The sequence below is a fragment of the Phyllobates terribilis genome, unplaced genomic scaffold, assembly GCF_046119375.1.
Source record: "Phyllobates terribilis strain yellow unplaced genomic scaffold, ASM4611937v1 Scaffold_7__3_contigs__length_470593459, whole genome shotgun sequence".
NCBI lineage: Eukaryota > Metazoa > Chordata > Amphibia > Anura > Dendrobatidae > Phyllobates > Phyllobates terribilis.
This window is the reverse complement of record NW_027362767.1, coordinates 347,790,666-347,934,844: the sequence shown is the minus strand read 5'-3', so window position 1 is coordinate 347,934,844 and position 144,179 is coordinate 347,790,666. Positions and strand designations below refer to the sequence as shown.

General features: G+C 41.7%; 1 protein-coding gene and 2 long non-coding RNA genes across 3 annotated transcripts; all 3 read right to left on the bottom strand.

Annotated features, from left to right (window-relative positions):
• Nucleotides 1-26,893: 26,893 nt before the first annotated feature.
• Nucleotides 26,894-37,383, bottom strand: LOC141153213 (uncharacterized). The gene is made up of 3 exons (XR_012247265.1): nt 36,714-37,383; nt 35,831-35,922; nt 26,894-27,025 (listed from the first exon to the last, which is right to left on the bottom strand). It is a non-coding gene; the product is annotated as an uncharacterized lncRNA (long non-coding RNA).
• A 3,483-nt stretch (nt 37,384-40,866) lies between these two features.
• Nucleotides 40,867-111,577, bottom strand: LOC141153212 (uncharacterized). Its single transcript, XR_012247264.1, has 3 exons — nt 111,463-111,577; nt 45,985-46,065; nt 40,867-41,066 (listed from the first exon to the last, which is right to left on the bottom strand). It is a non-coding gene; the product is annotated as an uncharacterized lncRNA (long non-coding RNA).
• A 10,270-nt stretch (nt 111,578-121,847) lies between these two features.
• SOX3 (SRY-box transcription factor 3) lies at nt 121,848-123,580 on the bottom strand. The gene has a single exon (XM_073637910.1). It carries the CDS (start codon nt 123,430-123,432, stop codon nt 122,509-122,511), a length of 924 nt encoding a protein of 307 aa, XP_073494011.1. The 5' UTR covers nt 123,433-123,580; the 3' UTR covers nt 121,848-122,508.
• Between the last annotated feature and the right edge of the window lie 20,599 nt (nt 123,581-144,179).

Below are 144,179 nucleotides of genomic sequence, written 5' to 3'. Positions count from 1 at the left end.
TGCTGTTAACTCTGTAAAAGGAAAAAATTCATTGCGGCTGCAACATGTGAACACAGCCTAAAAGGTGCTGTTGTAATAAGAAAATCTCTCAGTGGTTTTAAAGAGGTTCTCCGGTCTTAAGCTACAAGACTGCAGTCACTCTAAGTGACTGCAGACTTGTGAATCTTCACATATCGCACACTGTGAGAATTTCCCAGTGCCGGCGGGTGAATGAGTGCAAGTATGCGATTTCTGTACATGCGGTCACTCCAGAAATAGTCTAGTCGGAATGTGGCCGAGAGTATGCAAATCGCATACAAATCGCTCCCGGCGCCGACACTAGAGAATCCTCACAGCGTGCACATAGAATGACTGCAGATTTGTACCCTAAGCCTGGACAACCCCTTTAATATTATGGCTTTTACTAATGTTATAACTAGTCATTGCAGTCCATTACAGGAAATTATTCATGGCGGAGGCCAACCTCTGACTTGCAGACTCTGTTTACGTCAGTGATCCTCTGTGCTGAGCGTGTACTCGCTGGGATTACTGGCTCAGCCCATCTCCAAGTTTGTTTAGCTGTGTGAGATAATACCTTAGATATTGATAATAGCCACTAAGAATTCTGACGCTTTTCTCTCGCTTTTTTGCCATTTCAATGTTGTTTTACGTGGCCTGCTTTGTTTGCACAGGTGAGCTGCAGGCAGTCGCCCTTTTCTTGGGAGACTGGAAATGCTGGTTTACCTGGAGGGTTTTTTGCAGACTGTTTTTTGTTCAAAAGGAAGCAATTAAGCCTGAGCTTGAACCTGTCTAGTCATTCAGGAGAGGAAGCTACACCAGATGTAATGAAACTAAACAAATACAAACAGAAGCTTTAGTCCTATTTTAGCTGGATGATACAGGAGACCGCGGTGAATATGACTGATATCACTGCTGCTTAAAAGGCCACGGCTGCAGTATTACCCCTAGTGTATGTCGCAGTATCACTAATAGAGTTGATACACATGATGGGTGTTTTATGGAAATTAAGGAAGCAGTGTGGCAACGGGGTGCAAAAGTTGCACTTATTCCCCATTCAGATATCCGTGAATCACATAGGTGTTCTGTGGTTTTCATAGATAGAACACATACCCATTATAATGTATGGAGCTGTTCACATGTCTGTGTTTTTTGTGGACCTTGTGTGTCCCCCAGAAAATCATCGCAGATCTGCACTGCCCCATAGCATAACAATAGTCCGAATGCTATCAGATAAAACATCAGATAGCACTTGGCCGTGTTATACGCCAGTGTGAGCGAACCCTTAATGTAACTCGTAATTTGTACAATTCAATTAAAAAATTAACTGAAATCTTTTTGGGCAAAAAAAGAATAACTAAAATACTATGGTTGCATAAATATGCACACCTTTTAAACTAATACTTTGCTGAAGTACCCATTTAATTTAGAGCAGCATTCAGTATTTTTGGGTAGGAGTCTATGAGCATGGCTCAAATAGAATTGGCAATATTTGCCCATTCTTCCTTACACTTGCTCTCCAAATCTGTCAGATTAAGAGGGCATCTCCTCTGTACAGTGCTCTCTTCAGGCCAATCTACAAATTTTTCAAGTTCAGGTCTTGGCTCTGGCTGGACGAACCCAAAATTTAAATTTTCTTTTAGCAAAGCCATTCTTTAGCTAATTTGGAGGTATGCTTATGGTGTTTGTCTTGCTAAATGGTGAAACTTCTCTTCATCTTCAGTTTTTAGCAGGGCCCTAAAGGTTTTGTTGCCAAATTGGCTGATATTTTGAACTATTCATAGTTTCCTCCACCTTGACTAAAGCCCCACTTCCACCTGTTGAAATAAAAACCAATGAATAATGCGACCTCCACCATACTTTACTGTTGGGAAGGTGTATTTTTTGTGTTAGCTTTGCTTCTTGGTATGATTTTTTTACTTGACAAAAGCCTGTAATTTTAACAGGGGAGTGTAGACATTTTATATCTAGTGTTGCTGTATGCCATTATACCAGGGAACTGCTATTTAGGCTATTCTACAATAAAATCTTCAAAATGTACTAAAGTTGAACCAATAGTCCTCTACTTACATGACAGCATATACCAAAAAGAGTATCTGACTCACTCAGTAACTTATAATTACTCTCCGATTGTGGTAATCATTTCAATGACTCTCCTGCTCTTCAGCCATATTAGCACGCAAGGTTAAAAATATGTACCTGATTTTATTTATTTTTTACATTTTAGGGCAGGAAGTTTTCTCAGACAGAAAATCTTGAAAGTTACAAGCCATGACGGGCTGTCAGTAGATGTGTTTTCAGTCATAATCCCTGAAACAACATATTGTGAAATTAAATGTTTTGTCTTTTCAGCGGTGTAAGTCTACATAGGAAATGTTGAATTGTTTCAGTGTAAAAGAAGCTTTCAAATAATTTTACGCAGACCACACATGAATACTTACATGTTTGGAAACAGAGACATTTTTATAAAACAGTATCGTATTTCAATAAAAATATCAATCAAAGCCACTTTCCATTTTCATTCACATACTTGTTCAAGTTTTGATTAACACATGCAAATTTTGGTGGGGATTTGGTGCAATTTTTGTAGTTTTGCACATTAAGTTTAACCAAAGCCATAAGTGGATCAAAAACAAGAGAATAAAAAAACTAAGCAAATACTGATAGTTCTTCTCTCTTTGGTATCTACAGTAGTTGTGTTTTTGATTAAAAAAAAAAAGTGCATCAAAAAGAACCGGTGTGATTTCAGCCATAAAGAGAATGAAACTTGTGCTAGCCATAAGAAATTAGTGCCATTAGCATACACAGAAGAGAAAAGATGATTATTATGATTGCATGTACAGTTGAAATTGGGGAGTACAGCTCTGAAGAATTAACTCCCCCCACACATTAGATAGCTGTTGACCAATCGATAATTCGGCCGATCTTTCGGCCAGCAGATATCTTGCCTGACTATCCATTACACAGAAGCACTCGCTCTATTGAATCCTTGTGTGTTATCCATTATAGAACAGCTTTCAGATATTTCTGGTAGCTGTTTATCGCTATAGATCAAAATGTTCGACAATCCAAAATCAGACAAACCGGATTCTTAACTCCCCCATCAATAATCTGTTGGGGCTCTCATACATATTAGACTGTTGGCAAAACCGTTGATATCATGTTAAGCTGTTGGATGTTGACCCACTGCACCACAGGCTGGGCTTGCCCTAGAGGGGTGTAATTAAATGGCTACCTGGTCTTCTCTAGAGCCTCTGATTAGGTTAGGATTGAGCTGCAGGTAGCCAACAGGTACCACTCCACGGCAGTCCCCAGTACTATACCATCTGACCCCAAGAGTCAAGAATGCAGGTACATTGTTGGTGTGTCTGGTGGGACAGGAACTAGAAAACTGGCAGAAAGGATACTGGTGTTGGTTCAGAGAGATTTAGATAGGATGGATTCAGGATCAAAGGTATTGGTTCAGACAGGATGCCTAGGTTAGATAGGATGAATTCAGGATCAGGCACCTACCAGCTAAGTAGCAAGTGCAAGACTGACTAAACACTAAAGTTGCTGAGGCACCTCCCTACAGGGGAAGGTGCCTTAAATACTTAAAGCCTCCCAGCTCTTGGTTGGGGACACATCAGGAGTGTGTGCACTATCCTTTTAAGAAGCGGGGAGCGCTTGCACTGCCAGGAGACCTGCACGGTGTGCGCAGGCCGTGGTACACTAGAGCTGTGGCGGGAGCTGGAGCATAGGACGCAGATGGGCGGTTGAGGTGGTGGGCATGTCGGCATCCCTGTCGGGAAAAGGGAGAGGAACCATGCATGGCTGCCGGCTGGTTTGACCACTTTTAATTCAATGTTCATGTGGAACTATATACTCTACCTTGTACAGCTTTCACATGATCTGTTGACTAATCCTACAGCTTTGTGTAGGACATTGCAAGCTTTGGATGATATAGTCACATGTCAATATAATGAACAATACTTTCACCATGTCACTAATACTATTAAAACCGAATACTTATGTGTGTGTTAAAATTTAAAATTTTGGAAAACCCCTTTAAAGGGTTTGCCCCAGCTTAGCAAGTAATCACCTATCCACAGTGATAACTTGCAGATCGAGGTCACACCATTAGGCCCCCCACCAATCACAAGAACTTGGTTCTTGAGAGATCCCTTTCAATGAAGCAATGGCTGCCCTGTAAATCATAGATATACAGTGGGTACGGAAAGTATTCAGATCCCTTTAAGTTTTTCACTCTTTGTTTCATTGCAGCCATTTGGTAAATTCTAAAAAGTTCATTTTTTTCTCATTAAAGTACACTCTGCACCCCATATTGACTGAAAAAAAAGCAGAAATGTAGAAATTTTTGCAAATTTATTAAAAAAGAAAAACTGAAATATCACATGGTCATAAGTATTCAGACCCTTTGCTCAGACACATTTAATTCACATGCTGTCCATTTCCTTGTGATCTTCCTTGAGATGGTTCTACTCCTTCATTGGAGTCCAGCTGTGTTTAATTAAACTGATAGGACTTGATTTGGAAAGGCACACACCTGTCTATATAAGACCTCACAGCTCACAGTGCATGTCAGACCAAATGAGAATCATGAGCTCAAAGGAACTGCCCAAAAGCTGAGAGACAGAATTGTGGCAAGGCACAGATCTGGCCAAGGTTACAAAAGAATTTCTGCATTACTCAAGGTTCCTAAGAGCACAGTGGCCTCTATAATCCTTAAATGGAAGAAGTTGGGGACCACCAGAAGTCTTCCTAGACCTGGCCGTCCAGCCAAACTGAGCAATTGTGGGAGAAGAGCCTTGGTGATAGAGGTAAAGAAGAACCCCAGGATCACTGTGACTGAGCTCCAGAGATGCAGTAGGGAGATAGGAAAAAGTTCCACAAAGTCAACTATCACTGCAGCCCTCCACCAGTCCAGCCTTTATGGCAGAGTGGCCCGACGGAAGCCTCTCCTCAGTACAAGCCATATGAAAGCCTGCATAAAGTTTGCTCAAAAACACAGAAAGGACTCCCAGACTATGAGAAATAAGATTCTCTGGTCTGATGAGACTAAGATAGAATTTTTTGGTGATAATTCTAAGCAGTATGTGTGGAGAAAACCATGCACTGCTCATCACCTGCTCAATACAATCCCAACAGGGAAACATGGTGGTGGCAGCATCATGCTATGGGGGTGTTTTTCAGCTGCAGGGACAGGACGACTGGTTGCAATTGAAGGAAACATGAATGCGGCCAAGTACAGAGAGATCCCGGATGAAAACCTCTTCCAGAGTGCTCTGGACCTCAGTCTTGGCCGAAGGTTTACTTTCAGACGACACAATGACCCTAAGTACACAGCTAAAATAACAAAGGAGTGGCTTCAGAACAACTCTGTTACCATTCTTGACTGGCCCAGCCAGAACCCTGACCTAAACCCAATTGGGCAACTCTGGAGAGACCTGAAAATGGCTGTCCACCAACGATCACCATCCAACCTGATGGAACTGGAGAGGATCTGTAAGGAAGAATGGCAGAGGATCTCCAAATCCAGTTGTGAAAAATTTGTTGCATCTTTTCCAAGAAGACTCATGGCTGTACCAGCTTAAAAGGGTGCTTCTACTCAATACTGAGCAAAGGGTCTGAATACTTATGACCATGTGATATTTCAGTTTTTCTTTTTTAATAAAATTGCAAAAATTTCTACATTTCTGTATTTTTTTCAGTCAAGATGGGTTGCAGAGTGTACTTTAATGAGAAAATAATTAACTTTTTAGAATCTACCAAATGGCTGCAATGAAACAAAGAGTGAAACATTTAAAAGGGTCTGAATACTTTCTGTACCCACTGTAATATTCATTTTAAGGCTCATTTCAAGGACATTGCATAAATAAGTTCTAAAACAAAGACAAACGTGTTTGTCACTCAATGTATAAACTAACCCTCAAAAATATTTTATTAAAGCCAATGGGGCATATTTTTTAAAGAGGCTATCCAGAGTTAGAAAAACATGGCTGCTTTCTTCTAGAAACAGCACCACTCACGACTATGGGTTGAACATGGTATTGCAGCTCTACTCCACTTACTACAATGGGGCTGAGTTGCAAAACCAGACATAACTCATGTTGAGGGATGACGTTCTTTCTGAATGAAAGTAGCCATGTTTTTGTTATACTGGACATCCCCCTTAACGCTGGTATACAACTGCATGCATCATTTTTCATCAATCTCCAGGACCAGTTTTGCAAAACAACTGATGCACTGGATGCTAGAAAATTTCCCATAGAGAGCTATGGTATCAGATATGGCTTCAGTTTCCCTCTAATGTTTCACTTTCACGCCACAGGGAAAAAACAATGGATGGTGAGAACAAAGTCTTATATGTCTAAATTTCCCTAACAAATGAAAGTATTTGTACTAAAGTCAAAAGTATGTGAACACTCCAACCATACTCTCCTAAGACTTCATTTAGATTTAGTTTTTTCTACGTATGAGAAAAATGGACCGAGTTTCATCAGTAATTTTCATCAGATTTTCATCAGAGTTTGGTCAAAAGTTTAGTGAAAGTTTTTTATTGATGAGAGAAAAAAAGTTTCTCCACCTTCTCCAATCAGTCAGTGAAAATATATACAGTAGCATTTGTGTGTGAAAACCTGATGTGTGAATGAGCCTTTATAGACAACTACCTCCATTTGCTGCTGTTCCAGACTGATGTCAGCTGTTTAACATAGCTAATCCTGGGTATGGTGCGGGCTCAGCTGCTGAGCCTGCCTCATACATGTTAACCCCACAAAGGATGTACTATTATGCACTATGTCAGGAAGGGTAAAAACCGTAAATAACGGCGATATATTTGATCTTCCTGTTGAAGATCAGTCTTTGATAGATTCCTGTTCTCTAATAAAACAAGTCCTCCACTCACACCTGATGGTCATCCCATTGATTGAAAACACGACTCACCTTCAAATTATCTGCTAATCCTAAAGGTTCACATACTTTTTCTGCTCACAGATATGTGATATTGGATTATTGCCCTCATTTAACAAATAACAGGTATAATATTTCTGACTCATTTATTTGATTTGGTTCTCTTTATCTACTTTTAGGACTTGTGTGAAAATTAGAGATGAGCGTTGTTCTACTCGAACTGTTCGCCAATCTCAAATTCGAGCTGTTTTGGGCGGTGTTCGAGCCGTTCGGCGAACACGAACAATTTGAGAAAAATTCGGCTGTTCGAGGTTATGTTCGATAACTGTTCGTGCACCAAAATCATAACTGGATTTTTTCTCAGTAATGATGAAAATTAATGTTAATACGCAGTTTGAGTGTACAGCGGGGTGGGGGGAGGGGCAGGGGATGGATCTCTGCAGGAACAATGAAGATCTCCATTTTTTTTTCTCTTTCCCGCATTTGCAGTGGGGAGGTGCAATCTGTCAGCCTATCAGCAGCGCACACATGGAGCGAAGTGCTTTTTTTCACACAAGCAAGGGCATGTGTCATTGGCAGTGTATGTCACATGTCCTTGCCCTATAAGACCAAGCCATTTTCCCCGTCGCCACCATTTTCTCACTGCTGCAGCTGCGTGTTAGACGGCACCGCTGTTGCTGTGTGCGCTATACCTTGTTAATTTCAAGCCAATTTTCGCACAAATATACAGATAGCTTGGGAGTAGGGAATAGTTGTGATTGCAGTCCTTTTAAGGACTAGGTTACAGCATTTCCTACAACTTTTATCAGGGAGGTCTGTGCTCTTAAATAGATAGGTTGTGGGAGTAAAGACTAATTGTAATTGGAGTCCTTTTCAGGACTAGGTTACATCAGTTCCTATCAGTTTTTGCCAGGCAGGTCTGTGCCAGTGCTGTGCAAGTTTTTTTCACAGCATTTGGCTGAATCTACCAAAGCTCATCCTTTTTGGCCTATTGCAGAGTGTGTTAGTCAGTGGAGTAGCCTATCTGTGTTGCAAGATATACCACCAGTGTATAGAATACCAATTTTTTTACTGCACCTAGTGAAGTAAAATCTTTTGGGCATAGCATCATTCTATTAGTCCATCTATACTGACCTCCATCAGGTTGTAAATTAAAACTAATTTTTATCTGCATCTACAGTACCTCTGAAAAAATATTTGGGCTTCTACCTGTGTGTGGGACTTGTTGTATTAGTCCATCTATACTGACCTCCATCAGGTTGCAAACTGAATATATTTTTTTCCTGCATCTACCTCTGAAAAAATATTGGGCTTCTAGCTGTGTGTGGGTCTTGTTCTATTAATCCATCTATACTGACCTCCATCAGGTTGCAAACTGAATATAATTTTTTTCTGCATCTAGCTCTGAAAAAATATTTGGCCTTCTAGTAGTGTGTCGGACTTTCTCTATTAGTCCATCTATACTGACCTCCATCAGGTTGCAAACTGAATATAATTTTTTTCTGCATCTAGCTCTGAAAAAATATTTGGGCTTCTAGCTGTGTGTGGGACTTGTTGTATTAGTCCATCTATACTGACCTCCATCAGGTTGCAAACTGAATATATTTTTGTCTGCATCTACCTCTGAAAAAATATTGGGCTTCTAGCTGTGTGTGGGACTTGTTGTATTAGTCCATCTATACTGACCTCCATCAGGTTGCAAACTGAATATATTTTTTTCTGCATCTACCTCTGAAAAAATATTCAGCTTCTAGCTGTGTGTGGGTCTTGTTCTATTAATCCATCTATACTGACCTCCATCAGGTTGCAAACTGAATATAATTTTTTTCTGCATCTAGCTCTGAAAAAATATTTGGCCTTCTAGTAGTGTGTCGGACTTTCTCTATTAGTCCATCTATACTGACCTCCATCAGGTTGCAAATTAAAACTAATTTTTATCTGCATCTACAGTACCTCTGAAAAAATATTTGGGCTTCTAGCTGTGTGTGGGACTTGTTGTATTAGTCCATCTATACTGACCTCCATCAGGTTGCAAACTGAATATATTTTTTTCTGCATCTACCTCTGAATAAATATTGGGCTTCTAGCTGTGTGTGGGACTTGTTGTATTAGTCCATCTATACTGACCTCCATCAGGTTGCAAACTCAATATATTTTTTTCTACATCTACCTCTGAAAAAATATTGGGCTTCTAGCTGTGTGTGGGTCTTGTTCTATTAATCCATCTATACTGACCTCCATCAGGTTGCAAACTGAATATAATTTTTTTCTGCATCTAGCTCTGAAAAAATATTTGGCCTTCTAGTAGTGTGTCGGACTTTCTCTATTAGTCCATCTATACTGACCTCCATCAGGTTGCAAACTGAATATATTTTTTTCCTGAATCTGCCTCTGAAAAAATATTGGGCTTCTAGCTGTGTGTGGGTCTTGTTCTATTAATCCATCTATACTGACCTCCATCAGGTTGCAAATTCAAAATAATTTTTTTCTGCATCTAACCCAGCCAATAGTTTTGGCCTAATACCACAGTTTGGCCACTCAGCTCTGCTCGGTTACCATCCATTGTTTTTTTGTGCAAACAACTCCAGAGTTGTGAATTAGTTAACCACCAAAATGAGTGGAAAAAGGCCTGCTGCTGGTGGAAAGGGGAATAGGCGTGTTGGGAAGGGGAAAAAAGGTTGTGTCCGTGGGGTAGGTGTTAAAGCAACAGTAACATCTGCAGAAGAAAGACCATCTTCCAGCCAAACTAAAATGTCTACTTCTTTTAGCGGACAATGTGATAAGATCCCTTTCTTACGGCCACGCCAATCGCTACAAATTCCAGATGAGGCACAAAAACAGCAGGTGCTTCAACGGATATCAAGTGCTCCTTTAAGTGGGCTCTCCTCCACATCAACTTCAACATCACAAATACTCCAGTCCTCAAAGGTGTCACCCAAATCGCACTTGCTTCCTCACAGCTCCCAAATCTCCAGCTGCCCGTCTGAGTATGAGGTAGAACAGATGGTTGAGTCTGCAGAGCTGTTTACTCATACTATAGCCTGGGAATCAGAGGTCGACTCCAGCGCTTCTGTGAATCCAGACCAGGAAATGATCTGCACTGATGCCCAGAATCTTTATGAGTCGGATCCAGGACCAGACGCAGAAGGTTCTGACCATAATGTAGACCCTCATTCCCAAACTGTAACTCCTGTTGGTGGAGACAATGAGGAAGACGATGATAAGACTCAAATACCTGATTGGAGCGCCAACTTTAGTTTTTTGTCAGGGCAGGAACAGGTTGGCTCTGAGGACGACGGGTGTGATAACACACAGGGTGATGATGATGAGGTCGGAGATCCCACTTACTGTCAACCCACAGTCAGCCAAGAGATGAGGTCAGCAGAGGAGGTGGAGGAAGATGCTAGTGACGACGAGGTCAGGTTGCGCCTTCCTGGACAGAGACGTAGTACTGGAAGCACGTCAACAACTGCATCCTCAAACACAACTCTGCCTCTCACCACAAGTCGTGGTGGCTCTTCAGGTCGCATGGGTGCTAAGCCTTGCATAGCCTGGGCATTTTTTCAGATCGATAAAGATGACCCAACTCGTGTTATCTGTAACATTTGTCAGCAAAAGCTAAGTAGAGGCCAAAAAATACATAGTTTGAGTACTTCATGCATGAACCGGCACATGGACATGAAGCATAAGTTGCAGTGGGAAGCTCAGTGTGCTACAATGCGGCCTAGCCGGCCGGGCCAACCAACGTCTGCCATATCTTGTGCATCCGCGGCCTCTTCATCCTCTGTGACTGGGGGGACAGCAGTCACACCTGTTTTGGGGCGCAGACCTGCCACCTCTTTACCCGCAACAGCCAGCGTGATTGGCAGGTCATCATTTTCTTTGGAGGTGGTAACACCAGCTGGTGTTGAGCGCTGTCCGACATCGATAGCACCACCTTTGGATCAAGGCAACCTAACATGTCCGCCTGCATCTTCCTCACAGACCGGCAGTTTGCCGGGGACACCCTTATCAACCCCGTCTAAGCACAATAGCCAGCCCTCGGTCCCTCAGATGTGGACAAGTAAAAGACCATTTCCTCCTAGCCATGAGAAAGCTAAGAGGTTGAATTTCACCATCTGCAAGCTCTTGGCTACAGAAATGCTGCCTTTCCGCCTGGTGGACACAGAGGATTTTCGAGACCTTATGTCCGTCGCAGTGCCCCAGTACCAGATGCCCAGTCGGCACTACTTCTCAAAGAAAGGTGTGCCTGCGCTCCACCAGCATGTCGCACATAACATCACCGCTTCTTTGAGAAACTCTGTGTGTGACAGGGTGCATTTCACCACAGACACTTGCACGAGTAGGCATGGACAGGGGCGTTACATGTCGCTGACTGGGCACTGGGTAACTATGGTGACAGCAGGACAAGGGGCTGCTGTCCAAGTCTTGCCGTCCCCACGAGTTGTGCGTCAATCCTCTTTATGTCAAAGTTCCTCCACTGCTTCTGCCTCCTCAACCTCCTCTCGGTCTTCCACCTGCACCCAAAGCCTGTCTGGTCATGCCACAAGCTTTCTAACTGCGCAGAAGGGATCCTGCACACCTCCTTACTATGCTGGCAGTAGGGCTCAACGTCATCAGGCGGTTTTTACATTGAAATGTCTGGGAAATGTGAGTCACACAGCTGAGGAGTTGTGGTCAGCTCTGGAGAACCAATTTCATGAATGGTTGTCTCCACTGGACCTGAAACCAGGGAAGGCCGTGTGCGACAATGCTGCAAACCTGGGTGCGGCCCTTCGCCGGGGCAATGTCACACACGTGCCTTGTATGGCTCACGTGTTGAACCTGGTTGTCCAGCAATTTTTAGCCCACTATCCCAGACTAGATGGCCTTCTGCAGAGGGCACGGTCGCTGTGTGCTCACTTCCGCCGTTCGCATCCCGCAGCTCAGCGACTTACATCTCTACAGAAGTCGTTGGGCCTGCCACTTCACCGGCTAAAATGCGATGTGCCTACCCGGTGGAATTCAACTCTGCACATGTTGCAGCGACTGTGGCAGCACCGACAAGCCCTGGTGCAATACGTTCTGACGTATAGCCTGGGCCAACGAGATTCAGAGGTGGGGCAAATCATGCTGGAGGAGTGGTCTCAGATCAGGGACCTATGCACCCTTCTGCACAGTTTTGAAATGGCGACGAAGATGTTTAGTGCTGACGATGCCATTATCAGCATGACTATTCCGGTGATTTACATGCTGGAGCACATGTTAAACAGAATTCGGAGTCAGGTGGTGGCACAAGAGGAGGTGGAGGAAGTAGAGGAGGAGGAGTTGTATGCGGAAGGGCTAACATCTGCAAGGTCCAGACGGTCGGCAGCACCAAGGCGGCAGGCATGTGAGGGTGGGGGAGATGGTTTTACCAGGGCGCATGGTAGCAGCCAAACTAGTGAGGAAGGTGCAGGAGCCCAGGAAGAAGTGGAGGACGAACTGATGGAAGACTCATCAGATGAGGGAGACCTTGATCACATTTCTGTTGTGCGAGGTTGGGGGGAGAGGACAGAGGAAGGAAGCATGATTGTTACCTCGCCACCAACACAACAGGGACTTGGTGCTCCTGGATGCGCAACACACATGAGTGCCTTCTTGCTGCACTACCTGCAACATGACCCTCGAATTGTGAGAATTAGAAATAATCCTGACTACTGGGTTGCCACACTGTTAGATCCCCGGTACAAAAGTAAATTTGCAGAAATTATTCCTGCCATAGAAAGGGATGCACGCATGCAGGAGTATCAGCAGAGACTGTTGCAGAATCTTACATGTGCTTTTCCACAAAATACCAGTGGTGCACGTAGTGAATCTCACAGTTCCAACTTGCCAACCGTGGGACCGTCAAGTGTTCAGCACTCAAACCGTAACAGAACCACAGTATCTGCTGGTAACATCAATTTTGCGGAATCATTTCACCACTTTTTTAGCCCATCCTTTGCAAGGCCACAGGAGACAAGAAGTCTGACACATAGTCAACGCCTAGAGACGATGGTACAGGAGTATCTCCAAGTAAACATTGAAGCCACGACTGTGTCACTGGACCCTTGCTCTTTTTGGGCTTCCAATCTGGATAAATGGCCGGAGCTAGCCACTTACGCCTTGGAGATCTTGTCATGCCCCGCAGCCAGCGTTCTGTCTGAACGTGTGTTCAGCGCTGCTGGTGGTGTGCTGACAGATAAGCACACGCGGCTCTCCACTGATAATGTAGACAGACTCACATTCATAAAGATGAACAAATCATGGATCTGAAACGACTTTTCTACCCCTGTGTCATCCTGGGGAGAGTAAAAGCTTGATGATTGGTTAAAATCACCCTACCAACCGTTTTAAGCTTTCAAATTACTAATCATGTTTATCTGTATCTTGACTGGAAAATAATTTGGGCTTTGTAGCAGTGTGCAGCACTGATCCTATTAGGCCATCTATACTAAAGCTTCACCAGATTTAAAATTAAAAATAATTTTTAGCTGCATCTAGCCCGGAAAATAATTTTGGGGCTCCGAGATGCGCAAGGCACATAAGTGCCTTCTTGCTGCACTACCTGCAGCATGACCCTCATATTGTCAGAATTCGAAGTAATCATGACTACTGGGTTGCCACACTCTTAGATCCCCCAAACTTTTCGATCAACCTTTTCATTTTAATAAAGACCAAAAAAATGGTCATTTTTTAAATTATAAGCATTAGCAGGTTGTTAGAAACTGAAATCAAACAGTTTTCAACTCAAAACTTTATTCTAGGTGATGTTACATTTTCACATAGGACCTCTTGTTCGAAAGGAGCTTCTGAACTCTCTCGTCCATTGAATTTGTCAGGTTTTGGATGGTTTCTGCTTCAATTGTTTTGCATGAGGACAGAATACCCTCCCAGAGCTGTTGGTTAGATGTGAACTGCCTCCCGCCATCATAGACACTCCTTTTAATGATGCTCCAAAGGTTCTGAATGGGGTAGAGGTCAGGGGAGCATGGGGGTCACACCATAAGTTTGTCCCCTTTTATGCCCATATCAGCCAGAGATGCAGATGTTTTATGTGCAGCATGAGATGGTGCATTATCATGCAGAAAAATGATCTTGCTGTGAAATACACGGTTCTTCTTCTTGAACCATGGCAGGAAGTGCTGTTTGAGAAAATCCAAATACATTATGGAGTTCATCTTTAGCGCCTTCAGGGATCCTAAAGGGGCCGACAATCTCTCTCCCCATGATTCCAGCCCAAAACATTACTCCACCACCTCCTTGTTGGAGCTGTAGCCGTGTTTGCGTGGGGTGTCCATCAACCAGCCATCCTCCACTCCATCCATCTGGACCATCGAGCGCTGCACGGCACTCATCCGTGAACAAAACAGTTTTGAAATCAGTCTTCATGTAATGTTTGGCCCACTGGAGCCATTTCTGCTTGTGTGAAGTGGATAGAGGAGGTCGACAGGATGGCGCATGCACAGCTGCAAACCTCTGAAGGACCCTGCCACTTGTTGTTCGGGGGACGTTGGAGGCACAAGCAGCTTCAAAAACTTGTCTGCTGCTATGACAAGGCTTTTTTGCCGCTGCTCTTTCAACCTGACGTAATTGCCTGTAGGAAAGAGTCCTCAATTTGCCCTTATCAGCACGCACACGTGTGTACTGTGAATCAGCTACATACTTCTTGATTGCCAAGACACTTCATCCTGATCATCGCACAATGTTGATTGTAGTCATGCCTTGACCTAAACACTCCACAATTTGTTGCTTCTCAGCAGCCGACACATCCTTTTTCTTTCCCATTTTGGCAGAAAATGTAGGCTGCTTAATAATGTGAGAGAGCCTTCTTAAGTAGTCTTGCCTTTCATTGGACACACCTGCCAAACTAATTAGCACAGGTGTCTGCAATTGCTTACAGTGATATAAAGAGCCCTGACACACATCACCATCAATGAGTTTAACTGACAAACAAACAAATTCTTCCCTTATCACTCCTAAACACTTTTTGCATAATAATTTGGAACGCAGTGTACATGTGCTTTTCCACAAAACACCAGTGGTTCACGTAGTGAATCTTACAGTTCTAACTTGCCAACCGTGGTCTGTATGGAGTTGTTCAATAAAGGGCCCAAAATTAAGATAACATAGATGGGAGAGGTCTCTATGAATAGGAATTCCTAAGTATTTGATACCCTGTGAGGGCCAGGCAAAGGGAAAGTTGGACTGGATGGAATCCTATATGGATTTGGGGAGGGAGACATCGAGGGCCTCAGACTTCGCTGCATTGATTTTAAAATTTTACCATGTAACAAAGTGATCTATTTCAGCCATAACAGCATGGATGGATATATGTGATTGAGTGATATATACTAGGACATCATCAGCAAATAGAGAGCACTTGTACTCGGTGCCTCCCACCTCAATCCACCTAATATTGGGGTTATGGCGAATTGATGAGAGCAGGTGCTCCGTCACTAGGATGTATAAGAGAGGGGACAGAGGACATCACTGCCTTGTCCCATTGGTGATTGTGAAAGGTGATGAAAATGTTCTGACGCACCCCCTGGGCCTTGGGACACCCGGAGCCGGACCCTTTTTGGTGGATGCTGGTGGTTGTAGTCTTCGTGGCGGCGACCCGGTTCCGTGGCTCAGGGCGGTCAAACCAGTGGCGGAACTATTTATGTGGTTTTGATGTTTAAATGTCCGACTACGCCACCCGTGGATTGCGGTCAGAGTGAACCGCCGCTACAGGGCAGACCGCTGAGGCTGGTGTTGTGGGTGCAGCAGAGCGTAGCATAATTCCCCACGGGAGGAGTATAGCCTCAGGGCAGTGTATGCGGAGGATGGGGGTGATGGTGCAGGGCAGCAGCAGTAACGACACGGAGTCAGTGATGCAGTTCAGGGCCTTTACTCACAGTTCTTATTATCCAGACCACTTCTGCAGGTAACGGCTGCCCACGTCGTACTGTGCTCACCAGGTGAGGGGCTCAGACAACTCCCAGATAACTTTGGAGCACTTCACAGGACCCCCTTTGTGTGTCCTTTGTCTGGCCTTTCTTACCAACACTTCTGTCCGGCTGCCTCGGGCCTCCTCTTGGTAAACTTGGCGCCAGTTTCCCTGACCCTATGTGGTGCCTTCCTAGCGGGTGTAGCGAGGGGCTGCGCCACATAAAATATCAGAGCCTCCGGTTTCTAGCTGAGGGTCGTTTCCTGCCTCCACTAGTTCGGGGACCGGTCTCCCCCTTTGGCCTGACCCCTCCACGCAGGTGGATTCGGGCGTGCGGTGGCGACTCGCCCGTCCGCACCCCTGGGATCCCTTCATTCCTCGTTCCTGGAGCCTTCTCCGCTCCTCTTCCTTCCTTCTCCCTCTTCCAGGCCTGGGCCTCTGTTACTAGGCCCGCCTCCGGAGCAGAGCTCATGCAGAGCCCCTGCTCCCTGCCACTTCTGCTCAGACTTCTCTGCACTGAACTAAGATGGTGCCCACCTTTTATACTCCCTTCTCAATGCACCCAGGAACTGCTTCCTCCCTGCTCCTGCACTACAGGGTTCCCCTTCCTCAGTGTTCCCTCCCCCCACTCCAGCCAGGGACAGGGACTGTCGTGCCCATCTCAGGGGCATATTGGTCGCCCTGCCCCACGGCAATGTGGTGTAATGCATGCAGGTGTCGGGTCCTGATCCACACTCCATCCTTACCTGAGAGTGAGATATCACACCTCTGGGTGAGGTGCAATATGTCTGTAGCAATCGAGCCCTCAAGGTGCTACAGTTCCATTTATCTTCAGCCTAGGTGACGTATTGCGATACAGGGCCGTGATTTTGGCTATAAAAGGGTCCCCTAGACCCCTACCCCAAGCTTTTTAAGAGAATCATATATGGCGTGCCAGGAGACTCTATGGAATGCTTTCTCAGCATCCAACGAGAGTATCTAATTACAAATTTTTAACTGCATCTAGCCCAGGAAATACTTTGTGCCTAGTAGCAGTGTCTGCTAGTCAGCGGATTATCCCGGCTGTTAAGCAAGCTGCACCACCTGTAGTTTAGACACTTAATTTTTTCAAAGGAAATGCTTCGGGACCATGGGATACTTAGTGAAGAGCATCAGGAGGCACCCCAAGACATAGGGGCTGGGACTGGCAGTAGGATGCCTTGCGGTGGACAGCCGAGTTCGATCCTTATAAAAGCTTTTTAACTGCAGCAGCTTTAGTGGACGCTACTGGAGCTGGAATTACCGCGGCTGCTGGCATGAGACTTGCCCTCCAATAGATCCTTGTAAATGGATTTAAAGTGTATTCATTCAAATTAGAGAGACAATTTAAATTAAAAAGCTTAGAGCTGCCTCCACCACAGGGGGGCTCGCTCGACCCACCAGCGGACAGGCACCAGTATTGGGAGAGGGGGGCTGGCCGTCAGGGTTCACCGCGGCTCTGGCACAAACCCGGCGACACGGAGGTGGCACGGGCAGGAGCGGACTGGCCGTGTCGGCTTCTCACTTTTTGGATTTTAGAAGGGCATGACATGCCTATATCTGTGTCTCCCCCTCCTTTTACTCCTCCACTTCTTTTATTTTCGCATGACTATATGTACTTGTCACTTTTCCATGTGTTAGTTATGTCTTCTGAGCAGTTTGTCAGCTTTTGGACACCTTTGAAGGTGTTTTCTATGTGTTTCTATGTGTTTTTGTTTGCCTGCCATTGGTTTTAACGGTGTTCGAAGGTGTTCGACGAACAGTTCGACGAACAGTTCGGCGAACACACGGGTGTTCGACGAACCGAACCGAACTCGAACACTACGGGGGTGGCTCAACACTAGTGAAAATCTAATGTAGTTTAAGATCAAATTTGTATAGAAATATGAAAAATTTTAATGGATTCACAAACTTTAAAGCACCACTGTACATATGTGTTTATGATGTATATTTGTGTGACATGCTTATAAGCATACGTATTGTGTATATTAGTGATGAGCGAGCACTAAAATGTTCGGGTGCTCGATTCTCGGGTCGAGCACATTGGAATACTCGGGTGCTCGACCCAAGCAACGAGCCCAATGTAAGTCTATGGGAAACTCCAGCATTTTTCAGGCGGCTCCCCGCAGCGGTCTGCAAAGGGCCTAAAAATTGCCCAAATCGATGGGAACCGTGCTCAAATGACAGGGGAACAGCATGGGGAAGACCCCTGGAAGCATTTATGACTCCCATGTCACTTCTGTCAACAATGTTGTCAGAGGTATTACGCCACTTTTATGGATTCACAATAAAACATACCAAAACTAAACCAAAATGGATTTTCCTGGGAAATATGTTAAGGAACATCCTTTCCAGGGTAATTACTTGTATATAAAGCAAAATAAATAACCAAAAACAAAAATGCTCCTCCACACCTTGGGCTATGTTCACACGTAGCGTTTTTGATGCGTTTTTTCACTTTTGCATTGCTTTCAACCGTGACAAATGCATTCACCAGGAAATGTAATTTTAACATTTTACAACCTTATCTGGCCATGTGGTGTGTGAGATATCATCAGACACATCGTGTTTCACTTATGAAGGAGGGACTCTGAAAGTCACAAAGCCTATTTTTATAGGGCCATCAGGCGGCCTTTACTATTCTTAAAGGGCCAGCAGTCGGCCCTCACTATTCTTAGAGACCCATCAGCCGGCTATGTTTTATTGTTCCCATTACTAAAGAGTGTGTCTTCTATACTGTTGCTGCATATGCAGTGAGTGGCAGGGCTGCCAAAAATTTGGACGCACCCCAATACCTTTTTGAAAATTTGGATGCACCCCAATACTCCTTTGAAGAGACTTAGAGGAGGGCCTCCTGAAAACAATGTTCCTATTATTAGGAAGTGGGTCTCCCATTGTGTTTGCCTATGCAGTGAATGCAAGGGTTGCCAAAAATTTAGAGGCACTACAATGCCCCTTGGAAGAGACATAGAGGTCAGAGGGCCTCCTGAAAACAATGTTCCCATTATTAGGAAGTGGGTCTCCCATTCCGTTTGCCTATGCAGTGAATGCAAGGGCTGCCAAAAATTGGGATGCACTCCAATGCCCCTTGGAAGAGACGTGGAAGAGGGCCTCATAAAAAATGTTCCCAATATAAAGGATCCAGCCTCTTATACTTGTAATGCCCATGCACTAAGTGTATGGGCTGACAAACATTTACCCCTGGGGGGGTATACATGAACATACTGTATTAAAAAAAATGTTACGGGCATCATAAACACCCTTTAAAAAAATGATATGGGTGTTGCATCACAGACCACGGTCACCCTGGTGATATGGTGGTGGAGGATGAGGAGAAGGAGGAGGACAAGAGAAAATAGCCAAAATCAGGAAGCGTATACCCATGTCTGGGTGTGAAAAGGTGCATGGGATTACACCTCCCAAGAAAAGACACTGGATTTGAGTTTATGTTACGCTGCTATCATTCGGTGGTGTTGAGAAGTCTGGCCCAATCCAGCCCTTGTTCATTTCTATAAGCATTTTCAGTTGACAGGCGGATGCGCTTATCAGTTATAATTCCACCAACAGCACTAAAAACCCACTCTGATAAAACGCTAGCGGCAGGGCAGGCCAGGACCTCCAAGGCATAGAGAGCCAGTTCATTCCACGTATCCAGCTTGGATACCCAATAATTATAAGGCACAGAGGAATCACGGAGGACGTTGGTACGGTCGGCAAGGTACTCCCTCAGCATCTTCCCAAACTTTGCACTCCTTGTGAGAGTACTCCGCGCCTCAGGGCTTTGTGCGATTGGAGGGGCTGAGAAAATTCTCCCAGAACTTTGACAGTGTTCCCATGCCTCTGCTGGATTGAAGTTGTGTCTCTCTCGCCTGTACTCCTTGGTTGTCCAACGAAGTGTGACCTCAGCGTTTTCAGATGGGAATTTTTTTAATAGTTCCGCAACAAGGGCCTTCTGGTACAGCCCCATTTTTGTAGACCTGTCCGTCTCAGGAATAAGAGATATAAAGTTCTCCTCATAGCGTGGGTCTAGAAGTGTCACCAACCAGTAAAGACTGTCACCCAAAATTTTGAGAATGCGAGGGTCATGGGAAAGGCAGCGTAACATAAACTCAGCCATGCATGTCAGACTACTAACAGGCAAGACTTCCGTGTCCTCACCAAGAGGATGACTGACCATGCTCTCCTCCTCCTCCTCCTCTCTGTCCTCTGGCCATCCACGCTGAACAGACGGTATGACAGCTGTGCAGGTAGTACCGTCTATAGCGCATGAAATAAGCTCCTGTTCTTCCTCCTCCTCCTCTTCCTCATTGTCCCCCAATCCACGTTGGGATGAGATGAGGCTGATGTGTGTAATCACCCTATATGGTTCCTTGCTCCATCTCATCGTGCTCCGCCTGCAATGCATCCTCTTTGATTGTGAGCAGAGAGCATTTCAGAAGACAGAGAAGTGGGATAGTGATGCTAAATATGGCGTCATCACCACTCACTATCTTGGTGGAGTCCTCAAAGTTTTGGGGGATGGTACATATGTCTGACATCCATGTCAACTCCTGAGGTCTTATGTGTGAAGTCTGAACTGAATACCGACTGCCTTGTTGATGCTGGTACTCAAAAACTGCCCTCTTCTGCTCACAAATCCTTCCCAACATCTGCAGTGTAGAGCTCCAACACGTGGGGACATCACACACCAGTCTGTGATCCGGAAGCTGCAAATACTGCTGAAACATGGCAAGGGCGGCGGAAGCTGTAGGTGACTTTCTAAAATGGGCACACAGGCGGCGTACTTTAACAAGCAGATCTGGAAGCTACCGGTAGGATTTGAGAAACCGCTGAACCACGAGTTTAAGCACATGGGCCAGGCATGGTACATGTGTGAGCTCACCTCGCCTCAGAGCCGCCACCAGGTTCCGGCCATTGTCACACACGACCATGCCTGGCTGTAGGTTCAGCGGTGTGAGCCACAGATCTGCCTGCTCTTTCAGAGCTGTCCACAACTCTTCAGCATTGTGTGGTTTGTCACCTAAGCATATTAGCTTCAGCACAGCCTGTTGCCGCTTGGCCAAGGCAGTGCTGCAGTGCTTCCAGCTTGTGACTGATGTGGTCATTTCGGAGATGGAGGCTGAAGAGGAGGAGGAGGCTGAGGAGGATGAGGTGCAGGAGCTGTAGACTGTGGGGGCAACCCTGATTGACCTAGGGCCCGCAATCCTTGGCGTCGGGAGGATGTGTGCCGTCCCAAGGTCCGACTGGGTCCCGGCTTCCACTATGTTAACCCAGTGTGCCGTCAGCAAGATGTACCGTCCCTGCCCACAAGCATTTGTCCATGTGTCCGTGGTTAGGTGGACTTTCCCGGTAACTGCATTGTTGAGGGCACGGCTAATGTTTTGGGACACGTGCTTGTGTAATGCGGGGACGGCACACCATGAGAAATAGTTGCAGCTGGGGACCAAGAACCGAGTGATGGCCGCCGCCATCAGGATGCGGAATGTTTCCATCTCCACGAGCCTAAAAGGCAACATTTCGAGCGCAAGCAGTCGTGAAATGTGAGAATTTAGTACTGTGTCCTGTGGGGAGTTGGCTGCGTATTTGCGCTTGCGTTCCAAGGACTGGGGTATGGACAACTGAACGCTGTGCTGGGGCAAGGACATGGACATGCTTCCTGATTCTGCTACTTGAGAGTGTGCAATGACAGGTGCAGGGCAGGAAGCTTCTTCGCATGCACCATGGACAGGGGATTGGCTTGCATGCACAACAGCGGAAAAAGCAATGGTGCCACCCGCAGACACTGTTCCTGGACCCTGGGTTTCGGCCCACAAAGTCGGGTACTTTGCTGCCATGTGCCTGATCATGCTGGTGGTGGTCAGGCTGCTAGTTTTGCCACCTCTGCTTATGCTGGCCTGGCAGTTGGTGCAAATGGCCTTTTTGGGGTTATCGGCAGAGTCTTTAAAAAACAACCAGACTCGGGAAGACCTAACAGTTGTACTGGTAGCTTCCTTCGTGTTGGTGTTACAGGGAACGGTTCCCTGCCTTCTGTCTGCAGCCACCACACTGCTTCTTCCTGCCTGTTGGGGTTCTCTGCCTCCCTCCCCCTGTGTGCTGCTGTCCTCGCTCTGCATGTCCTCCTGCCATGTTGGGTCAGTTACTATATCATCCACCACCTCGTCTTCCACTTCTGCACCCTGGTCCTCCTCCTGACTTTCAGGCAATTGTGTCTTATCATCGTCCACCTCTTGTGACACTTTCCCACCGTTGCCTTCTTGTGACTGTGGCTGCTCAAATATTTGGGCATCGCTACACGCGATCTCCTTTTGCCCCGCTGCAAGTGGACCGGGCGAGAGGCCCGAATCTATAAATGGAAAAGTGAACAGCTCTTCAGAGTGCCCAAGTGTGGGATCATTTGTCTCTGGGCACTTGGCATGGTGGCAGGAAGAAGAATCAGGATGATAAATATGCAGACCAGACTCACCGCTACTGAGACTTGACCGTGTGGAAGACAGGGTGGTGTTGGTGGTGGCTAAGTGACTGGAAGCATTATCCGCTATCCAACCAACAACCTTTTGACACAGCTCTGGGTTCAATAGTGGTGTGCTGCGGTCCCCTAGGAATTGGGACAGGAAGTTCGGGCGAGAAGATGTGGCTGTTTGTTGTGACACAATTTCAGCTTGCCCACGGCCTTGGCCTAGGCCTCTGCATGCACCATCACCATCACGTCTTGCCCATTTTAAATGGAGGACAATATCTTCCACGCTCACTACAAATGACTGAATTTGAAGCGAACTTATATGTGATCCATGTGACGGACAAACCACAGTTTTAAATACCTGGCCAGTAGGAAACTATTTTGAACAGAAAACTGGTGTCAATTGCTTCACTGACACACTGAAACAAATTTTTAATGGAGGGTAGAAATGGCAGTATTTTCTGAAAACGTGTATGTGATCTGTGTGACGGAGAAAACACAGTTTTAAGTACCTGTCCTGTAGGTAACTATTTTGAACAGCAATCTGGTGTCAATTGCTTCACTGACACACTGAAACAAATTTTTAATTTAGGTTAGAAATGGCAGTATTTTCTGAAAACGTATATGTGATCTGTGTGATGGGGAAAACACAATTTTAAATAGCTGGATTTTTAGTGCTGTAATATGGAATGGACCTGGCTGTATTCTGCAGTGCCAACAAGCAAATGCCACAGAAAAACGGTGTTCTCTGGATTGCTTTTTAAGCAAATAATGAGGATTAAGATCCCAAAAAAAGCTATTCCTGGCCCCTGAGACCTGGGCCAATTTCCAGAAATATCTAACAGCAGTAGCCGACAGAACTGGAATGGAGCCTCTTGTGCTATATGCAGTGCAGTCTGCTATATACACTGCCTGCCTATACACCCTGCCTGCCTGATATCTCTTCAGATGGATTAGTCCTCAGAAGGACTGTTTGTTGAGATGGATATGTTTATTGTACAGGTTTTCTCCCTACACTACCTAATATACAACCAAATCTCTCCCTAGCTCAGCAGCAGCTCTCCCTACACTGCCTGATTGCGGAGTAGACTGACGAGCACAGCGGCGCTAGGTCTGATATAGACCTGATGACGCTGTGCGGCCAGCCAATCACTGTAATGCCACATCCACCATGGCTGCGGCATTACAATGAGTGGCAGGCAATTTCTGCATGTTGATTGGCACTCTAAAGAGCGCCAAACATGCAGGGAGGGGACCCGAGCATCCGCCCGAGCATCTCTCAAGTACTCGGTGAGCTCCGAGCATCTCGAGTGCTGAGACGCTCAGGCGAGTACTAAGTACTTGCGAGTATGCTTGCTCATCACTAGTATATATGTGTAAGTGTATATCTTATATATGCTTATCTGCACTGTGTATATGAGGGAGTAATGTGCTCATGCGTGTCTACTATATACATAGTTTATCTTTGTGTGCCTAATGGGAATGCTCATGTTAATGTATGTGTGTATAAGTGAGTGGAGCATTATGGAGAGAAGGATCCAGTCTCATGTCTTTCACATGGGCCCTTTGCTGTCAGTGTTCGCCACTGGTGTTTATATCATACAGTATATATTGCCTTATGGTCGGAGTTAACTTTTGTGCTTGAAAATTTCACACATCTATGTATGTATTTATGCCTTATTATAAGGGGATAACATTTACTGTATTTTCTTGTTTTTAAGTATGTTTTAACATATGGTGTTTCTTTGTGGTATCAATAAAATGTGTTTTCTTAACTATATTATTTTTCTCATTGGTATTTATTCAACTATTTGGAATGCTTGGTGCCTGTCTTACACTTTTTTTCTTCTCCATATAAACTTCCTTCTTGGTGTTTGGCACAGCGTTTCATTACAGTATATATAAATCTGTGGTGCTAGTTTCTCAGAGTTAGTATTCCCCTGGTGACAGGCACAAGTGGCAGCCATGCAACTCAGATTCTTCTCATCTGTTTGAAAAATATATATTTGTCATGTAGATCACTAATCCAACAACTTTTGCCAAGCCACATAGACTGCAGGTAACACACAGTACACAAACAGCTAAAAGCAAGTTTTAGTTCTGCCAACTTAGGCCTCATTTATTTATTGCACCATTAATTCCACAGCGCTTTACAGACATTATCATCGCTGTCCCCATTGGGGTCTCACAATCTACATTCCCTATCAGGATGTCTTTGGTGTGTTGGAGGAAACCTAAGAACCCGGAGGAAACCCACACAAACACAGAGAGAACATACAAACTCCTTGCAGATGTTGTCCTTGGTGGGATTTGAGCCCAGGACCCCAGCACTGCAAAGCAAAAGTGCTAACCACTGAGCCACCGTGCTGCCCACATATTAGACTATGTGTTGTGTATTCCTTGTGATATAGTAGTGACACACAGGAGGGACCTGACCCTTATTTATAACTATAGGATTTTTTATGATGTTGCATCACAATAGTCCTAAAAAATGCAAACAAGAGAAAAACGGAGTTTAAAGATGTTAATAAAGTAGCAAATTCTTTATTAAATACAAATAGTATACATATATAAAAAACATGTGAAAGATAATTAAAAAGACAATGTTCTGGAGACAGAGCAAAACACCCTAAAGAGTAACCAGCCAGGGTTACACAAGTAGCAACCTCATAGTATTACTATAATAAATAGCCGACCAGTAGTACAAGGTACAGGCCATTTCTACTAAGATATGGCAATAAGGGTCTTTCTGGAAACCTAAAATGTAAGGTGCTCCCCACAAAGAGTACAAGGTCAAAAACAAAGACAATTGTATGTCATTTATTATATGCACTAACCAAGAAAAATATTTTTATATGGGCAACCGGGCATATTTATTAATAGTGTTAAACCGCTACATGGAAAATCCTTTGTTCTGATTCCAGGACTAGTCCGGCGCAATAATTGATGCTGGAAACTGTTCCAAAGAAGACCAGTGGAACAATTCCTCTGCATACACTTTTCTGTTTCCAAAATTGTCCCCTGTGAGAAGTGTAATTTATTCCAAGTTCCAGTTCCTACATTTGTCACCAGATTCAGCACAATACCCTGTGTGTAAAACAATCATCCATCTCCTTAGTGCTGCCCATCTCCGGGAGGAGTGGTTGATTAGCAACTTCTAAGGGTACTTTCACATTGATTTTAGGCATATGCTCGGTGGCCTTGTCGGGTCATACGTCTGAACCCCCCGTAAAACAGGATTCGGACAATAGCGTGTATGACTACTAGAGGCGGACACCTAGACGCAGTCTACTACATCTGAGTGTCCGCCTCCAGTAGGCATATACACCCAAAAATGATGCACAACAGAGCGCACGTTCTGTCTGCCGGAACCATTATAGCGTATGGCCCCATTGGCGCATATGTCTGAATCCCCTTTTGCAGGGGGTTTGGACGTATGCCCCGATGGGGCGACTGAGTGTGTGCCTAAATGCAATATGAAAGCACCTTAAGAAATGAAAGCTAGTGTAAGGACCTACAACACAATGGGAGCTCCATCCTCATTTTTGTTACTGGGCTCTTCATTGACCATCTCATAAATATAGTAGGATTTAATAACTGAAGTTTAAATACATTTCTAGATTACTTACTATTGCCTTCTCATAGATCTACTATGCATATTCACAACTGGTGACAATTTGTGCTTGTTTAGCCTTCTGACTTTTCCAGCCTCAATATCTATTTAATAATACTATGATTTTTTTTTTGCAAAACATAATAGTGGTTTCCTAATAATTATGAATTATCAGATGAGGTCCTACATTTAGTGTTATTCTAGTCAGACTCTGATCAGAGTTTGGTCAGAGTGTGGTACGAATGTTTTTCAATTTTCTCAGAAGTGGAGACAGTTATAAAATAAAAAATTCTCCACTTTCTACTTTCTGAAAATCCATAAAAATCATACCCCATTCGGATGTCATCCGAGTGTGGTTTGATTATTTCAAGGACCCATTGACTTGCATTGGCAATTTTGATCCAACCCTCAGATCAAAATTGGACATGGCTCCGCGAGTTTCCGTGGACCTCTCCGTCCGAGGACATGTGAATGCCTCATAGATGATCACAGGTACGAATGCTATCCGTGAAAATCTCAGATAGCACTCGCACGCAAAAATCGGATGTCTGAATAAGCCCTTACTCCAATTTTACTCATCTGAACAAGCCTTTACAGCCAATTTCTCCTACAAATTACAGCTGATTGCAAGGACTGGTAACAGCGGGACACCACATGATCATTTTATTGTTGGGTAGGCCCTCCTAATTAAATGAAATTGGTGAAATCATGTTAATGGATATCTCTTACCGGTCAACACAAAAGCATATTTAGTCGTATTAATTAAAAAATAAGTTGACTGGATGAGCCTGCAATTTTTGAGATAACAGCTGTGTTTACAGCTTGTCTGATCCCATCAAAGAAGTCTAGCTTTACTCATCAGAAAAGTTAGTAAAAATCTAAATCCCTTGAGAAATAATATTGTCTAACACATTGTGGTTTGAAGGAAGGCAAATATTGATTCTGAAAAGGCATCTAAAGTTATAATACAACAAGCAACAACATTTTTCTATAACTACTTTGAAGACAAGCTCAGGATACAACATGTCACTGTTTACTCTTCCACTAAATACATCTCAGATCTGTTCAAAGACGAGAAAAATCTTTACTGTTCCACCTGCAAAAAAAAAAAAGAAATATATGTTTGCAAATACAGAATTGACTGGCAAGCAAATGGTCTCGGCTTTAGGAAAACAAGCAATATCCCGGAGTTACAAAGAGTTGTTGGATTTATAGGTATCGGATTTATGAGATGAACAGGATCAAAATCCATTTCATAAAATCCCACTGGAAGTTTGTGTAAAGAAAAGCATGGGTGCTAATTTATGAAAGGGAAAACTCCGTACTGAAGGATATAGCTTCCAGAAATTTTATGGTGCTAAGAAAACACACACACAGAGAGAGAAAGTTGAAGTGGGCAGGTGTTCACTGGCAATTTGTCAGGGTGCTAAGACTTCTTTATGTTGATGTGAACCAGTGAAAATTAGTAGGGATCAGAGCGTACAGATATGAGCTGTCATGCACATAATCCTAGGAAGATAATGGGGACATTTAAATCTGCCAGCACAAAGTGGTGAACTAGATTTTCTTTTCACTTAAAAGTCTGTTTTTGTCTTAGGACTTTAATCTTATGTGAACTGCAGCAAATTCTTTACTATCATGTCAACGGACGCCTAATACATGTGCCGGCAATTTCTAATAAATTCTTGTGTGATACATGTTATGTATCCGACACCCAAAAGTTTTGCAGACTGCAAAAAAGTAGACAATGGGAGATTACATTTCTTTATTGTGTTTCAGATTTAAAAAAATAATTCATCAGTATAGTGCACATATTTATAGAAAATGTAAAATGTAAAATTCATAATCTACTACAATGTACATTTAACCCCTTCCCATTGCTGCCAATTTTCAATTTGCGCTTCCACTTTTTCCTCCTCTTCTTCAAAGAACCATAACTTTTTTCATTTTTCTGCTGACATAGTTTGTATAGTTTTGAATGACACCTTTCACTTTACCATATCGTGTATTGAAAAGTTTGAAATGGTTGAAAATAAAACCTCATATTTTGTTTTTCCGCCATTTATTATGCAGTAAAACTGACATAGCAACATTATTTACCAGGTTAGTTTGATTGCAGTAGTACTAAACATGCAAAGTTACTTTTTTAATTTATTTAAATAGTAAAAATAAAAGTTCAGAAATTTGTAAAAAAAAAAAATTATTTGTTTGATGTGTAGCATCTGAAACAACGGATACTGGAAGCCTGTGCTAGCATTTCAGTGTGTCAAGAGTGGGAGAAGAGGGTTGCATTGACAATCCAACACAATGGACAGCACTTTGAACATATTTTATAAGTGGTCATAAACTTGTAAATGACTCATGAAAGAATAAAGTTAAGTTAAAACCAAGCACACCATTGTTTTTCTTATGAAATTCTCAATAAGTTTGATGTGTCACATGACCATCTTCCCATTGAAAAAAATAAAATTGGATCCAAAATGGCCAACTTCAAAATGGCCACCATGGTCACCACCCATCTGGAAAAGTTTCCCCCCTCCCATATACTAATGTGCCACAAACAGGAAATTGATATCACCAAACATTCACATTTAATTTAGGTGTATCTATATAAATGGCCCACCCTGTATAACACACAGGAGTAAAATTCAGGCTGAAATCTACAAATGAAAACGGAGAAGAAAGAAGAAAGTGAGCTGCATGGATGTAAGTACACATTATAAAAGAAAAAGGCCGCGTGTGATAGACAATCAAGTGAGGGATACAGAGATGGAAAAAAATTGCTGGGCTATTTCCTTAAAGGAGTTGTCCTATTTTGACAATCCCTTTTTTTAGAAGATATCCCATTCTTAAATATAATATTACCCAGCGTATAATAAAACTAACAGATACTCAGAACCGCACTGGCGCCATTCCAATGATGTCGACACCGGGTCTCCCAAGGCTCATGTGACATTGTTATTCCATGTTAGCACAGCAGCCAATCACTGTCCCAGGAGCTCTGGGAGACCTAGTGCCAACATTGCAGGAACAGAGCTGTTTTGAAAGGTAAGTATCTGTTATTTTTATTTTACACTGGGGAATAAAGTATTTAAGTAGGGGTTGTCCGAGCAGTGGTTGGCAATACGATATTTGAATGGGATGGAAAGTCTCTCTGAAAAATTGAGCTTGTTCAGCTTGGATAAAACACACACTAGCAGTGATCTTGTTCACATCTCTAAATATACAAATGGCCAATACAAAGAACTAGCATGTGTTTCAACAAGGACCAGGGGGACGTTCAATACGTGAGGAGGAAAAGCAAGTCAGGCTTCAATATTTGAAAGGGTACCTTACAGGAAGAAAATATAAACTGTGGTATGTCCAATCCCAAGAAGTGGTACTGGCAGATCATTTTTCAATATTTAAAAAGGATAAATGATTAATTACAATATCAATTATAATTAATTAAAAAAAATGTATAATTGTAGTGAGAAAGTTTAATCTTGATGGATATTATTTATTTTATCAATCTTAGTGTTGTTTCGTTTAATGATAAAGTTTTCTATTCTAGAGAATACACTTTACTGCACACTTCCCAATTCATGCAAATGTGAACGGCTTATTGATACAGAAGAAATATCACGAGGCAGAATAATTTCAGTGCCTATGGCGATGATTAATATAGAGTATGACCTTCCAATTCTCCCCAGTGTTTATCAAGATGTTGCTAAAAGTAAAGCCAGGTAGGTACCATCATTTGGAAATGTGGTACCATCATTTGGAAATCTCGTGATTATTAGGTCCCACCCCTGTCTTCTTGTACCTTCTACCACTTGGGGATAGAGTGCACTCCAAGTTATTGAGCTTTGATTCTACAGCAAATTAGTCTATCTTGGTCAGAACTAATAAAAAAAAAATCATCACACATCTATCTTCATATCTTATGCCATAGACTATTTGGACCCAGAGAAGTAACTTCTAGATAGTGGGTCCCAATGTAAAATATGTAACAGAGGTGACACCTACAACCTACAATTTACAATACTATTGTGGTCTTATATGGCAGAAGAGCCCTGGTGCATCTATTAGCCATGAACCCCCACTTCCAGTAACTAACACCCTTGTTTGGAGCTGAAGTCATAACTCCATTGAACATAAAGGCCAACAATGTTTGCAGAACTGAAATTGAACAACGGTAGATAACTGTGTATTTTTCTCTTTCAAGAAAGAACTGAGGAACAAAAAAAAAAGAAAACCCCTGTGAGAAAAATAACAGATTATTTTTTAAAGAAAAATGTTGTTTAATCCCCTTTGAACTTATACAAAGGTCTCCTTTAATGTTGGCTCATCATCACAATCTGCAGAACATGCTACCTCCCATTCATAGAGAGCATGGTCCTTTGTATACAATAACAGCACTCCATTTTCCGAACATTGTTAGAGACATGGGATATAAGTTATGTTTTACCTTTAATACTATTACTGTGGAGAACATGTCATGAGGTTTTGATGTGGTTCCAGCAACAATGCAGTAAAAAAAGTGAAAGTATTAAATGAAAGAAGGATCCCTGGTGGGAATGTATTATATTTGAGGACTTTATAACAAAAGCCATTTCTAAAGCATTAGAAATAGAAACTGGTCAGTGCAGTGAGCTTTCAAGCTGCGATCTGTATTTATCAAATGTGTAATGCAATAAATCCTTATTATTAATCCACATTCAGTCTATTAGTTTACTATTTTTATAAATCTACTATTACTTTATTATTTTAGCAATATCTGAGGGCTTATTTAGACTTTGCATTGGAGCTTCCATTTGTAGTGGAAACCATGACACTCTGCCACTTTGGTCATATGATAGACACTAGAGATGAGAGAAAAGATTCACACTGCCCTCATCTGGAATCCACTTTGGTTCACTAGGTCTTATGTAGCATCATGACATGCATTGCGCTGTGACGTAATGATGTCACGGGGACTATTATGCTGGCATTCAAGTGCCAGAAGAGAAAGTTTGCACTTCCTTGGAGTATCGAAGTGGCAGCTGACCAGGTTGTTGCAAATCTTTTTGCTAATTTCTATGGGTTTGTTTATTTTGCATAATGGGCAATGTTAAATGGCCACTAACCAACACTGGCTTGCCGGTTGGCAGTCGTTTTATGGTCTGTTTACACAGGCCAACCCAACTTCAGATACATACTGAAGGATCAGTACTAGATCCTTCAGTGCTCGTAGGCTGCCCATATTGTTGATGGCACAAGTCCTGTTAATACAGGATGATGTGCTGCCGAGAACGATGATCTTATGTGCATTAAAAGAGATCACTTCTCCCAATGAACAAGCATTTTTCTCATTCATTGGATGATCAGCACCATGTATAGCCTGCACGATAGTCGGGAAATATGATTTCCAAGGAGAGCTCATTCACGATAATCAGGAAGTGTAAATGGATCTTAATGGACAACAATCAACTTATAATTTGATCCACCAAGTTTCTCCAAGGTGTTCATCATCTTGAAAAACAGCACTATGTGCAGCATTATTTGTCCAGTCAAAACCTACAGGATCTGAGACGACGGCTCATTATGCGAAGGAGGAGGAAAAAAGAGGAGAGTTGGGACAAATCGAGGGCACCAAATATAATCAATAATACATAGCTCATTATGCGAATGTATCACTTACATCATGTGTAAAGTCAGATGTATTCTTCATTTCCTCTCCATTGACATCCCCACTATCCTCATGGGCAACTTTAACATCCCCATTGACACTTCCCTCTCAGCTGCCTCTAAGCTTCTATCCCTCACTTCCTCCTTCGGTCTTACTCAGTGGTCTTCCACACCCACCCACAAAGATGGCCACACACTGGACCTCATCTTCACCCACCTCTGTTCCCTATCTAACCTCTCTAACTCACCTTTCCCTCTTTCTGACCACAACCTACTCACATTCTCTTCTCTCTCCTCCCCGGGGCAGCAATCCCCACTCCACAAACTTGCATACCCTCGCAGAAATCTCAAACACCTTGACCAACAGTCACTCTCTGAATCCCTCCTCCCTCTTACAGACATTAGTTCCTTACATGATGCAGATGTTGCTGCCACTTTATACAACACCACAACCGCTGCAGCTCTCGATTTGGTCGCCCCCCTCACACATACCAAGGCTCGCATAATCAACAGACAACCCTGGCACACCAGCCTAACTAAAGAACTGCGACGGGCCTCCAGGGTCGCTGAGCGTAGATGGAAAAGGTCCCACTCCCATGAGTGTTTCATCGCATTCAAACAGTCCCTCACTACCTTCAAGTCCACACTCACTGCAGCAAAACAAACATACTTCACATCTCTCATATCCTCCCTGTCTCACAACCCCAAACAACTATTCAACACCTTCAATTCTCTCCTCCGTCCCCAGTGCCTCCTCCCTCTCCTCTTATTTCAGCCGAAGACTTTGCCTCATTCTTCAAGCAGAAGATTGACATCATCAGACAAAGCTTTGGCCTAAAGCCCCCACAGCCCCTCCCCACACCTACTCAACCCTCTTCCTCCAAAACCACCTTCTCCACCATTTCTGAAGATCAACTTTCCTCCTTACTCTCCAAATCACACCTCACCACCTGTAAACTTGACCCAATCCCATCCCACGTCATCCCAAACCTTACCACTATCTTCATCCAAGCCCTAGCCCACCTCTTCAACTTGTCACTAACAACTGGTGTCTTCCCCTCATGCTTCAAACATGCCTCAATCACACCCATCCTCAAAAATCCCTCCCTTGACCCATCCTCTGTGTCTAGCTATCGCCCCATATCACTTCTCCCCTATGCCTCAAAACTACTGGAACAACATGTCCATTCTGAACTGTCCTCCCACCTCTCCTCCTGCTCCCTTTTTGACCGCCTACAATCTAGTTTCTACTGAAACTGCACTGACTAAAGTCACCAACGACCTACTAACCGCCAAATCTAAGCGACACTACTCTGTCATCCTCCTCCTAGACCTGTCATCTGCCTTTGACACAGTGGACCATTCCCTCTTACTACAGACTCTCTCATCTATTGGCATCACAGACTTGGCCCTATCCTGGATCACCTCATACCTAACAGACCGGACATTCAGTGTCTCCCACTCACACACCACCTCCTCATCTCGCCCCCTATCTGGCGGTGTCCCCCAAGGTTCAGTTCTAGGACCGCTGCTCTTCTCCATCTACACCTTCGGCCTGGGACAGCTCATAGAGTCTCACGGCTTTCATTATCACCTCTATGCTGATGACACACAGATCTACCTCTCTGGACCCGATATCACCTCCTTACTAACCAAAATCTCACAATGTCTGTCTTCTATTTCATCCTTCTTCTCTGACAGATTTCTAAAACTTAACATGGACAAAACAGAATTCATCATTTTTCCGCCATCTCATTCAAACCCCCCAACTGACCTATCTATCAACGTCAATGGCTGCCCACTCTCCCCAGTCCCTCAAGCTCGCTGCCTTGGGGTAACCCTGGACTCTGAACTCTCCTTCAAACCACATATCCAAGCCCTTTCCACTTCCTGCCGACTCCAACTCAAAAATATCTCCCGGATCCGCACATTCCTAAACCATGAATCTGCAAAAACACTAGTGCACGCCCTTATCATCTCCCGCCTTGACTACTGCAACCTCCTGCTCTGTGGCCTCCCCTCTAACACTCTCACACCCCTCCAATCTATCCTAAACTCTGCTGCTCGACTAATCAACCTGTCCCCCCCGCTATTCCCCGGCCTCTCCTCTCTGTCAATCTCTTCCCTGGCTCCCCATTGCTCAGAGACTCCGGTTCAAAACCCTAACCATGACATACAAAGCCATTCACAACCTGTCTCCTCCATATATCTCTGACCTAGTCTCCCGTTAAATACCCACACGCAACCTCCGATCCTCACAAGATCTCCTTCTCTACTCCCCTCTTATCTACTCCTCCCACAATCGCATACAAGATTTCTCCCGTGCTTCCCCTCTACTCTGGAACTCTCTACCCCAAGGTATCAGACTCTCGCCTACCATGGAAACCTTCAAAAGGAACCTGAAGACCCACCTCTTCCGACAAGCCTACAACCTGCAGTAACCACCGCTCCACCATACCGCTGCACGACCAGCTCTACCCTCACCTACTGTATCCTCACCCATCCCTTGTAGATTGTGAGCCCTCGCGGGTAGGGTCCTCGCTCTTCCTGTACCAGTCGCTGTCACATTGTGTTCAAGATTATTGTAATTGTTCTTGTATTATACCCCTTTTTCACATGTAAAGCGCCATGGAATAAATGGCGCTATAATAATAAATAATAATAATAATAATGCATTTCCGTGGAACAAGAGCCTATACGTGTAGCTGTACAATGACTTAGGTAATATGGCATCCTATGGGACATAGCATATATGGAATCAAACAGAGGTACCAACTTCTGTTGTGTGCATGAGCTCTAAAATCTGGGTAGGTTTGGGGAGTTTCACACATAGAACTTAACTGATAAGAAAAATAAATATTGTGGAATATTATCACTGGTTACATTGTCTAGTAAGATAAGATATGGCTGTGTATGCAATCCATTTAAGTATATACTTCAGTTTGTCTTTGCCTATGTAGAAACAGAGAATGAGGCTGGCTTAGCTACTGAAATGAGTAATCGGCCAGTCCTCATCACACACAGCATTTCCTAAAATATAAAGATTACAGGTTCTCCTCCTGCACTTGTCAGTGCAGCCTTTGTGTGCACAGTCCTTCACAAGTACAGGAGGACAACCTGTAATAATTATATATTATCAAGCACCACAAAATCATGTCCCCAACACAATTGTTAAAATATACAAAAGCGGACAATTCCTTTAAGTGCTTTTTTAATTTTAAGGCTGGGTCTAGAGATGAGTGAACCCTTGGAAATCCGGGTTCTGGTACCCGACCCGAACTTTATTCCAACTGTACCCAAACTTGAACCAGAACCCGAACCCTATTGAAACTAATGGGGACCCAAACTTTTGAGCTGCAAAATTCTCTCTTTCCTCTCTCTGCAACGGACTTCCCCCAAAACTCCAAACTTTGCAATGGACATCCGGGAGAAGTCTGTGTTCGGCGTTTAGCACCGGACACTAACTTTACGGTACAAACCCCAAACTTTTAAGTTCAGGTTCGCTCATCTCTACTGGGGTCACATGATCGTATATTCTCTCTGCGAGAGAATCAGGTCAATTATGTTAATGACACTCTGCTGAAACTCTGCATAGAGTTTGATCCGAGTGTCATCCTAGTGTGATCCGATTCTCTCACATGAGAAAATCTGAACACACGTGTGGAGAAGACGGAGAATTTCGTTTCTCCATCTTCTCCATTGTCTGAGTCGGACTGCCCTCAGATCACATCCGAGTGCTGTCCGATCTTTTACACGAACCCATAGACTTGTATGGGTGCGCGTGATCCGATTATCGGATCCACTCTCTGCAGCTGCACTACCCCATAAAACAACATTGAACCGAGTGCTATCTGATAAAACATCAGATAGCACTCGTCTGATGTATAGGTTTTACCGAGCCCTAAAAGCTAGAAATTATTGTTTGGTCACGATTGCCTGACTATGATGCCACCCTTGAACAGTCTTTTAAAGTTTTGAAATGAGACCTTCTACTTTGCAAAGAACAAGACACCTGGAGGACCTAAAAAGTGAACCTCTCATCATACTAGAAGGCCCCACATTAGTCATTTCTAGGAAATTCAACCTCAACAAATCATTTATAAAAGCATAGACTTCTACATATGTTCATAATCCGGTTTAAAATCAAGACCCTTTGTATTTTCTTGTGTATTTGACCATATAACAAACTCTTCCACTCAGCTGAACATTGAAAATAACCAGATCCACCAAATATTAAGACGTTTGACATTACCAATCCATGGCTCTTTTTACAGGAATTTCCTCCTATAGTCATACAATATACGGCTGTCAGGTAGCTCAGGTATTTCCTCCACACTGTGGTATCTGTTGCAAACACAATGAGATTGGATCTATTTAAATCCAATATTTAACAATGAAAGGTGAGATCTTAATTGCTGTTCTGCTGTACTGTAAAGTGGCAATTGGTTAAGTCTACAATTGTCACCTGATAGTCCAGGGAAATGCTAGACGTTTAGAGAATTTGTCCCAGCATTCACAATTACCGCACACTAACAGCTAATCATATTTTGGTAATACAATACATAGAAACTCAGCTTATAGCATAGAAGGTTTTGCTTTGCATCCACATACGTTATTTCATATCATATAGCACACAAATATCTATGGGTTGTAAAAAAATATACTTTTACATATAGTCAACTTCTGATCATTCAGCACATCATGTAACCATCGAGGTTCCAAATTGAAAAAAAAATGCTGAATACCCTAAAGGTATGTGCACACAAAGTCATTTAGATGCTGACGTAACCACCGAGTTTTACCAGACGAAGCCACTTCAGGAAGACACTGGTGGTGGTCACTGTCCTGAAGCAGATTCCTCGGCGGCTTTGCCCTTGTTCTTGCAGCAGCTCCACCACCGTTGTCTTTTGCTCTATGCTTTCAAGTATGCAGAGCAGACGGCTTCCCAGCGGAAGCCACCCAAAGAATGAACATATCACTTCTTTTAACTGCTTATGGGTTTACGAACCCTGAAGCAGTTAAAAGAAGGGATATAAATTGGAACATGTGCTCAGCAATATCATCTTTTGACATTGCTGTGCATTATCTCCTTTTTTTGAGACACTTTTATGGAAAAAGACATTGTGAGAACTTACCCTATGGTCAGGGGGACATGAATGTTTGTATTGGACGATTGTCATCCATCGTTTTGACAGATACGACTTGTACCCATGCTCAAATTCGACATAGCCAGTCTTTGGGTCCCTGGAAAACATCGAAACCGCACTTGGATGACATTCAATATGGTTTGATTTTCATAGATTGATTGAATAGAGAAGGTGGAGAATTTTTTTATTTTCTCTTAACCTCTGAGAAAAATTGATTCCACTCTGATTAAACTCTGATCAGAATCTGATCAGTGTAATCAGACCATTTTTCTCGGATGGAAAGAAAAGCAGTCATGTGCACCTGCCCGACTTGGTGGGTCAGATAGAACTTCAGAGGGTTGGACACCATACCTCAGCTTTGTTTTGTATCATGGTGAAGAAAGAGGTTGCTTTGATTCTGCACATTTATTCATTCAGTTTTATGGAAGCTCCAAAATTAGCCAAAAAGCATGCTCCTACAGAAGTGAATAGAGTACGGCCACCTCTCTATTGTGGAGCAAGATGGAGTCCCGATTAGAAGTGGGTCCCACAGCTGACACTCAAAATTTTTAGAAATGTAGGACATATCCTGTGAATATGGAATAAGTGTATCAAATGGACATTCCCTTTTACTTGTAATGAGCAAATCTACTAAAATTCAAATCCAGTTTGGCCAGAAAATTCCATTCACATCAAAATTTTTCCAGGAGAATTGAACGTTGGTTATTATTCTCTGGTGTCTCTCAAGAAGCTAGAACATAATAAATATGTGATGTCTGAAGATGACGGGCAAAGCATTGGACAGCATGTTTGCAGCAGCGGGAATGGTCTGCGACAACATTATTGTTTTTTCTGTACCTCTACCATTCAGCAGATTGGTGGCCATCCAGCAACATTTTGCTGAATTTGCCGTAAACAAATGGCAAGAAATTATAATTTAGGAGAATCCAAATTTTTTGTAAAATTTGAGGTGATATCAATTTTGCCTCTTACAGGTTTGCTCGTCTTTATCTTTTACTGATAATGTTGAATTCTTTTTTAAATTATGATAGATATATGAGTCTGGCAGCTGCTTTCTCCTCTATCTGTTAAGAGCACATGATGGCTCGACCAAGCCCAATACTCATGGAGGATGGAGGAGCTAGGAGAGATAACTATCTGCCAAATGAAAGTTCCACCAACTGCTATCTCATGTGTATGGCCAGCTTTACCCTGCCTTCAAGGAAACTTACATCATGTCATGTGACTGACCTCAGTTCATCTACACTGCAAGATTATTGTGAAGACGCCTTGAAAGGAACACATGTTTCATGATAATCCTACAGTGTAAACAGGCTGCCGATCACCCGAGGAACGCTCATTTATCAGATGAAATGATCTTTTGTGATGCACACAGGATAATGGTTCTCTGCAGCCCATCATCCTGTGTAACCAGGACCTGTGCTGCTGATCTGTGCATCTGGTCTCTCCAATATTGACAGGATCTTCCCACTTTAGTCTAATATGTATGGGGACCTTTCTATCTGCCCTTGTGATTTAGTTCCAACAACTTGCAAACACTGAATCTTGGGATTGGGAAATTCCAAATTATGGTTTTATATATATATATATATATATATATATATATATACATATATATATATATATATATACGTGGGTCAGTCAATAAGTAATGCCTCCTATTTATTTTCTCCTTACATAAGGTAGTTATGTTAAATATTCAAATTTGGCACAATTCCTCAAACCTTCTTCTACAATCCACAGCAATTGCAACTTCCTGCACCAACAGGTGGCAGGACTGTAACCGTTTGCAAAATGGCTGACATCGATGTTCGTATTAGACAACATTCTGTGATTGAATTCTTGCATGCAGAAGGTGAAACGCCCATTCGAATTCATGAGAGACTGAAAAATGTGTACGGTGATGCAACAGTGGATGTCAGTACTGTTAGACGATGGGTTCGTCGCTGTAACACAGCTGAAGGGCCATCACCGTTGGCTGACAAAATGCGGAGTGGCAGGCCAGTAACCGCAGTGACTCCAAGCAACATTCAGCGAGTCGATGACATCATTCGTGGTGACCGCCGGGTGACTGCAGATGAATTGTGTGGCATTATCTGCCTCAGTAAAGGCAGTGCAATGAAAATTATTGGACAACTGGGATACAGAAAAGTTTGTGCACGGTGGGTCCCAAGAATGCTTTTTACCATGCTAGAATACATGCCCTTGTTAAACGGTGGACCAAGACTGTGGAAATGGATGGAGATTATATTGAAAAGAGACAAATTAATCGTTAATGTTGTGGTTTTCAACCTATGTAATTGCATTTTGAATTTCTTGCCAATTAAAAGGAGAAAAAAAATAGGAGGCATTACTTATTGACTGACCCTCGTATATATAGATATATATATATCTATATATATATATAGATATATATATATCTATATATATAGGTATAGATATATATATATATATATATATATATACACAGTACAGACCAAAAGTTTGGAGACACCTTCTCATTTAAAGATTTTTCTGTCTTTTCATGACTATGAAAATTGTACATTCACACTGAAGGCATCAAAACTATGAATTAACACATGTGGAATTATATACTTAACAAAAAAGTGTGAAACTGAAAATATGTCTTATATTCTAGGTTCTTCAAAATAGCCACCTTTTGCTTTGATGACTGCTTTGCACACTCTTGGCATTCTCTTGATGAGCTTCAAGAGGTAGTCACCAAAAATGGTCTTCCAACAATCTTGAAGGAGTTCCCAGAGATGCTTAGCACTTGTTGGCCCTTTTGCCTTCACTCTGCGGTCCAGCTCACCCCAAACCATCTCGATTGGGTTCAGGTCTGGTGACTGTGGAGGCCAGGTCATCTGGCGTAGCACCCCATTACTCTCCTTCTTGGTCAAATAGCCCTTACACAGCCTGGAGGTATGTTTGGGGTCATTGTCCTGTTGAAAAATAAATGATGGTCCAACTAAACGCAAACCGGATGGAATAGCATGCCGCTGCAAGATGCTGTGGTAGCCATGCTGGTTCAGTATGCCTTCAATTTTGAATAAATCCCCAACAGTGTCACCAGCAAAGCACCCCCACACCATCACACCTCCTACTCCATGCTTCACTTTAGGAACCAGGCATGTAGAGTTCATCCGTTCACCTTTTCTGCATTGCACAAAGACATGGTGGTTGGAACCAAAGATATCAAATTTGGACTCATCAGACCAAAGCACAGATTTCCACTGGTCTAATGTCCATTCCTTGTATTCTTTAGCCCAAACAAGTCTCTTCTGCTTGTTGCCTGTCCTTAGCAGTGGTTTCCTAGTAGCTATTTTACCATGAAGGCCTGCTTCACAACGTTTCCTCTTAACAGTTGTTGAAGAAATGTGTCTGCTGCTAGAACTCTGTGTTGCATTGACCTGGTCTCTAATCTGAGCTGCTGTTAACCTGCAATTTCTGAGGCTGGTGACTCGGATAAACTTATCCTCAGAAGCAGAGGTGACTCTTGGTCTTCCTTTCCTGGGGCGGTCCTCATGTGAGCCAGTTTCTTTGTAGTGTTTGATGGTTTTTGCAACTGCACTTGGGGACACTTTCAAAGTTTGCCCAATTTTTCAGACTGACTGACCTTCATTTCTTAAAGTAATGATGGCCACTCGATTTTCTTTACTTAGCTGCTTTTTTCTTGCCATAATACAAATTCTAACAGTCTATTCAGTAGGACTATCAGCTGTGTATCCACCTGACTTCTGCACAACACAACTGATGGTCCCAACCCCAATTTTAAGGCAAGAAATCCCACTTATTAAACCTGACAGGGCACACCTGTGAAGTGAAAACCATTAACGGTGACTACCTCTTGAAGCTCATCAAGAGAATGCCAAGAGTGTGCAAAGCAGTCATCAAAGCAAAAGCTGGCTACTTTGAAGAACCTAGAATATAAGACATATTTTCAGTTGTTTCACACTTTTTTGTTAAGTATATAATTCCACATGTGTTAATTCATAGTTTTGATGCCTTCAGTGTGAATGTGCAATTTTCATAGTCATGAAAATACAGAAAAATCTTTAAATGCGAAGGTGTGTCCAAACTTTTGGTCTGTACTGTATATAAAAACATAACTTGGACTTTCCCACTTCCATCATATATATACTATTTCAGTGCATTGTGAATATACTGAGTCACTTTTTCCCGGAGTGTTCCTGTCTACGACCCAACATTTCTAGAGATACAAATATAATGTTATATGTTCCCATCTTTAGCATCTGCCTTTTTATCTGTGTCCCTTGTGGAATAGATGGTACATGGTCCAGTAAATCCATAGATTCATTATGGTCCAAAAAAGTAATTGATCTGCAATTAAAAGAAAAATAAACAACATGTTATAATGTGCAATTCAACAAAACTTTAAAAAAAAAATTCTTAAAATGATCAAACTTAATTTTATTTATATATGTATATCCAAGCTCTTGCTAAGAGGTACTATGCACAGAAATGTTTGAATAGTTTTTCGTCATTTTTTTGTTAACTTTTGCAAAGGCAAACTGTTAATACTGCAGAGATGAGCTGGGACATCAATGGCAAAGACTGAGAGTAACTGATCAGTGCGAAACAAAACTGAGGCCTCCTTCACATGTCCGTGTTTCCAGTTTGTGTGGTATCCATTTTTTGCATGAATACCACACGTACCCATTTTAACTTATGCTGCTATGCACATGTCCATGTTTTTACATAGACAGTGTGTCCTTGCAAAACACACGGAGAGATGTCCCTTTTTTTCCCGGCAGACTGTGCCTCTCTTTATTACTTTTAACCAATCCACTGATAAAATAAATAATTTACTGTCATACAACTTTAATACACAATAATTACTTTTAGGGCTTGCTCAGATGCATTGTTTTGCTGTATTTTCTCTGTTCTTTTTTTACAAAAAGAATGTGGTTTCTAAAATCTCATTCACACATTGCAGTGTTTTGTTTTTTTTAACGCAGCGAGTCAATTCTTTTAATATTGTCATTGTGTTTTTCTTCACAGATATCAATGCGGCTGAGCAGCTGAAAATTTTGCACAGAAAATGCATCAGAAATGCACATTTTAATTCTCAATTGCTGCTGTTTTTATCACCAGTGATAATTGAGCAGTTTTTGGTCTGAGGAGTCTTTTGTTTTTTTCATTTTTTTTAAATAAGCAGAATATTAATTCTTTCAGCACTTTTACAGTTTTTTCTCAGTTGAGATCAATGAGGTTTAGTAGCAAAAAAAAACCCCGGCAAAAACACTATACAAAAATGCATTAAAAATGCACCAAAATGCACTAAATTTCTGCTGCTGTTTTCCAGCAACAGTTGGCATTTTTCATGCATTTAAAAACACAGGACAAACAAATTCTCAAAAAACAACCACAATTACACAATAAAATGTGGACATTAAAATTTTGCATTTTTTTCTGCATTTTTTCCTGCTCAATCCTATTGGTTTTAAAAAAAAGGTAGAAAATACGCTAAAATAAAATTTATATGCTTTATTAAAAAAAAAAAACAAAGTACAGGTCAAAAGTGCAACGAAAATGTAATGGGTGAATGAAGTTTCACCAATTTCATTCATTCTACTGCTACTGTAAAATGCTGATTTTTTTTTTCTGCCCTAAAAACCGGATGGAAAAGATTCAGCAAAAATACTCCTTGTGAACACAACTCGAGTAAGTTGACAAATGGCAACTAAGAGAAAATATTAGATCTCAGATATTTATATAAAATGTCTCATGAAGAAAAAGTTGAAACTCAATTTAAAGATAATCTGTTACCAGGATAAACCATGTTGAAGTAACAGAATTAGTTTAAATTATTTGTAGTATAAAGATCAACAGGAGTTATTTTAATTGGTTTAAAAAAGACAATGGCGTTTATTTAGTAGCCTTGTCTAATTTGTAGACAGTGTATACTTTGACTAGACAGTCTGAATATGTGCCACATATAACAGTCGCTCATGTTGTTTGATAAATCCTGCGCATCTTTACACTGTCCGCATAAACATTAGACTAATGTCGGCCAAACCTGCCAATATCGATGGGTTGCATGGTGGTGCCAGCCGACTGATCGTCAGGGAAGATGTCGATCGGTATGTCAGATTACAGACTGACGATCGCAACGTTCTCCAAAATATAAGACAACAGACAACATAATAGCCAGTGACTTTCTCATAGAGAACACAGGAGTGCTAGACTAAACAAGTGCTGGGAGAGTTGGCTGAGACTGATGTGGCCGAACAATTGGCCAAAGCATCGCACGACCGACAGCCATCTAATGTGTATAGCTGACTTAAAGGGGTATTCCCAACTCCAAGATCCTACCCCGATATGTAGTAGGTGTAATAATAATAATATTATCAAATACCTCCAATTAGAAATGTAGTATTGTTCTTCTGATCTGCTATGTCGCTTACCCTATATGAAGAGCATTGCAGTAGCTTAGGTATCCATGGTTACAACCAATAACAGCTATAACAGCTGTCACTATATGAGTGGCCATAACCATGGCTACCTAAGCTTCTGTAATGCATGCCCATGGGGTAAGTGAAATAGCGAATCAAGAGAACTATACTACATTTCTAATTGGAGGTGCTTGCTACTATTATTATTATACCTACTACATATTGGGGTAGGATCTTGGAGATGGGAATACCCCTTTAAATTTACACCATCTGTTAGAAGACTTACTTTGATCCATGCCAAATTTCAGCACAATTTTGGCTCATATGATCTCAGTTTAGGCCAAACCCCATTGTCTATTAATAAAGTATCTAAAACACATAGCAAATGTGGCGCAAGACATGTAAAGCAGGAATTATTTTGCAGCATGTAGGCCACACCATGTTATGAGCCAACAATCTGCAGTACTATCTGCTGATTTGTAATCTACAGGACCAATAGATGAACTTGCCTAAAGAGAACCTTTCACTGGAATTTGTAACCTCTTCATGACATATGACATATATTTAAGTACGTCACACGGTGAGCCCACATATTTCCCTGCACACGACAGCTGATTTATTCAACCATCATGTGCCTTTAATGGGTTTTCACGAGAGTCAGAGTTCTGCTGATGACCCCCGTTCCTGTCTTTATGATCCTCCTGTGAAGGCTGACGCATGGCCGGCGTTCATAGGAGATGATGATTTCTGCTATACATAGCAGGGCTGAGGCTCTGCTACGTATAGCACAAGCTATCAGACAATCGCAGCTTCAAGTCCCCTAAAGGGACTATTAAATACAGTGAAAAGGTAATAAAAAAGTTTTTAAAAATCTGAAAAAAATAAAGAAAAACACAAAAGGGTAAATCATCCTCCTTTTGCCCCATTGAAAATAAAACAATTAAAAAACATAAAAAACACACATATTTGCTATTGCTGTGTTTAGAAATGTCTGATCTATCAAAATATTAAATAAATTAATCCGGTCGGTAAACAGCGTAACTGAAAAAAATAATTAAAAAACGCCAGAATTATGTTTTTTTACCACCATTACATTGCAATAAAATGCAGTAAGGGGTGATACAAACATCATATCTACCCCAAAATGGTATCAGTAAAAACATCAGTCCCAGATCCTGAAAAATGAAAATGCTACAGGTCTTGGAAAATGGCGACCAAAGGAAAAAAACTTTAGCATACAAATTTCAATTTTTTTTTTCACCTCTTAAATAAAGAAAAAACTATACATGTTTGGTATCTGTGTACTCGTACTGACCCGGAGAATCATATTGCCAGGTCAGTTTTACCATATAGTGAACAAGGTAAATAAAAAAATTCAAAAAACAATTGTGGAATTGCACTTTTTTTTTTTGCAATTTTCCAGTACACTGTATGGTAAAATGAATGGTGATATTCAAAAGTACAACTTGTCCAGCAAAACAACAAGCCCTCCATTATTGACAGAAAAATATAAAAGTTGTGGCTCTTGCAAAACAAAAATGAAAGAAACGGAAAGTCGGAAAGTGAAGGGTTTAATTAAAAAAGTTTTGCTTTTCAACTGGTGCTGCTGCACTAGGTCTGGAGCAGATTTTCTTTCTTTTTTTCTGTGCCTATTCATTCCAAAGTTCTGCTTCCCCCACGGTAATAAAGAGCACCCAACATGGACATGTTTCCTGCAACCAACTGCACATATACCATAGAACTTCTCTGTACTTGTTTTTTCTCCTCTATCATGCAGGCTAAATAAAACATGGGCACATCATAGATGGTAAAAAGTAAAATTCCCACCAAGAAGGTCACTGCTGCAGCCTGGCTAAGCGTATTTTCACTCCGCAGTCACTGCATCCATTCGGGCTACTGAAGCGCACAGGAATAGCAGCAGCGTTGGAGAGCCAGAGCATAGGAGAAAGGCAACACCTTTGACATACCTACCAACCTTCAAAGAACAGAAAGAGGGACAGAGTATGTATAGCAGGTCACTGCTAATTTTGGCTAAGCCCCTAGTCACACCACTAGGAACACCTATTTATCATTTCCTTCTGCTCTGGCAGAAAAAGTTGTCAGAAGGGGTATGTTGGCAGTGATGGACATTCAGCAGTCCACCTAGGACAGAATGACGTAGACCCAAATCCAGGACTCTCCTGCTTTATCTGAGATGGTTGGGACTTACGGACTTATTTTTGCTCATTCATTCATAGTTGTAGCAGCCATAGCTTTAGCTTTACTATATGAAGGCTTACCTTTTTTTGAGGGAAAGCTGTCATTTACGAAAACACATATGTAAAGCCATGCTCCCAGTTAGCATAAATGCCACATTTTTTTCTGCTGCCTTTTTTTTGCTCAGAAAATCTGCTGTGTTTATTTGTCAAAGCAAAGTGGATGCCATTTCATGAAAACCCCTTAACTATATGTGTCTCAAGATGCTGTTGAATTGTGCAATTTTTGTTTTTTTTTCTCTATAGGCTTTTATGGGGAGTCTGACAAAAACACATGTAAAAAGCACAGTTGCATCTTTAAGTGCAGAGTCAAAGCTTTTTTTACTATAAAAATATAAATCCTAAAAAATTTGGAAGCATAGATCCATCACTGAAGCAGACTACTTAGTTTATTGAATTACAAAAGTTGCACAATACATTACAAAATATGATAAACTCAAAAAGCCAGGGGTGAAGTCTCAAGTATCAAATAAAGCACATTATTACACGTGACATTATATATAGAGGGGTAGCATCAGTAGGATTATATATGCTACAATCAGGCATTGAATCAACTATATGACCAGTATCCATAATGTCAATGCTTACCCATTGCTCCTAGTGCCAAAGTCTGTGCTCGTAACTCCGTCGCACGTTTCACGTGGGCTTCCTCAGGGGCTTATATGAAACCTGCACAAAAATGCATTAAGGAAAAGGAACAGATTATTTTAGTGATCGTTAAATGGCGTAAAATAATGGGGTGATTGATTTTTTCACTCTTAAACCTTTAAAAAATGTAACAAAAATGTAATGCTTAGGCTGAATTCGCACTTTGTGTAAATGTTGTTTTCTCTGCTGCTATTTATCTGCATTTTTTTCAAGTGTCTGCACCAAACTATGCAATAACAATCTTATCTGATTATTGTATTATAGATTTGGGTTTTTTATGCCTCTTGAAAAAACTGCTCATTGTATTGTACAAGTTGTCAGGATCACAGGGATGTAAAATATGTCTGTGTTATTTGCTAATTTATACTATTTATTATTTTTAAGTGTATTAAAAATGTCATTATTGCAATTGTTTTTCATAATTTTTTTAGTAATTTTATAGGAAAAAAATAAATCTCTGACTTTTACTTTACCTCTAGAATACAGGTACATAGAAACAAACTAGTATATAGAGTTTTAGCTGTATACCAGTACAACGTGCCTGTAATGAAGAATACCAGTCACATTTCCAGTTTGCTCACACTAACATATAAAAAATTGGTCCCATTATCATCCAGAAAAGTGGTACGATTTTTTTCTCACTTGTCATCTTGTCATCCATGTGCTGTCCATATGGAACTTATTTTTTACTCTGCAGATATTAATCTTTTACAGGACCATTTATAGTTTACTATGCAACAGAATTGTAATGTATCCATAAAATTCAGATGCCATACTGATGATTCTTTTGGCATGCAATTTTTTTCTCACACACTGTACATGCTGTGATTTTTTTTCTCATGTCGAATACAGCTGAGAAAAAATACACAGATCTGCACTACCTCATTGAATAACATCAGTCTGATTTTTTATTGGATTGCACTCGTCCGATTTATACGCTAGTGTGAGTGAGCCCTCAGGGTTCGCTCACACTAGCAAATAGCATCTGATGATTCTCTCATTCAAGAGAATTGGATGCCATATGCAGATGACCCACTACTTAAACTCTGCTGCAAGCATGAGCCCAGTGTCATTTTACTGTGATCTGATTCTCTTGCATGCGAGAATCGGATCACAGGTTTGGAGAAGATGGAGAACTTAATTTCTCCATCTTCTCCATTGTGTAAGTCAGTGGATATTGGACTGCACTCGGATGACATCCAAGTGCAGTCTGATGTTTTGCAAAGACATGTATGGGTACACGCTATCAGATACACACTGCCAATTGCACAATATAGCGATTGTTTTTTTCTCATGCTGACTCGACATAAGAAAAAAGTGCTAGTCCACACTGCTCCATAGTACAACATTGTAGCGAGTGCTGTCCAATGAAACACCAGATAGCATTTGTCCGAGTTATATGATTGCGACTCGCCACCCTTAAGTGTGGAAAATTTTCCTATACTTTCCTAAAGTTTCTGAGGGCCATGGAAAAAGTTGGGTGTTTGAAGCCCGGGGAAGACTACATTTCAAGAAAAGGCAAGAATGTACAGAACACAGAAATGCTGGAGTCGAAAGAGGAGGAGGAAGAACTACTAAGTAATGAACTTCTCAGTAACGCAAGGAGAGAAGACATAGCAGTCACAGAGTGAAAGTTGGGATATATCCCTGACCTCCTGGTACACTGGGACATCTCAAGACTGTGTCAAAACTCAAGGACGGTTAGGAGCTATGCAGTTGGGTCTGTCATTCTGTCACTGCAGCTCTCAAGTGCTGTTCTGCGGCTGTTATCCAAAAGCAGGAAAGGATGCGGCAACTGCTCAGCTCTCAGCGTTGCCACATGAGACAAATTTAATCTCAGAAGAGCATGCTGATCAAGTATGCAGCTATGACCATCTCTGTGTGTACTTTTTCCCCTCTATGACACTATGTTTTGATTGGCCATGTTTTTCATTATAGAGAAGAAAAAGTAAAAACCCCCAATTGGTGCTCTTTATTGCTACAACTTTAGAACATATGGGCAAAGAGAACATGAAAAAATGTTCCAGAATCAGTGGAGCATCCACAGTTGGAGGAGGTACTCAGGAGGAGATACTCAGGTTAAATATAAATAAAAACAGTAAAAGGTCCCGTTTAATAAAGTCTTCCTGGTGATGGATTACTGGTTGACCACTGATATCTCGAATTATGCTTAACAGCCTCATAATTTTTTATAAGACTGTCAAGATCTCGTCCGAACTCAAACCGTGTTTCATGAACATCTGAATGAGGCCTTAAGTGTCATTTTTGTTTTTCAAGGATTGTCAGCATGCCATTTCAAGTGCTATTATTTATTTTCTGTCTGGTACTTTCTATTTATAGTGGGTACGGAAAGAATTCAGACCCCTTTAAATTTTTCACTCTTTGTTTTATTGCAGCCATTTGGTAAATTCTAAAAAGTTCATTTTTTTTCTCATTAAAGTACACTCTGCACCCCATCTTGACTGAAAAAAACAGAAATGTAGAAATTTTTGCAAATTTATTAAAAAAGAAAAACTGAAATATCACATGATCATAAGTATTCAGACCCTTTGCTCAGACACTCATATTTAAGTCACATGCTTTCCATTTCCTTGTGATCCTCCTTGAGATAGTTCTACTCCTTCATTGGAGTCCAGCTGTGTTTAATTAACTGATAGGACTTTGCTAAGTATATAATTCCACATGTGTTAATTCATAGTTTTGATGCCTTCAGTGTGAATGTACAATTTTCATAGTCATGAAAATACAGAAAAATCTTTAAATGAGAAGGTGTGTCCAAACTTTTGGTCTGTACTGTAAATGGTATACAAAGCATCTGGGTACAACTGGTGTCTGGTCTACCATTATATGGTCACTGTATAGAGTTAATATCAGTGTTAGTACAGTGGTTTTGTTAATGATCAGTATGGTGGTATTATTGGGTCACCATGTGGCGGTAACAAGTGGTCATGTGGCGGTATTATTTTTTCCTTATGTAGTTTTATTGTTGGTAGTATTGGTCTTAGTATAGTAGTATAGTGGGATTTATTCAAGTAACATCATGGTGATATAGTTACTTGTATGGTGGGATTATTTGCTGAAAGGGCTTGTATGTTAGGAATTGTGGTTCTGTGCTCCCACCTGGGAAAGGATCAGGTGCGGTACTATGCTACTGCGGTTGCCATTGTCTTGACCCTGGAGGCAGAGCTACTACGCATGCAGAGAAACCGTCCCAATCTTATGGAGCATCAGGTTTTGATGTTGTAGGATGTGTGAGGATGTGGGATGCCATGTCTCTCACTGATTTTTCTGCCTGGGGAACATGGAAACTGTGTTCCTGGGTTGCCAGGCAATGCAGGAAGCTGCTGTGTATGGCACTAGGCAGTGGTGGGATGTTATCCGTTTTGCTGTGCAAGCTAGCAGGGAATGGTTGTCTGGGGATGATTGGGAGGTATTCAGCACCTGATCATTAGGCGGCCTATTTAATCCTGCACCCTGCTCAGTCCTGTGCTGTTTATTGCAGTTCCTATGTGCTGTGGTTATCAGCGGTGCTAACATTAGTGTTGCTATCTTTTCAGGGTTTTCTCATTTTCTCTTCTGGTTACACTTCCTGGGGTTCAAGCAGATGTACTCACCTGGTCCTTGACTAGGCACCGACCGCATCACCAAATGCCAGCTGTCCAATGACAGTGGGCCTGGGAAGGGCTCTGCCAAAGTCCTCCTTCCATTTACTCGGAGCTGGGTGAAGAGTATTCCCGGCCTTCAAGGGCTCGCCTAGCTGGGTAGCTTGGGCCAAGTACATCCGTTGCTGAGCCTTTTCTGGTTTTGTGCCAGTCTTGCTGGGTCTCTCTGCGCAGCTCAAAACATAGTTCACATGACCGTATTTTCAGTCCAAGTGCTGTCCATAATAAAACAGCACTCAGACCAATGTTATTCAGTAGGGCAGTGCAGACTAGTGATTTTTTTTCATGGACTGAATCTGCATGTAAAAAATTGCAGCAAGTGTTACTTTCTTCCACAACTTGTATGAGACTCCCCCAATTAATACGGACGAGCAAAATAAAATCAGATCCCCTACGGATAACATGCTGTTTTTCCAGATACATTGCAATTTTTTTAGAACATAACCTGTAAATCGTCTTGTAAACTATTAATACCTCCTGCTGTATAAAAACAGATTTTACATGGATGACAAGTGAGAAAGAAATTTTCTGGATGAAATTCTGAGCGTTTTTTTATACGTTCATGTGAACCTGGACTTAGACTGTGTTATTTATATATTTGTGTTTTTATAAATGTTTTGTGGTTTTTGACGAGAGGGGGAACATATTTCCTTTTAGATTTTAGTAGACTCCCAGGGTCATATGCATTAAAACAAAAACCTGGTTGTTACAGGGGGTAGGTGGGGCAAGGTCAAAAACTTGCCACGGGGCGCATATAATTCTAGCTATGTTACTGGAAGAAAACCAACACTTTGGAGTTTGTAGAGAATTCTTAGTAAATAAGTGGAAAAAGATTTAATTTTTAATGTTCTAATCACAAAAATGTAGTTAGAAGAATTTTTAAGTAAAGTGAATGTTGCTAGTGTTATCACACCATATAAACTGCGCTCAAATGAAATCATCTTGCATTTTTTTCCCTTCTAACCCATTCAGTCACCCTCATTCTTCAAGGATTATTTTGTCTGAAAAGATACAGGCATTTTCACTACGATTTCACTTTTCAATTCAATTTCTCAGAATTTTCTAAAAGTTGTTTTTCTCAACAAAAAAAAAAAAAACAACAAACAAAAAGTAATTTAAGTTTATTCTTTTTTGCTATAAAATTAATAGGGAAAAACAGCAGATTTTACAGCTGGTTAGAAACCTGGAGAGGAACGCAGGTACTCACAGCTTAACAACACTTTAAACTGTTTTATGCAAAGTTTAGAATCGACCCAGCAACAAACAAAGCTTGTTTTGTGTTTGCTAAATAAAGCATGAAAGAAGAGTGACAAAAGTGGGAGGGCTCGAGTTTGTCTGCACAAAGCCAGGAGGAGGGGTCCTTATGCAATGGAAATGCAGTTCAGTGGTCCCGAATTGATATGCTCATCCTTTAAACCCCTAGGGCTGGGAGATCACAGGGCCAGAAAGTCCATCAAAGGGCATTTTTCTGCATTGATCCAACCGTGAGCGGAAGATTGGTGGGGGCAGCTGTACTTTATGGAGGACGCCTTTCTTTTTTTTTCCCTTCTCTCTAACACTAAGGTCAAAGTAAAAATGGATAATGATTCAGCACAGGCACACAGACAACTTTTTCTGTTGTGGTAATGTAACAGTTAACTAATCAAAAACAACAAACTTTTATTTTTTTTTTTTTAATAAAAAAAAAAACTATCACTACAGATGTAGCAAAGCAGAATTTAGCTCTTAACTTTCTGTTGCTGATTCATAGCTCTGAGCGCACCAGTTTTAATATTCACTTTTTTAATTATTTTAATTAATTTTAATTAGAATTTCCACATATCAGTTATTTTTCACAAATTAGAAAAGTGCTCTATGTATTTTTCGATTTGTTTGAGCAGGACTCATTTTTAGTTTGTGTATCAGTTCCTACGATCCTTCTTGCATCTGTCTTTTTTTTTAATGCAATCTCCTCTTCTCTTATACACTAAATAATAAAATACACAGAAAACATAAATGACATCCTTGTGCTATCTTTTATTGGGTGCATTGGCGAATTTGATCTGGACATGTATCTTTCTATTCTTATGGATAATCGGTCCTCAAAAAAAGGACCAGTGAAGATCCATTCATTGTAATGGGTTCGTGATCTATCCGCAATAATAACAAATGTGTGAAAGAGTCCTAAGAAAAATTGATAAAAACGTAGCATTCCTACTTATGCATTGATCCCTGCTATATCTGTTCATAACCTTATGCTGATAATAAATGTTATTTTTTTTATTGAAAAATATCAGGAAGTATGTTTTCCTAGAATCTCGATCTTCTGTAATATGGCCTGTGATTGCTTCCTCGGGGCCCATTGATTGCAATCAGATTGCAAATCTTGGTGGTCATCACAAGGTCATAACAGTAAAGTGCTTGTACTAGTAAACGTCCTTCAGAGATCAGGTCAACATTCTTCTCCATTATATAGTTGAGAGCTCATAAGTGCTAAGATTGACAGGTATTGTCAATATGTCCGGCTTATTCCTGGCGTAATGCTAAGCTGATAATACTATATCTATTACTGCTAGGAAACTGCTTTCTAGGAAATGATTTGTAAATCTTATATGTTTGTTATAAGTATATTTAATATACAACATATCAGCATCAAATTATAGAATAGATGTAATAATATAATACAAGATATGCAAGGTGTGCATGCAGGTGTGTACCACTGGATATCATATAACAATTGCATACAAGATATACTAGCTGTGTATACAGGTGTATGTCTCTGGGTATCATATGACAAATAGATACAAGATATACAAGCCGTGTAAATTGGTGTATATCTTCAGGTATCACATAACAGATACATACAAGATACACAAGGTGTGTATGCAGGTGTGGTCCACTGGCTGGGGCATACATAGAAATCATGGGGCCCCATAGCAGAAGTTTTAATTGCCCCCCCCACCAAAAAAAAATAATAATAATTAATACACGGCGGGGTCACAGAAGAGCATATCTCACAACTTTGCAGTCCTTACAAAATAATTTTCCTCCTACTGAAGTCCTAGATTCCCCTTTCATTACACCTATAGAGTATGACGCCAACAAAAGTGCCCCCCAAACACAGTATGATACCCCCATGGTGAATTCCTCGACAGTACTCTCCACACACACAGTATGACGACCCTATTGTACCCCACCTCAACGCCCCTAGCAAAGTATGGTGACCCCAACACAGTATGATCCACCAATTGCGACCCCCACACAGTCCTCCTTGCCAGGGGCGGACCTACCACCCTTGCAGCCCATTCATTGAACGGGGGCCCCGAGGGAGAGGGGGCCCCTCCAGCCTCCAGCAGGGCCGCCATCAGGGCATGACTGTCCTGACTCCAGTATAGGGCCCGGCCGGTCGGGGCCCCCTCGGAGCCCCGTTGGGGCCCCCCTCTTGTGCGTCTCCTCATGGGGCCCCTGCAGGGCCGGCGTCAGCACCCGGCGAAATGCCGGGGCCCTGAGCAGGTGGGGGGGCCCCTCACCGTCGGGCACCCCGCGCGCTACGGGACCCATGAGCAGAGGAGAGCGGTGTCAGCGCCCGCTCCCCCCCCGCTTGCTCAGGGCCCCGGCACACGGCACAATACTTACCCCTCCCCATGCCTCCGCAGGAGCTCCTGAATCCTCCGCGGCTGCTGCACTGTGACGTCTCAGGTCAGAGAGCGCTGTGATGTCTTTACACCGCGCTCTCTCCTGAGCAGTCACAGCGCAGAGCAGGATGAGGCCGGCGACGCTGGAGTCCGGAACAGCGGCAGCAGGTGATACGCGAGGTGAGTATTTGATTTTTTTTAATTGTATGGAGGCATGTGGCAATATAAGGGAGGGGGGTGAGGTGGGGGTTTGTGACATCCTGCATGAGGCATTATAAGGGGGGATGGGTGTAACATCCTGCATGGGGCATTATAAGGGGGGGTGACAACCTGCATGGGGCATTATAAGGGAGGGGGTGTGTGTGACATTTTGCATGGGGAATTATAAGGGAGGGGGGTGTGTGACATCCTGCATGGGACATTATAAGGGAGGGGGGGTGTGACATCCTGCATGGGGCATTATATGGGAGGGGGGGTGACATCCTGCATGGGGCATTATAAGGGGGGGTGACATCCTATATGGGGGGAACAGCCTGCATGGGGCATTATGTGGGGGGAACAGCCTGCGTGGGGCATTATGTGGGGGGAACAGCCTGCGTGGGGCGCTATGTGTGGGGAACAGCCTGCATGGAGCGCTATATGTGGCCAGTATCCTGCATGGAGCGTTATATGGGGGCCAGTATCCTGCATGGAGCGTTATATGGAGGCCAGTATTCTGCATGGAGCGTTATATGGGGGCCATTATTCTGTATGGAGCGTTATGTGGGGGCCAGTATCCTGTATGGAGCGTTATATGGGGGCCAGTATTCCGTATGGAGCGTTATATGGGGGCCAGTATCCTGTATGGAGTGTTAAATGGGGGCCAGTATTCCGTATGGAGCGTTATATAGGGGCCAGTATTCTGTATGGAGCATTTTATGGCAGCCAGTATTCTGTATGGAGCATTATATGGGGGCCAGTATCCTGTATGGAGTGTTAAATGGGGGCCAGTATTCCGTATGGAGCGTTATATAGGGGCCAGTATTCTGTATGGAGCATTTTATGGCAGCCAGTATTCTGTATGGAGCATTATATGGGGGCCAGTATCCTGTATGGAGCGTTATTATGGGAGCCAGTATTCTGTATGGAGCGTTATATGGGGGCCAGTATTCTGTATGGAGCATTATATGGGGACCAGTATCCTGTATGGAGCGTTATATGAGAGCCAGTTTTCTGTATGGAGCATTATATGGGGGCCAGTATCCTGTATGGAGCATTATATGGGGACAAGTATCCTGTATGGAGCATTTTATGGGGGCCAGTATTCTGTATGGAGCATTTTATGGGGGCCAGTCTCCTGTGTGGAGCATTTTATGGGGACCAGTATACTGTGTGGAGCGATTCGGTGGTTTCTGAGCTATTGTGGAATTTACAATAGATATCGCTCATGTAATGTAAGAAGTGAAATCTTTGCATTGTACTACATATATATTTCTCTTCGGTATCTGTGCATCATGAATCGTGGTATGTGTTAAAGGGGCCCACTAAGACTCTTTCGACCGGGGCCCACAAAAACCTGGAGCCGGCCCTGGGCCCCGGCCCCATGCTGAGCGCTAAGCACCGAGACATCTCAGCGCTGCTTTCCTCTGTGTAGCAGTGCAGCGCTGCTGCGGCAGCGCCTTCATGATTTCCCTGACTTCCTGTCATGTGACAGCGACGTCACATGGCTGGAAGTCAGGAGAGCCTGGGGCAGCGATGTGGTCGAGCGCCAGGATTCTGCAGGGATCGCATGGGGGTAAGTATAGCAAGTTTTATTTTTTTTAAATACAATTAATTAACTAGGAGTGGGGGGAATCAGAGATGCACGGGGGGGATGAGATGCACATGAGGGGGATGAGATGCACATGGGGGGATGAGATGCACGGGGGGGATGAGATGCACGGGGGGGATGAGATGCACGGGGGGTGAGAGCTGCACATGAGGGGATGAGAGCTGCACATGGGGGGATGAGAGCTGCACATGGGGGGATGAGATGCACGGGGGGGATGAGATGCACGGGGGGGTGAGATGCACGGGGGGGTGAGAGCTGCACATGGGGGGATGAGAGCTGCACATGGGGGGGATGAGATGCACGGGGGGGTGAGAAGCAAGGGGGGATGAGAGCTGCACATGGGAGGGATGAGAGCTGCACATGGGGGGGTGAGAGATGCACATGGGGGTTTATGTTTACATAACTTTGTTGCCCTATGAAGGGCAGGGGGGGGGCAAAAATTTCTTGCACAGGGGCCCACTACAGTCTGTGTCCGCCCCTGCTCCTTGCAGTATAATGGGACTACATACAGTATAATGGCACCACCCATCACCATACTGTATAATGGCCCCCACTAGCCCTCCAAACAGTATACTGGCCCCCACGCAGTCCTCCACACAGTATGATGGACCCCACACAAACCTTCACATTGTATAATTGCTTGCATATAGTATAATTGCCCCCACATAGCCCTCCATAAAGTATAAAGGTGCCCACATAGCCCTCCAAATATTATAATGACCCCCACATAGCCCCCAAATAACCCTCCAAATATTATAATGAGCCCCATAGTTCTCCATATAGTATACTGCACCCCATAATCCTCTAAATAGTATACTGCCCCCTACAGTCCTCTATACAGTATAATGCACCGCCATAGTTCTTCATATAATATAATGCACCCCATAGTCCTCCATACAGTATAATACACTCCCATCGTCCTCTATACAGTATAATGCACCCCATAGTCCTCCAAATATTATAATGCATGCCCCATAGTCCTCCATAAAGTATAATGCACTCTCATAGTCCTCCATACAGTATTACACACTCTCCATAATCCTCTATACAGTGCTATGGCCACCACAATGTACTCACTGATTAAAAAAAATACAATACTTACCTCTCCTCCTCGTTCCCCTGCTGCTCAAGGTCTCTGCAGCAAGCATTCTTAAGTGCCGCAAATCTCAGGGCAGCGGGTGCCATGTAGTGACATCATTGCTGCGCTAAGACGTCCCCTTCTCTCTCTTCTCTTCTCTCTCTCTATCTCTCTCCCATTCAGTTTCTCTCGCCCCCTTGCCATCTCCCCTTCTCTCTCACCCTACTTATTTCTCTCCAGACTTCTCTCTCTCTCTTACCCCTTGTCTCTCCCTCCTTCTCTCTCCTCTTCTCTCATTTTCTGGGCAATTAGTGATTTTCAGTATTGGGATTCACAGCTAATTTATTGAATTCATTTAAAATTTTTGAGAAAAATTTGGTGAACTTGGCAAATTTGAATTTCAAAAGATCCACTTATCTCTAATCATCAGTAGAATAGAAGAACGGCATCCAAACTTGATAAAGACTGGTATTTTCAAAATTTTACACTGTATTTGGCAGAATAAACAGAATTTTTTTTACTTCATTCAAGCTTGGATGCTGTCCTTCTATTCATTTATCCAAGTGAGCTCCTTGGAGATCGGGACGCTGCATCTGTGTGGATATGATGTCCTGATTCTTGGAAGTCCTCATAGAGTGCTGCGGTTAACTTTCCACTCATCTCTAGTGTCAACCAAGAAGTAGCATAGAGTGATCCTACTATTTATTTTAAAAAAAGCGGTTACTCAGTAGCTACAGGTTTTATACAGGTTTGCGTCCCAGCTATCCCAAAATTGCAAAATACACATTAGATTGAAGGCCATTTATTATAACTTAGAATTGACTATAGCAGTATGTAATGTTGGTGGGTGTGCACCCACTACGCCATAGGCTGTGCTTACCTTGGATGGGCATGACTAAGTTTCTACTGGCCCTTCACTAGAGCCCCTGATGGTGAGGATAGGCTCTGGCCACTGGTAGACACTAGGTACCACTCAAGGGCAGTCTCAGGGTTTGCAGCAGCTGGCTGAAGGGTCAGAGACATTGGTACGAGGTACAAAAGGACAGAGGGAAAGATGTTGTCAGACAATCTGGGGTAAGGGCAGGCAGCACAGACTCAGTAGCGTAGGTCAGGATAAACAGAAACGAGCCAGGTGAATAGCAGGAGAGACAGGACAAACATGCACCCACAGGATCCAAAGGCAAGCAACTGGGAACCAAGAATCAGGCAATGAATGGTGGGAGGAGTTATTTAATAAACCCGCTGCTGCCTAGGGATAGGCCAGGAAAGGCAAATCCTGCAGGACTCAGCAGGGTTAAATTCCTGTAGGATCAGGCCATGCTTCCCTATTGCAAGGTGAAGATTCTCTAAGAGCAGTGCTGGCAGTGACCACAAGGCAGCTCATGGTCCAAAAGTTTTCCAAAATTACAATCCAAATCTAACTTCGTAGCAACGTTCATTTGAGATGCCCCTTTTAACTAGGAGTTTATAGTAGCAGCGTACTGCATTTTTTGGTTTATGGTTCTGCCGAGATTATAATATGAAGTGATTAGAGGTCCTCATTTTGTAGCAGTTATATGGAGATTCAGTTGTAAGACTTGGGAATACTCAGCATGCATACCAAAATTCATCAGGATTAGGCTATATAGTGTACGGTGCTCTATCTGTCTGCAAGTCTGTTCAGCCATCCTGAATAATCAAATGCAGGGACAAAAGTTGTGCATCCCCCTATAGAAGACTAGTTCATTAGATCTTCATACTGAAAGAAAATGGGTCTCCTCTGATCAGCCAGAATTTATGGCATCTGATTAGGCCACTATTTTCTCGGCAGGATTCCTTACTTTAAACTGTTAACTATGGATGGCCTGTGGATAAAAAATGAACTTTGGACTACTAAATTGTACCATTATAGTTATTTAGTGTAATTTATGAAAAATAGGTAAGTCATGATCACCTACTTCTTCTCGCTAATGATAGCTCAATTTTCTAGACAGGTAAACTGCAAGATCATTTTTTTCCTCTGCTCGTGTCATATAACATTGTCCAATTAATGATGAAGAGAAAATGTAATGCTCTACAAATGATACATTGTAAATTAATAGCTCATCCGCCGCCGCTCTATTTGAGTTATTGCCGTTGATTTCTGGTTCAAAATTCCTTTATTTAATAATCCATAAGTAATTTTTAAATATGAGGGACAAACTTTGAAAGCAATATTCTTTTTGTTAAAATCGGTAAATGGCGGATGCTTTTTTAGAGATATTATTACACCCCCGATAAGGATTTTTAGAGATTATGTAAATCACGAGGTTTTAGAAGCTTTCGTATGTACTCTGCACCCTTCCAGCAGTAGAAAACTGCACTTTTTAAGCTAAAATTCTTATTAAGAGGAGTTGTTAATATCAATTAAAGAGGTTGAACTAAGTAGATGTTTTTTTTTAACCTAAGTAACTATGTAACAATTATATCATATGCACATGACAGTACTATGACTCCGCGCAACCTTTGGGCTGTTCAGAACCATAATATGGACACTGGATGGAGCCCCATATGCCTCTGATTCTGTATCAATATTTAAGAAATAAATCATGGCACGTTTTAAGTGATGCAAAGTATAGAGATATTATATTCTATTAAAGGGAATCTGTCACCCCCTGGGAGATATCAGACTTGTACTATGGCCATACGGGTTATAGAAAAGTAAATCTATACCTACCTGTATGGCCCATAGTAGAGGTCTGATTGCAGAGAAATGTGTATTTATAAACTCTGTTGAGCACAGGCTTGGCGTCTCCCGGACACCAAGAAATCCCCGCCTATCTGTTTATTATTCCCCTAAATCCCCACCTATCTGCTTAGTTATCATATCCTGCCTTCTCCTCCCTGACTTCCTGGGCATGCGCAAAGCACCACTCACATAGAGCACGCTTTGATTCATCCCGGCCCTGTCTCTCCATGCACTGTGCTGCAGGTTTCTACTGTGCAGGCGCCGGGAAGTGACAGTGACTCCCCGGCGCCTGCACAATAGAACCCTGCAGCGCAGAGCACAGGCAGATGGGGCTGGGATGAAGCAAAGCGCGCTCTATGTGAGCGGCGCTTTGCGCATGTCCAGGAAGTCAGGGAGCACAGTGCACGTCACAGAACCCTGTGACGTGGAGGATATGATAAATAAGCACATAGGCGGGGATTTCCGGGAATAATAAACAGTTAAGTGGGGATTAAGACCCACATTCATATTAGATGAAAATAGGACGACGAGCGATTGTACATTATTCGGACTTATTAATGTGGCACAAAATACATCTAGGATCATATCAGGCAATATTGGAATTTCTTTAGACACTTAGGTAGCCAGGGCTTATCATCAGCCAAAAAATGTAATATACCAGGCTAGAGTTTGAAATGGTAACGAAGATTCATTAGTCGGTCCGAATCCAAAATGGACAATAATAAACAACAAACAAACAAGGTAAGGGTTCTCCCATCGGATCAGCATCATGTCATCCTGACTTGAAAGCAATGTTGTACACTTGCACCTGCACTGATGATAGAGATCAGGGCAGGAGCAGGAAGTGACCTCTGGCAGCACATATGTAACTTTCGGTGAGGAGACCAGAGCAAGACAGTGAAGGGGTAATTAAATACTCTAATATAGTACTTGTGGGTACACTGTCTTTGAAACTCATGGGGCACATTTGGCATGGCAATTATAAGACTGCGGCTGGTGCTATTATGTGAAAACTGAAATGATCTCTCCTTAGGGACACTGAGACAACCAATCCTAAAGTGACAGTGTTAAATGAGTTGTTCACCTTTGAGGACATTGTTGTTGTTTTTTAAATGCATGTATTTTTTGTCTAAAAAAAAATTTTTTGTAATTGGCTTTCATTTAAAAAATGTACCCTCTTTGCAAACTATAGCCGCTGTGTTCCACTGTCTACTGCTGGCTGCAGAATGGATGAGAATCCATCAATGAGCTCATTCTGACAGTCCAATGGGAGAGTTTGTAACTTTTTTGCTTATCATTTTTAGCGCTCCTCTTTGCATATTCATAACCACAGACCAGGTACAGGGAAATAAAAACCTGTAAAAGCCAAATAGTGCAAATTTTATTGATGAAACCGAATTACTAAAATGATTTTTAGCCCAATATACTTGCGTTCTAAAGGTAATCTGTCATTGAGATTAACATAGCAAAACCCCAAATACAAGCCTGCAGGTTTTTGAAATGTAAATCCATCAACACATTTACAGTATATCTTCTATCTCTTGCTACATTCCCTGAGTAATTAATGTTTTCATTCCTATACAAATTAGGCATTGAGTGCTCTGGGTGTGACAGAGCACTTCCGGAGTTCTGCCTCCCCAGATTGATTGCTTGCCCAGCACCAAGATCTTTAACTGGGTCGATAGTTCACAGTTTATGTGTTGTCAGGTGGCAGGCAAATAAATTAGACTAGGATGTGGGTGGGACAGAGAAACAACATAGGGAGGCTATGTGCTCTGTCACACCCAGAGCACTTAATACCTCATTTACATATAATTAAAAACACAGATTACTTGGAAACAGATTGAAGATTTAAGGATAGTAATGGATTTACATTTCAAAGACCTGTATTGCCATATAGATGCAATCTGGGGGTGATCTTAAAGACAGATTACAACGTGAGGTGGGCAACCTTTTTCATTATGTAGTAATTTATCATTCCTGCTTATCTGTATATTTTAGCTTTTGGAAAACCTGAAAGGCAAAATAATGATAAAAAGTAGGTAGAATCACTTTTCATGATTTTTTTTAAGAATTCAATATCAATATAGAAGAATTCAATCAACTGTGCTGACTATAAAAACCAAATAGTCCAATTATCCAGCTCTTCAAGCTTTTACTATCTGTATGGGGAAAATCCTATGTCTTTTTGAGCAATGAACCCAAAAGACTTTAACTAAGCTCTAATTAATCATTTAATCCCAACCATTTATAAATGATTAACCTTTCACACTGATCTTCTTTCACATATAGGTAAGCTACTTACCAGAGGTCACCCACCATTTTTTTTTATCAGGAGCCGTAGTGATCCTAAATCAAAGATGCAAATTAAATACGCCTCCCCTACATGTTTACATACTAACAATGCATCAATAAAAAAATTATTTTGGATGTTTAAATTTTTCATACATTTACTTCTACTTGAATTTTTGAGAATTTTTTTATCCATTTTGGTTAAATTATCTTTATTTTCTTATTTTACAACTATATGAAATGAAACCTAAAGAGATGAAATGGAATATAAGTTGGTGTGCATGCAATGTATAGGCACATTTTCACACTGGCCACTAAACAGACAAAACCTAAGATAAAACCAAAAATGAGCAAATACCCCTCAGTAAATAAATAAATAGCAATAGTGCATGAAAATAATATAGGGTGCCTAGTTAACATAATTTTGATCTCACCACGTCAAGGTGACCTTATTTGGGACTTATTCACATTTACATCATTTGACACATGGCAAGGTTTTAATATTAGAGGTTAGGACCATTCCAAATAGGGTCACCGTGACGTGGTGGGATGGCTTTTACGTTTTTTTTATCAAAAGTTATGTTAAGTAAGTACCTTATATTATTTTCATGCACTGCTATTTATTTATTTACTGCAGGGTATTTGCTTATTTTGTTTTTTTTTCCTAGTTTTATTATATGAACTGAGTAGCCTTTTTCATGGAGTACATTTTTATGATTTTTATCTTTTGCATAAACTGTTACTTAATCTGTTGTATTAGTACTGTGATGTATTGTAATTTATTGATAATGTACTGACAAGGTTTCCATTACTTGTGGAGGAATAATGCTAACGAAAAGCTCTTTCAGCAGCCGGACACATACACAGATCCCACTGAAAAAAAACGGAAAGCAGCAAATTAATTTCTAAAGAAAACTTAATATGAAGTTGTCTGTTATTCACAGAATCAGCTCCACTGCTGTCTATTGGTTTTGTCCCGCACTGCAACTTAGGTCCATTCTCGTAAATGGTGATGATCTGCAATACCAGACACAGCCTGAAATCAAGCGTGGAGCTGTTTAACAATAAAATCACATCCTTTTTTATAAATCTCACAAAACTCTTTTGGAGGCCAAATTGAAGACTCACTTCTCAACACATTTTGAGCATACCACTTTACCCGATTGCGTTATTATTTTACAAAGACTGCCCATTCTTTCCAGATTTCTGGTGATAGATTCACCATTCATTATGTACACTGTTCATCTTTTTTTTTTAGCAGACCACCTCAAGAATCTGAGTGGTTGTCTCAAAGAGTTTTTACTGTATACTAATCTGCAATTCTTACATTTCTGTGTGTGTTTATTTCTACTAAAAAAATTAAAAATGTACAAAGTTACCTTTTACTGGACTTAGGCTCCGATTTATAAAAAAAAAAAATTGAAAAAAAATTCTTAAAATTCAATTGTGTCTTGATTTTTTTTTGTAATTTTTTTTCTGATTGCTACAAATGTAGTGATCACATTACATTTGATTTTTCATTAATCATAACAGGGATGAAGAAAATTGGTTGAAAATGTTAGCAAATTACTAGCATTGCAGAAAGCATAAATATGAAATGAAGATCGTAATTTTCAATGTATTTCGTAATTAATGTCATAAATTATATTATTGGTAATCTAATAATGAGGGTCTGATTTTTTTTATATGAATCTTAGAACTTGTGTTTATTATTTGGATGAATGATTTTTACTTTGTAAAGGCATTCAGGTGTACTGTATATTAGACAATATATACACATGGCTTAGTAGTTACCCGTGGGAGTTGTACAGTGGAAATGTATGGTGCTTTTATTGTCTATTAGATATGACATCCTAGAAATATATCATTGTGAAATCTTAAGTGTTTTCAAGTTGCCAGAAGAGACTCCTGTTCCGGGTTTTTTTGATCGTTCAATATTAAGACATAACTATTATGTTCTTGGGGGAAGAAAGGGTTAAAGTTAGTATTTTATTAACATCCCATCATTTTGCAATTCACCGCAGTACATAACTCTTTAATCGAAACTGGTAACATTTGACTGACATTTGTCCTACAGAAGCACTTGCGGAAAAATGAATTATGACAAAATATTACCAATGTGCAATGACAAGTAATCGATAGAGCTCAGCGGGAGACTTATTAATGTACAGTCCCTGCTCATTATCAAGTTATTCATGCTTGCTCTACCATATGTAATGGACAAAGAAAGGGGATATATTTACAGCATGATGCAAAATGGAATAAATCTATATTCTTACAATCAGAACATAGTTTACTTGTATTTATTTATTAATTTAAAAAAATAATTTTTTTGAATTTTATTTATTTTTACAGCCATTTCTTACTGCTGTCTGACAACTAATAAGTCCATAAATCCTCCACCATCCACCATCCTTTCTAGACACATGACAGGGCTTGATGATGTGATGCCGCCACCTCTTCCTATTTGGAATTTACTACACTAGAAAAGTTATTGCTTTCCAGCTACTTTGGGCTGTGATTGCAGACATATTTTTGGTCATTGCATTTTTTTATAAGAAAACTTGTAAATAACCTAAATTGAAAAAAAAGTCCCTGTAAAGCCCTTATTGTGGTCGCCATTTCATAAACATGTGTTTTTCAGTTGTCTGACTCCCATCAAGGTTTTAAAGGGTTTGTTTGAATGTTACAAAGAACTCTACATAGAAGATCTAGTCTTAGTGGTGTCACACTGAGCAAAAGCCCATATGGTGGACCAAACAATATAATATTTCAATGAGGATTTTATGAGTCCAGGTAAAGCAGAAACTAACAGAAGGTGTTCACACCCCTATAGGGATAACATATATTAGTTACCATATTACCCCCAGAGGGGGAAACTAAACCCAATTTTAGGGATGTGTTAAATATGACTTTTATTAGATATTTGCTAAAATAAAGAACAGTAATAAAGATTAAAAACACACTAATGTGTCAGCATTTTTTGCTATCTTATATTTGATCACATGGATCTACCACTAACTGATTCAGATACTATATGCTCCTTCATTCAACATGATTGCATTTCATGATCTACACTAAACGCAACTGAATCGGTAATGCTGATGCTCACTGACACTTTTAGTGCTCATTAAAACATTCACCACATAGCCACTCCAACAAGTTTCACCACGAGGGCTTCCTCAGGGGGCTGGGGTAGTTCATGATCTACACTACACTCATCTGAATCGCTAATGCTGATGCTTACTGGCACTTTTAGTGCTCATTAAAACATTCACCACATAGCCATCCCAACAAGTTTCACCCCAGCCCCCTGAGGAAGCCCTTGTGGCGAAACTTGTTGGAGTGGCTATGTGGTGAATGGTTTAATGAGCACTAAAAGTGCCAGTGAGCATCAACATTAGCGATTCAGTTGAGTTTAGTGTAGATCATGAACTGCAGTCATGATGAATGAAGGAGCTTATAGATTCTGAATCAGTTAGTGGTATATATATGTGATCAAATATAAGATAGCAAAAATCACTGACACATTATTACTGTTCTTTATTTTTGCAAATATCAAATAAAAGTCATATTTTAACACATCCCTAAAATTGGGTTTAGTCGCAGCTAGAGCAGAGCACATAGATTGCATATTTTAACATCAGGCTGGAGAAAAGAACAAAGATGAATGTTGTGTTACATCGGCAAGGGAAGGTGTTTAGGGGGAGAATAGCCCTAAAATACAGCAAGTGATCAGGGTCAACCCATGTAGTAAGCCAATTACTTCCATTACCCTCAAAGAATAAGCAACATGAGTTGAATTCAGATATGGCTTTTGGCAATAACTAAAGATAATTTACCTAACTGGGGCAGCAGTTTACAAAAAGACCTGACAGGATAGTGTTGGACTTATAGGGGTTATCTACTTTTCAGTCAAATTGAGAATATGCCATAAAAGTGTGTGCTATATGCCAAGAAGCTCTAAACGTCTTGGTACTGTGTGCGCGCCATTGTTTGTGGTGCTGTGCCTGCGGGGTGGTATGAATTGGAGTCATGGGGCCATTGCCTTGCAGCATGAGTGTTGTGGGCACCTTGATCGCCCCTCCTGCTCATGCTGTATTACTTTGGCACCGGTTGCCACATGGTGTTGCACCTTTAAAGAAGTTGTCCACTGCTTTTACATTGATGCCCTATCCGTAGGATAGGGCATCAATGTATGATCGGCCAGGGTCCAGCACATGGCACCCCCGCCGATCAGCTGTTACCGGTGCCGGCGGTGACCACCGGATGGAAGTGCTCACCGGTGGGGCTCCGCCTTCAAGTGGTAGTGGCCACCGCGGTGTACTGCATATCCTCCTAGATCAATGAACGAGTTTTGCATGCACAGTACAATTGTCTTTTTTCTGCAGTTATAGAATATACCCAGAACTGTGCTTGTAACAACGAGACATAATATTAATAGTAATAATAATGGGCTATGTTCATACATTGCTTTTTTCTGCAACAAAAGCGTAATCTTTTTGCAGTAAAAAAAGATCCAGTCAAAATGCAAGTTTTGCTGCCTTTTTTGCTGAGTTTTTGCTGCATTTTTTTTTTTGCTGGATTTTTCAGGTTCTCAAAGTTCACTCTGTATTGTTCACCCTACAACTATGAACAATACAGGGTTTTAGGCCACCAATGCAAGATATATGTGAAATCATAAAACATTTTTTTGGGAGAAAAAGGCAATTTGATCAAATTATTTAGGGGAAAAAGTTATTTATGTCTAAGCTGAATTCATGTATGAGTTCATGAAAAAATACACAATTGCAAATGCAAAAACAGTGGGGGTGGTGAATTGGTAGGGCATTCTTTACTTAACACATTCAGTGTTAAGGATTCAGGATTCAGTTGGGTCAGTCATTGTTTATTTAAACGCACATCACTAATTTAATTAAACTATACTGATACTAACATCCATGCACATGTGAAGATACAAAAACATGGTTAAAACTTGAGAAAATGACAAAAATAAATGGGTGAAACATCTTGCTGTACCTGCATTTTTTTCCACCAAAAACATTGCAAAAACTGCAATTTTTTGCTGCTTTTTTGCAGTTACCCATTGCTTTCTATGGGTGAAAAACACTGTATAAACGCTGAAAGATTTAACATGCAGCAGTTTTCAAAAGCACAGCAGTTTTCCAATTCAGTCAGGAAAAAAAAGCAAGTGGGTGCATCTAATTATTTTTGATGGTACTGTAAAACTAAGCTTTTAATTTGCATATAAAGCATAGCAAAAATGCAACTTGTGAACATAGCCTAATTTTCTTTATATAGAGCCAACATATTCCGCAGCACTGACAGCCTTATAAGAAAAATAATCTCTACATTAACATAACAAAAGGATTCTTAACTGTAAGAGCAGTGAGAATATTTACAGAAATTCATCACACATAATAACTCGGATCCAATCTATACCTGGTAAATATGCACAAATGGGTGATTGGGAACCAATAGTATTCCTTAAGTGCATCTTTTATTATGATCTTCAGGGAACATTCAAGGCTATTAGCAATGCTGTGCCATGCTTAAAAGTCTCCTCACCTCGGTATGTCAGGCTTGACATGTCACTCTCTGTAAGGAAAAATGTTACCCATTGGATCCCGGTCAGATGCCTCTCACCCAGCCAAACCAGATCTCACACTTTGCACTGATGAAGGGCAGTACCCAGAAACACAGTGTCTGCAAATTGAGATTTTGGTTTTGGCTTTAATCCTAAATCATGTGCCAAGGCTTGATAGAGAGTCGATATTGATTTCCTCTCTGAAGAGACAATTTTCTTAGCTACAGTTTATGTACCGAGTTCCAGATATAATAAACTCCTGTTGCTCCTGATAACAAACTTTAGGATGGGTTTGCCCTGGAAATGTATGGCAATAAATGATCATGCTTCCTAAATCGTCCCTAATAGATTGCATGTATGCTTGAGATACGGAATACGATTATGAACCCCAAAGGACAGCCTATTGTACGAGCATTTACTATGGTCTACTGGGGAGTAGGTTGGCGCTCTATAAATATAAAGAAGCACATCACACATTGATCGGACTATCAGAAGGTATTTTTAGTTTTACATATTCTATTATTCTGGGTGTCCTTGGAAATGGCTCAGTGAGTACAGCTGACAAGAAAACATGACAATACCAGATAATCTCACCAGCGAATGTTCTGATCATCAACACTTTTTTGCCAAAGCTTTGATGCAGATGCACCTGAGGAGCAGACAATTAATGGCTGAAGGAGGGCTCCCATCTGGAAAGCAGACTATACAATTTGTTCATACAATTAGGGGAATCACAGTACACTCGCTTTGCCAGGTACTTCAGCTGACAGGCAGGCGCCACTCTCAGGTTTTTTTTTTCCATCGATTCAATAAAAGTTTCACTTTCCATGACAACACATGAATTGCATGACACTTATGCTGTGAATGCAAGTATTCTTCCCACACTTTATATTTTCTTATTAACATAACTCATTAACAAAAGCCAGATATAAAGCATTATGGTCTAGCTCGGCACTTTGGCCCATAGTAGCCACAAGTAAGGGGGGGTGATGTTTGTAATCTCATTTTATAGTTAATGCTACATTCAGCCTTTTGTCAAGCCCATTGATTACCTTCCTGTGATGAAACGCACAACATCTAGAAAGGATAATGGACGCTGAGATCAATTTGGATTATATGAGTGAATATCACAAGGCTTCATCAACGTGTTAATTTCCCCTTGAAGACGACTGTAGAGTATAACTTGAAGGACACTTATTATAGAGGTTTATCATGTAGATGGTTGTTTATACGAGAACTATTAAAAGAACGGAAGTCGGTTATCTTGGAACACTTGGACCAACATTAGGACAATTTTACCATATGAGTCATTTTGGAGTTTATTATTCACATTAAAGGGGTATTCCCATCTCTGAGATCCTACCCCAATATGTAGTAGGTGTAATAATAATATTAGCAAATACCTTTAATTAGAAATGTAGTATAGTTTTTCTGGTTTGCTATGAATCTTTCCTCATGTGCAGGCATGGCAGGACCTTAGATATCCATGGTTACAACCAATGATATAGTGACAGTTAGATAGTTGCTAGTGGTCGTAACCATGGATACCTAGGGTCCTGTAATGCCCTGCACGTGAGGAAAGAGACATAGCAAATCAAAATAACTATACTACTTTTCTAATTGGAGGTATTTGCCAATATTATTATAAATACAACTGCTACATATTGGGATAGGATCTCGGGGATGGGAATACCCCTTTAAATATGAATAAGATGCACTCTATCTTCAGGAGATAGAATAATGGCAGAATGGAGGTTAATGCAGGTCATCTATAGTCATCTCTCAGCTGCATTTGAAAACTTGTAAAATGGTTAGCATGGGAGTAAATTACTAAGGCTGGCCATACACCTTAGATGCTTCGGCCAATCGTTCAGTCGACAGCCATCTCAGCCCATATACAGGAGCGCTCCCTCGGCCAGGTGCTCCTTTGTTTTCTATGAGAAAGCCGCCAGCCGACATGTCAGCCTATCTCAGGGAAAACAATGTGATCATCAGTCTGAAATCGCATATGCCCTAACGACATCTCCTCTGACCATCAGTTGGCTGGTGCCCCCGTACTCAGACCATTGGGCTAGCCCGTTGATATCGGAGGATTAAGCCCCTGTCTCACATAGCGAGATCGCTAGCGAGATCGCTGCTGTGTCACGGTTTTGGTGACGCAACAGCGACCTCACCAGCGATGTCGCTATGTGTGACACTTTGCAACGATCAGGCCCCTGCTGTTAGGTCGCTGATCGCTGCAAAGTGTCCTGGACCATTTTTTGGTCGTTGCTCTCCCGCTGGTCAGCACACATCGCTGTGTGTGACCAGTGGGAGCAGCGATCAGGCTGGTAACTATGGTAAACATCGGGTTACTAGGGGCACACGCGCACCTAGTAACCCGCTGTTTATCATGGTTACGAGCCTGCTAAGGTGAGCGGTAACCTCCCGCTCACCGTAGCAGAGTGGTAACCATGATAAACAACAGGTTACTAGGAGCGCGTGTGCCCCTAGTAACCTGATGTTTACCATAGTTACCAGCCTGCTCCTGCTTCAGCAGGCTCGCAACCAGGAGCAGAACATCGTGGAAAGATTCTTTCCACGATGTCGCTGCTCCCCTGATCGTTGGTGAGCCTGCCTGTTTGACAGCTCACCAGCGACCACATAGCGACGCAGCAACAATCCCTGACAGGTCGTATCGTTGTCGGGATCGTTGCAGCGTCGCTAAGTGTGACGGGGCCTTTAGTATAATGTGTATAGAGGCCTTAAGACTGGCATTTCCTATACCAGTCTTACATTCAGTTATGCATTTGGTAGGCAAAATGCATTTGTCCATGTCTCAGAAAACGAAATCTACGCAAGCTATAAACCGACACTGAGTTATGGTATAATTTATGCCAGTATGGGGAGTAATTGGCAGTAAACCTATCAGCCTGTGGGAAGATCCTACTTAGCTCTACCCACTTCTCCCATCACTTTTGAACAGTTGTGAAAAGTGTACAAAATTAAAAACTATCACAAATATTTTGTGCAAAAATGACAAACTTTTTTACACCTTAAAAGGGGTATCATGCCTTTAATAAATTCATAACAGTTAACAACTAATGAGCTTGTATGACAAACTTAAAATGATCAAAAAAATATAGGCTGGTAGACGGGAATGTATTAAAATAACAAAGAAGCATTGCTTAGCTAAGTGTTGCCACTTTGGTTCTCCCCACTATTCTTTGCTTACTGTGTGCGCAGCAGTTACACGTATACATCATCTCCGCAGCAAACAACCCAGAAAGCACCAGACAGACGGCACCACTATTAATAGATAAGTAATGTTTCTTTTGTTAGTCAATTGCAGGGGAGCACTGGAGCTGCATAGCTGGAGTTATAAACTAATGGGAATAATGCAAGAAAAAGGCCCTATTTACCTGAGCAACCCCCCATTTTCTCATTAGTATGGACAAGCCCATGACCAGGCAATTTTCTGCTCATTGTATGTTAATTTTCTCCTCACCCTCTTCCAAGAGTTATACCTTTTTTATAATTATGTCAACAAAACCGTCTGGAGACTTACTTTTTTGTGGGACAAGCTGTAGTTTGGAATGACACCATTCATTTTAGCATACAATGTACTTGGGAAAAGGCAAAAAAATTCAATCTACAGTATATAAAAAAAATGATGGTCTCCTATGACACAATTAGTACCAAGATGGCAGCCATAGGGGAATTCAGCAAGATCCTAGCTGCCCATGGCTACCCATTGGCATCCTGCAATCATGTTGAGCTCCTTAAATGACTTTCCCCTTGGATTATGCGCCTTAAAAGCTGCTGCCAGAGATTAACAGCTCACAATTTAAGGAAAACTACCTGCTCACCTTTTCCGATCTTGGTATTAAGGAAGCTCGAGACCACGCCACTGCCTGGCATTTGTAAATGCACATTTGAAGAAAAAAGAAGGTCCAGTTTCCAAGTCCAATTAGAGGTAAAATCTTAGCTTTATTATTAGTCCTTTAAAATTGTATACACATTGCAAAAACACATTTTTTTGCAATATGAATATAATTTTAATGGACTAATAATAAATCTACGATTTTACCTCTAATTGGACTGGGAAGCTGGACCTTCTTTTCTCTTCAGAGATTGACAGTAACAGATAAGGAGCTAAGCTGCAGCAATAGGAATAAGCTCTAGTCGCTACTGTTAAGGGCAGATTTCAGCTGTATAACACAGCAGGTACCCTATCTGTAAAGAGTGGACTCCGCTTTTTAGCCTGCTCCATACACCAGCACCCATAGCACATACTATAGTAACAAAAAAAGGGGCAATTAGCTCACCTATCTCATGCACGGCAAAAAGCCCTCTATAGTAGTAAGGGTAGATCCACGGAGAAGCCAGAACTCGTAGTATTATAGAATAAAATTAAGTTTATTGTTCAGATTAAAAACACGAGTAGCAAAGTGTAGCAACAAAAATGTTTAAAAATATATAGTAATGGTAGAGAATGGACGCACGCCTAGTCAAGCATCTGGGCAACTCCTCTCTGACCAGGCTCAGACAAAGGACCCACTGGCCAGAAACTAGTTGCCTGGATTCCTGACTACACGTGGGTCCATTCTCCTTCAATATTGTATATTTTTAATCATTTTTGTTGTTGTCCTTTGCCACTCATGTTTTTAATATCTGAATAATAAACTTATTTTTTTTTATGGAATACTACAAGTCCTGGCTACTACATGGATCTACACATAGGACACACTTCTATGTCCTTTGTTGGGAAGGAGTAGAGATACTACATGTTATTTGATAGTAATATAGAGGAACCAATTGATGCTTGTAGTGTGCAGATCTTTCACTCGAAAGGCAACTTAATGATTTTACACAAGAACAGAACAGCGCGTGCGCAATATCTTTCAATTTTTGTAGTATATGAAGTTGCAGTAGATTCTTTATGCCGGTGAGAACACATACTGTAATTGCCTCATTTAGCATTTTCTATGTTATTACTGTTCATGTAAATCGGAATTAAACACCCATCGCTAATTTAATAGCCTCTCATTCTGGTTCTGTCGAAAAGAAAATACTTTCTAGAAATCGATAAAATTTTTAGCCTCAAAATCGGAAAAGCTAGTGGGACTTGCTAGTAATCCTTCCCTATGTTTAGGTCTAGAGTGTACTTTCACAACAGGTATTCCACTTACAAGTAAAAGTTTATGTGTTCGGGTGATATTTAGATAAAGAAGGGTTCCCTGGTATTTCATTTGGTTTCAAAGTCAGGTCAAAAAATTACATTGTTAACTCTTAATGAATAGGTTCTGTCATTTGCACATTAAAATTGGCCTACAATACTTTAATTTGTTTGTCCTGGATTGCTTATTTTGGTATTGCTGAGACTTTGCTCCTATTGAAACTAGTAGATTTTGTACATAAAATAGAACAATGCAGCACAGCGCCCCCCCACACACCCCCCAGCAGGATGCCCCAATGCTGTCAGGTGCACACAATATCAGGTTTTTACCCATAAGCCACTCTGTGCTCCAGAGAAATAAAATGACCAATTCACTTTATTAAATTAAATAGGATACTTTAGTGTTAATCAAATTGGACAGAAGTTTTTTTTAAACTCGTACTCTCCCCGCTCCTCCTCTTCCACTCCCACTGCTGCCGGTCCTCTGATCAGCTCCTCTGTCTCCTCTCTTCTATTTTCTGTACTCTATACTTTTTCTACTGTCTTCTATGGTTTTCATTTTCCAGGCCTCTGCTACTACCATTTTTCACTAGGCCCCCTGCTGTCACATTATGTGAAGGATGGCAGTGCAGGTGGACTGGAAAGAGAAGATAAAAGAAGTCAAAGGAGGCGATCTGAAGATCTGATGGTGATGGGATAGATATATGGAGGAAGAAGACATGCGTGGGTTTTTTTTACCCTCTTCTATGACCTCAGTCTGTTGCACAATGGTTAACATATAAAGTAGCACTTTGTAACGCTATAACATGCAAACATGAAATATATAAAATTTGAATTGCATTACTGCTATAGAAAATAGGAAAAATTGGGAATACTTAGCTCATAAATTGGCCAATTCATGTGTACCCAGCAGCCACGGTAAGGTAATTCTCGTTGCTCGGAACCTAACTAATGTGAATCCTCTCTTAAGGCCCCGTCACACTAAGCGATCTCGCTAGCGAGATCGCTGCTGTGTCACGGTTTTGGTGACTCACCAGCGACCTCACCAGCGATGTCGCTATGTGTGACACTTTGCAACGATCAGGCCCCTGCTGTGAGGTGGCTGATCGCTGCAAAGTGTCCTGGACCATTTTTTGGTCGTTGGCCTCCCGCTGGCCAGCACACATCGCTGTGTGTGACCGGCGGGACCAACGATCTGGCTGGTAACCATGGTAAATATCGGGTTACTAGGGGCACGCGCGCACTTAGTAACCCGCTGTTTACCATAGATACCACTCTGCTACGGTGAGCGGAGGCTCCAGTGCACCGTAGCAGAGTGGTATCCATGGTAAACAGCGGGTTACTAGGGGCACACGCGCACTTAGTAACCCGATATTTACCATAGTTACCAGCCTGCTCCTGCTTAAGCAGCAGGCTGGTAACGGGAGCAGGACATCGTGGAACGATTCTTTCCACGATATCGCTGCTCCCCTGATCGCTGGTGAGCCTGCCTGTTTGACAGCTCACCAGCGATGTATTAGCGATGCAGCAACGATCCCTGACAGGTCGTATCGCTGTCGGGATCGCTGCTGCATCGCTTAGTGTGACGGGGCCTTTAGGCTGAAGCCTACATTTATATGGGAAGGTAGGATCCTGCTGTGATTAAAAACAACAGAGGCTGAAGAATGGAGTGCTCTGTGCTCCGGTCCTTTCACATGAGAGGATCGCAGCGCAGCCGCAGAGGAGACGGAGAACTTAATTTCTCCATCTCCTCTGTTGCCGGCACTCCGGTGATATCCGAGTGTAGTGCAATGTATCATACGCACCCATAGACTTGTATGGGTGCTTGCGATCCGAATCCTGCATGCAATCACAGCATGCTGCAATTGTTTTCGCAATCCAAATCGTCATGAGAAAATAATCACAGATGTGCACTACTCCATAGGTTAACATGCGGCCGATTGCAATCCGATTTTTAATCAGATTGAACTCGTTTGATTACATTATAAGTGGGAGTGAGCCCTAAGAGAGGATTCACATTAGATAGCAGAGAGAGTCGCCTTACCGTGGCTGCTGGGTACACATAAATTTGCCAATTTATGCGCTAAGTATCTCAAGTTTTTCCTATTTTCTAGAGCAGTAATGCAATTGAAATTTCATATATTTCTTGTTAAAGCGCTACAGAGTGCTACTTTATTTGTTGGTTATATATGGAGATTACTACTCTAAGTAAGCACCTGTACACAACCTGTTTTCTGTTTGGAAGTGATGGTCAGTCTTTTTATATTTGTAGCACAATGGTGGCCGGTTGCCATTTTGCAAGAATTCATGCAAATTTTTCAGAAAATTAATAAAAAATTATAATCAATATAAATCGATTCGCTCATCTCTAGTCAATTTTGATTGATGGAATAAAGCAGCACTTTGCTTTTTTATTTCATGCACGGTTGCAATTGTGTTATTTGTCTGAGCTTCTGTACATAATGGCTGCTCATACTAAATACATGAGTCAAAACAAGAAAGCCCTGATTTAAGGTCAGGCGGTCAAGAATTGGAAACTTCTTGTCCATAATAAATCATAAATTATGATAAAATATATAGATTTTTTCATATATAGATGGTAACTAGCATCAAGGATGGTAATCTGCAGGTAGATACCTTTTTATATGTGTGCAGCAGTCTAAGGCCATGTTCATACGTTCAGTATTGGATCAGTATTGTACCTCAGTATTTGTAAGCCAAAACCAGGAGTGGAACAATTAGAGCAAAAGTATAAAAGAAACACCTGCAATGCTTCAATATTTTTCACCCAGTCCGGGTTTTGGCAAATATTGATGTGAAATGCTGACCAAATACTACCGTCTGACCATGGCCTAATTAGAAATGCAGTTGCAGGGATATACATTGATATACATTTGCAGAGCACTCTGTCAATCAGCGGTGGGAGTGATTACAATGCGTTCACTGTTCAGAGTGCTGCCTGTTCACACTCCTGTGCCACCTCAATGACTGGAAGCCAGTGGCTTCAGGGCGAAAGTAAATTAATTTTCTCCCTGCAACTACACTTCTAATTAGACAGCTAAGCAGGATTAAAACATTATTTACTTGCAAATTACCACTATGACTACAGTTAATATTGTTTCTTATTTTTGCTGACAGGTTCTCTTTTCAAATACTGATATGGTCACAATTAGGGATGAATTGACCCATGGATGTTCAGGTTAGTCTTGTTTGATCAAACTTTTGTCCAAAGTTCGGTTTGAGTACCAGAACTCTACCCGAACTTGAACCGGAACTTCATAAAAGTCAATAAAGACCCAAATTTTGGTGATGTAAAATGGTCATAGTAAGGGCTAGAGGGCTGCCAAAGGAAGCATCTCTCTCTCTTCTCCCGGAACTCCAAACACTAGAAAGGACTTCCAGGAGAAGTCCATGTTTGGAGTTCTGCACCAGAAATGGTATGAACCCCAAACTTTACAGTTCATGTTCGCTCATCTCTAGTCACAATTAATTTTTTACTAAAAAAGGAATTTTCTACATACTTTACAATTACGGGTTATTGCAGCATAATTGATTAAGTGTCCTTTTTTACTGCATTGTTGCAACAGTGATCCCAAATATTTGTATACTGAATACACCCTGTGCTGTGATATGTAAATCGGAGTGTGTTAGTGGGCACAAGGGTTTTCTTCTCTCATGCTGTGCTTAAAAGTATTACAATTTCAGAAGTAAAACAAAGAAAACAGCAATGATTCTAAAAACTGTGTGTAAACTGTAGTCTTATACATTAAAGGGAACCTGTTAGCTGACACATGCTGTCAAAACCATGGGCAGCATGTATCAGTCACTGACTGTAGTATCAAAGCCATGGATAGATGTCTCTGACACGCTCCAGCGTTTCAGAGAAAAACATACTTTTAATAGCTGTCGGGACTGAGTCGCACTGTGCATTAGTTGTAGAGGCGGGTCCCTGGCAGCTTCTCCCCTCCCGCTGACACCGACTGACAAGCCTCGGCCTATGTGCGCGTGTAGGCTGAGATCGTACTGTCAGTAGCTGATTCATACTGCCCACGGTTTGGGAAGTATATTCACTTCTCAACATTAAAATTGCAACATCAACAGGGAAAAGTCATTGAATTATGGTAATCACACGCTGGATAGATATATTACTGATATGCAAAAGATGACAAACAGAAATAAAATATTTACATTATCTCAATTTATTCAGTATTGAGTATGAGCGTGACACACAATATTACATGCACTTGCACACCTTGACTGCTATCAGTGAGGTTATTAACGGTTGTCTGAGGAGTATTCAGATGCAATGAATGCACTTGTGGAAATCATCAATATCCGCTGCTGGCAGCTACCTTTGTATTTGTCGACAAATGACATTCCTTTCAGTGGGAGACAATTCCGGAGATGCTGCAGGCCACGGTAGCATGTTTAGGTCTACTCACTGTAGCACGAGCAACGAACAGCTTGGTGTTGCGTCATGTTCAAAAATGGCTCTTGGGACATATTGGGGAAATGGCCGCACCAGTGGTGCCATTTCAATGTTAGGGAGTGTATATTTGTTAAAATAAAACTATTGATTGATGAATAGTTACATAGTCAAATAAAGGACACAAATTGTGATTTGCTATGTCCAATGGATTTAGCTTAAATTGGTGTGGTGCTGCAATACCATAAAAAACTTAATTACAAGAGTGATGAGCTTTTTTGGGAAATAAAAAAATATTTTAAAATTTTAAACAAACCCCATCATGGTGTAAACAAATTTGAAAACACATAAAGGGGAATATCTATAGTGAAGATGGTTGGGCATGTGCACTAGATACTGGGAATAATCTGATCAGGTTTGTGCTTTAGGCTAGGCTCCCATGTGCATAAATGTTGTGGGTTTCCACTTAGTTCTTTTTACATGATTTCTGGTGGTGTCTGCATGAAAATGTACAATAACAATCTACCCTACTGAATGCACTTTTCCATGTTTTTAAATACACTTTCATTTTTGATAACTTTTACAGCAAAAGCCATTGTTCATAAACATCTTGGAACACAGCAAAGGGATATAATTGTTGAAAGTTATCAGTCAGGAATATTTGGATATGTTTTTTCAAAACCCACATCAACTCTGCTAAAAGCATGAGGTAAACATGCTATAGTCTGATGAGACCAAGGTTGAACTTTATGGCCATAATAGCAATAGGTATGTTTGGCACAAGGCCAGTACTGCACATCACCAAAAGAACACCATACCTGCAGTAAAGCTGGTGGAGGCAGCATTATGCTTTCAGCAGCTAAAACTGGGGATTCAGTCAAGGTGGAGGGAATTATGAACAGCTGCAAATGAGTCGATTTTGCATTAAAACCTTCAAACCTGTGCTAAAAAGAGAAAGATAAAAAGGAATTTCACCCTTCAGTATGGCAATGACCCTAAGCACACCTCCAAACCAACAAAAAAATGGTTTCTCTAGAAGAAGGTTCAAGTTTTGGAATGGCCCAGCCAGAGCCCAGACCTGAATATAATTGAAAATCTGTGGGCGACCTAAGAGGGCTCTGTACACAGGAGATGCCCTCACTATCTGACAAATTTGGAGATACCGCAAGGAAGAATGGGCAAAGATTGCTAATTGCAGATGTGCCATGCTGATAGACTTGTCGTCAAAAAGATTGAAGGCTCTCATAAATTCAAAGGGTATTTCAGCAAAGTATTAGTTTAAGGGTGTGCATATTTATGCAACCACATTATTTTAGTTCTCTATTTTTCTTTTTCCACTGGAAAAAGATTTCAGTTTATTTTTTGAATTGTACAAATTATGGTGACGCTAAAAATGAAAAAAAATTCTGAAATGTTTCTTCTTTGTATGATTTTTTTTACATGGCAAAAAACTGTCATTTCAATAGGGATGTGTACTTTTTTATATTGACTTTATATGGGTCTTAACATAAAGAACTAAAATACACATTATAATTCTTAAAGAGGACCTGTCACTAAGTCAAAAGTGATCAGTATTTGCTCTTATTTTATCACTGCTGCTCCTCTGAGTATTCTGCATTTTTTTTTTTGTAAATATAGTTTTAGAGATAAGGGCCTTTTTATTTATGCTTCTTTTTATGGTCTTTATGAAGGGGTGAGGCTCACATGATGCTCTGGGGTGCGTCTTTAAGCTGCTCTGCATTATTATCATGTGACTGCACTGCCCCCACGGAAAGACCATGAAAATTAGCACAACGTGAAAAAGGTCCGTATCTCTGAGATCATATAGGGAACTTCCCCAAAAAATGGAATACCATGAGAGGGAATGGGGAAGAAGAGGGGAGGATGAGTGTTACAGCAGGACTAAAAAAAGAGCAAGTGACATGACCTCTTTAAATAGCAATGATAACTTTTGTACAAGAAATGTATACATATACAATGGTAAAATGTATACATTAAATACCTCAATATTTCCAAATACCTTTTAAAAATAGGAGCAAAAAAAAATCTAAAAATCTGAGTGAAAATTGTTTGGATTGATTGATGTGTCTAAGTAAATTTCAAAATCCTGGGAAAATCTAACCCAAAATTAAAAGAGCCAATTAGTTTTTGCACATCATTACTGGTAAACAGCGCGCCCCCAGGTTTCATACCCTGAAACCAATTTAAAGCAAAGTTTTTAGTCTTTATCATGAGACTCGATTTCCATTGTCAGTTACCAGTCAGTCTGCCTTTAGCTGCTGAACATGTACATTTCAATAGAAATGTATTAGCATGCCAAAAGATTTACATGCTTTACAACAAGGCTCTCTTAATTCAATGGCATTCCTTAAAAAGCTATTAAAAGTCCAGGAAACCAAAACAAACACACCCCATACCTCTCACAGGTGGGCAGAAAACAATGAATAAGCTATGTAGGGCTGCTCTCAGCAGTGTTAACATGTAGAATTAATGATGTGACAAGTGTAAATATAAGTATAATATGCCAGTAATAATGAAATAATTATCTATATATTTCTTTATCCATCCATATTTATCTATCTATCTATCTATCTATCTATCTATCTATCTATCTATCTATTTATCTATCCATCATCTATCTATCCACATCTATCTATCTATCTATCTATCTATCTATCTATCTATCTATCTATCTGTCTGTCTATCTATCTGTCTGTCTATCTATCTATCTACAGGTGCATCTCACTAAATTAGAATACCATCAAAAAGTTAATTTATTTCAGTTCTTCGATACAAAAAGTGAAACTCATATATTATAGTCATTACAGAGTGATCTATTTCAGGTGTTTATTTCTGTTAATGTTGATGATTATGACTTACAGCCAATGAAAACACACAAGTCATTATCTCACTAAATTAGAATACTTTATAACAACAGCTTCAAAATGTTTTTAAAATCCGAAATGTTGTCCTACTGAAATGTATGTTCAGTAAATGCTCTCAATACTTGGTCGGGCTCCTTTTGCATCAGTTACTGCATCAATGCGGCGTGGCATGGAGGCGATCAGCCTGTGGCACTGCTGAGGTGTTATGGAAGCCCAGGTTGCTTTGATAGCAGCCTTCAGCTCGTCTGCATTGTTGGGTCTGGTGTCTCTCATCTTCCTCTTGACAATACCCCATAGATTCTCTATGGGGTTAAGGTCAGGCGAGTTTGCTGGCCAATCAAGCACAGTGATACTGTTGTTTTTAAACCAGGTATTGGTATTTTTGGCAGTGTGGACAGGTGCCAAGTCCTGCTGGAGAATGAAACTTCCATCTCCAAAAAGCTTGTCGGCAGAGGGAAGCATGAAGTGCTGTAAAATGTCCTGGTAGATGGCTGCGCTGACTTTGGTCTTGATAAAACACAGTGGAGCTACACCAGCAGATGACATGGCTCTCCAAACCATCACTGATTGTGAAAACTTCACACTAGACCTCAAGCAGCTTGGATTGTGGCCTCTCCACTCTTCTCCAGACTCTGGGACCTTCATTTCCAAATGAACATTTTAACTCTGGGACCTTGTGGAGTGTGTCAATGACTGCCTTCTGGACATCTGTCAAGTCATTAGTCTTCCCCATGATGGTGGAGCCTACTGAAACAGACTAAGGAACCTTTTTAAATGCTTAGGAAGCCTTTTCAGGTGTTTTTTGTTAATTATTCTAATTTACTGAGATAATGTATTTTGTGTTTTCATTGGCTGTAAGCCATAATCATCAACATTAACAGAAATAAACACTTGAAATAGATCACTCTGTGTGTAATGACTCTATATAATATATGAGTTTCACTTTTTGTATTGAAGAACTGAAATAAATTAACTTTTTGATGATATTCTAATTTAGTGAGATGCACCTGTATCATCTACTACCCAATTACAAAACTTCAGCAATTGTTCTCCTTACTTCCCAGACATTTACAGACTGTTGTAAAAAGGACAGGGGGCATTACATAATGGTAGTCCAAGTTTTTTGAGATGTGTTACTGCCATTAATTTTTAAATGAGTTAATTTTTTCAAATGAGCAGCAAGATGGCTCAGTGGTTAGCACTGTTGATTTGCAGCGCTGGGGTCCTAGGTTCAAATCCCACCAAGGGACAAGGAGTTTGTATGTTCTCCCTGTGTTTGCGTGGGTTTCCTCACACATTCCAAAGACATACTGCTAGAGAATGTAGATTGTGAGCCCCAATGAGGACAGTTCCAGTAAAGTCTGTAAAGCACTGTGAAATTAATGGAATAAAATAAAAATGGCCAACGTTCACCTTCTGACCTGTTCTTGGTTTCCAAACCATTGCAACCTTGTTCTCTGTACATTTTACACAACTTTTTTTTGGAATTGTGGCTGTATATCTATCTTCATTCTAAAGGTTACTTATGGGACCTTCGGGCTCATCGTGGCCAACCCCCTGCTCAATGCAGGAGTCACTAAACCATCTTAGACAGATGTCTGTCCAGCCTCTGTTTGAAGACTTTCATTAAAGGAGAACTTGCTACCTCTCGTGGAAGCCTGCTCCACTCATTGATCACCCTCAAGGTTCTTTTTTTCTTTAATTAATTTCTACAAAACAAAAATTATTTCCCTACAATATGTGTTCTGAGAAGACACAAATATGAGTAATATTGATGACTAGAGATAGTCTGAATATAATTGATACCACTGGTGCTGCAAAGCACTAAGGGTGAATCAATGGATAAGATCAGAAGGTAGAATCAATATAGTTGGAAGAAAAAGCTATCCTTTATTCATTTAACATACTTTTGGCTACTTGGATAATTCCCTAAGACAATGAAATATCATGGATGGACTGAAGCATGTGACGCTATGGTCCATGAGTAAATTTGATACCATATCTCAAGGTTTCTGGTGGTTGATCATCTTCTTTGTGTTATTGTCTCTTTCTGTTTTCTTCTACCATTTTGGTATAAATGTTACCATTACTTTTATTACCAAGTGCATGGCCTCGTTTTCATTGAACCAGTTATCTGGCCTTTTTCTTCTGGCATGGCAGTTGAACTATGCAAGAAAGTATCCCTTAGATGTCTATGGGATTGGTCATATTCATCTGGTGAAGAAGTTGTTGTGCCTGACCCTTCAAGGAGATGGATCAGAAACACTAGATGCTTCATTTTTTTGATCCCGCTCACCAGTTTTGTAGTAGAAGCTTGCTAAAAAAAAGCCAGATGACAACCGATAACTTTTTCACATTAGTTGTGATCATTGAAGGCACTAGAAAACTGATCCAGATGGGACAAAAAAAAAAGAAAATCCAGACTAAGCAGTACGTGTACCAGGAGCATACACATACAGAAGAGGACCCATGTGCCAGAACAATATATAGGCCCTTTGCAGTCCAATAGCTCATCATAATGCATAATTCTACCTGCTTTGGAGATGGTAGCGGACCCCTTTACCTCTTGAGCCCTTGAGCAGCTGCACAGGTTGCCCAATGGTATTTCCACCGCTGATGTGTACTATGTAAGGCTGAGTTTGCCTTTATCCCAGGTTATCCCAGGCATCATGATCGATTTTTGTGTGTGCCTCAACTGATGACAAATTATGTCAAAAAGGCATCAGTGATCATCTGACTTTTTCACCAGTTTGTACTGCAAAAATATGGAGGTGGATTAAAAAATGCATTATCTTGTGATTTCTGATCCCGCTCCCAGAAGAGTTCGGCGCAATAACTTATGCGTATATTGATGTGAATGATCTCATGTAACTATGGGATAAGTTCTTGTATCAGTCCTCCCCCCTTTATTGTGTTACTGTCATCCCAGAGGGAAAATAAATCTGGATGACTGGGTAGGTGAAAAAAAATGAAAAAGTATATCTACCCTTTAATTAGATTTCATACTGTATAACAGCAGAAAATAGTCATATTCTTCAGACATTTTTGGAAATCAACCCTGATAAAATGTAAGGGTTAAATAGTGTAAAGCCTTATATATAACTAGCTATAGAACCCGTTACAAGCCCGGGTGGCGAGCATTTTTATTGGTAAATGGTCTCCCATGCTGGTATGTGCTGCCCCCCTCATTGTATTTGTGCTGCCCCCATCCTGTCCCCACCATCCTATCCTGGTATGCATGGCACCCCTCATCCCCAATCCTGGTATGCATGGCACCACTCACCCCCAATCTTGGTACGCATGGCACCCCTCATCCCCAATCCTGATATGCATGGCTTCCTCATCCCCATCCTAGTATGCATGGCTCCCTCATCCCCAATCCTAGTATGCATGGCTCCCTCATCCCCAATCCTGGTATACATGGCACCCCTCATCCCCAATCCTGGTATGCATGGCACCCCTCATCCCCAATCCTGGTATGCATGGCTCCCTCATCCCCAATCCTGGTATGTATGGCACGCCTCATCCCCAATCCTGGTGTACATGGTACCCCTCATCCCCAATCCTGGTATGCATGGCACCCCTCATCCACATCCTGGTATGCATAGCTCCCACATCCCCAATCCTGGTATGCATGGCACCCCTCATCCCCAATCCTGGTATACATGGCACTCCTCATCCCCAATCCTGGTATGCATGGCTCCCTCATCCCCAATCCTGGTACGCATGGCACCCCTCATCCCCAAACCTGGTATGCATGGTACCCCTCACCGCCAATCCTGGTATGCATGGCACCCCTCACCCCCAATCCTGGTATGCATGGCACCCCTCACCCCCAATCCTGGTATGCGTGGCACCCCTCATCTCCAATTCTGGTATGTGTGGTACTCCTCATCCCTATCCCAGTATGCATGGCACTCCTCATCCCCATCCTGGTATGCATGGCACCCCTCACACCTAATCCTGGTATGCATAGCACCCCTCATCCCCAACAATCCTGGTATGCATGGCTACCTCATCCCCAGTCCTAGCATGCATGTCTCCCTCATCCCCAATCCTAGTATGCATGGCTCCCTCATCCCCAATCCTGGTATGCATGGCACCCCTCATCCCCAATCCTGGTATGCATGGCTCCCTCATCCCCAATCTTGGTATGCATGGCACCACTCATCCCAAATTCTGGTATACATGGTACCCCTCATCCACAATCCTGGTATGCATAGCTCCCTCATCCCCAATCCTGGTTTGCATGGCACCTCTCATCCCCAATCCTGGTATACATGGCACCCCTCATCCCCAATCCTGGTATGCATGGCTCCTTCATCCCCAATCCAGGTATGCATGGCACCCCTCACCCCCAATCCTGGTATGCATGGTACCCCTCACCCCGAATCCTGGTATGCATGGCACCCCTCACCCCCAATCCTGGTATGCGTGGCACCCCTCACCCCCAATCCTGGTATGCGTGGCACCCCTCATCTCCAATCCTGGTATGTGTGGTACTCCTCATCCCTATCCTGGTATGCATGGTACCCCATCTCTCATCCCTATCCTGGTAAGTATGGTGTCCCACATCCTGGTATGCATGTCACCCCTCACCCACATCCTGGCATGCATGGCACTCCTCATCCCTATCCTAATATGCATGGCCCCTCATCCAAATCCTGGTATGCATGGCACCCCTTATCCCAAACCCTGGCATGCATGGCACTCCTCGTCCCCAATCCTGGTATGCATGGCACCCCTCATCCCCAATCCTGGTATGCATGGCACCCCTCATCCCCAATCCTGGTATGCGTGGGTCCATCATCCCCAATCCTGGTATGCATGGCCCCCTTATCCCCAATCCTGGTATGCATGGCACCCCTCTTCCCCAATCCTGGTATGCATGGCACCCCAAATCCCCAATCCTGGTATGCATGGCGCCCCTCATCCCCAATCCTGGTATGCATGGCTCCCTCATCCCCAATCCTGGTATGCATGGCACCCCTCATCCCCAATCCTGGTATAAATGGTACCCCTCATCCCCAATCCTGGTATGCATGGCACCCCTCATCCACAATCCTGGTATGCATGGCTCCCTCATCCCCAATCCTGGTATGCATGGCACCCCTCATCCACAATCCTGGTATACATGGCACCCCTCATCGCCAATCCTGGTATGCATGGCACCCCTCATCCCCAATCCTGGTATGCATGGCACCCCTCATCCCCAATCCTGGTATGCATGGCACCCCTCATCCCCAATCCTGGTATGCGTGGCTACATCATCCCCAATCCTGGTATGCATGGCCCCCTCATCCCCAATCCTGGTATGCATGGCACCCCTCATCCCCAATCCTGGTATGCATGGCACCACTCATCCCCAGTCCTGGTATGCATGGCGCCCCTCATCCCCAATCCTGGTATGCATGGCACCCTCATCCCCAATCCTGGTATGCATGGCACCCCTCATCCCCAATCCTGGTATAAATGGTACCCCTCATCCCCAATCCTGCTATGCATGGCACCCCTCATCCACAATCCTGGTATGCATGGCTCCCTCATCCCCAATCCTGGAATGCATGGCACCCCTCATCCCCAATCCTGGTATACATGGCACCCCTCATCCGCAATCCTGGCATGCATGGCTCCCTCATCCCTAATCCTGGTATGCATGGCTCTCTCATCCCCAATCCTGTTATGCATGGCACCCCTCATCCCTATCCTGGTATGCATGGCTCCCTCATCCCCAATCCTAGCATGCATGGCTCCCTCATCCCCAATCCTGGTATACAGGGTAACCCTCATCCCCAATCCTGGTATGCATGGCACCCCTCATCCCAAATACTGGTATACATTGCACCCCTCATCCCCAATCCTAATATACATGGCACCCCTCATCCGCAATCCTGGCATGCATGGCTCCCTCATCCCTAATCCTGGTATGCATGGCTCTCTCATCCCCAATCCTGGTATCCATGGCACCCCTCATCCCTATACTGGTATGCATGGCACCCCTCATCCCCAATCCTGGTATGCATGGCTCCCTCATCCCCAATCCTGGTATGCATGGCTCTCTCATCCCCAATCCTGGTATACATGGTAGCCCTCATCCCCAATCCTGGTAAGCATGGCACCCCTCATCCCTATCCTGGTATGCATGGCACCCCTTATCCCAATCCCTGGTATGCATGGCACTCCTCGTCCCCAATCCTGGCATGCATGGCACCCCTCATCCCCAATCCTGGTATGCATGGCACCCCTCATCCCCAATCCTGGTATACGTAGCTCCATCATCCCCAATCCTGGTATGCATGGCCCCCTCATCCCCAATCCTGGTATGCATGGCACCCCTCATCCCCAATCCTGGTATGCATGGCACCCCTCATCCCCAATCCTGATATGCATGGCGGCCCTCATCCCCAATCCTGGTATGCATGGCACCCCTCATCCCCAATCCTGGTATAAATGGTAACCCTCATCCCCAATCCTGGTATGCATGGCACCCCTCATCCGCAAACCTGGTATGCATGGCTCCCTCATCCCCAATCCTGGTATGCATGGCACCCCTCATCCCCAATCCTGGTATACATGGCACCCCTCATCCGCAATCCTGGCATGCATGGCTCCCTCATCCCTAATCCTGGTATGCATGGCTCCCTCATCCCCAATCCTAGTATGCATGGCTCCCTCATCCCCAATCCTGGTATACATGGTAACCCTCATCCCCAATCCTGGTATGCATGGCACCCCTCATCCCCAATCCTGGTATGCATGGCACCCCTCATCCCCAATCCTGGTATACATGGTACACCTCATCCCCAATCCTGCTTTGCATGGCACCCCTCATCCACAATCCTGGTATGCATAGCTCCCTCATCCCCAATCCTGGTATGCATGGCACCCCTCATCCCTATACTGTTATGTATGGTACCCTTCATCCTGGTATGCATGGCACCCCTCATCCCAATTCTGGTATGTATGGCCTCCTTATCCCAGAAACCTGGTATGCATGGCACCCAGTCCCTCATCCTAGTATGCATGGCACCCCTCACCCTTATCCTGGTATGCATGGTACCCCTCATCCCTATTCTGATATGTATGGTACCCCTCATCCCCAATCCTGTTATGCATGGCACCCCTCATCCCTATCCTGGTATGCATGGCTCCCTCATCCCCAATCCTAGCATGCATGGCTCCCTCATCCCCAATCCTGGTATACAGGGTAACCCTCATCCCCAATCCTGGTATGCATGGCACCCCTCATCCCAAATACTGGTATACATTGCACCCCTCATCCCCAATCCTAATATACATGGCACCCCTCATCCGCAATCCTGGCATGCATGGCTCCCTCATCCCTAATCCTGGTATGCATGGCTCTCTCATCCCCAATCCTGGTATCCATGGCACCCCTCATCCCTATACTGGTATGCATGGCACCCCTCATCCCCAATCCTGGTATGCATGGCTCCCTCATCCCCAATCCTGGTATGCATGGCTCTCTCATCCCCAATCCTGGTATACATGGTAGCCCTCATCCCCAATCCTGGTAAGCATGGCACCCCTCATCCCTATCCTGGTATGCATGGCACCCCTTATCCCAATCCCTGGTATGCATGGCACTCCTCGTCCCCAATCCTGGCATGCATGGCACCCCTCATCCCCAATCCTGGTATGCATGGCACCCCTCATCCCCAATCCTGGTATACGTAGCTCCATCATCCCCAATCCTGGTATGCATGGCCCCCTCATCCCCAATCCTGGTATGCATGGCACCCCTCATCCCCAATCCTGGTATGCATGGCACCCCTCATCCCCAATCCTGATATGCATGGCGGCCCTCATCCCCAATCCTGGTATGCATGGCACCCCTCATCCCCAATCCTGGTATAAATGGTAACCCTCATCCCCAATCCTGGTATGCATGGCACCCCTCATCCGCAAACCTGGTATGCATGGCTCCCTCATCCCCAATCCTGGTATGCATGGCACCCCTCATCCCCAATCCTGGTATACATGGCACCCCTCATCCGCAATCCTGGCATGCATGGCTCCCTCATCCCTAATCCTGGTATGCATGGCTCCCTCATCCCCAATCCTAGTATGCATGGCTCCCTCATCCCCAATCCTGGTATACATGGTAACCCTCATCCCCAATCCTGGTATGCATGGCACCCCTCATCCCCAATCCTGGTATGCATGGCACCCCTCATCCCCAATCCTGGTATACATGGTACACCTCATCCCCAATCCTGCTTTGCATGGCACCCCTCATCCACAATCCTGGTATGCATAGCTCCCTCATCCCCAATCCTGGTATGCATGGCACCCCTCATCCCTATACTGTTATGTATGGTACCCTTCATCCTGGTATGCATGGCACCCCTCATCCCAATTCTGGTATGTATGGCCTCCTTATCCCAGAAACCTGGTATGCATGGCACCCAGTCCCTCATCCTAGTATGCATGGCACCCCTCACCCTTATCCTGGTATGCATGGTACCCCTCATCCCTATTCTGATATGTATGGTACCCCTCATCCTGGTATGCATGACACCCCATCCCTCATCCTGGTATGCATGGTACCCCACAATCCTATCCTGGTATGTATGGTGCCCCTCATCCCTATTCTGGTATGTATGGCACCCCTCAACCCCCAATCCTGGTATGCATGGTCCCCTCACCCTCCAATCCTGGTATGCATGGTCCCCTCATGCACAATCTTGGTATGCATAGCTCCCTCATCCCCAATCCTGGTATGCATGGCACCCCTCATCCTCAATCCTGGTATGCATGGCATCCCTCATCCCCAATCCTGGTATGCATGGCTCCCTCATCCCCAATCCTTGTATGCATGGCACCCCTCATCCCCAATCCTGGTATACATGGTACCCCTCATCCCCAATCCTGGTATGCATGGCACCACTCATCCACAATCCTGGTATGCATAACTCCTCATCCCCAATCCTGGTATGCATGGCACCCCTCATCCACAATCCTGGTATGCATGGCTTCCTCATTCCCAATCCTGGTATGCATGGGCCCCTCATCCAAAATACTGGTATACATGGTACCCCTCATCCCTATCCTGGTATGTATGGTACCCTTCATCCTGGTATGCATGGCACCTCTCATCCCAATTCTGGTATGTATGGCCCCCTTATCCCAGAAACCTGGTATGCATGGCACCCAATCCCTCATCCTAGTATGCATGGCACCCCTCACCCTTATCCTGGTATGCATGGTACCCCTCATCCCTATTCTGGTATGCATGGTACCCCTCATCCTAGTATGCATGGCACCCCATCCCTCATCCTGGCATGCATGGTACCCCACATTCCTATCCTGGTATGTATGGTACCCCTCATCCCTATTCTGGTATGTATGGCACCCCTCACCCCCCAATCCTGGTATGCATGGTTCCCTCACCCCCCAATCCTGGTATGCATGGTCCCCTCATCCCCCAATAATGGTATGTGTGGTACCCCTCATCCTTGTATGCATGGTCCCCTCACCCCCCAATCTTGGTATGTGTGGTACCCCTCACCCCCCAATCCTAGTATGCTTGGCTCCCTCATCCCCAATCCTGGTATACATGGTAGCTCTCATCCCCAATCCTGGTATGCATGGTCCCCTCATCCCCAATAATGGTATGTGTGGTTCCCCTCATCCTTGTATGCATGGTCCCCTCACCCCCCAATCCTGGTATGCATGGTCCCCTCACCCCGCAATCCTGGTATGTGTAGTCCCTTCACCCCCCAATCCTTGTATGTGTGGCCCCCTCATCCCACAATCCTGGTATGTGTGGCCCCATCACCCCACAATCCTGGTATGCATGGTCCCCTCATCCCTTTCACGCTGTACGCACATACAAAAAAAACCACTTATGCTCACCTTTCTTCCCTGTGCTCCAGTGCTGCTGTGTCCTGTTCTACTGGAGGCCGAGGGACTAGTGTGGCGCCGGAGTACGCGCATGCCCATACCGCGCTGTCTGGCGCCATTTTGCTGAAGACACACTGCAAATGTGTCTTCAGTAAAATGTCGCCGGATAGCGCTATGCGCATGCGCCGATCTGACGCCTCACTCCTGCCCCTGTCTCCGGCAAAGAGAGGCGCTGCGGAAACGCTCCTCCCGGTCAGGTAAGTATGTAAGTATGGCGCCGGAGATCGCGGTATGCGATCAGTGTTACTGGTATCAGTGTCTACACATACGGTGATCTCCGGCGCCATACACACCTCTTACCTGTAACGGCTGGATGCCTGCTTCTATCTGGAGCCAGACTGCGCGTCGTGCATGCACAGTCTATAAAGGCTTCTGACAGAGGGACGCATCTCCCGTTATATTATAGATATCCACCGTAGTGATAAAACATTTACTATGGTTGGTAATAAACGCTGCCCAGAATGCCATAGGAAAGTAGCCCAATAACTAACTTTATCATGAGATCAGTCATTGCAGCTATCAGTGAAAAAAGGAAATCACAGGCAATAAAGATAGCAGTGTGTGAACAATAAAGCTAATGGCAGCACAATGACAAGTGTTGTTCTTCATAATAAGGGATGAGAAACAGTCCCCCTTTCACACACGACAGCCCTTACAAATGGGCCCTATAACTTCACATATAAACAGCTCCGCTGAGGGTCTTTCACAAGGTGTTACAGGCAATGAGAAATGTACACAGTGGCAGTTAGAAGACTTGGTTTGTCTTGAGCATTAAGAATAACATTGACTTTGCTCCATTTTGGTGGCGTTAAAACAACTTAGTAAAATCTATAATAACATGGAGAGGCCGTATCAGGAACTGGTCCATTGTTCACCTATTAAAGGTGAGCTCTGGTTTATTGTTAAAAAAAAATGTAAAATTCCCACATTAAAATGAGATGTAAAAAGCAACATTTTACAACACGTCTTGAATGCACATTACTCTAACTTGGCTGCAGTTTGTCCCATAGAGATGAATGGGATCCATTGACTAATCGATCCATCTTGGTCAGTTGTTTTATGGAAATAAAATATTTTTATTATTAGAGATGAGCGAACCCGAACTGTAAAGTTCATACCGGACACCTTCTCCTGGAAGTTCGGAAGTTTGGGGAGAAGAGAGAGAGATTTTTTCCAGCTCCAAAGTTCAGGTCCCCATTGATTTCTATAGGGTTCTGGTATATTTCTGGTATGCAAACCGAACTTTAGACTAAAGTTCCGTCAAACCCAACGAACCCGAACTTCCACATGTCTGCTCATCCCTAATTATTTTGCACTTTCATCATCATCATCATTACTATTATTATTATTATTTGATAATAGTAATAATCATAATAACAGTGGTGATCGATCATGATAATAATAAATATTACTGCCTGTGACCTTCCCTCTCTAGGCATGCTCATGAGAGTAGTATATATTCCTTCTCTTGATATCGAGGGTCTTAGTTAGTGATTTCTAACCAATTTTCCCTTAAAGAGTTATTCACAAATTTACAAATGCATATTGCAGATAAGACTTGTGAAAACAAGCACTTTTGTAATTTACTACTTATTAAAATTTGCAGTCATTTTTAAGATATTAGCACTTTTTTTGTTTATAGCTTGTCGCTTAGGAAACCGACCACCACTGCTGTCTGGATTGTAATCACTGTGCTGACGCTTGGAGGTAACAGTGTGTTCCAATGATCCCGGTCAGCTCCTAAAAAATACTAACAAGCTCAATAGAAAAGAGCTTGAAAGCACTGGACATGTTCTACAGTCTAGCAGCGGTGGTCGGTCTCCTTGTCAATGAGCTGTAAACGAAAAGAAATGTGTTAATATCTCAAGAATGGCTGAAAATTTTAATAAACAATAAATTACAAAATTGCTTGTATTAACAAGCTCTATTTAACAACATTCATTTATGAAGAAAGGGAATAACTCTTTGAGATGCTTAAAAACTGGTCAGCAGTCCACCGAAGACAGCAGTGAAAATAGTCACTTTAATAATATGTATCACAAACCACTGAAATATACTTATTGTAGCATAGGGGAATACAAAGCAGCACCACATTTTAGCCTCCATAAAGAATCATATAATTTTCTAGCTGACCTTACACCAAGCATTTTTGAGGTAGACATGTGAATTGGGGCTTGCTAAGATTGGAAACGGCGCTCAGGTATTCACCAGTGTAAATATAGTGAGGTATAATTAGTTAATCGTTGGACTTTATGCACATGGCAGTGCTTCCATGGGAGAATACCTATATATCATGATATGTGATGGATCATGGTAGCACATGATACATTATGAGCTTGTCGATTTCTATGCCCAGGTTTAAAATACGGCAGGTGAGGCCTAAAACTGAGGGCCTGGTTTGGAGCAACTTTTGACTGGAGATATTCATTAATATTGTGTAGAAAATTCTTAACGGTTAGACCTGTTAAGAACGGTTAACCCTTATTCCACATGTTTGACATCCATGGTCCAAGTATGGGCCGCAATCCGTATGACAATACCGTTTGCGGGTCTCCTGATCCAAACACAACGAGCTTCTAGGCTTATATGAGGCTGTTGAGTTGGGTCAGGAGACCTGTTACCCTGTCTGGACATTGTAGTCCATAGTTGGACTATGGATGTCGAACATGTGAAACCGCCTTTATCTGTATTCTGAGGCAGTTTTAACAAAAATCTGAAGAAAAGGTATCATTGTTGCCCATAGCAACCAATCACAGCACAGCTTTAATTTTACTGGAGCCATTTAAAAAATAAAAGCTGTGCTGCGATTGGTTGATATGATTAATAAAGAATTTTTCTTTCAAAAAGTTTTGATAAATGAGTAGGGATGAGCGGAAGAATGGAAGTTCAGATTCTGGTAGTACCCGTCCGAATTTTAGTCCAAAGTTCATTCCGGGTACCAGAACTGTACCCAAACTTGAACCAGAACCCCATTGAAAACGATAGAGACAGAAACTTTGGATCTCTCTCTCTCTCGTCCCCAGACTTCCCCCAGAACTGAGAACATTAACACGAACTTCCGGGAGATATCTATGTTTGGGGTTTAGCACCGGACACTTACAAACCCAAACTTTTAAGTTCAGGTTCACTCATTTCTATAAATGAGGCCACTGATTTTCCTCACCTACATTCCTACTCATCGTTATTGTCATCCATGAAGTTTAAGTACATAATGTGAAATATCTCCTGAAAGAAATGAATCAAGTGAAAAAGTTTTTTTGTACAGAGCACTCGTCTTAAATACAAAAGAGCAAATGATAAGAATTTAAAACAAAAAAGAATGGGAGGGAGAAATAGAAAAGTCTAAAGTTTGCTTTGTGACTGGTATTGGCACCCTTTACATTAATTTAGTATGGAAACACATTTTGACTCCCTATGGTAAATCACAAAAGATATTCTCCTGTGATTAATTGTCGGTGCCCATGTGACATGAATTAGCCACTGAATGATTACTTAAGTGTTTTAAAAAGCCACATGGTAGGCCCTGTTCCTTTGTCACAGTGGTGAAGACAAAGGAGCTGTCTGAGGACATCAGAACTGCTATTATTAGCAAACACAAGACTTCCAAAGGGTATAAGGCCATCTCCACAGACCTTGGTATCCTAGTTTCAACAGTGTGCAATGTTATTAAGAAGTTTAAAAACACATGCTTTAAAAACACATCTGTTTAGACAGGCTTATCACCTCAAGTCATGAACCTAACTCTCCCCTGTTCCCTCCTAAATGTAAAGCCCCGTCTCACATAGCGAGATCGCTAGCGAGATCGCTGCTGTGTCATGGTTTTGGTGACGCAACAGCGACCTCACCAGCGATGTTGCTATGTGTGACACTTTGCAGCGATCAGGCCCCTGCTGTGAGGTCGCTGATCGCTGCAAAGTGTCCTGGACCATTTTTTGGTCGTTGCCCTCCCGCTGGTCAGCACACATCGCTGTGTGTGACCAGCGGGAGCAGCGATCAGGCTGGTAACCATGATAAACATCGGGTTACTAGGTGCGCGTGTGCCCCTAGTAACCCGATGTTTATCATGGTTACGAGCCTGCTAAAGTGAGCGGTAACCTCCCGCTCACCGTAGCAGAGTGGTAACCATGATAAACAAAGGGTTACTAGGAGCGCGTGTGCCCCTAGTAACCCGATGTTTACCACGGTTACCAGCCTGCTCCTGCTTCAGCAGGCTGGTAACCAGGAGCAGGACATCGTGGAAAGATTCTTACCACGATGTCGCTGCTCCCCTGATCGTTGGTGAGCCTGCCTGTTTGACAGCTCACCAGCGACCACATAGCGACGCAGCAACGATCCCTGACAGGTCGTATCGTTGTCGGGATCGCTGTAGCGTCGCTAAGTGTGACGGGGCCTTTAATCTTAATCTGCTCCTGCCTATTCATCTGTCTCCACATTCTTCATGCACCCAATAGCACACGGTAACTGCACTTAGACAGATACTGGCTGATGACAATGTTCTACCTATTGTGTCCCCCTATTTCCATATAGATTGTAAGCTTTCAGCAGGACCCTCACTCCTCATGTAACTGTTGAAATGTGATAGATTGTATTGTTTTTATTGTCTGTACAAGTCCCTACTTAATTGTAAAGTTCTACGGAATATGTTGGCGCTATGTGAATAAAAATTATTATTATTATTATGTTTTCCAAGCATGGAACCATCAAGAACCTCCCTGGACATGGGGAAAAGAGGAAAATTGACAAGCGATATCTTCGAATGTTGGTGTGAATGGTGGAAAAAACATCATGTCAAACATCCAAAGACCTGAAGGCCAACCTGGTACAGTCTATGGTCATGGTTTCAATACGTACCATACGCTGCACACTAAACCAAAAATATCTTTATGGGCAAAGGCCAAGGAAGAAAACAATGCTGAAGAAAAAGCATAAAAAGGAACAACTGATCTTTGCCAAAGAGTACCTTGACAAACCACAATCCTTCTGGGAAAATGTTCTGTGGACAGATGGAACAAAAATAGAGCTTTTTGGCAATGCAAAGCAGCAGTTTGTTTACAGATGGCACAATGAACTTATAAGGAAAAGAACACCTTACCAACAGATAAGCATGGTGGAGGATCCATAATGCTGTGGGGTTGCTTTGTTGGGTCTGGTACCAGAGGCCTTGACTGTGTCTCATGAAATCAGAGAACTATCAAGAGATTTTAGAGCAAAATATCCTACCGAGTGTAAGCAAACTTGGTTTGAGTCGAAGATCATAAGTCCGCCAGCAAGACGATGACCGAAAGCTCACATCCAAACATACACAAGAATGGTTGAAAAAGAAAAAATAGACTGTTTTAAAGTGGTCAGCAATGAGTCCTGACTAGTGTTGAGCCACCCCCGTAGTGTTCGAGTTCGGTTCGGTTCGTCGAACACCCGTGTGTTCGCCGAACTGTTCGTCGAACTGTTCGTCGAACACCTTCGAACACCGTTAAAACCAATGGCAGGCAAACAAAAACACATAGAAACACATAGAAAACACCTTCAAAGGTGTCCAAAAGCTGACAAACTGCTCAGAAGACACAACTAACACATGGAAAAGTGACAAGTACATATAGTCATGCGAAAAGAAAAGAGGTGGAGGAGTAAAAGGAGGGGGAGACACAGAAATAGGCATGTCATGCCCTTCTAAAATCCAAAAAGTGAGAAGCCGACAAGTTCAGTCCGCTCCTGCCCGTGCCACCTCCGTGTCGCTGGGTTTGTGCCAGAGCCGCGGTGAACCCTGACGGCCAGCCCCCCTCTCCCAATACTGGTGCCTGTCCGCTGGTGGGTCGAGCGAGCCCCCCTCTGGTGGAGGCAGCTCCAAGCTTTTTAATTTAAATTGTCTCTCTAATTTGAATGAATGCACTTTAAATCCATTTACAAGGATCTATTGGAGGGCAAGTCTCATGCCAGCAGTAATTGCAGCTCCAGTAGCATCCACTAAAGCTGCTGCAGTTAAAAAGCTTTTATAAAGATCGAGCTCGGCTGTCCACCGCAAGGCATCCTACTGCCAGTCCCAGCCCCTATGCCTTGGGGTGCCTCCTGATGCTCTTCACTGAGTATCCCGTGGTCCCGAAGCATTTCCTTTGAAAAAATTAAGTGTCCAAACTACAGGTGGTGTAGCTTGCTTAACAGGCGGGATAATCCGCTGACTAGCAGACACTGCTACTAGGCACAAAGTATTTCCTGGGCTAGATGCAGTTAAAAATTTGTAAGTAGATACTCTCGTTGGATGCTGAGAAAGCATTCCATAGAGTCTCCTGGCACGCCATATATGATTCTCTTAAAAAGCTTGGGGTAGGGGTCTAGGGGACCCTTTTATAGCCAAAATCACGGCCCTGTATCACAATACGTCACCTAGGCTGAAGATAAATGGAACTGTAGCACCGAGGGCTCGGTTGCTACAGACGTATTGCACCTCACCCAGAGGTGTGATATCTCACTCTCAGATAAGGATGGAGTGTGGATCAGGACCCGACACCTGCATGCATTACACCACATTGCCGTGGGGCAGGGCGACCAATATACCCCTGAGATGGGTACGACAGTCCCTGTCCCTGGCTGGAGTGGGGGGAGGGAACACTGAGGAAGGGGAACCCTGCAGTGCAGGAGCAGGGAGGAAGCAGTTCCTGGGTGCATTGAGAAGGGAGTATAAAAGGTGGGCACCATCTTAGTTCAGTGCAGAGAAGTCTGAGCAGAAGTGGCAGGGAGCAGGGGCTCTGCATGAGCTCTGCTCCGGAGGCGGGCCTAGTAACAGAGGCCCAGGCCTGCAAGAGGGAGAAGGAAGGAAGAGGAGCGGAGAAGGCTCCAGGAACGAGGAATGAAGGGATCCCAGGGGTGCGGACGGGCGAGTCGCCACCGCACGCCCGAATCCACCTGCGTGGAGGGGTCAGGCCAAAGGGGGAGACCGGTCCCCGAACTAGTGGAGGCAGGAAACGACCCTCAGCTAGAAACCGGAGGCTCTGACATTTTATGTGGCGCAGCCCCTTGCTCCACCCGCTAGGAAGGCACCACATAGGGTCAGGGAAACTGGCGCCAAGTTTACCAAGAGGAGGCCCGAGGCAGCCAGACAGAAGTGTTGGTAAGAAAGGCCAGACAAAGGACACACAAAGGGGGTCCTGTGAAGCGCTCCAAAGTTATCTGGGAGTTGTCTGAGCCCCTCACCTGGTGAGCACAGTACGACGTGGGCAGCCGTTACCTGCAGACGTGGTCTGGATAATAAGAACTGTGAGTAAAGGCCCTGAACTGCATCACTGACTCCGTGTCGTTACTGCTGCTGCCCTGCACCATCACCCCCATCCTCCGCATACACTGCCCTGAGGCTATACTCCTCCCGTGGGGAGTTATGCTACGCTCTGCTGCACCCACAACACCAGCCTTAGCGGTCTGCCCTGTAGCGGCGGTTCACTCTGACCGCAATCCACGGGTGGCGTAGTCGGACATTTAAACATCAAAACCACATAAATAGTTCCGCCACTGGTTTGACCGCCCTGAGCCACGGAACCGGATCGCCGCCACGAAGACTACAACCACCAGCATCCACCAAAAAGGGTCCGGCTCCGGGTGTCCCAAGGCCCAGGGGGTGCGTCAGAACATTTTCATCACCTTTCACAATCACCAATGGGACAAGGCAGGGATGTCCTCTGTCCCCTCTCTTATACATCCTAGTGACGGAGCACCTGCTCTCATCAATTCGCCATAACCCCAATATTAGGTGGATTGAGGTGGGAGGCACCGAGTACAAGTGCTCTCTATTTGCTGATGATGTCCTAGTATATATCACTCAATCACATATATCCATCCCTGCTGTTATGGCTGAAATAGATCACTTTGTTACATGGTAAAATTTTAAAATCAATGCAGCGAAGTCTGAGGCCCTCGATGTCTCCCTCCCTAAATCCATATAGGATTCCATCCAGTCCAACTTTCCCTTTGCCTGGCCCTCACAGGGTATCAAATACTTAGGAATTCCTATTCATAGAGACCTCTCGCATCTATGTTATCTTAATTTTGGGCCCTTTATTGAACAATTCCATACAGACCACGGTTGGCAAGTTAGAACTGTAAGATTCACTACGTGAACCACTGGTGTTTTGTGGAAAAGCACATGTACACCGCGTTCCAAATTATTATGCAAAAAGTGTTTAGGAGTGATAACGGAAGAATTTGTTTGTTTGTCAGTTAAACTCATTGATGGTGATGTGTGTCAGGGCTCTTTATATCACTGTAAGCAATTGCAGACACCTGTGCTAATTAGTTTGGCAGGTGTGTCCAATGAAAGGCAAGACTACTTAAGAAGGCTCTCTCACATTATTAAGCAGCCTACATTTTCTGCCAAAATGGGAAAGAAAAAGGATGTGTCGGCTGCTGAGAAGCAACAAATTGTGGAGTGTTTAGGTCAAGGCATGACTACAATCAACATTGTGCGATGATCAGGATGAAGTGTCTTGGCAATCAAGAAGTATGTAGCTGATTCACAGTACACACGTGTGCGTGCTGATAAGGGCAAATTGAGGACTCTTTCCTACAGGCAATTACGTCAGGTTGAAAGAGCAGCGGCAAAAAAGCCTTGTCATAGCAGCAGACAAGTTTTTGAAGCTGCTTGTGCCTCCAACGTCCCCCGAACAACAAGATGCAGGGTCCTTCAGAGGTTTGCAGCTGTGCATACGCCATCCTGTCGACCTCCTCTATCCACTTCACACAAGCAGAAATGGCTCCAGTGGGCCAAACATTACATGAAGACTGATTTCAAAACTGTTTTGTTCACGGATGAGTGCCGTGCAGCGCTCGATAGTCCAGATGAATGGAGTGGAGGATGGCTGGTTGATGGACACCCCACGCAAACACGGCTACAGCGCCAACAAGGAGGAGGTGGAGTAATGTTTTGGGCTGGAATCATGGGGAGAGAGATTGTCGGCCCCTTTAGGATCCCTGAAGGCGCTAAAGATGAACTCCATAATGTATGTGGATTTTCTCAAACAGCACTTCCTGCCATGGTTCAAGAAGAAGAACCGTGTATTTCACAGCAAGATCATTTTTCTGCATGATAATGCACCATCTCATGCTGCACATAAAACATCTGCATCTCTGGCTGATATGGGCATAAAAGGGGACAAACTTATGGTGTGACCCCCATGCTCCCCTGACCTCTACCCCATTCAGAACCTTTGGAGCATCATTAAAAGGAGTGTCTATGATGGCGGGAGGCAGTTCACATCTAAGCAACAGCTCTGGGAGGGTATTCTGTCCTCATGCAAAACAATTGAAGCAGAAACCATCCAAAACCTGACAAATTCAATGGACGAGAGAGTTCAGAAGCTCCTTTCGAACAAGGGGTCCTATGTGAAAATGTAACATCACCTAGAATAAAGTTTTGAGTTGAAAACTGTTTGATTTCAGTTTCTAACAACCTGCTAATGCTTATAATTTCAAAAATGACCATTTTTTTGGTCTTTATTAAAATGAAAAGGTTGATCGAAAAGTTTGGGGGATCTAAGAGTGTGGCAACCCAGTAGTCATGATTACTTCGAATTCTGACAATATGAGGGTCATGCTGCAGGTAGTGCAGCAAGAAGGCACTTATGTGTCTTGCGCATCTCGGAGCCCCAAAATTATTTTCCGGGCTAGATGCAGCTAAAAATTATTTTTAATTTTAAATCTGGTGAAGCTTATTATAGATGGCCTAATAGGATCAGTGCTGCACACTGCTACAAAGCCCAAATTATTTTCCAGTCAAGATACAGATAAACATGATTAGTAATTTGAAAGCTTAAAACGGTTGGTAGGGTGATTTTAACCAATCATCAAGCTTTTACTCTCCCCAGGATGACACAGGGGTAGAAAAGTCGTTTCGGATCCATGATTTGTTCATCTTTATGAACGTGAGTCTGTCTACATTATCAGTGGAGAGCCGCGTGCACTTATCTGTCAGCACACCACCAGCAGCGCTGAACACACGTTCAGACAGAACGCTGGCTGCGGGGCATGACAAGATCTCCAAGGTGTAAGTGGCTAGCTCCGGCCATTTATCCAGATTGGAAGCCCAAAAAGAGCAAGGGTCCAGTGACACAGTCGTGGCTTCAATGTTTACTTGGAGATACTCCTGTACCATCGTCTCTAGGCGTTGACTATGTGTCAGACTTCTTGTCTCCTGTGGCCTTGCAAAGGATGGGCTAAAAAAGTGGTGAAATGATTCCGCAAAATTGATGTTACCAGCAGATACTGTGGTTCTGTTACGGTTTGAGTGCTGAACACTTGACGGTCCCACGGTTGGCAAGTTGGAACTGTGAGATTCACTACGTGCACCACTGGTATTTTGTGGAAAAGCACATGTAAGATTCTGCAACAGTCTCTGCTGATACTCCTGCATGCGTGCATCCCTTTCTATGGCAGGAATAATTTCTGCAAATTTACTTTTGTACCGGGGATCTAACAGTGTGGCAACCCAGTAGTCAGGATTATTTCTAATTCTCACAATTCGAGGGTCATGTTGCAGGTAGTGCAGCAAGAAGGCACTCATGTGTGTTGCGCATCCAGGAGCACCAAGTCCCTGTTGTGTTGGTGGCGAGGTAACAATCATGCTTCCTTCCTCTGTCCTCTCCCCCCAACCTCGCACAACAGAAATGTGATCAAGGTCTCCCTCATCTGATGAGTCTTCCATCAGTTCGTCCTCCACTTCTTCCTGGGCTCCTGCACCTTCCTCACTAGTTTGGCTGCTACCATGCGCCCTGGTAAAATCATCTCCCCCACCTTCACATGCCTGCCGCCTTGGTGCTGCCGACCGTCTGGACCTTGCAGATGTTAGCCCTTCCGCATACAACTCCTCCTCCTCTACTTCCTCCACCTCCTCTTGTGCCACCACCTGACTCCGAATTCTGTTTAACATGTGTCCAGCATGTAAATCACCGGAATAGTCATGCTGATAATGGCATCGTCAGCACTAAACATCTTCGTCGCCATTTCAAAACTGTGCAGAAGGGTGCATAGGTCCCTGATCTGAGACCACTCCTCCAGCGTGATTTGCCCCACCTCTGAATCTCGTTGGCCCAGGCTATACGTCAGAACGTATTGCACCAGGGCTTGTCGGTGCTGCCACAGTCGCTGCAACATGTGCAGAGTTGAATTCCACCGGGTAGGCACATCGCATTTTAGCCGGTGAAGTGGCAGGCCCAACGACTTCTGTAGAGATGTAAGTCGCTGTGCTGCGGGATGCGAACGGCGGAAGTGAGCACACAGCGACCGTGCCCTCTGCAGAAGGCCATCTAGTCTGGGATAGTGGGCTAAAAATTGCTGGACAACCAGGTTCAACACGTGAGCCATACAAGGCACGTGTGTGACATTGCCCCGGCGAAGGGCCGCACCCAGGTTTGCAGCATTGTCGCACACGGCCTTCCCTGGTTTCAGGTCCAGTGGAGACAACCATTCATGAAATTGGTTCTCCAGAGCTGACCACAACTCCTCAGCTGTGTGACTCATATTTCCCAGACATTTCAATGTAAAAACCGCCTGATGACGTTGAGCCCTACTGCCAGCATAGTAAGGAGGTGTGCAGGATCCCTTCTGCGCAGTTAGAAAGCTTGTGGCATGACCAGACAGGCTTTGGGTGCAGGTGGAACACCGAGAGGAGGTTGAGGAGGCAGAAGCAGTGGAGGAACTTTGACATAAAGAGGATTGACGCACAACTCGTGGGGACGGCAAGACTTGGACAGCAGCCCCTTGTCCTGCTGTCACCATAGTTACCCAGTGCCCAGTCAGCGACATGTAACGCCCCTGTCCATGCCTACTCGTCCAAGTGTCTGTGGTGAAATGCACCCTGTCACACACAGAGTTTCTCAAAGAAGCGGTGATGTTGTGTGCGACATGCTGGTGGAGCGCAGGCACACCTTTCTTTGAGAAGTAGTGCCGACTGGGCATCTGGTACTGGGGCACTGCGACGGACATAAGGTCTCGAAAATCCTCTGTGTCCACCAGGCGGAAAGGCAGCATTTCTGTAGCCAAGAGCTTGCAGATGGTGAAATTCAACCTCTTAGCTTTCTCATGGCTAGGAGGAAATGGTCTTTTACTTGTCCACATCTGAGGGACCGAGGGCTGGCTATTGTGCTTAGACGGGGTTGATAAGGGTGTCCCCGGCAAACTGCCGGTCTGTGAGGAAGATGCAGGCGGACATGTTAGGTTGCCTTGATCCAAAGGTGGTGCTATCGATGTCGGACAGCGCTCAAGACCAGCTGGTGTTACCACCTCCAAAGAAAATGATGACCTGCCAATCACGCTGGCTGTTGCGGGTAAAGAGGTGGCAGGTCTGCGCCCCAAAACAGGTGTGACTGCTGTCCCCCCAGTCACAGAGGATGAAGAGGCTGCGGATGCACAAGATATGGCAGACGGTGGTTGGCCCGGCCGGCTAGGCCGCATTGTAGCACACTGAGCTTCCCACTGCAACTTATGCTTCATGTCCATGTGCCGGTTCATGCATGAAGTACTCAAACTATGTATTTTTTGGCCTCTACTTAGCTTTTGCTGACAAATGTTACAGATAACACGAGTTGGGTCATCTTTATCGATCTGAAAAAATGCCCAGGCTATGCAAGGCTTAGCACCCATGCGACCTGAAGAGCCACCACGACTTGTGGTGAGAGGCAGAGTTGTGTTTGAGGATGCAGTTGTTGACGTGCTTCCAGTACTACGTCTCTGTCCAGGAAGGCGCAACCTGACCTCGTCGTCACTAGCATCTTCCTCCACCTCCTCTGCTGACCTCATCTCTTGGCTGACTGTGGGTTGACAGTAAGTGGGATCTCCGACCTCATCATCATCACCCTGTGCGTTATCACACCCGTCGTCCTCAGAGCCAACCTGTTCCTGCCCTGACAAAAAACTAAAGTTGTCGCTCCAATCAGGTATTTGAGTCTTATCATCGTCTTCCTCATTGTCTCCACCAACAGGAGTTACAGTTTGGGAATGAGGGTCTACATTATGGTCAGAACCTTCTGCGTCTGGTCCTGGATCCGACTCATAAAGATTCTGGGCATCAGTGCAGATCATTTCCTCGTCTGGATTCACAGAAGCGCTGGAGTCGACCTCTGATTCCCAGGCTATAGTATGAGTAAACAGCTCTGCAGACTCAACCATCTGTTCTACCTCATACTCAGACGGGCAGCTGGAGATTTGGGAGCTGTGAGGAAGCAAGTGCGATTTGGTTGACACCTTTGAGGACTGGAGTATTTACGATGTTGAAGTTGATGTGGAGGAGAGCCCACTTAAAGGAGCACTTGATATCCGTTGAAGCACCTGCTGTTTTTGTGCCTCATCTGGAATTTGTAGCGATTGGCGTGGCCGTAAGAAAGGGATCTTATCACATTGTCCGCTAAAAGAAGTAGACATTTTAGTTTGGCTGGAAGATGGTATTTCTTCTGCACCTACCCCACGGACACAACCTTTTTTCCCCTTCCCAACACGCCTATTCCCCTTTCCACCAGCAGCAGGCCTTTTTCCACTCATTTTGGTGGTTAACTAATTCACAACTCTGGAGTTGTTTGCACAAAAAAACAATGGATGGTAACCGAGCAGAGCTGAGTGGCCAAACTGTGGTATTAGGCCAAAACTATTGGCTGGGTTAGATGCAGAAAAAAATTATTTTTAATTTGCAACCTGATGGAGGTCAGTATAGATGGACTAATAGACCAAGTCCCACACACCGCTAGAAGCCCAAATATTTTTTCAGAGCTAGATGCAGAAAATTTTTTTATTCAATTTGCAACCTGATGGAGGTCAGTATAGATGGACTAATAGACCAAGTCCCACACACTGCTAGAAGCCCAAATATTTTTTCAGAGCTAGATGCAGAAAAAAATTATTTTTAATTTGCAACCTGATGGAGGTCAGTATAGATGGACTAATAGACCAAGTCCCACACACCGCTAGAAGCCCAAATATTTTTTCAGAGCTAGATGCAGAAAAAAATTATATTCAATTTGCAACCTGCTGGAGGTCAGTATAGAAGGACTAATAGAACAAGTCCCACACACTGCTAGAAGCCCAAATATTTTTTCAGAGCTAAATGAAGAAAAAAATTATTTTTAATTTGCAACCTGATGGAGGTCAGTATAGATGGACTAATAGACCAAGTCCCACACACTGCTAGAAGCCCAAATATTTTTTCAGAGCTAGATGCAGAAAAAAATTATTTTTAATTTGCAACCTGATGGAGGTCAGTATAGATGGACTAATAGAACAAGTCCCACACGCTGCTAGAAGCCCAAATATTTTTTCAGAGATAAATGAAGAAAAAAATTATTTTTAATTTGCAACCTGATGGAGGTCAGTATAGATGGACTAATAGACCAAGTCCCACACACTGCTAGAAGCCCAAATATTTTTTCAGAGCTAGATGCAGAAAAAAATTATTTTTAATTTGCAACCTGATGGAGGTCAGTATAGATGGACTAATAGAACAAGTCCCACACGCTGCTAGAAGCCCAAATATTTTTTCAGAGATAAATGAAGAAAAAAATTATTTTTAATTTGCAACCTGATGGAGGTCAGTATAGATGGACTAATAGACCAAGTCCCACACACTGCTAGAAGCCCAAATATTTTTTCAGAGCTAGATGCAGAAAAAAATTATATTCAATTTGCAACCTGCTGGAGGTCAGTATAGAAGGACTAATAGAACAAGTCCCACACACTGCTAGAAGCCCAAATATTTTTTCAGAGCTAAATGAAGAAAAAAATTATTTTTAATTTGCAACCTGATGGAGGTCAGTATAGATGGACTAATAGACCAAGTCCCACACACTGCTAGAAGCCCAAATATTTTTTCAGAGCTAGATGCAGAAAAAAATTATTTTTAATTTGCAACCTGATGGAGGTCAGTATAGATGGACTAATAGACCAAGTCCCACACACCGCTAGAAGCCCAAATATTTTTTCAGAGCTAGATGCAGAAAATTTTTTTATTCAATTTGCAACCTGATGGAGGTCAGTATAGATGGACTAATAGACCAAGTCCCACACACTGCTAGAAGCCCAAATATTTTTTCAGAGCTAGATGCAGAAAAAAATTATTTTTAATTTGCAACCTGATGGAGGTCAGTATAGATGGACTAATAGATCAAGTCCCACACACTGCTAGAAGCCCAAATATTTTTTCAGAGCTAGATGCAGAAAAAAATTATTTTTAATTTGCAACCTGATGGAGGTCAGTATAGATGGACTAATAGAACAAGTCCCACACGCTGCTAGAAGCCCAAATATTTTTTCAGAGATAAATGAAGAAAAAAATTATTTTTAATTTGCAACCTGATGGAGGTCAGTATAGATGGACTAATAGACCAAGTCCCACACACTGCTAGAAGCCCAAATATTTTTTCAGAGCTAGATGCAGAAAAAAATTATTTTTAATTTGCAACCTGATGGAGGTCAGTATAGATGGACTAATAGAATGATGCTATGCCCAAAAGATTTTACTTCACTAGGTGCAGTAAAAAAATTGGTATTCTATACACAGGTGGTATATCTTGCAACACAGATAGGCTACTCCACTGACTAACACACTCTGCAATAGGCCAAAAAGGATTAGCTTTGCTAGATTCAGCCAAATGCTGTGAAAAAAACTTGCACAGCACTGGCACAGACCTGCCTGGCAAAAACTGATAGGAACTGATGTAACCTAGTCCTGAAAAGGACTCCAATTACAATTAGTCTTTACTCCCACAATCTATCTATTTAAGAGCACAGACCTGCTTGATAAAAGTCGTAGGAAATGCTGTAACCTAGTCCTTAAAAGGACTGCAATCACAACTATTCCCTACTCCCAAGCTATCTGTATATTTGTGCGAAAATTGGCTTGAAATTAACAAGGTATAGCGCACACAGCAACAGCGGTGCCGTCTAACACGCAGCTGCAGCAGTGAGAAAATGGTGGCGACGGGGAAAATGGCTTGGTCTTATAGGGCAAGGACATGTGACATACACTGCCAATCACACATGCCCTTGCTTGTGTGAAAAAAAGCACTTCGCTCCGTGTGTGCGCTGCTGATAGGCTGACAGACTGCACCTCCCCACTGCAAATGCGGGAAAGAGAAAAAAAAATGGAGATCTTCATTGTTCCTGCAGAGATCCATCCCCTGCCCCTCCCCCCGCCCCGCTGTACACTCAAACTGCGTATTAACATTAATTTTCATCATTACTGAGAAAAAATCCAGTTATGATTTTGGTGCACGAACAGTTATCGAACATAACCTCGAACAGCCGAATTTTTCTCAAATTGTTCGTGTTCGCCGACCGGCTCGAACACCGCCCAAAACAGCTCGAATTTGAGATTGGCGAACAGTTCGAGTAGAACAACGCTCATCTCTAGTCCTGACCTCAATCCCATTGAAAATCTTTAGGGAGAGCGAAATCTGCCATTGGAATAAAGAACCCTGCAAACATTCAAGAGCTTAAACAAACTGCAAAGGAAGAATGGGAGGAAATTCGAGCTGAGAAGTGCAAGAAGCTTACAGATGGCTACAAGAAATGTTTGGAGGCTGTCAGCAATGCCAAAGGGTGTGCAACCAGGTAATAATTAGGGGTGCCTTTATTGCTGCACATGCTGTTTATTCTTTTTTTTCTATGAAATTGCAACATGGAAGTTGTAAAGCAATGTTTTATTGTTGTATTACTTTGAACCACTAATTAAAAAATCCTGAGGATATAACTTTGGTACATTTACATTTATTTCTGAAGATATTGGAGAGTCTATGAAAAAAATGAAGGGATGCCAATAATGGTGACCAACACTGTATGTCTGAAGCCTGGAGTCAAGAGATGAAGTCAAGCCAGACATTTCACAAATCCCTGTTATTTTGTATACAAAATGTTCTGGTTTCCAGTAAGAACATGATTAGGAAATTGCTACTTAAGCAGATTTAATACCTTGATTAGACTCCTTTGCCATAGAATCACTCCACTACCACACAAGAGCCAAAACTGCAACAATATCTGGATAAATCGTGCCCCCTCCTCCTCCAAAATATTATTTATTGCAATATTATTTAGTATGTAAAGTAACCTTTTGTTACCTCAGCGAATATAAATTACAGTCGGCAACGAGAATGGAGAAAAGATAGGAACAGTGTCGGTAAATCCCTCCATATGTAATATATTCAGCAGAACTGTGCTCAGCCTGCTCGGCAGATCTGTGAAATGTGCTCGGGTGAATGGCTGAAGGTCTGTCTGGCTGAGGCTTACAGAGACATGCAGACATCAGCTAAAAACGGATTAGAAAAAAACGCGAAAAACATCCGTGGCTTAAAATGGAAGTAGCAGTCATTTATCAAAGCAGGGAAAGGAAAAGGATATACATTGTTGTCATAATTACATGCCCAAAGTGTAATGTGTGGGAAGAGTTCAAACTCTTAGCAGGGATATAAAAAGCGAGAGGTCGGACTGCTGGTTGGAGCGCTTCAGTGCAGAAAAGTTATAAGGGTTTGTGACTTTTGCCAAGTCAACCTATAATTTAATAGGCTCCCAATTTTACAGTGATGCATTGTCCCTGAAGATTTTGTTCTTTCAATGTACATTTCACCTCATCTTCATTTCTGAGATACGCCTGCATCTAAGAATCTTGGACAAGAACTAATATGGCTTCCATAACTACTTTTTAGGGCTATGTCTGCTTATACCTACAGTTATATGGAGGCAAAGGATGTGATTAAAGCATAGCTAATGGAAAAAACAAATGGGTTGATTTTGCGCTGCCATAGTGTAGCGCTGGTGTCTCTGCCTCCTGCCCGTCAGAGACTCCGATCCCCTTACCGCCGCGGTCCGGCGTCCACCGCTCCACTGGCTGTGCATGCCCAGGGTGCGCGCACCGCACCAGATCCCCGAGCACTGTGCTTAGGGCGCGCGTGCTCCCTGCTTCTTAAAGGGGCCACGCTCGTCATCCTAATATGTCCCTGACCAACGGCCAGAGGACAGCTGATATTTAAGGCACCTTCTCCAAAATGGAGGTGCCTGTGCAATGGTGTTGTTTGCTTGCATTAAACTGCCTCTCCAGTTTTAAGGTCCCCGTGCTGCCCGCCAGCAGGTCTACCAGCCATGTCCGCCAGCCTGTCTATCAGCCGTGCCCATCAGCCTGTGTATCAGCTGTGTCCGCCGGCCAGTCTATCAGCCATGCTTGCCAGCTTATCTATCAGCCATGCCCACCAGCCTGTCTATCAGCCATGCCCACCAGCCTGTATATCAGCTGCGTCCGCCAGCCTGTCTACCTGCCGTGCTCGCCAGTCTGACTACCAGCCATGCCCGCCTTCCAGACTACCAGCTGTTATCGCCTGTCTGTCTTCCTGCGCTGCCAGTCCTCTGCAGTGCCTGTCAGCTTCGGCTGTCAGCTCCATGGGAGTAATCTGCTCTCGCACAAGGTCGGTCCCAGAGTGGCACCTGGTCCACCCTCCCGGTCCCTCCTTGGTTCACGGAGTCAACTAAGCCGCCGTGTAGCCAGGATCGGCCTAGGTGGGCACTTAGTTACACCCCTCTGGTCCCTCCTTGTACCACGGCACAGTGGCTACACCATCCGGGCCCGTAACACGTAGGAAGAAGAATGACGGTTGCCAATCTAATAGTAAGTGGTCTGCGTTTCAGAGCATATAGCTTCTTCATCAGGAAAACCACATGGTTGTCCTGATGAAGAAGCTATATGCTTCGAAACACGTCAGCGAATAAATCACTTGCTATTAGATTGGCATACGTCATCCTTCTTCCTACGGCAGCGCAGAATCAACCCATTTGTTTTTCCCATTACCTATGCTTTTATCTCCTCTTTGGTCTGCAGTAGTCTCAAGCGTTTTTCAGTGGATGTGTGTACACAACCCAAACCACATGAGTGCAATTGTGCTATTTCCTCCATATTTGTTTTCCAAGATAAGACCCTATTTGCATTTTGTCTCCTTCCAGTCTTTCTCTCAGGAAAGGATGTGATTAGGTGCATTTGTCATTCAGGGGTCTGCAGGATGAAAATTCCCATACAAGTTAATGATATCTAAATTAGGGTTAGCACCCTAAAAACAGATATAATTAAAGGAGATGAACGAATCAATCCACAACATATCAAGTTCAAATTACTTTAAATTTTCTGATTCTGATACGGATTGCACTTGATTGGTTTCCATTTTGATGGATTCTTTTGAAGGCCGGAATGGGGTTAAAATATTAAAATACATTATACTCACTTTTCCTAGGCTACCACCTGTCATACACCACCTCCATTGCAGGTCCTTGGTCCTTCATGCTGGTCTTCTGTTCTTCCAGTGCTTCCTCTTCGACATTGATGCCAGTGAATGGTCACAAGCTGTCATGTAGGGGCTGGCGCACATCATGAACTGTGTCCACCCTCATACAATTTGCGCAAAAGCGAGTGATTGACATAATTTGGTTGGATGGTGACGCAATTTATGATGTTTGTTGGCTCCCAATCATCAGCAAGAGGCCATTCACTGGCCTCAACACCAGTGAGGAAACGCCTGAAGAGACAAAGACTGACGTGAAAGACTAGGAACCTGTGATGTAAGACAGGGAAGGACTTAAGATAGGTCAGTATAAATTATTTTATTTTTATAACCTTTCCCTTTCCTCCATTTATTATGCTTTGGTGACTAGAGAGACCATAGAGATTAAAAAAAACATAATTTCATGGCAGTCAGGGCATTTTTAATTCGGAAAACCTTCGGTTTTATTTGAAACAAATCAAATCTGGTAGACGATTCGAGTGAATCAGCCGGAAAAAAAGAATATCTGGAGATTCAGGTCATGATTGGACCACTATAATACATCAGATTAAGAAACTGCTTGTGATGCATAAAAGGACAATCTAGCTTCTTTAACCCAGAAATGGTGCTATTCTACTCCATGTGCTATGTATATTGTGTGCAGCTCAGCTCTATTCACTTGAATGGGGCTATAAGCTTCAATACCACACAGTCTACATCCAATTGTGCTGTCATTTCCAGAAGAAAGTAGCTATGATTTTCTCATTTTAAATCCACCCTGTAAAATGTATTACATCCTAAATAAGTTGTAACCTATCTACTGGATTTGATGTATGTCCCTTGTTCTTCGTTTCATCTTCCTAGAAAAAATGGTACATTATTCAAGTCCTCCTGGCCATGGTCTTGTAGTCAGGGAAGAACTTAAGGCACAAATGCCCCCTCTTGACAATTGGTGAGTGCCCCAGTAACGGGATCTACAATGAATAGGTGATAATGTGTCTAGACTTGATTACCCCTTTAAATAAATGATTTGCTATAAGGTGAATAAAAGCACACAATAGGGCATCACCCAGGTACGCTGGGCATTAATGCTGCAGTATTCATTCACCTTGGATATCCACATAAAGGCTTGTATGGATATCCAGCTGCTGCTGCTCCGAATATTGGAAATGTTCCAACGTGATCTGTCTTGAGGAAAAAGAAAGGATCTGCTACATTAAATGTGAATTAAATGTTCCAAAGAAACGTGATAGTGAAGAATCATGTAGGTTTAATTCTCTACGCGTTTCGAGGTCATACAGACTTCTTCAGGAGCACCACAATGATGGTACATACAGATATAATCCTTTTGTAAACTGGGGCCAAGGAACACAGCATTGTATCTGTATGTAGTATCATTCCATCATTGTGGTACTCTTGAAGAATTCTGCATGAATCTGAAACTCATAGAGAATTAAAACTGTATGATTCTTCACTAGCTTGCTTCTTTGGGACAGCGCAGCAGATTATTATTATTGTTTATTATTATAGCGCCATTTATTCCATTGCGCTTTACATGTGAGATCAGCCACCTTTCCTTTTTCATCAGCCCTATAAATAATAGGCACATTAAGTAATGGTTTGGTATGAAGTAGGCGAACATGTCCCTTAATTTAAACTATTTTACAGGATAGAGATTGGGAGATTTTTCCTTCTTTATCTATGACAATATAAGTAAACCCTTGTTCACATTTAGCGCTAAACCCAAATTGAGTGCTATCTATAAAACCTTGCATGTAACAGTATATTTAATTTAGCTGTATGTACAAGGGAACATAAGTCTCACAAAGGGGGCAACAGGTGCATCTGTACACAAGGAGCTGGACCCAATGTAATTTGTAAAAAGCCAGGAGGGGGTTATCAGCTAGTGCAGAACTCCTACAGGGGATTAACCACATGGTATCTTTACCTCCTGCTGACCCCATAACTGAATCCTTAAATGACCAGTAGGCAAGCTGTGCTGCAGCCATGTTCCCAACCTCAAGTGTTTGTTGTGTTTGGTATGGATCTATACTGTGTAAGCGTCCTTTAAATACTCTATACTAAGGATCATAGATGCCTTTTTTACATTGGCTCTGAAATAATCTGGCGCCATATACATAATATAGTCATGAACCGATTGTTCACTCCCCTTTCCTCCATTCACCTACACATGTGGCTTGACTTAATGGGCATACTATTAATATTAAGGGTGGGAGATTTCTGGTTCTGATTATCTCAGATGAAAAAAAAGTTAAAAGACAAATATAAAGAGTATTTTTCATGATTTTTTTGTTAAACATGAGACGTAAGGGGACAGTCTGGTTCCCATACTAGATTCTGTGAAATTGTCAGCAGTGGCCATCTAATAAAGAGGTTTCTGAAAAAAAAAAAAACATTTCCTGGTGTGATTCTAAATCCACTTGAAGATACTGTGAAATAAATCTACAAAATTCATAACTTCTAAATTTGCTAAAGGGGTTTTCTATGTATCTGATATTGACGAGGTATCTACAGAACAGATGCTCATTATCAGATCAGTGAAGGTCCAACACCTAACACCCCCACCGATCAGCCGTCATTAGCTCTAGAGGTATCAATATCAAATGCTGGAGAACCCCTTTAGGGGTGAATTCAAACCCAAAAGTAATGTAATATCGAGATCTTTTGGCTTCTTTTTCATATAGTGATGGTGTGTAAGAGTCATGTAATTATACTTCTCTTCTAGATCATAAAATTCTTAAAAGTGAGAATATTCAGAAGATGGGCGAGATCGTGACACCATTCGGTGCTTTACATGGATTACAATGCATTTTATGGTTTTGCCCAATTATTCTTTAAAGAGGTTGTACAGAGTTAGCGAAACATGGCTGCTTTCTTCGAAAAGCAACGCCATATCTGTCGATAGGTTATGTTTAATAGACTAGGGATTGACAAGATGTGCACATAGGGCATTAACCAAATAACATGCGGTTTTATTGCATTTTTTTCCTCTCACCTTGTAGTGCTGTGAAACTGACCACTGTCTATTCTTCTGTCTTCACTCTTTGGTGCTTCTGAAGCTGAATAAGCCTCAAGTAACATCATGACGTCAAGGAGTGATGCATCTTCATGTTGTCGCATGATGCGTAGCGGCGCTGAGGAGTGAAGAAGACTGAAGATGAAAGTGAAGACTGTTATTGGAGGGAGGAAGCGAGTCAATGGAGGAGCAGTGGGAGCAGTGGCGCCAGGACAGGTGAGGAGCAAGGTGAGCATAATCCAGTAAACTGAATTTCATCAGACTTTCTCATCTCTTCTAGATACAGCAAATGGAAGGTTTCAGACATGCATGCTCATAATAATATCATGTTCAATGGCATATGGAGCAGAGATCTCTAATAACAAGGCATTTCTTTCAGATATGTGGCTGTTGATTACCTAAGGTCATGGGCTCTATTCCGGCCATCACTTTCAACCGACGCAAGATCATTTGGAATTACTTGGCCCTAATCAAATTCAGCTATAATTGAGCAGAAATAACAACAATGGTCTTTTCTCCCATGGAACACCCTCACTCTTCCCTGGATGGGGCCTCCCAGTAAAGCCAGAGCACACAAATGCACTGCCCGAATCCCAGCTTAAAAGTGACATAATGAATGTCTCTGCTTTATAATTGAATGCGCGGTTTTAAATGCGCTGGGTAAATACAGGTCATTATCCCGCTTGTAGAACAGTTGTTTGGAGAGCGCTATGAAGAGTTGTTCAATTAAGACACTATTTTGAAATAAATTGAAAGTACATTAATGCCGGCCCCTGAAACATTCCTAATCATTTACTAAATACCAGAGACATTTCTGGATATATCCAAAAATGTCAACAAGTGAAATTAATTACTTGCATTAAATATACTCTAAGCGTCTCCAACTTGTCAACACCTTGAATATGATTTTTTTTTTATGTAATCATTAGCGCTAACATTTTTTGGAAGTTTTCAAAAAATAGTAGCTTATTGGTTTATTGTAAAGCATTTCCTGTCAAAAATAAAAATAACTGGGGAAAAATAATTTCTTGCTTTGTTCTTTTATTCAAAGCCATTGAAGTGGCCATTAAAGTGCCCGTAAGGATTACCATCTAGCTCTTCAAACATGGAATGTTCTCTAAGGCCTTGTTCAGACATCTGTTTTTCATGGTGCTGTTCACATGACTGTGGTTTTTTTCAGACATGTTTTTGCAAAAAAGTTTTGGAGGTCTGTAAGTTTTTGATCCCAGTCATGGATCAAAATCACTCATAATGTCTATGGGTCTTTAAAAATCATGGAGAACACACGGAAGCCATCCATGTACAACCGTGTGCTGTCTGTGAGTAACATTGTAATAGGTGGGAGAAGCTTTAAAAAATTTTTTTAAGCATATGAGGATTTTACTGATGAAACACTGATGGGGAAAACTGACACATTGACCAAATACTGATGAAAATATGATTCAGGACTAGAGATGAGCGAACCCAAACAGAAATGTTCTGCATTCATTACCGGACAGTTACTGTCCATTGCTAAATGCTGAACATGGACTTTCCACGGAAGTCAGTTGCAGTGTTCGGAGTTCAGGGGTAAGTCTGTGAGAGAGAGAGAATCTTTTTTTTTCCAGTTCAGGTCTCCATTTTTTTCAATGAGGTTCGGGTTCTGGTTGAAGTTCGGTACTGTTTTGGTACTTGAACCAAACTTTGGACTAAAGTTCGGGTCGGGTACTAGAACCCGAACTTCTACCAGTCCGCTCATCTGTATCCAGCACACAACATTTTTTGACCTTCCAGATAAAAACAGACTTCTGAATGAGGCCTAAGGGCTTGTTCAAACATTGGTTTTTTAAGAATGAATTTTCTTTTCTTTTTTTATTGATAGAATGTGTGCCCGTTGAAGTCTATGTTTCTGTTCATATGTTCCTGTCTTTTGGCAGACCAGCGAGTCTACATCAAATGCAGAGCCATATTTGATTTTGATCCAAGTTACTGATTAAACTCTTCAATACAAATCTATGTGTCTGTGAAAACGTCAGACAGCACTTGGAGGTCATCCATGAAAATTTTTAGCATGCAATGCCATGGTCAGGAGGAGCTTTGCAATTTTTTTTTCATACAAGAAAACCACCAATAAAACCCTGAAAAGAAACAATGACCAAACATTAATGAAAATCTTATCCAAAACACTGATCATTCCATATTTTGCATTCGAAAAAAAATTACTAATTTATGAATGAGCTCTTATCATCAGAATCTTACATGCTCACCTAAACCAAGCTGATTTCTTTGAAGAGCGGGTGCAAGATACTTTTGAGAGTGGCTCATCTTTCACCAGAGCAAAAACCTTAGACATTTTGAATTCCAACCAACCCAATTCTTCTTTTTCCCGCATCTGCTATTGTAAGACATTTAAAATGCCCCCAAGTACAGTGGATTCCACCTATATTCCTATGACATTCATCTAATGTGTATGGGCAATACAAAGCCTTATAAAAAAAATAATTTTTGAAAATTGAGGCCCTTGAGACAATTTTGCATTTCTTCTTACTTAGAGAAAAGGAGATCTGCCAACTGTAGATAAAATTATCGTTGGTTTCCAAAAAAAGTCACCCTAGTTTAGGTGTACTAGACATAATTGATCTCTAGTGGCAAGGAAGATTGTTTGGGTTTGACCAAGAAGTTTATTTGCAATTCTTTCTTTGTTGACTAAAGATATTATAACAACTGGTACAATATACATGATGTATGTGAGTTTATGGAGGCTCCATACTAGGAGAACCCAAAACAAAGAAAAATGTAATCAATTATATGCAAAAAGGCATATGTCTGCCATTGACATTCATTGTAAGGCATTGAATACTGTAGTGAACGCTCATTTGCATTATTGATTAGTAGAGTAGTCTTCGTTAGTCTATAGAAAAATGCAGATGCTACCAAGAAAACACGTTTCATCAATTCTCTTACCAAAACCTATGATTAGCCTCTGAATGAACTGTTTAGGTAGAAGCATATGTTGTTTTTTTATCTTATCATTGGCTGTTTATTTTTTATTACACACCTTTTATCTATTCTGGTATACCAATATGGGTCATTGGAATAGGCAAGAAAATTTTATTAGTCATAATGAGAGTCCTTAAAACAATGAGGGTTTTTTAGTGTGTCACTTATACCATCAATTCCAATGTTCTCAATTCTTCTTGATAGATACATCAATAGTTTGATTCAATGCCGAGTAGACCATTGTGGTCTTATGCAGATAAAGCAATGGCTATCACATAACAACAGCTCTGAAACAAAAAGGAAAAAAGGGCCCTCTTGCTAAAACAGTCAAACACTGTTGCAAAACTGGCCGATGAAATTACTTTTCCTGATCATTAATGTAGAAATATGCCTACAAAAGAAAGGTAACACTGGCATGCATTGGAAGCTATACCTGTGGTTACAACTTTAGCTATGCTACATTGCATCGGTTTTGACCAAGAGAATATAATTTTGGTTGTTTATTATCTACTTACAAATCTCTTGGCTGGACTTATAAAAGTCTGTTATCATAGTTACACTTATGTTATTACAATTTGTTAGAAAAGCTTGTATTAGTATCAATAGTAATAAAGGTGGCCAACTTGCTGATTTTTGAAGGATCAACTGCATATCTTAGTCGTATGAAAGAGAAACATTGGCACTGCTGTCACTCACACTTGATAAATTTCAGACATGGTGATGCTCATCTTAGAAAAAAAGCACAGTGACGAATCTTTGTTAAAAGATAAGTGAAAGTGGCACTCACCACTGATGGTTCATCAAGTATTTATTATTCCTACATGGTACAGGGATATAAATTAGAGACACAATTGCTGAGGTCTGATTGGGACAGAAGGGTGCAATAGGGCAATACCACATGATGGGGTGAGAATGATGGGGTGGATGTGTATGGACACAACACCTATAAGAGCCTTAGAATCTGTGGCTGTGGCCCTGTGGCTAGAGGAGAAATTCTTCCAGATAGTAATTCGCAAAAGTGGCTTGTGGAAATGAAGAACCTTCAATTGTATAAAATGAAGGTTTTTATTACACCAACGCGTTTCGGCACTTGGCCTAAACTCATTGGTATAACAAAACCCTTCATTTCATGCCATCGATGGTTCTGAATTTCTGCAATTGCAGCCCAGGTATCGTGATCTCTCCACTAAAGTGAAGTAGACACACACAGCACTGAGCCGAATGTCTCTACTTCTTATCCCTGTACCATGTTGGAATAATTGATGAGATGTCAGCAGTGAGTGCCACTTTTACTTATGTTTTATCAAACGTTCCAACCACATATCTTATCTATCATGCAGGAACCTCCGGACCAGATAACTGCAAGCCTTATCCTACCTACTGGAATCACTGGTGACTCTTCTGATTAATAAATTATTGATTAGTCTGTTATCATACACTTTTGCTATTAAACTGGTCAGTAAAGCTTATTTTAGCATCAATGACTATAATTTTGGCAGGAAAAAGTGCAGATCTTATGTATATAAGGGCCTCTGGATTCTCCCATGACAGATGATGCCAGAGGAAAGGAGAATGCAGGTTGAATTTCAATGCCCAAAGTTTATGTTCTTAGGGAAGATAAGTCGTATCCAGAGATATCTGGAAACATTCCATTCTTCACGCTCCATTGCTAACCAAAGCTGGCATGCTTGGCTAAAATGAGCGTACTTGTCTACTGTTGGTATTGAAGATGTATGGCTACCTTCACATTGGTGGAACGGTAGAAACTTATGGGGATTGGCTTCAACATTAAGCAAGCACTGAGAAGCAGAAATGACACAGAAGCTACGAGCACACATTCATTTATAAAGCTTCACCGGTTATTGTAGTTCATACATGATTCTCAGGTGACTACTGCCAGTATCTCTGTAAGTGCACTAGTTTAGTCGTCATGGGTGGACTAGTTTCTGCTGCTCTATACCTAGTTGGATGAACACAAAGAAAGTCGAAGTTCAACAACAGTTGGAGAAGCACAGATTGTCTATGCCGGTCCGGGGTTATGCATGATGGCACTGCGTCCCAAAACAGCCTGTGCCCAGTGTGCTAGCTTAACAAAGAAGTTGAAGCTACAGTGATAAATTTAGAGTCACTCTCTGACACCTGCAATAGGGATTTAACCCCTTTCACATCAGCGTAATGCTGGTACCTCATATTAGAAGTTTCACAACACCAGTGGAAATTCATTGTGCTTGGTTTGCAGGCTGTGTTGTCTTTTTCACACTTATGTCTTTTTATACTTATGACAAGATATTGTGTCTTATACTTATTAATGGCTGGATAGTCAGTTGCATTGACGAGGGCTTTGGTAATACCCACAGCTTTATGTGACAACGGGGTAGATATTCTAATACATAGATAAAATATCACTGATTTAATGGGACCTATGGAAAATGTGTGCAAAAAATGGCTCCAGATGGTGACTCTTACACTGCATGTAGTCCGCTGCTCTGCATTAATAGGCATGGAATGGGTTCTCCCATCCATATGGGAACCAACAACTGGGTCTTCTGTTTTATAGCTTAAAGCGCATAAGTGTAAATTATAAGAGCGGCCACTTTACATAGACGAGAAGCACCAATCTATCAGATATAAACCCTATATTGTTCATTTTCAAACAAGCTCATTCACGTGCCCATTTTGGGTATGCTCCCATAGTAAGAAGGTAGGTGGTAGAACGCTCACTCACTTGAATGGGAGATAAGTTGCAGTACTCAGAAGAGACCACTAAGCAATATAAGGGGGTGCTGTGTTTTACCCTGTACTTCACTTATATCCAGCCTCAGTTGGAGAAGATTTCATCTGATTGGTGGGTTTACCAGTGTTGGATCCTCATTAATCTCACAACGATGACCTATCCTAAGGATGGGTTATCCCATTATTCAGTCCCAAACAACTCCCTTTTGACCTCATTTCTATATATATGGGCATCCATTGTGTTATCCCTTTGACATGGTTGTTGAATGCCAGAGGGAAAGTGATGCCAGAACTAATTTTATAGATTTCATTTGTGGCCCTGGATGAGTCCAGGAGCCAGCTCCAAGCATGTTGTACCCAGTGCTTTCTGATCCAGCCATGTACGCCACACTTGTGCACAACGTGACTTGCACCGGATGAGATGAAAAACAACTGGACGACTCATAAATGGAAAACCTAGCCCAAAAATATCCATGTTTCTAGTTGTTATATAACTCAGTCAATTTCATATGTATCAATTTGTTGGACAGCTCAATGCCTAAACTGGATACAACATATGAACAAGATGTGTCCATCGAAGGACCATGACCAGTCCAGCATAACAGATGATCTGGATGCCGGGAACCATCTCATAGAAAACTATGGGAGGGAAAAAAACAATGGATAGTCCAATATATGGGAACGAGACCTTAAACCTCCTGATCCATCTTCTTCAGTGACAAGGGATTTTATAATGCTGTGTTTCTGCTGTGCATAGGCTTTTATCTTGCACAGCACTACTCTTGTCCGAGCACCGAGTCTGATAAGCATCTTATTCACTAAGGGACATCCTATTAAAGCACAAGTGTTAAAACATAAAGTCTTTCCAACAAGTGTTGTGATGTATGACCCCAGACTTGTGTTGTACACTGAGGTTTTTCTCCTTGATGATATTTGAATCCTTGCTTCATGCACCTTCTTCTTATACCTTGTAAAGCAAAATCTAGTGTAGAGGTTTTTTTTCCCACCTTTAAAGTTAAGTTGAAGCCATGTCATATCACTCACCTTACAGGGGATTTCTATCTCAGACCTTTATGGCGTAGATGGAAATGACAGCAGACAGGACTCCAAAAACCAGTGCAATAGTTCACATATCCCCTCAATTGACAGGAGATATGGGGAGAAGTCATAGAAAAATCCACATCAATACCACCACTAATGCAAGTGAATGGGGTTTCTGCAATGCTGTTCACAAGCACCAGAAAAAAATCAGTGTGGATTTTTGTCTTTGCCATGGAAAAGAATAAATAGAATGATGCGTATTTTTGTGGATTTCACACCGAAAAGACAGTAGAGTTGCTCTGCTCAATGGGGGATATCCCAGTGTGGAAATGTAGCACATTAAATAATACTTCAGTACAGTTTTAAAAAAAAACTTAACTTGTAGGAAGTGAATCCAAAGTTAACATTTCACAATTTTGTGGAATTGGTAATGTGTATAAGGGTCTATAGTGCCCCCAACCATCACCCCAACTGCAAATGTCAAGAGGCAGAAGGATTGGGCATGGTGGATTTTTGAAATTGGGCCGTACCTAGACATCAGGGATGGTTTTATATGTGTTAACTAGAATATTACCATCTAATCAACTTTGAAAATTATCTGGTAAGTCGGTAGCAGTTTGATGATTCTATTTTCAGGACCTAAAAAAAATGTATCATACACTCGTCCTTTTGTTTGCTGTTGTTTTTTTTGCTTATTTTATATTCTGTGAATTGATGACCTGATGAAAACTTATTAATGTACTGCACGCATCAATTTGTAGCCCATAAGAATGTAATCATTTAGATCTTTTCTGACAAATCATATGTAAAAAAAAAAATGTAGAAAGACCAGCATTAGCATTAATGTATCCTCAGTCATTTTCATGCAAATCCCAGGGTCACAAATTGCTATCCTGTTAATGCGACGTTCATAAGTGCAGTTAATCGAAGAAGATTCCTCAACATATGTAGTGTATCCTACAGAAGAAACACATTGGGATATTGCTTATAGGCTCAGAATAAAATGCAACCATAGGATTATCTTTTTTTTACTTTTTTTAGTACATTGCTTTGAATAGAATAGTGAAGACTACTATGTTATTCCATAATAGATTACGATGATGCTTACTGGTCCAGCATATCCAGGTAAAGATTAATTATTGTATATGACTTCCCATGATGATCTTTTGGCGAGTTTTTGATGTTGCAGATTTTCCCATTAAGTAAAATAGGTTTATTTGCATTTTTTCAAAAATACGCAGCGTAAAAAAAAAAAAAAGCTCACCAAAATCTTATTGTGGGAATGTAGCCTAAAAAGAAATCTCATTTACATTATTTCTAATTATTCCACATAAGCGTCTTTGTGCATACGTCTAATAATGACGGTTCATCTCATGAACTCTATTTATTTCCTAGGCAGGGTGTTGTTGAAAAAGAAATGAAAAAAGTTTTATTGAATCTCATATAGATTTGTGTAATGTAATAAATACTTTCAATTACTTACAGCCCTCTGGTACGGTCACAATACAAGCAACTTTTTAAGGTATCTATATTTTTGATACCAGAATATTCAATAATGGAAACTTTGTTTCACACATTCCCCAAAGGAGGGCACGTGAGCGCAATTCATCATGCAGGCTGATTATAATTATAAGCCTCTATTCACACACAGTGTTATGTTGAACCTTCATTGGCATATGTCTCTTTTTTTTCTTTCGATAGCCAGCATGCTTTATAAAAAATATTGAGTTTTTATGGTGTTTATTTTTATTTTCTGGCGCTTTTACCTTTTTTTTAAGCAGCATTCTTTATCAAAATATTGTTTTTTGGGGTGTTTATTTTCTGGCATGTTTTATTTTTTTTAGCCAGCATTCTTTATCAAAATAATGATTTTTAAGTTGTTTATTTTTTTGGCGTTTTTTACCTTTTTTTATCCAGCATTCTTTATAAAAAAAAAATACTGATTTTTAAGTTGTTTATTTTCTGTCATTTTTGCTTTTTTTTTTTTTTTTAGCCAGCATGCTTTATCAAAATACTTATTTTTCGGGTGTTTATTTTCTGTCATTTTTACCTTTTCAAATAAAGGAAAAAATAAAACACCTAATTAAAAGATTAAAAATAATGTTACCTGAATGCTTAAAAAAACTATCGAAAGGTATACAGACTTTTGCAAAAGTGTGACAAGGTGCTCTAAAAGTAACCTTGTCACAGCATTCTTCGTTATTATTATATTTAGGCCATTATTTCACCCTCCTCTTTATATTTTATAGTCGATAGGCCATTTTTAAATGGAATGTGATGTATTATACCGGTATGTAGTTAATTAGTATGTAATATCATTAATAGTTCCAGAGCTAAAAATATGTTTCTAGATCTAGATAATTTGCATTTCACCTGTATTTTACCATATTTTCTACAAATGTTAGACTTTTACCAACCCCCAGTTTTGTCACTATAATAGCCTAGAGTTAGTAAAGACCATTAATATATAATAAGACTTAAATAAACAATTATATTGTCCTAATGACTCCTAGTGTGATTATGGGTGTACAGTCCAGAGGATCAATATATAAAGTTCTCCACACTCCAGTTGTGCTCCTAAAAGAAAAGAAAACTCCACTTCTTGGAGCAACAGATGGCAGGTGGGGGGCAAAGAAGCCAGCTGTGCCCAGCAAACCTCAGGGAAGCCTTTTACATATTTATATGACTGGTCATTGCAGCAATTCCCAAGTGTTGGCTTTGCATAATAACTTTCATGGTTGTTATATAATATACCCTAGAAATGCTATAAATTACATGGCAGGAGATAATAAGTTTTATTTATTCTTCATTTAACGACACATCAATATTGCTAAACTTTTCATTTTTTCCCCTATACCAGGTGCATCACAGCTGAATTAAAAAAAAAAACAGCTAATAGCTGGAAGCTATCTACCTTGCTGTGAAATTAATAGTTTGACATTAAGCTGATCAGCTTGTGTAATACCATAAAAAACCTCATTGAGAAAACAAGACCAAGTTTAACAGGTTTTACCAGTGTCAGAAGAGATGGATTAAGGTTGTCTGTCAGTACATTGATTTTTATCATAGTGTAGATGGGTATAATATAAAAATATATTGATTTATTAGCTATTAAACACAAGACATGATTCTACCCCTAAGACTGTAAAACATGCTATCTGCAGTTTAATGGTCATTTAAATGTTTTTTTTTCTAGAGCATAAAAATGTAAATTGTAATATTTAAAAAGGAATAATTATTTTCTGTACAGTATATATTTTAGGAAACTTGCAAATGTTAAAAAAAAAACTAACCTGGCCAGGCAAACTAGTACAATTGCACTGGCCTGAATAAACCACATTTTGTAGGGAAAATTAAGAATACTGAAAAAATGTTTAGACATATTTTTATATACTTATCTGTGATTAAAAATGAATGGAAAATGATTTTTTGGAGTTTGCATGCAAAAAAAAAAAAAACATCTATTTAATTGATGCAAAAAGGAGGCTAAGCTGTAAAAGTAAAGCATTTTTCACACTTATATCACGCATTAAAACCAATCGTACCAGAATCGAGCAAACGTTCATGCAGAAAAAAAATAAACGAGTCAACTGTTATTCCTCTTAGAAAATTTATTGATTTGTGTGTTTTTACTTCCAACTCAAAAGTCTGTAAAAACCGAATAAAACAAAAAAAACTATTTTTTTTTCGATGATATGTTAAAAACAATTCACAGTAAAACTTCATTTAAACAGGACACAAACTCAAAAAAAAAAGAATAAAAATTTACAAGTTTATACAGAATTGAAAAAGAAAAAATACAACTTACTATAAATAATAGTAAAAAAAAAAACGAAAGCAAAAAGAAAAAGTTCTTGCGTTTGCGACCCGCACAGTTTTTTTTTTGTAAAGTCTAAAAGTTAATAGTAAAATCTACAGTTTTGGATAAAACTCAAGGAAATCTTGAGCGCCTCAAGAAAAACGTGTAAACATTGGATTATGGTTAATAGTCCCAATTAAAATTTCTAGAACTCAAGATACAAGATCCTTATTCAAAAAAAATAAAATAACCTTATATTTCGGAGTAACCCCCCACACACAGAGGACACCCCAAATATTCAGCATGTTGTGCTCTATAGGGAAAGTTTCTGCAAACTTTGTACACAAAAAAAAAAAAATAAAATAAAAATTTAAAAAAAAAAACACCCTTTTGATTCCTTGTCCTCAAGTTTTCTGCATTCTGTGATGCCTGTCAGGCAAGCAAAGTGTCTTTAGAAGGAGCAAAAGTCGCAATTAAATGTGCGTTAGTGGTACAGTGCCATTGACCCCAGTCCCTGCACTTTGGTAATGCTGATGGACACTGTGTAGTCTGCTGTTCTGGAGGGAAGATGGGTCACTTGCATCTCCTCCTGGAGGAAGGTACATGCTGATCATATCTCTCAGGTCTCCTAAGCAAGCTCTTTGAGTGTGAGAAGTGATTGCAGGTGGTGGAGAACTTGGTTCCGATTTGACAACCGAACCCATGGATCCCAGGCTCATGACAGTGGAGGTTTGCTGGTTGTAGGCTGCTGGTGACATGCTGTAGGTAGAAGCTGCATTCATGTAGGTCTGAGCAGAAGACATCATAGGGCTGTACTGAAGACCAGTCATGTCATACCTGTGCATCTGCTGGATCTGAGGGCTGTTCATGCCAGGATGTTGAGTGTACCCAATCTGGTCCTGCATCAAGCTGTAAGCCCCATTAGTCCAACCATTCATGTGGGCATAAGTGTCAATCCTCTGGCCAACTCCAACTGAGCTGGCTACTGGACTTACACCTGGAGCCAAGAGATTGCCAGGCAGAGAATACTTGTCCTTTTTCAGGAGGGTCTTGGTCTTCCTCCTGGGTCTGTACTTGTAATCCGGGTATTCCTTCATGTGGACAGCTCTCAGCCTCTTGGCCTCATCTATGAAGGGTCTTTTCTCCGGGTCGCTCAGTAGCTTCCAGTCTGCCCCCAGCCGCTTGCTGATTTCAGAGTTGTGCATCTTTGGATTCTCTTGAGCCATCTTTCTCCTTTGGCCTCTGGACCATACCATGAAGGCGTTCATGGGTCTCTTGACTCGGTCCTGGTCTGGAGTGGTCGCATTGCCTTTGCCCCCTGGAGTCACAGGTCCCCCAGTCTGTGCACTGGTCTGCTGCACAGGGCTCTTGATGTCTGGATCCAGCATGCTATACATTTCGGAGCTGGAGGTGAGTTGGGGATCGCAGGAGAAACCCAAAGGAGAAGACAAGAAGCAGAGGAGGAGGAAGGCGGCAGAGTCTCCACGGGACGGTCTGATCGCAGGACACAAACTTTCCCAGATAAGAACTGCTGAGTTTCTGACTGACTGCATTTTAATCACATCCTGCCAGCCAATCGGGTGCGAGCCTCGCAGCCCAGCCCCCACTCTCAAATTTCAGAGTCGTGTTAACCCTTTCCTGGATTCCACCGTGTCGCACAGCTCATTCATTTCAGGCCCCCCTCCGCACTAGAAATAGTTAATAATGTCCAATTATTCTAAATCAAGTTATGAAATTATTACTGTCACACTTATATCTCAGTGGGTTCTGTGAAACGACTGCAAGCTCCATCACCCTAGACTGGCATCAGGCCAGGACTTCATGCGGCTAATGCCAGGGAGCTATAGAAGAGGAAAGGCAGCTCCATTATCTGACACAAACACAATACAAGTTTTACATTCTTAAAGTAAAATGTATTTTATTATCTCCTTTGCATTAATTGCAGTCTCTCATATTCTACTTATGTGCTACTTCTAAACAAATACAGGCTGTGCAGGTAAGGGATACACACACATTATATATATGTTTGTGTGTGTAGTTTTTACACAAATACGGGTTGTTCCGGTTAAGAATACATATATATATATATACGTATATGCATTTATGTTTATACATAGATAACTATGCTTTAAATGCTTTATATATATATATATATATATATATATAATTATAGACTTTGCCTGTCCAACCAGTAGTTGTGTGAAAAATACAGATATTTAAATATAAATATATATATATATATATACACTTTTCCTACAAATACAGGTTGTACAGGCAAAGGCTGTATATATACACATGTTATATACATATTATATAGAATCTAGAATAAGTTTAAAGTATATTTATTCTATCTACACAACGTGTATTTGAGTAACATGAACATAAGTATATATGCACATACTTATGTACTTGTTAATCAAATACAGGTTGTGCAGATAGAATAAATATACTTTATAATTTATTGTATATTCTACATAATAGTCCTTGTCATTTCACTTGATATATATATATATATATATATATATATATATATATAAAATGTGTGTGTATATATATGTATATATATTTATATGTGTGTGCGTATATATATATATGTATATATATATATATATAAATATATACACATTATTTGTACAACTTGTGTTTGTGTAAAAGTCAAAGAGTACATTATATATGTGGGTAATAGACATAGGTAGCTAGATAGATAATATTTATAGATATTGATAGAGCCTATCTATCTATCTATACATACAGATACAATTTCTAGGATTATATCCTGTATAGTCCCTGTATCAGGCCATCACTGAGCAGGATAAACATTGACAGTTGATTAGATTTGCTCTCATTCCACTATTTGTAAGAGGTTTTCGCACATTAGTCCTCTCTGCTGCACTATCGCAGTGTAACCATCACACTGTACACGGAGGCTGTTTGCACCTATTCAGGTGTCTTGTAGTAACAGGTTTATCCAAGAAAGCAGTAAATAGATTACAAAGTAGTATTTTCCAAGGATGGCTGGCGTCAGTGTGGACAGACCTGTGTTTATCAGTCAATATGGTGGGTAACAATAGTGAACATCCCACTTCTGTACTTGTTTTGTGGGTAGAATAAAGTTCCCTTGTGTTCTGAGGCTTGTGGGGGCGCAGGTGCATCCAGCCCTCCAGGTCTGCACATACATTGCAGTAATTCAGCAATGGGATCTTACTTTTACTCTCAGCCATTACTTTGGGACTTTTAGATCAAAACCAATTTCGGATTGTTCCCTAAAACCAAAGCTTGAGATAAAGTGAATTAAGTGAACCTGTTTATCTACTCAAGTTTATCATAAATACACAACAATGAGTGGTGCTTCTTCTCCAATTCTCCATTTTCTGAGCTCCTCAGCTGTGTCCATTGGAAAGTTTGAATTTCCTTATAATTTGTGGGATATGCATCCCTCCTCCCAGGTCTTTGGGTTTTTTTCCAGCTGGCTGCAGGTGGGGGATGGGCTGGCGGGAGAATCCGTTTTGCCATGGTAACATTAAGCCTTTGCCAGTGAAAAGAAAGTTTTGGGGGAGGCTAGAAGTGTCAATCAATGGGCCATATTCCCTCCCCTCCCCCTCTCCCTACTACCTGCTAGACTGCCTGCAGTTGGGCTCGGGATGGGACTCCCTGAGACTCTCAGAAGTTTTATATGGGGAATTAGTGGAATGTAATCATAAAGATCTTCTTATTGTTGGGAGATGTTGGCTACATGGATACGATTTATTTTAAAACTAATATATATATATATATATATATATATATATATATATACATATTTATATATATATTTAGTTTATGAAGTAGGAAACATTAATAAAGTCTCTTTGTGGCTGGAATTAGAATTAGATTAGCCATAGCCACAATCAATATTATATATCTGCTACACCACACATCTCTTTTAGGGGTTATTCACACATAAGTATTTTTGAGTAGTATTTGATCAGTGTTTGCATGCAAAAAAACAAGAGTGGAACTTACAGATAAAAACTATAAATGAAGGTTTGACACCTGTTCTGTGTTTTGGAGACACTCCTGGTTTTGGCATACAACTACCGATGAAACACTGATCAAAAATATTGATGCGTGAATAAAGCCTTAATGTCGCAAACCGTTTTACTAGCAGCTGTATTCCTGTATGAAGGATGTGAAGCCGATGAACGAACATTCCAAAATGATTGTCTAAAGTGAAGAAAACAAACAAACAAAACAACAGCAATAAATAAAAGAAAAATTCATTACTAATCAATTGACATGCTGACTTGATATGATCGGATATATAAAGTGCTTTATGCTACAAATCTGCTTTATTTCCTACAAACTTTACATCCCGATCCATTGGAGAATTTCAGATACCAGTCAATTCTCTACAGTCCTGTAACAGCCACAGGTTGTCATCTGCTATTAGCCGCTTTTATTATACTTTATAAGATCAGAGGAGAAGCACAGGGGGACATCTTGACATTTTGTCATCCAAGGCTGTACTGTGCCAAACAAGATTCATATCCAAAAAAATAAAAGGATGCAAAGCAGTTCTGCCCCCGACATGCAGGGTTAATCCCATAAAACATAGCTGTAAAGTACAGGAGGACAAAAACTGCTCCAGCATTTATAGACTACTCTATACATTTCTTTGAAAATCACAAATACTCCTTTAATTAGTATCATGTTATTAATTATGACTGACAGGTCTATTGTAATAAATTCTATTATGGTACTATGAATGTTAGTAATTATGATATTGATATAATGTAGTGGACTGATAAGCTTCCTACAAAAATTAGCTGTCACTTTTTCGGTCAATTAAAATACAACTTTACCGACTAAATCACATTAAAATAATATCCCATTCTAATAATAATAATAATAATAATGCAGTTTAATGGATGAGACATAATATTAATAATCACCATGACCCCCATGCTAGCCACATATCACAGGGACCATTTACAATAGAAATCCCAGAGATATTACAGGTGCATCCAGACATTACAATACAATCCTGCTCCCTTAGGGGTTTACACTTCACAAAACACCAATTAACACTTCACCAATAAATAATAAAATTAGCTAGGCATGTCATAGGAGGAAAGTAGAGGTCTCACAAATAAAGGATCATCTGGAATTCGTTATTCTTCCTTATATAGATGCTAAAGAACTGCAAATTAGGGGAATGAGGTTCAGATAGACAATTGATATAAAAGAAAGATAGATACTGTAAATAGATAGATAGATATACATCTAGGTACATCGTGTTCTCTATTTGTCTACAGATGCCCCAAAAACTACATTACTCTTATAAAGGCAGCTGTGAAATATAATAGAAGTGTGTCTTAAAGTCCACTTTATTTTTGTCATTTTATTGGTCGGGGTTGAAAGTGTCCTAAGAGTATTGTGACCACTATACAGGGGTAACACCCTCTGAAGTTCTTCTTTCTTACTTTTCTCTAAACATCCGGATCCTAAGGGGACCCAGTCAGCCATATAGATGTGAACCTGCCTTATCGGGGACAGAAGCAAAGCCCATTCACCAGGACATAGCTTCTAAGATTAGCACAAGAATACATCCCATGTCAATCACTGACAAGTGCCTTGTAGCAGCACTTAAGGGGGATAAAATAGAGATGTGCCTCGTTTCATCTCCAAATCTGTTTACAATAAATCATTTCCATCATGGAGATTTTATTTATATCATTTACTCCCAGAACATCAGCTCCTAATACAGAAAATGGATCAATAACAATTCTAATATTAATAATAACAATTTGTATTACCGGCCGGCAATTGAATAAATGCATAATTCACATCTTTTCAGCATTTTCCCTAACTAGCTAAATTGGTTTTAATAAAGTATCACAACTTCCAATAATTGCATTAAATTGATTTCCTAAATGTGCCCCCATGCTATAATTATTGTAATTAATTACAAATGTCCAATTGGGGGCAATATTTCCCTTATCCAACAATCTGCAAATTAAACATATTTAATAGAGACGTTTTTTTTTCTGAAAGAGACAAAAAGGGGGGATTTGGAATAGAAATGAATTAATTAATTATCGGAGGAAGCAGAGAGGTAATTTCTCAAGGGCTTTATTCGTTATCCTGCAAGGATCTACATTAAGTGAAGGCATCAGAAATTCATTACAACACAGAATAATTAAGTGCAGATTACAGTTGTTAGTAAATAATCCTAATTTAGATGAAATATCTTATTCCACATTTTATTCCAGTCTTTTAAGCAACAGTGTGCAAACCATAATGATTGTTTTTAACACTGATGGATGAAATAGTTCTTCCAACTTACCGCTATAGGGCATGTGGCTTCCAATATTCATTTATAGGAGTGCAACGTCCTTATTAGTTAAATGCCTGGCTTTACAAACATATTAGTAATTTGATTGAAAAAAGGAGATGAAGTGCAGCAGGACAGAGCACAAATGGTTACAGCAGACTCAGGATTGACTGTGCTGCAATCGCGCCCTCTATTGGTGAAACGAGGCTACAGCAACCAGAGTTTCACATAAATTTCCCCATAAAGTGTTCAAAATACAGAAGAAGCAAGTGACACATTATCAAACTGTGATGCTTATAAAAGCTCCAGATTATATTGACTAGTATTTCATTAGCATTTATATACAAGGCAGGAAGGAAGCCTGTCTGTAGAACTGCATGTCCCAGCATGACTATGGTTATAGGTAGTTGTAAATGCAATCTGGATCATGCTGAGAGCTTTTGTTGTACATAGGAAAAGATTAAATAGGTAGATTAGGTTGGAAAATGTTCACAATCTCAACATTTTTGGCATCACTATAGTTAAGTATTAAAAATATTTTTTACACAGTAGTGAATGAATGAATAATTTTTTTTATGTAATTTTCAGATGGCACATATATGGATATAGATATGGTAGATACTTACATTTCATACAGCATCTGAACACTGCTGAATTGGATTTTCATCACCATAGAACACTAGGGATAGGTTCACATGTTGCTGCATATTTGGTGCAGATTTTATGCTCAAGTCTAACGCACAGAAAATCATCAGATCTTTACAAACGCAGCAAAGTGGATGAATCCCATCCATATAGTGCTATATCCACGTGGGAAGATTTGCTTTTTCTTTTATTTTTTAGTTAATAACACATCAATTTGTGTTGCAGAAATGCTCCTTTTTGTAGTAGATTTTTACAAATTTATTTCAATGAGGACCCTAAGACCAGGTTCACGCATTGCTTATTTGGTGCATAGTTTTCCACTGCACATCTGCAGCTTTTCTGCAGTTTTTCTGCAGCACAATTTGTGAGTTTTAGGCTACATTCCCACGATGAGTTTTTGATGTTGCAGATTTTCTGCACCATTTCTGCACCTATTAAGTCAAATACGTTACTTGCATTTTATAAAAAATATGCAGCATAAAAAAAATCACCAAAAACTCATTATAGGAACGTAGCCTTACATGTGTATTTTGCAGATTTGGTGCAGATTTCACCTTTTCCTTTGGCAAAGGGTGAAATCTGTGCTGATTCTGCTCAAAGAATTGACATACTGAGGATTTATAAAGCGCCTAAAAAACCTATTTCTGTGAAGATTCTGCTCCCCAAAAAATATTTGAGCATGTAGATGAGATTAAGTTAAAATTCATCAATTTTGCTGGTACTGTAAAATGCTATGGATTTTATGTATGGAAAATCCACAAGTAATATTTGCAGCAAATACGGGAAAGTTGCTTTTACACTGCACGATTATCGCTTATTCCTAGGAACGTTCATTTCCCAATAATCTTGCGGTATAAACAGACTGCTGATCACCCCATGAACAAACAAAATGCACATTCATTGGATGGAATGATCTTTTGGTTAATAAAGATTATTGTTCTCGGCAGCACATGATTGTGAGTTGCCTATGCTTCAGAGAACAATGGCACCTATACCAAAATAACAATTTTCTACTGGTCATTCTGTGTTCATGATATTATGCAGTCTGCCCGGCTAAAGAGGATACAACTGGTAATCAGCAAATATGTACTAATCCATGGTTGGGAATCTGTAATTTCCCAAACACTATAAACTTGTAGATGTAGGGTTAATCTGCAGGTTGATAACTTTACAAAACTGTCCGGCCGCCTTACTGAAAGCATGGCTATTGGGAGAACTTTACTCTTCCCAGGAGCCGCCAGCTTTCAATTATAGAGATGTGTCGGCGTGGCTATTGGGAGAACTTTACTCTTCCTGGGGGCTGCCGGCTTTCAGTTATAGAGGCGTGTCGGCATTGCTATTGGGAGAACTGCTCTTCTCATTTGCCGCCGACTTTCAGTTAAAGGGGCGTGTCGGCATAGCTATTGGAAGAACTTTACTCTTCCCAGGGGTCACTGGCTTTCAGTTATAGAGGCGTGTTGGCATGGCTTTTGGGAGAACTTTACTCTTCCCCGGAGCCGCTGGCTTTCAGTTATAGAGGCGTGTTGGAATGGTTATTGGGAAAACTTTACTCTTCCCAGGGGCCACTGGCTTTCAGTTATACAGGTGTGTTGGCATGGCTATTGGGAGAACTTTACTCTTTCCAGGGGCCGCTGGCTTTCAGTCATAGAGGCGTGCCAGCGTGGCTACAGTCATGGTGAACAGCTGCAGTAAGCACGCCCCAGCACTTTGATTGATAGCTCATGCTAACAGGTGCTGCTCACTGTGTACTGAGCTGTGGCTGTAGCAGTACTGGGCAGGACTCTATGATTGAAAGATGGAGGCTCCCAGGAGGAATAAATAGCATTTTCTCTCGATCGCTGCTCTTTCAGTAATGTAGCCGGACAGTATCATAAAGCAATTAACCTGCAGATTAACCCTTTATCTGGAGGTTTATAGTGTTTTGGGACATTATGGATTCCCTTTAATGCTGCAGATCACATAATGTAAATGGACCCCTAGTGTCTGTAAGGACTTTTCTCCATTCATGTGGCTCTCAGAGCTGCAACAGAAAACTACCTCCTACCTGCCGTCAGGACATCAGAACTGTACACAAAGTGCACAAAGTTGCATTAGTCGTGTCCAGTTCAGACATAAAAAAACCTGAGATATGAAGCCCAGCCAATACCAAAATTAGAACTAAAATAAAATGTATGAAAAGTTTAGTGGAAATATTGATAACTCTGTAGTGTTTTGTAACAATACCTGGTCTAAGCTTTGGACACTTTCACATATTCAGTGTTTTTTCCCCTTGCCCAGTATAGAACTGTTGGAGGGAAACTGATGTCAGAACTGATCCCACTGTTTTCTATGGGATCTGACGGATCAGCTGCTTCTCTGAACAAGTCCAGGAGGGGAATAAAACATTGTATGGATTAAACCTTTTTTTCTGTCCATAGGAGGCATGACTTGTGGCCAAAGTGCACAACTCTTTTTTTGCATTAGTTGAGTCTGTCTCCGGCATGAAACAAAGGACTGGACACAACAGACTCTCTGTATTTCAGGTTTTTTTATTGCAGTTACTGAAATATGTTGCAAATTCAGGAACCTGGGAACTTTTATGGCACCTAGCTACTATCAATGTAATATTTCCTTCTATGACCTGTTCAGACTCTCTTCTAATTTTTCAATGACCAACACTTGCAAGTGCCAAGCTTTCAAGGTATCACCTAATTTTGTGATATACTGGATCTCCAGGCATTATTATTAGGCCACGGCCTCACTATCAGTATTTAGTCAGTATTTGGTCAGTATTTTTTCTCAGGAGTGGGAGCCAAAACCAGGTGAGGAACAATCAGAGAAAAGTTATAATAGAAACAAGTCACCAATTCTGCATTTATCACCCACTCATGGTTCTGGTTCCCACTCCGGAGAAAAATTACTGACCGAATACTGATAGTGGGGCCAAACTTCCACATTTTACTAATTACAGAACACGACTGTTGGTTCTCGCATTGGAGTTGTCAGTATAAGCTGAGAACATTTTCTTACAAGGTGATGTAGTTGCTGGTAGAAGGATAATGTGTATTAATTGTTGCTTAAAGCCATTTGCTTACTGCTGAGATTTCTCCTCTCTGCCTTTTGGCCTATATCATAAAATCCCACATCCATCCAGGTAATGAATAATTCTTGATTCCTGAATTAATCGGATTTGTAGAAATAACTTTGGAATATTTGCACTGTTCACTTGTAACACATTATTTTCTTTCTTCAATTTATTATTTTAATGGAAAACATATCAGGGGTCATTTACTGATCTTCATGGCAGACATTTAACTTTCTTCTTACCCATTTGAGGGCCCGCTTACATATGTCTGTATGTTTGCTTGCTTCAGCTAAATCTGTCCCTCATGGTTAGTATCCAAATATCTGAAGGTAACAGATCGTAAACTGATCTCAAAGGACCCGATATATTATTACCGGCATATGCCTCTTCAAGAATCGGGAGCATCGGAGGAGTCTGCCTCTCCACAAGCCCCTGCTGGAGTATAACTTCTGGCGTAACGAACACCACCACTTGTCATGAATTTGATGAATAGTGGACGTTACATCCCTGTCCGACCCCAGTTCGGCCCACTTTGTTAGGGATGGGCAAAAATGGCCTGAAAATCACAAAAGTCACATCATTTTAGCTCCAGTTGCGCCAAAATGATGCAATTTTTCAAAGATGATTACCCCAATTCTGGCAAAAAAGCTTTGATGAATCTAGCCCTTAGTTTCTTATAAGAGCAGTTTTCACTGTGGGCATCAGTTTTGGTCCCAAAATTTCTCCTTAGAAGAACATTTAGATTTTTTTTTTTTTTAGACACAAAACAATTTTTTATACGAGTACTAGACACGATTTTATCCATTTTTGGTCCTTCTGTCCACTTTTACCATGCAATTTTTTTTTAAAAACTCCAAGCTTCTTCTACCTATTAAACAGATGACACACAAATGACACCTGTGTACCATCCTTTTCTGACCCATGATTTCCATGAATGAGTTTGATTTGTAACTCAGACATGTGAACAGCCACATAGACTTTAAGACTTGGTCAGTATTCGGTCAGTGTTTTTTCTCAGGAGTGGGAGCCAAAACCAGGAGTGGGTGATAAATCCAGAATTGGTGACTTGTTTCTATAATACCTTTTCTCTGATTGTTCCTCACCTGGTTTTGGCTCCCACTACTGAGAAAAAATACTGACCGGATACTGACCGAATACTGATAGCGGGGCCATGGCATAAAGGGCAAGTGTTCTATCCATGAAAAGCAGACATTAGAATTTCTATGACTGGTATTGGAGGGTATATGGTGCACAGAACTTTTTTTTTCAGATCAGTCAAGATGCTACAAATTAATTACCAATCCTATATATTTTAAAACATAATCCGCATTATAAGCTGCAATTGCTTATATAATCATATAAGAATAATGTAAAAGAAAAAATGACTAAAGTATATCCATGATAGATTGGATTGGTACATTCAGGTAGTTATATCCATAATAAATTGCAGCAAATATAAGTTAACTCTCTAAAAGTCACACTGATAGATAAAAAGTAGATACAAAATGTCTCTTGCATATAAAGTGTAGAAATGGGAATTACTAGAAAATATATTACTATATCAAATCATAGTATAAAAAACTCCATATACTGACCAACAGCAATTGCACAAACAGGCAAAAAAATAAAAATAAAAAACAAACTCAAATGCACTCTTAGATAATGCCCCCCCCAAGGATGCAGTACAAAACGCGCGTCGGGTGGAGGGACACGGGACCTAACCTTCTACTTACGACCTAGGCAAGTCGTTTTTGGCTGTAATACTACCTGTTGTAGTTATTATTAAGCAGCATCCTCCATACATTATAATTTACACACTTGTGTTAATTCTTTATCACACAGTGTATGACCACCTATCTACATTCCAGTACTTATGTGCTATTACTGCCATATTTGAAACTAGATATCACATATTTCTTTGGTTTGGTGTATTGTATGTGTTCTTCTACTGTAAGGCACCTGTGTTTTTATATTTTATATGTAATTTTGCCAATAAAATTTGTTTTAAGGATTTACAGTTCACTTTATTTGTTCTGGATGCATATTGTTATATGCATTTATCAGGGCATTGAAATATAATAGTTTTTGAAGTGCAATCTTACATGTCATGTTAATTTATGGACTTAATGGATGTAATTTTGATTGATTCAGGTTTCACACATACATATTATGGGCACAAATTTAAATACTCTTTATATTGATTCAAAATGTATTATGAATTTTTGAATAAACTGATCCAACTTTATTTTTGCCCTTTTAATGTTTATTTCTGAGAAGCAAAAAAGAGTGCCCCTTTCTGTTTGATCTTCTCCATCTTGTACATTATGGAAGCTATGGAAATACCATGACATGATAGTGATAGTATGAGCATATTTTCTACCTATCTGACCAAAAGGCCATATATAGTATATGTCCAACTGTGAGGCATACCGGTAATCTCAGTATAGGGTGTATATATATATATATATATATATAGATATATATATATAGATATAGATATAGATATATATATAATACGATATGAGAATAGGTCGAAGGAGTATAGAACCCATATGAAAATGGTCACACTGGAACTGTAGATGGTCCCAAATTTAGAGGCAATATTACAGACATGAATGCTTTGAGCATATCTGATACAGAACATCTTGTACATTACAGGCCACATAACGGTATAAATGATTAAAGACTCTTGGTGAAGTCACAGTTTGTAAAATTAATTAATTGACTGAAAAAATGGAGAAACACCACATATTACTTTTAACACTACTCACTTTGGGCCAGTTGGCTATAATCTCTGCTGCTCACCAGGCTCCTTGTGCTTCTCTCAATGAAGTTTTACAAAGGAAAGATTGTTCTCATTATGGAAAACCGGCCAATTTCTTAATTAGGAAGTTCCTCAACGCTGGTCATTCAGGTGTTCTCCTGGAATTTGTTTATTAGGTTGAGACAAACTGATCCACTGGTAATCCCCTAACACTAATAAGGGCAGCAGTAGGGGAGGTATTGCCAGGACAGGGTTGTTGCTTGTTAATAAGGATTTTTTTTTTCTTAAACAAGCTTCTAATTATCGGCGTTGTAAAGAAGACCACCAGTATTGTGCAACCATGGTGCTGAAGGACAGTGAAGATGTTCCAGGCAATGTCACATCAGACATTAGCAATTAGCTATGAGAGAAAGGGAATCTTTCAAGGTTATTATGAATGGCACACATCCTTCAGTAATTAGCAGGCAAAACAAAATGGTCTTAGGAAAGCAGTCCATTTATGGATCCATTGCACTTGATACATATATACTATTTATCTATATACTTTCTTCTATTTACAACAGCAATGAGAATAGATCACATACTGGTAAACATGTCGTCCTACAGAGTAATCATTGCAACCTAAGAGTATGTTCACACTACGTTTTTGGAGCAGACACTGAGTGGAATCTCTCCAAACTCTCCTCAAAACTGCTCAAAAACGTCCATATTCTGCTCAGAGGTTATGTGCACATGGAGTTTTTTTGTTGCAGAGTTTTCAGAGGAGAAACTGAGCAGAAGCTTCAAGTTTTTAAATAGTTTTGAGATTTTGAGGAGGAATTGGAGAGTTTCCTCAAAGTTTCACACATTTTGCAGAGTTTTTATTAAGAAACTGAGCAGAAACTCAAAGTTTTTGAGGAGTTTTGCAGTTTTGAGATGGATTTGGAGAGTTTTCTCGCAGTTTCCATTCAGTTTATGCTCCAAAACCTCCTAAAAAAAATGACGGTATATTAATTACTTTGTTTCTTCGCAAATGTGCCAAATCTTAAAAGTGATGAGAAAAAGAAAAGTGGGGTTTCCACTTGATGCATTAAATATTTATGATTGAATTTCTACCTAAAAGTTTCATAGTCTAGACAGATCAGAGCTGTCTTAAAATAGGCGAGATGCAAATACATTTGTGTTGCAACCATTATTAACATGAATAAAAAAGTTACAATTTGTGCAAAATTTTGCAACATTTGACTTGTGTCATTTGATACTTTTGGTCTTAGGCTCCTATCTAATATTGAGAAGTCTACCACCATCCTGAGAAAGTTGCACCAACACAGCTCTTGCCAAATGTATCATTAAAGGTAATTTGTCAGTAAGATCAACCCTCTAGGTCTATATATGTGTATAAAAAACCTGGAGGTCTGAACTGAGACGTAAGTTGATGTGCATGCAAAATGTAAATGCATGTTCACACAAGGCCATTAAACAGAGAGAAACCAAAGACAAGAAAAATACCCAAATAACTGAAAGTAAATGGATAAATCGCACAGTGCAAAAATAATAATAAATAATAAAGGGTATTTAGTTAACATAATTTTGATCAAAATAATGTGAAAGCCATCCTGCCACTTCACGGCAACCCTTATGGGACAGTCCTAACTCTAATATTAAAAACCTTACCATTTGTCAAGTGACATACATATGGACAAGGGCAGAGAGACTGGATTACTTTCAGTTATTTGGGTATTTTTCTTGTCTTTGGTTTCTCTCTATATATGTTTATGTAGGTCATCGGAAGCAGCATAAAATGATACCTTGATATCTGCAATCTGATGACTTATTGAAGAGAAATCCACATTTTTATGAATATGTAAATGAGCTGTTAAGATCTATGGGCCGGACGTAGATCTCCCTGAGAATCTGCCTCCAGAGATTATTATAAATGACAGGAGGTGTTACCAGTGTGAGATCAGGAGAGCAGACTGTCAGTCCTTACATGTCTTACATTGGTAATGCATTATCTGGACCAGGGACCGGGGTTGTACAAAGTGATCTGCTCCTCTCTAGTCAGCAGGTCAAAAGTGGCCAGTTTTTGTTCTTATTTTATTCCAACTTTATTCCCCTAAGAATTCTATATATATGTTTTTTTAATTCTGCCATATGGTTCCAAAGATATGGGCCTTTTTACTAAGATTTGCAAAGAAACCTAAAAATATGCTCATAGATAATCTTGTGAGCCATGCTCCCTTGACATAGGCCATTAAAATTAGCACTAAATAAAAAGACCCATATTTTTTGAACTGTAAGGCGAATAAAAAAAACAGAAAAAAAATAAAAACAAAAGACACATTACTTAGGTGAGCAGTGAGTATAAAATAAGAGCAAAAACTAGTCATTTTTGGCTCTTATCCGTTCTTGTCTGGACTGCTGCAACTCTCTACTGATCGGATTCCCTCTTACCAAATGTTCTCCTTTCCAATCCATTCTTAATTCGGAAGCCAGGGTGTTATTTCTGTCTAGCCGCTACACCGATGCCTCCACCTTGTGCCAGTCATTGCACTGGTTACCCATCCACTACAGAATACAATATAAACTTATCATTCTCACCTGCAAAACTCTTCACAGTTCTGCACCACCCTACATCTCCTTCCTCGTCTCAGTCTATCATCCTACCCATGCCCTCCATTCTGCAACTACAGCCCCACAATCAGTATCTGGTCAGTATTTGGTCAGTATTTTTTCTCAGGAGAGGAAGCCAAAACCAGGAGTGGGTGATAAATGCAGAATTGGTGACTTGTTTCTATTATACCTTTTCTCTGATTGTTCCTCACCCGGTTTTGTCTCCCATTCCTGAGAAAAAATACTGATAGTGGGGCCGTGGCCTAAGACTAACATCGGACTAGACAAGGGTAAAGCATGTGGTTGTCAGCTCACCAGTCTGGGAGTGATGTGTCCGGAGTCCTGGGAACCACCACGTATGGATCAAATCAGAGCAGCTGTAATATATCATGGAATGAAGACAGGTTTCCAATCCAGCGTCAGGCTGCTTCCAGGTAAGTAAAACTTAACATTTATTGGTCATGTTAAAAAAACTCCGGAGGGAAATAGGACTAAAGTGCATGAGGGGTACTGGTTCCAGACCTATGCGTTTTGGCTAGGAAACTTATTCATGGTTTTTATGCATTAAAAATACATCTCTTTAAGACAGGCTTATCACTTTACTTCACTGATCTAAGTTTCCTCCTTCTAATATTTCCTCAGTATCTGGTCCCACTTATTCATCTGTCTCCACATCCTTTATGCACCCAATAGCACCCGGTAACCGTACTTATACAGATACTGGCTGATGACCAGATCATGCAGCTTTATATGAAAACCCTTATTTATTATAATGATGGCCGGACCGTACATAACTGGACCCTCACTCCTCCTGTAACTGTTGAACTATGAGTTACTTTATATTGTTTCTATTGTCTGTACTTGTTTAACTATGAGTTACTTTATATTGTTTTTATTGCCTGTACTTGTCCCCGCGTAATTGTACAGAGCTGCGGAATATGTTGGCGCTATATAAATAAAATTATTATTATTATTAACTGATCTGAACTGATGACAAAACTGGATAAGTTGTCCCTGGGATTTTAAATCAGTTTCTACTGTAAAAACATGGAGCTGGATGGAAAACACAACATGCAACATTTCTGGATCTGACTCTTGGAAGTGTCCAATGCAACAACGGATATGCTGAATTAATAGAAATAATTCCATAGGAAGACATTTTTTGTTACAGGCTTGAGCAAAAAAACCCCAAAAAATAGGATGACCAGATAAATGAAAAAGGATCAATAAAGAGAACTCGTCATCAATCCTATTCCTAAACTGCTCCAGGCACATTAGATGCCTCCTTGTTATGATCCTAACCATCCATTCTGCGTGCCCCTGCCGCCAGGTATACTGCTAAAAATGATCTTTATATACAAACTAACATCACATATCCGGTGGATAGGTGATACATCTTTTGGGCTGGAATAGCCCTCTGTTGAGTACAGATGCACTTGTTAATTCCCCTTACGCGGGGGCATATGCAAAATCGCCCGTTTTACATCCATAAGAAACTGATGATTTATCATGCATATGCAATTCATATGTCATCGGCATGTCTGCTTTTTATGTTCATGTACAATCCGTGTGTCTGTTTTGTCCATCCATATGGCATGCAGTTTTTACATGAGAAATGTGATAAATAATAAAGGACAAATACAGTTTTCTATCTTTAGAATTGTAATGGGTCCTTGAAAAATGAATATCATTGATGGTAACTTGCATGTGATTCTTTTTTTACACACCCATTGACTTATAATGGGCAAATCTGATCCAGACTATAGAACGAATTACTGCATTCTGGGATTTTTTATTTTATATACAAACTAAAAGTCCACATGTAAAAACGCTCATGTGAACTAACACATAACTTGTACTTGTCAGCATGGTGGCTCAGTGGTTAGCACTGTTGCTTTGCAGCGCTGGGGTCCTGGGTTCAAGTCCCACCAAGGACAACATCTGCAAGGAGTTTGTATGTTCTCCGTGGGTTTCCTCTGGGTTCTCCAGTTTCCTCCCACACTCCAAAGACATACTGATAGGGAATGCAGACTGTGAGCCCCAATGGGGACAGTGCCCATAATGTCTGTGAATTGTAAAGTGCTGCAGAATATGTTGGTGCTATATAAAATAAAAAGATTATTATCATTATTCATCAGAGTGCTGTCCGTATGTTAAGTTTTGCATGTGGACAGCACACAGATGTTTAATACATTTGTCTAAACGAGCCTCATTCACACGTCCTTGTTCAAATATTTTCATGAAAAAATGGTACCAATCTCATCAGTGTTTTGGATCAGCGATTGGTCCGTGTGTCCCTTTTACCATCAGTGTGTCCATTTTTACTATCAGTGTCATCAGTGTATCCTCAGTGTACCCATTTTTACCATCAGTGTGTCATCAGTGTTTCCAGTTTTTCCACCAGTGTGTCATCAGTGTGCCCATTTTTACCATCAGTGTGTCATCAGTGTGTCATCCGTGTGCCCATTTTTACCATCAGTGTGTCATCAGTGTGTCATCCGTGTGCCCGTTTTTACCATCAGTGTGTCATCAGTGTGTCTTCCGTGTTCTGTTTTTACCATCAGTGTGTCATCCGTGTGCCCGTTTTTACCATCAGTGTGTCATCAGTGTGTCTTCCGTGTTCTGTTTTTACCATCAGTGTGTCATCCGTGTTCTGTTTTTGCCATCAGTGTGTCATCCGTGTTCTGTTTTTGCCATCAGTGTGTCATCCGTGTTCTGTTTTTGCCATCAGTGTGTCTTCCGTGTTCTGTTTTTACCATCAGTGTGTCTTCCGTGTTCTGTTTTTACCATCAGTGTGTCATCCGTGTTCTGTTTTTGCCATCAGTGTGTCATCCGTGTTCTGTTTTTGCCATCAGTGTGTCATCCGTGTTCTGTTTTTGCCATCAGTGTGTCATTCGTGTGCCCATTTTACCATCAGTCTGTGAAAATACACGGACATGTGAATAGCAGCATAGATTATGATGGGTACGTGTTACATCCGTGAAAACTACGGATAGAACACCTGCGTGCAACACGGACGTCTGAATGAGGTCTTAGATCATTTTTTTTCTAAATCAATATCGGGTTAAAATAATGGAGGGATTCTGAATCTCCACTCCATATTCTTCCTCTCTTTAGCACGTGTTCTTAGATTTTCATAATAAAACCACACGCAGTAACCGCTTCATCTGAATTCAGCCATAAGATACATTGTATTATCGAGATAAATACATTTTTATTGAAGGGATACACACACATTTATTTTGAATGATTTTGGAATGTGTTTTGTGCACTATATGTGACAGATTTCTGTAGATTGTACGCTATTTACAATTAGCATTTTCTTTTGTCTCTTGCATTTTTTATGTATTCAACTGGCTCTAAAATTGTGGCGTCCTGGTCTCTAATTAGTTGAGAATAACACCTTCATTAGTATTAAATAAACAAAAAAAGAAATAACGGAATATCAGCCAAACCGTCAGAAATCTAATTTCTCATTACAAGCTCTTATAGAGTTAATCATAATATCTGAGGCTCTCTAAATTAGGTTTCTAAAGGGCTTTATAGGATAAATAATGAAATTATATTCCATGTTAATTGACATTATAAAAGCACAAATGAGCTTTTTCCTTTGGAAAGGCATAACAGTTTCTAAATAAAGCATGTGAGCCGCAGAAAAGAGGTTTCAGACAAATGAATAGTCATTACTACCTTCAATGATGTGGCTCTTTTGATCAGAAAGAAATTAGCTCCACAGAGCAGACAATACAAGGCTGCCCTGCAATAGGGAGAAAATTAGACAGCCAGGCTTACTTTGCACCTATGTCTATAAGCAATAGAGCGCTCTGCTTTTCAATTACAGCTGTTCACTTGGAGAGCGCTTAGAGAACATGTGACGGATGGGAACTAGGTTGTGCTGTGCCATGGGAACCGTGCATGTCCACTGAGAGTTATATTGTACATAGAAATAAAAAATATGTCTGTATAATTTTATCTCTCTCTCTCTCTCTCTATATATATATATATATATATATATATATATATATGCACATTTGTGAGGCAAAGGATGCAGACATAAAAACTTGTCGGACAATTTATATTCTATTAACTTGTGTGAATTAATACTGTATGTATATATGGATATGTACATATACATATGTAGATATATATATGGTATATAGATAGATATATTTATATAGATGTATACTGTATATATATGTACAGTACAGACCAAAAGTTTGGACACACCTTCTCATTTAAAGATTTTTCTGTATTTTCATGACTATGAAAATTGTACATTCACACTGAAGGCATCAAAACTATGAATTAACACATGTGGAATTATATACTTAACAAAAAAGTGTGAAACAACTGAAAATATGTCTTATATTCTAGGTTCTTCAAAGTAGCCACCTTTTGCTTTGATGACTGCTTTGCACACTCTTGGCATTCTCTTGATGAGCTTCAAGAGGTAGTCACCGGAAATGGTTTTCACTTCACAGGTGTGCCCTGTCAGGTTTAATAAGTGGGATTTCTTGCCTTATAAATGGGGTTAGGAGCATCAGTTGTGTTGTGCAGAACTCTGGTGGATACACAGCTGATAGTCCTACTGAATAGACTGTTAGAATTTGTATTATGGCAAGAAAAGAGCAGCTAAGTAAAGAAAAACGAGTGGCCATCATTACTTTAAGAAATGAAAGTCACTCAGTGCGAAAAATTGGGAAAACTTTGAAAGTGTCCCCAAGTGCAGTTGCAAAAACCATCAAGCGCAACAAAGAAACTGGCTCACATGAGGACCGCCCCAGGAAAGGAAGACCAAGAGTCACCTCTGCTTCTGAGGATAAGTTTATCTGAGTCGCCAGCCTCCGAAATCGCAGGTTAACAGCAGCTCAGATTAGAGACCAGGTCAATGCCACACAGAGTTCTAGCAGCAGACACATCTCTACAACAACTGTTAAGAGGAGACTTTGTGCAGCAGGCCTTCATGGTAAAATAGCTGCTAGGAAACCACTGCTAAGGACAGGCAACAAGCAGAAGAGACTTGTTTGGGCTAAAGAACACAAGGAATGGACATTAGACCAGTGGAAATCTGTGCTTTGGTCTGATGAGTCCAAATTTGAGATCTTTGGTTCCAACTAGTGTTGAGCCACCCCCGTAGTGTTCGAGTTCGGTTCGGTTCGTCGAACACCCGTGTGTTCGCCGAACTGTTCGTTGAACTGTTCGTCGAACACCTTCGAACACCGTTAAAACCAATGGCAGGCAAACAAAAACACATAGAAACACATAGAAAACACCTTCAAAGGTGTCCAAAAGCTGACAAACTGCTCAGAAGACACAACTAACACATGGAAAAGTGACAAGTACATATAGTCATGCGAAAAGAAAAGAGGTGGAGGAGTAAAAGGAGGGGGAGACACAGATATAGGCATGTCATGCCCTTCTAAAATCCAAAAAGTGAGAAGCCGACACGTTCAGTCCGCTCCTGCCCGTGCCACCTCCGTGTCGCCGGGTTTGTGCCAGAGCCGCGGTGAACCCTGACGGCCAGCCCCCCTCTCCCAATACTGGTGCCTGTCCGCTGGTGGGTCGAGCGAGCCCCCCTGTGGTGGAGGCAGCTCTAAGCTTTTTAATTTAAATTGTCTCTCTAATTTGAATAAATACACTTTAAATCCATTTACAAGGATCTATTGGAGGGCAAGTCTCATGCCAGCAGCCGCGTAATTCCAGCTCCAGTAGCGTCCACTAAAGCTGCTGCAGTTAAAAAGCTTTTATAAGGATCGAGCTCGGCTGTCCACCGCAAGGCATCCTACTGCCAGTCCGAGCCCCTATGCCTTGGAGTGCCTCCTGATGCTCTTCACTGAGTATCCCGTGGTCCCGAAGCATTTCCTTTGAAAAAATGAAGTGTCCAAACTACAGGTGGTGTAGCTTGCTTAGCAGCCGGGATAATCCGCTGACTAGCAGACCCTGCTACTAGGCACAAAGTATTTCCTGGGCTAGATGCAGTTAAAAATTTGTAATTAGATACTCTCGTTGGATGCTGAGAAAGCATTCCATAGAGTCTCCTGGCACACCATATATGATTCTCTTAAAAAGCTTGGGGTAGGGGTCTAGGGGACCCTTTTATAGCCAAAATCACGGCCCTGTATCGCAATACGTCACCTAGGCTGAAGATAAATGGAACTGTAGCACCCTGAGGGCTCGGTTGCTACAGAGGTATTGCACCTCACCCAGAGGTGTGATATCTCACTCTCAGGTAAGGATGTAGTGTGGATCAGGACCCGACACCTGCATGCATTACACCACATTGCCGTGGGGCAGGGTGACCAATATGCCCCTGAGATTGGCACGACAGTCCCTGTCCCTGGCTGGAGTGGGGGGAGGGAACACTGAGGAAGGGGAACCCTGTAGTGCAGGAGCAGGGAGGAAGCAGTTCCTGGGTGCATTGAGAAGGGAGTATAAAAGGTGGGCACCATCTTAGTTCAGTGCAGAGAAGTCTGAGCAGAAGTGGCAGTGAGCAGGGGCTCTGCATGAGCTCTGCTCCGGAGGCGGGCCTAGTAGCAGAGGCCCAGGCCTGGAAGAGGGAGAAGGAAGGAAGAGGAGCGGAGAAGGCTCCAGGAACGAGGAATGAAGGGATCTCAGGGGTGCGGACGGGCGAGTCGCCACCGCACGCCCGAATCCACCTGCGTGGAGGGGTCAGGCCAAAGGGGGAGACCGGTCCCCGAAACTAGTGGAGGCAGGAAACGACCCTCAGCTAGAAACAGGAGGCTGTGACATTTTATGTGGCGCAGCC

Bases quoted from the DNA above. Each gene is read 5' to 3' on its own strand.
- SOX3 (XM_073637910.1), bottom strand. From the start codon at position 123,432: ATGTATAGCATGCTGGATCCAGACATCAAGAGCCCTGTGCAGCAGACC.